We start from the raw sequence: 144,179 nt of genomic DNA, 5'->3' as shown, positions 1-144,179 counted from the left end.
AAAGCAGTCGAGAACCAGCCTGGAGCCCAGGAGGGACAGAGCAGCCAACCAGGATGGGATCCATGGGGAGCACCGTGCCAGGAAGGAATCCCCTGAGAAGGACAAACCGGAGCTGGACCCAGCATCGCCATCATCACCCAGAACTGTATGGGGCCAGGAGTAGTGGGGCTTGTGACTTTACACTGGGAATGAGGGAGGTTGTTGCTCTGTGTGGATTTGCAAGAGGGGCAGAAGAAGGCACCAGAGGGTTTTGTTGGGGAAAATTTACTGGCGCTGAAGATGACCAGGAGCACCCAAGACTTGCTGCTGGACTGGAACTCTGCCCAGGATTCCTAACCTCTGAGTCTAGATGCATTGCTCAGCGTCTATACTTTTATATTGTGGTACCCCTGGACCCTTGGATCCTTGTGTTGGATGTTACCCTGTTTTACTGCTCTAACTATCTTTGTTATTTTTTTCCATTCATCCTTCTGTAAACAAATATTTCCCTTTCCTATATTCATTGTGCCATTCCGTGGGAGAGGGGGATGTTTACTCCACAGGGTACGGAACAGGTGTCCTGGTGTAAGTGAGTATCTCCACTGAATTCGAGGGTGATGCACCCACATATACCAGTCTGAATTTGGCCCCTTGTGTATAATGCTGGTGGGGAAAGTGAATGGTTTGGACAAACAACCCCCTGTTCATTCCCTTCATCTCTCCTGCCCTGATACCAGTCATGTCTTCGGTCTGACAGTATTCACAGGTGTCCCTGGGGTGTAGGGAGTTTCCCTGCTGCATTCCTGTGCATGCATTTCCTTGGCCAACCTGCCCTGCAGAGCGGACTCCATCTTGGCTATTAGGGTGCTACAGTTACACAAAAGCATTTTTGACAATAACCCACCAAGTACGAATCATACCTTTACAACAAAACTCTGCATGGCTTATAGATTCAGCTTTCAACTTATGTATCAGGAACATCTGAAATACACTGTCTGTGGGTCAGATCCTCAGCTGATATAAACCAGCATAGCTCCATTTACTTCAGTGGAATGATGTTGGTTTACTGGCCCTGTGTTTAACGAAGGGACTGATCCTGAAACACTGGAGTCAACGAGAGCTTTCCTGTTGAATTCAAGGGGAGCAGACTATGCAATTGTAAGCTCCTCAGGGCTGGGACAACGTCTTCCTCAATGTTTGTTAAGTGCCAAGCACATCAACCGTGCTCAACACGTCGTCGTCATCATCATATTAAGCAGCAAAAAGAGGAACAGAATTGGACAGCTTTATGCTGCAGCATATCTCTTGAGGACTTCAGAATGGGAAGGAGAGAGAGTTCTGTTGTAACATGCTATACAGACCAATTCTAAATCACTCTTTGGCAAAACAGAAAGCTATTAGGAGTCTCACTAATTAACTGTCGCGCTAGTTTGATGGTATTTAAATAAAAATAAAAAGACCATCCCAAGATCTATGCTGAATGAGGAGGGTAGAGATTTGTTCTCCCGTACATGGTGGCACAGCCAAACTGTGGATGGAAATACAAGGGATTCTCACCTGTGCAGCTGGGCTGATGGAAATATCCCTGGGCTCTTGATCCTTCATGCTGAGCCTGCTCCCAGTGGGTCCCTTATGGGATTATTGCAGCAGCCTAGTAAAACAGTTACTACTAGCTGGACTAAATGCTACAGAAAGATTGTGGAAATTAATTAACTCCTACCCTGATCCTTACGATGATGGATTACCTTCCAGCTCTTTTGGGACAGCCTCACGACAACAGGAGGTGGAAACACATGACAGATACGAGGGATTTACTGCCATGCGCCTTCTTGGTACCCTTCTGTGTTGAAACAGCATTGGAGCTGCCAAGGGTCTGTCCTTGCTGCCTTCTGATCATGCAGTGAGGTGAGGAGGGAGGTTTCAGACCAAACTCAGTCCTGGTGTAAGTGAGTATCTCCACTGAATTCGAGGGTGATGCACCCACATATACCAGTCTGAATTTGGCCCCTTGTGTATAATGCTGGTGGGGAAAGTGAATGGTTTGAACAAACAACCCCCTGTTCATTCCCTTCATCTCTCCTGCCCTGATACCAGCCATGTCTTCGGTCTGACAGTATTCACAGTTTTAAACTTTTCTGTATTTCCCATAGCTCGGCACAATCCAAACTGTGCCAGAACCACCAGTGTGTATTAGGATTGACATTCACTGGAACACGAACGGACGCACACCTGGCAAATGCAATGGATGACACAGGTCCGAGCACTTTGCATTCATGGTGAGCAGGAAGCTGATTGTATCAGCCATAAGACGCCTAGTTTGCCATTTAGTAGCCAAGCTGTTTGTTCAGCCCATGTATCATTCTGCCATGTGTTGAACCTAATCTCGTGGCAGAGGCAGGAGGAAATCTGGATGTGGCCATTTGGATTGGGAATTAATCTAAATGGCAAAATGGAGGGGCTGAATCTCCTCTCAGTTGCACGTGCCTGAATCTCAAGTCACTTCATAGATGTTAATGGAGATACACTGGTGTAAATTCCAGGGTAAAAGCATTCTTAACAAGGAGAACAAAATTTAGCAGCAGGATCAAAGACAATATGACCCGAGATACAGATGAAATTCTCCTCTTCACCACACACAGACTCTGACCTATATCTCTCTGCAGTAGCTACTCTCATCACTAAATATTATGACATTGCTTTTGATCTTTGCCAAGAAGCCATACAGCTTTTTGCTGTAGTAAATCTAGCTTGACCCTGTGCAGACAAGAAAGCATGTGATATTTAACAGTCCGAAGAGCCAGGTATGATACGCAGTAAAAGTCTCATTGTTCCATCACAGCTCACTGAAATAGATCTTTAACTGTTTTCAAGCAGTTTAATGCAGCTGAAACTGACTAGCAGGCAAACAAGTAAACACAGTGAAAAACAATGACAATGCTCCACATTTAAAAAAAAAAAAAAGTTTGTGTTTAATGCTATATAATTTTTAGGGCTTCAATTCCAGCCAGTTCATATTGCCAACAAAATCCTAGCTAAGACACACTATCTATCACAACAGGTTTGACCCCATTTTTAATATGTAGAGAAAGGACTTCATAATCCTACAGAACACTGAGCAAATGGTACTCTTTGTGGCAACTTGAATACTAGCCTATTAAAATCCAAACCCTCTCTTATAGCAACTCCGATTTTAAACACTCAGCCATCTTTTCAGCCCAGATTTTAAGCACTTTGCCAAGCAACTCTGTCTGAAGGGCAAATCACTCCAGAAGTAGGCAGACAATTAATTTTCTTTTATTCTGGAAGAGAGGATTATTGGAATAAATAAAATAATCAGCTTAGCCAAGAGCACAATTGACAACTTCGAAAACCGGGGGACTTTCTCATTTTTCCTTCCCATTCAAGGTGTTCTTGGACAAAGCCTGCAAGGCACCTGCAGAACTTCTGGAGGTAAATCGCGTGGGAGAGCTAACTCCCTGGATGTAAAGGATGTAAGGAATACTTAAGAGATTATTGTCATTTCAGACACTATTATTACTAATTTTAACTGCTATTTAGAAAGTAAAGAACAATACAGAAATGAAGGGCCAGACTGATCTCCTCACTCTGGTGTAAATCTAGAGTAACTCCACTGAAGTCACTGCAGTTCAAATGGATTTCCATCAGTTTAGAGAAGGCTAGAATCTGTACCTAAATTATGTGCAGGAGGAAGGTTACTTGGACAAGGTTTGGTGCTGAATGCAGAGTAGAAGTGTGCTGCTTTCAGTTTCATTTGCTTATTCACTTTTTTTTTTTTTTTTTAACTATTTGAGATATTTGGTTCTCTGTTTTGTGATTAATCCAGTTACTGGGATGTCTGAAATACCCTACGACGTTTAAACACACAGGTGGATCTACTAAATATTTGGCATTTAACTCCCAATCTCCAACAGTAGAGGAGGGAGAGGGGAAAGGAGAGCACCAGTGTCATACTACAAAGAGGGCAGAATTTGATTTACCAAGAGTTGTACACACACTACTGAAAGATTCCAGATCATAAGCAGTTTGGGTTACATATGAGGGACAGTTTGGGAACTTTGTTTCAAGGTTGCTAAGGGCCTGACAAGGAAACCAAAGACTCCGAGATAAAGATTGATGGACCCAAAGATTCCCAAGAACACTAAGGACTGCAGAAGCACTGAGAAATCAAATGATCTGGAAAATAAAATGAGATTAAGATATATCAAGCTAGTGGGGGCTCCTCCAGGCGCAGAGGCAGGGAAAGCAGACTTTTAGTTTGCAATGGATTATGAAGGAGGTTAGGGACAGATAATTTCTAACGCTCACAATGTGTTATGGTGAGATATATCCCCAGGCAAGCCAATTAAGTAACACCTGTATCGTTCTTGAAGAAATAGCTGCTCTTGCATTAAGGGGCTTGCACATTAAAGTTGGTAGATACATCTGAGTCTGGTTTCAGGATTCCAATACTGTCCCCCTTCAGTATCATGATTCATAACACTAGAGTGAAATATGTGGCCCTGGGTTTACCTTGGAGAAGGCAGAGTGGAAAAATGGATCTATATCTTTTCTAAGGAGAACTTCAGTTTCTTTTGTTTTCCTTTCTAACTGCGAATTACTGACAGCAAGTAGGTCAGGGAGTAGAGGACGCTCTAAGAATGATCTGTTGTGCACTTCCTTCTCTTCGCAAGCAACTATGTCACTTCCTCTCTTCAAAGACTACCTTAAAAACCTGCCTGTTCCCCACCCACCTGTCCTTTCCCGGGTCTTTCCATTCTCCCCTCCTTGTAACTAGCATCGTTGCATATGTATAATTTACATTTCAGATCTTTCCCTTCGCTGTTTCATTTATTGTTCTTCCCCTGCAAGTTGCACACCATCACTCTCTCCTTTCACTGTATATCATTTTTCAAAGAAACTTTATGGACAATAACAACATTTTGTTCCCCTGTAGCACCTTTCATCCAAGAATCCCAAGGTACTTTACCTATGCTCATTAATTAATTAAGCCTTGTCCTCCTGCTGGTAGCATAGTTATTAACCTTGTTTTGCAGATGTGTAAAAGACTCTCTTTCCCTGAGAGAGAGCCTCTAAACTACTTCCCACTTTCTCTTTATATACCTGCCTTGATAGACCCAGGTGAGACTCCTCTTTCCAGCCAGTGTAACCTACACCCTGCTCTGTCCCCTCCTAGTGGCATCACACCAGGAGGCTGAGCAATCTTCCTAGGGCAGAACTCCCATGGCTGATTATGATACAGTCCAATTCTTCTTGCCCATCCACCACAAGTCATTGCAGAACACTCCACAGAGCTCGTGTATGCTGAGGGAAGGTGGGGACCTGACTCAGGCAGATGGACAGCCATACTGAATGTGTAGGTAGGACTCTGATCCCTTCCCCACCAGTGCTGGAGGGACTGGCAGTGAACAATGTTGCCAGAGCAGAGAGAGTGTAGCAGTCAGGAGCCCTCTGAGGGTTCTGAAAAGCTGAAATGCAATCTTTGAATTGGATTCCAAAAGGGCCAGGAGGCCAGGACAAGTGTTTGAGGAGAGGGGTGATATGATCCCACTTCTAGTGCAAGACACAACAAGGCACAAGCAGAGACAAACACCGTGCTTTAAAGAAAACCCTTGCACAGTTTTCCAGCAAAAAGAGGATTCAGCATAGTGGACAATTACAATGCTTAAGCCATATGTCTGGCTTTCAGGTCATTACCCACCTGATAACGACCCGCTGAAGGAGTAAAGATACTGAAGCAAAGGCAATGAGCTCTAATGGTCATTATTTGGCTAGTAATGACTGAGGAATATGTATCATATAGCCTATCTGGTGAGTCGCTTTTGCCTTCAGATCACTGCTGCAGCCCTATAACATTTCTGAGAACTGGTCTCAGGTGTCTGAAAGGCTGGTCAGTTCCACTTTCTTTTATTTCTTATGACCTGCTTTTAACAAACTCAGGGGCTGTCGTCTGCCAAAGAGCTAGGCATCTACTAGTCAGCAAGACTCTATTTGGCTTTCAGTTCCTCCACTGAATTAAGCAGAGTTGCACTAGTGGAACAAAAAGCAGAAACTGGCCCTAAAGCTCGGAGTTGCAAAGAAGTCTAAGGAAGTTAGGTACCCAATCCCACTGAAAATCCAATGGGATCTGGGCACCTAACTTCCTTAGGTGGGGTTCACAATGAAGTCTAGGAGTCTAGTAAAAGACATCAAGGCCTGCTCTGCACTGGCATTTTTCTTCCAAGTTCCCAACACCGCACCAGCAATGGTGCAGCTCCAGCTACAAGAGCAATAATGGGAGGACTAATATCGACACGCTGCTGGCGATTAAATCACTATGTTCTCCTACCTTGCTCAGATGGGGTCCAGACAACCAGGTGGCTAACCTGCCTCTAGCAGTCAGTCTATCCCAGCACTCCTAGCAGCAAGAGCTACACTGGGGGAAGCCCGGCCTCTGGCTCAACCAGATTAGCACCTGTTAAAATCTACACGGCCTTATCTACACTTGACTGTCAGAATGTGTTAGTTAGGACATTACCTAACACCTTTAAGAGCTCACCGTTGAAACTCAGTCCAGATTAAACGTAGGTCAGACAGGGATGTGGCTAATTCCCTTCAAATGAACCCATGGGAAGGCCTTGCCTGTCGTGGAGAAGCTGCCCAGCATCCTAGCTGGAAAGAGAAAGGTGTTCTACATGAGCTCATCAACAGGAAAGAGAGGTAGCTTGGGGGATCTGTCAGAAGGAAGTCCTAGTGTCCTACCAAGCGAGACCAAGCTTTGACCAGGACACATGAACACCCTGAGAAGCTGCAGGTTTGGTGACACCAAAGGACTGGACTTCTGGCTAAATATGCTGAAACTGTTTCCTCTTTTTAGTCTGAACCAAGCCGAGCAAAGCCTCAGTCCTACCCCAGGGTAAGCTGACCAGAGCAGAGAGGTTCTGAGCCAAAAGGCATGTGCATTGAAGTGTCGTATTTCTCCTTGTTGAGTCTTCCCTTTAATTTCTGGTGCCAGACACTACAGCCCTAGACCACCTTCCAACAGGACAAGTGAGAGGAGGCAAGGCCAGAGGCTGGAAGAGATTTTTGAGATGAGCATTTGGAATTGTGTTAGTGACTAGGTTAATTCTTGCCCATCCCCTGGATGAGGTTGAGATGAATGAGGAGGGCAAAGAGCTCTGATTCAGGCGCTATAGTCACTTTTCTACAAACAGAGGAAGGAAACAAGAACTGTCTGCACTTTGGGAGAGACACCATGATATATGGATCCTACTCAACAGGAGGTTCCTTCACTGTATGCCCACAGCCCTGGTGTTATGAGACCTTTGGATTCTATACTTGCAAGACACGCCAGCACTTACGCATGGTGGGTTAATGAGAGATGATTGCTATGCCCACCACAAACAAAATAATCAGATTTGAAGTCCTGTTTTAGTCTTTTTTCTTCAATTTTTCTTGTATTTTATCTTTAAAAATTGAAAACAGCCCCCTTTGCTTCAGCCAGTTGTAATTTGCCCTGAGTTTGAGTGGTTTTTCTCATCATGAAAATCCTTCACTGGCATCAGACAAAAGATAAAAAACCCTTGTTAGGAAACACACACACAGTGAGAAACCAGGCAGCATTGCTGGATCCCAGCAGAACTGTAGCTTTTCCGAGATGACAAACACAGCTTTGTTCCATCACATTTGAAAACATATTCTGAAAACAATGCTCCTCCCCATATATATAAAAAACCCTTTCCTCGCACCCAACAAAAGGAAGACATAATTAACCCTCCCTCAGAGAGACTACAATGGTATTTAAAACAGTAAAATGCAATCCACTTGCATTTAGTAGCTAATTATTTCCCCTACGTACACACCCATCAGTATTCCCTAAAAATGTCCACAGAACATTGACAATCTGTGCTAGCCAAAGCTTTCGGAAAGGAGTGAAAGATGGTTCCGAGTGAAAAATAAACCTAAGAAACTCAACAACGGTCTGGCAAAATCTTCCTGAAAAACACAGTGTATCTAGCTCAGCAAAGTCTGTCACAGAAATGCCCTTTTGAACTCATTTGACTGCATTAACTTTCACCTGCGTATTGTGTTTAAGCCCACGGCTATTGCAGGAAGAATCCAGTGGGAGCCATCAGCATTTGCCTACCTGTTAAAACACAATCCCCTTCTTCACACCACCACCAAGGACATAAGTAGCCATTTTCCAACATGCAGCACTGCAAAGACATACTCCTGCTGCTGCTGGAAATTCATTAACAGCGGCCAAGGCCAGGACTAGCATCACAGCCATCCAGCACAGTTTCTCAATGGCATAGACTGTACAGAAAGAACGGCTGCCTATTGTTCACTCTTTCTCATCATATTGCAAGACACTTTAGCTTCCTCAGAACTAGGAGGAGCGCACCCTTCCCCCCTTTTGCTCCAGTAATACAGTCCTGGAACGAACAAGGTAGGAAGCAGTCCATAAGCACTCTTGCTACTGAAGAGGGGTGAATTACTAAAGCTAGTGATGTAATAATCAATGCCACCCCACTCCAAAAAAATCCCCAGCATGCTTCACTGACATTCAGTTCACCTTGATTCCATCATCCCCTACAAAGGATTAAGTTAGAAGTTTTCAGTGGCAAACACCCAAGCTGTGGGTTACTGAGCTCTGCCCTTCCCAGCGCTCACACAGTGCTGACTCAGCCCAAGAAAGAAACTAAACTGGGCTGGACTTCAATGGAGTTACAGCAGGGACCAGGCTGGCCCTTGATCTGCAGTGTCTTAAGCTTCTTGTTGCTGATGTTGTTGTTAATTAAAGTATTAAGGATGGTAAACAATGTTTTCCTCCGTCCATGCTTTCAGGGCAAGAGCTGATACCATGCTGTCCTTTCACTAATAACTGGCAGATGATTTCACTCTTTCAGGCTGCACTCACAAAAGAGCGACTGAAAAACAAAATGGCCCAGTTTCACCTTGACACAGTCCTTGTGCACACAACAATTCCCTTGCCACCAAGGCAGGCTTCTCTCAGCCTTCAAAAGTGATCGCCCTTTAGACCAAAGCTAAGATATCTCACCAATATAACAAGTTGGCAGTTCTTTATGCATTTTCTTTTAAAAATGTAATAAAAAGACTATTCTTCTGCAAGCAATCAAAGCTAATCCCTTTACAAATTTACTTTCAACAGAAGCATATTTTTTTTTAAAAAAAATAACATTGGGCTATGCTCACAAGCGAAAAGTATTGAGTGTTATCAGCTCCTTCCTGCCAACACAGCACGAATGTGCAGCAGGCCTCAACTGGTATATTCATTTAGCCCAACATGAAGGCAGAAACAGGGCTCTACCCACTTCTAGAAAGTAAACCAGCTTCTCAGTATGGCCTTGCACTGAAATAGGATTACAGTGGCCTGGAAAACAAAATAAACCCACAACATGAAGGTTACCCATAAAATCATAACAAAGATCCTTCTTTCCCAGTTCTCTACAGAGAAAACCTTTATCAACCCCTCTATGTTAAAGTAGAAACACAAAAAGATATGTACATTAGTCCCATGTACCTCTGTCAATTTTTTTTCCTCGTGTCTTTAGAGCAGTTGTTTACTGCAGCCAACTGCAGAGAAATTACAGTAGCTTAACTCTCCAACTCCCTCTAAAGGATTAATCTTCCAGTGAGCATGCTCACGCGAGATCTTTTTTCAGCAGTTGCATCCATTTCATGAAATGAGGGCTGCTGCAGACATGAGGAAATGCCATTTCAGGACTACATGCAAAGTTGAATAGCTCCATAAACAAGTGCTAATCCCTTTCTGAAGTTCTAGCAAGAGTCTATGTCAAACTCCCTACCTCCAATGACTTTAAAAACCCTGAGACTAATATGCACTTTCCCACATTTTTTTACAGTGGTTTCTCTATAAGACACATAGTTTAAATGTCTGCTCTTGACTTTCTCCCGACAAACTGGTGGAAGGTCCCTCTAATGAAGCTTTAGTCAAAACAGCTCCTTCTCCCTGACAGTTTTTTCCTTCTTATCATGTCTTGGCTGATCTCTGCTTTAAAAATGGCAGAAAAGATTTGAGGGGGGAAGTGTTTTTAGTCAAAAGGAACAGTTTTAAACATATAGTTTTCAATAGTGCAGCACAGTTACAGCTCCCGACAAACACATTTTACTCTACAGATTAAAGGCCTATGCAAATGAGGATTTGCTTACTGGCAACAAATCCAATAGCTAAACAAGACAGTTGGAAGTAATCTTGTCCACTCATCCTCCGGCCACCCTACATTATATCTTAATTGGAGCAATTTAATTCCCTCTCCCTAACCCCATAGCTGTGCTTCTCAATCCGAGCTTTCTTGGTTAAAATGACAACATTGCAACTGAAAGACAAAGACTTATCCCTTAGAAGTAGATTCTCTTATACTCTTCCATTTTTATCTTCTTGTATTATCATCACAGCAACATTTCCTCCTTTGCCGTCTCATCTATTTTATGTCCCGTTACTTAATTACTCTTCATAGCCAGTAGGAATCCAAGCTCCCCCTCCCACCCTACCCCCATAAATACTCATATTTTAGGGCTATGATTGCTGCTTCAATCTAGAAGATTTAGGGGACAGGTCTGATCACATGAATATCAGTGTAAATCTGGATTATCTCAGTTGAAGCCAGTAGCATGAGATCAGAATCCAGCCCTCAATCTTCCCCACTTGATGCTAAAGCTCTAAACATTTTAAAGAGTGTTACATCCTTAAAATATCACAAATCCCATTTTGTTTTTTAAACTATTCGTTTGAAACTGCACTAAAAATCCAAAATGTCATGGGAGTGTTAAATAAGGGTTAGGTCTACTTTTTAAAATGAACTCACACCAGAGTGACAGCATCCATAAGGAACAATAAACATTTGGTGACAGTGGATATTTTGCTCTGCTATCACCTAAATTCAGTCACCCACAGGAAGGAAACCTCTGTTACCAGGCATTAAAATAGATGTTTTGTTTTATTTATAAAGTGTTCAGACTGGTTGGTTTTGATGTGTCATAGCACAGACTGTTCAACCACCCCTCCCTGTTCCATGATTTTGGGCTTCAGTGAATTTAAGGCCACATCCATCCTGAAAGGTGCTGAGCTCTCTCAACTCCCATCAATATCCACGGGAGTTGAGAGTGCTCTGTACGCTGCAGGAAGAGTTTAGAATAATGCATAATCTGGCCCTGAAATGCAGAGAAGGAAAATCCAAGACTTGAAAGCAGGCAGATGTGAAAACCATTTTGTTCTGTGCTTCATACATCGTTGCAGGATTAAAGCCGAACACAGTCGGGATGTCAGATATGGTGTCGTCCTGACCCGCTGCACCCAATTTGGAAACGAGTCTCCTCCTTGAAAGTTTATACTTTGAAGATTGATTGCCATTGATTCTTCTTCAAGCAAACTGCCCACGCTGGCAATCCATCAATAATAAGCCATTACTTGACAGCCTCTTATCTGCAGATGTCAGCCCAGACAACTCAATTTGCAGAGGCAATGGGTCAATAAATCAAAGCCCTTCTCCATTTTAAAAAATCAGAGTTTACAAAAATGCCTGACCTGCAACCTGACTGAAAAGAGCAACCAATCCAGCGCTGTTCTGGCAAAGGAGCAAATTGAGCCTTACGAAGCGACCAAATGGGCTGGTTATGGGTAATGCTGTGAAACCAGCCCAGGAAACTCCTCATTTTTCACTGGCATCATGAAAGCATTAGTTGGGTGTGGAATGGGCCACACAGGGGAGGAATCTGCTAAGTCTAATTAGTTGCAGGGCAAGAGCAGAATGGAGTGGCCCTTGTGAAATGTTTACCATTCAAGCCTTAATCACTATGACCCATTTAACTCTTTAGCGGAACCCCAGAGCTTACTGATAAGGGTGTGTTTAATAGCACCATGCCAGCAAAACTCAGGTACTTCTCTCCTCTTTAAATTCAGCAGTGGATTTAAATCCAATACAATCAATATTCCTGTTCATCTTATGGAAACTCACTTCTCTGTTCTTCCAAGTCAACGGAGAGTTTAACACTGGTGCCAACAAAGTGCCAGTAAGAGGAGCACCAGCCCCACTCTGAAGATTCAAGACAGCTTGTGATGCTATCAGGTGCAGATGACTTTTAAAAGGCCTCTTCGCAGGACAAGGAACAGGGATAGTTTGTATGATTTGCTGGGCACTAAGCCACTACAAAGAGAGCCTAGCACAATCCCTGATCAGGATCTCTTGATGCTGCAGAAGTATAAAAAGCATGCATTTGTACAGCGCCTAGCACACTCCATTATTAAGGCCCATGGATGCTCCCACAATACAAATCATAATAGTTACTTTCCTTCTGCTCCTGTTACTGGAGGCGGTTAGACAGTTTCCTCTGTGCCAAGTCTTACTGCAGGAGAGGAAGTGGGGAAGCCTGCAAGTTGCAGAGCAGGCATGGAATCTGGGGCCCCCAACTTGCTTCACGTGAGCTTCATCATTTTTATAATGATTAGGACCAAATCTGAACCACATGAGTAGCCCCACTGACTTCAGTGGACTGCTTGGGTGATGAAGACAAGCAGGGATTTGGGACTTAATACTACTCCCATTAGAATTAATAGGAAGGTTATCACTAAATCCAATGGAAGCAGGATCAACCCGTTCGTCCTAACTATAAGACACTTTACTGCAGCATCTTCACTGAATGGGACACCAAAATCACTCACCCAATAAGATGCAGGCATTGATGGTTATACCTTGTGGCCTCAATTTTAAGGGACTTTCATAACTTTGGGAAGAACGTGCAGGTGAAGACGGAGAGACAAGGTGGGTGAGGTAGTATCTTTTATTGGGCCAACTTCTGTTGGTGAAAAAGACAAGCTTTTGAGCTTACACAGAGCTCTGCATAAGCTCGAAAGCTTGTCTTTCACCAACAGAAGCTGGCCCAATACAAGCTATTACCTCACCCACCTGGCCTCTCTAATGTCCAGGGACCAACAGGGCTACCACAACACTGCAAACAGGTGCAGAAGAACAGAAGATGAGTTGCTTTAATTGTATCATTCTTAGTGAAGACACTTGATGGGGTGGGTTATACACTGTGAGCTGCTGTAACCAATCACTGCAGAGCTGCGCCTATTGAGCCTTCATCTATTTACTACGTGAAATGCTTTTGGTTCTTTGTTTCATCATTGCCTGGGACAACAGGAAGCTGTGGGAAGGCATGCCAAAGTCTGCAAGGATCTCTCTTCCTCCTCTTACCCACAGAATTGCTGCAGACGACAGCTACGGCATCTAGCCTTGCCTTTTTAGTTTACTACTCTATACCATGGCAAAGCATAGAGGGACATGCAAAAAAAAAAAAAGAAAAGTGTTAGCTTACAATGCTGCTATCTATCACTGTTTCATAGCAAACCCACAAAATGCCAACCCCGCTGATAAAATCCCACAAACCACACTGCAGAACAGTCGCAGCTTCCTCGGTTACATGATCAATCAAAATAATTTTCCATAGAATCGCTGCTGCTTTTGCGAGGTAAAACTTGCTGCCTTTTTCCTATGGAAGATAAGGGAATGACAACCAAGAGCATGACAGGTATATCCAGCCTCTTTGGGTAAGTGCATTAGCTGGATGTACAGCTTGCAAAATGATTAATAATGCTGGCAATTTAAGGAGTTCTCTTCCTGATGGCATGAGTCTGTCAGCCGCAAGGCCTCAGTCTTCCAGGGTTTACCTCAAGGGAAATTTGGACCCCACCCATTCACAGCTGGGGCAGCAACATTGGTTTTTCTGGGAGCTTTTGGGCTGAAGAACTGCAGGCTATAAAGACCCTGCAGTCATACATCCGATGTGTTTGTGGCACTTTCATGGGAGTGGGTTCTTGGCCCCCTGTGGTGTGCTTCCTTTATTTCCGATCAGCTCCATTGCCACTGGGAACCGTTCCTCTTTGAGTTTGGATGTGTGGTCACAGCAATGAATTCTAGCAACGGAAGCAAAATGAAACAAGGCTCCTGGCTGGGTACCACAATGGATGCTCTCTGGGGAGGAGATCAGGGACAAAAAATGGGAAAAAGTTCCTTCCCTTAGAGCAAGATACAGTCACTGTGCACTGCAGGGAACATTACTTGGTGGAAGGCGCTGGGTAGGCTTTAGTGGACCTGATTCCCCACAGCCTTGAATACTGTGTAGTGGGTGTGAAACACCCACACTGGCATAAGTGAGCAGACAACTCTGACTTGGCAGTGATTTGCATCCATTCTGCCCAGGTACAAGGCCAGGCCCTGTTTATCTTCTCAGTGTGATGTTAGCAGGGGTCCAACCGCCAACCACAATGGATTTGATGGGGGTGACGTCAATCCTGATGCAGCCGACCAAGTTGAGAAACACACCACCTGTGAGATGTGACATCATGGCAACATGGCTCAGCATCAGGTGGGCATTCCTTATCATTGCTCCAGGCTGTTCTGTCCTGATGTGTTGCAGCGCTCCGTGATCCACTCTGATATGCTCAGCCTGGACATACCATTTTGGGTTGAAATGTTTATAGCTGGTAGTGTGTGCATCGGTGCATTGGGTGAGGGAGTTGGAGCTGCACCTAAGCAAACTGCTACTTGGGTTTTGTAGTGAGTAATCCTTGCAGAGGGAGGCTTCATGGAAGTATCCCTGATAGGACACTTGTGGTTAGGCCTAAATCCAGGAAGTGCATTAGGCAGGCGAGTTAATACTAACCACCCAGCAGGATATGACTAGATCCCAACTATCTACCAGGGCTCTTCCATTATCAGGGTGTCCCAATTGCTTGCATGAATATAGGCATTTTGTAGAACATTAATCATGCAGGCTGGCTCCGGGCCTGTGTACTGCAGCCACCATCATCTCCAGAAAGGTTGGACCCAAGGTAGATTCAGATGGTTCTAACTGCAAGGACTACTACCTATTGGGGTGTTCTGTGCAATTACATGATAAGGCTACAGCCTATTGCCAAAATCAGCCCATTGTAGTTGTGGTTCATTGTGGCATGTTATCTGTGATAAAAGTTTTGATTCTAGAAAAATTTGGAATAGGGGGATGATCCTCAGAATCCATGGATGTCATACACTCATTTGGGACTTATTGTTCCAAGTCTCGCTTTGCTTTCTGTCTCTGAAGAGAAACAATTGTTGCTCAAGGTAATGGTGCTTCTGAGGACTGAAAAGTAAATCTCAGGGCCTGATTCTCCCCTCATTTACCTGAATGTAAAGCAGGAGGAGGTCCAGTGAAGTCCATGGGGTTACCATGGTGCAACTGTGAACACAGAATAGCACCCTCTCATTCTAGACAAGTGATAGAGTTTGAGGCCAGAAGGGGTGACCAGATCATCTCGTCCGACCTCCTGTATATCACAGCCACCAACCGCACCCAGCGTCTGCCCACTAAACCCAACCACCCAAATGAGACCATATCACAGCCCACAGGAGACTAGACTGTGATGTGCCACAGACGGAGAACAGGAGGGACCAAGATGCACCAATGCATGAGGCCCCTGCCATGGCAGGGAAACGACTGAGTGAGATAGACCCAGATAATTCTGACAAGCGACCCGCACACACACGCTGCAGAGGAAGGCAAAAAACCCCAAGGTCACAAGTGGTTTAGCAGAGTGTAGGAAAGGCAAATACTCTTGCACAGGATTGTAAAAATGAATCTGCAGTCTTACTGCATTCAGAGCTATCCATTGCTCAAGTTAATAATACTATTTAGCCATTAAACAGCCCTTTACATTTCAAAGCACTATATGCATGTTACCAAGCTAACACTAACAGCCCTGCCAGTGACATAGACAAGCGCTATTATCCCAATCTTACAGCAGAAGAAACAGAGGCAGAAAGGTTAAGTAAGTGGCTCACAGTCATGGAATTAGAAACTGACCAATTGCTTAGCACTGGAAATAAGACAAAAAGGGTCAAACTGTACAGTCTTTAACAACCATATCTCCCAATGCAGCCAATGGGAATTCAGACCTGAGTAAGGACTGCAGGATTTGGCCCTAAGCTTTTGACATCTCCTGACCTTGGGTTGATCCAAAGCCCATAGAAATCAGTGGAACACCTGCCATTGACTTCAGTGGGCTTTGAATCGAGCCTCTTTAAACAATTTACTAACAATGCCTAGGCCCTCCCTAGTATCTTTTAGTATTCCTATGTACGATGCTGTAAATGTGCAAGGTGTCATACAGTGGGAGATCAGGGCCAAACAGAGAGCAGGTCCAATGCTCCGAAAGGCTCACAACCTAAAGGCACCTCCTGCTGGGCCTCTCTTACACCATGTTCTGGGAACATCTCTCTTTTGTTTAACAATGCACCTTTTACCCAGTATACAAAGCAAGCAGGCTCTGGGTTGGTCTCCAGCTCTGGGAGCTAAGCACTAGCTCTTCTACAGATTATACAAACGTTTCTCACCTTTTCACTGGAATGAGTGAAAACCCAGGCAAAGACAATGACTGTCCTGAAAGGGTGTGAGAAAGAAAATTAACCCAAGGGTCTGATCAGATTTCACGCTGGTCTACACACAGTTTTTGTATAGATACTATTTTGGTTAGCGGGGGATTTTACAATGAGATATTTATACTGGGACAACCCTTAGTGGGAATGCAGGTAGATTGGCATAAAGGTGCTTCTATCAATATGGCCTATTCCTGTACGTTTACAGAAATAAGTTATACTAGAACAATCATCTTTAACTGGTAAAACTGCACCCACACCAGGGGTTGTATCAGTATAACTACAGCAGTTTTGAAACGGACGTATTTAGGGCAGTACAAAAGCTATGCATGCACAAGCCTTCACTCTGTACTGTTCACTCTTACCCTTGCCATGTACCTTATACTCAGGGTTTTAAGGTCCAGAAGAACCATTGCGATCCTAGTCTCACATTTCATCCAGTGGTCCCTGCATTAAACCCAATAGCATGTGATTGAAAGCCAACAACTTGTAGCTGAAAATACTCCCTTATTAGGCCAGCTGGCATTCAAACTCTCAATCCCTAATTTAGGAAGCTGGTATTTTAGCCATTAGGCCACTGGGTTTTAGTGTTCTCTATAGGCCTGATCCAGTGAACATTAAGGCCTGGTCTCCACCTAAAACTTAGACCAACCTAGCAACATCACTGTGAAAAATTTCACATCCTGAGCACTGCGGCTAGATTGACCTGATTCCCAGCACCGACGTGGCTAGGTCGACGGAAGGACTCTCCGAGAGGTGGATTACCTACACTGACAGAAAAACCCCTTCTGTCGACATAGGAAGCATCTACACTACAGTGGCAAAGCTGTGCCATACCTGTGCCGCTATAGTGGCTGCAGTGTAGACAAGCCCCAAGGCACAATCATAACTGCTACTCAAGTGCCTAAGTGCCTGCGAGATCAGACCCTATCTGCCTGTCGCTGTCATGTATTTATAGAGTGCAAAACTCAGTCGTGTGCAGTCCCCACCCCCACCAAGCTTAGACCTACACTGTAGCATTATAAGAGATACCCTGTTTTTTATTCACACTTTGAGCTCTGTTTCCATGGGAAATCTTTAGCCATGTGTAGGTCACATGGCTCAGTTACAAGTACCATGCTGTGCTGATAGCATCGGAGATAGTTTACAAGTGACATTGGGTCCCTTGTCCTAGAAGAGGCTACAATTGTCACAGAGGTGACCCAGAGTATTCATTGGAGAGATTATAATTGCTTCTCCAACCCCCTATCCACCCCAGGTACCCAGTCAAGAGATAGCATCTAGTTTCAAGAAAGACAGTCATCACAGCTTGCAAAGTTCGTTCCACAATGCAGCTGTGACTGTATGGGGAGGGGAAATGTAACTTAGAAAATGACAGCATGTGGGTGAATAAACAATTAGCTCTGAGATCAGACTGTGGACATCATCATCCTGAGGTTCCTGGGGCAAAAAATATAAACAATGATTCAAATACAGTTGTAGAAAGCTGGGGAAATGACTGCGTCTCCTCGAAATCTGTTTACAGAATGAATACAGACTCCCAAAGGTGGCCTGCTTCTGACATTCCTTGGATTACTATGCTATGAACAGACCCGTTTACCTGTGTGTGTCTCCCAACCCAAGGAACTATGTAATGGGTAACCTAACGTTGCCTTTCAGATCCAAGAGTTCCTTTACTTGGGTCAAATATGTCCAATTTCTTCAAAAACTCAAATGCTATCTTGCAAAAAACCCAATCCTGGTTAGTGTTCCTTACATGCAATTTAACTTGTACTTTCATTACACAGTATTACTTCACAAAAGGTGAAAAAGACCCCCTGCCATGGCAAAACCTTTCTAACTGAGAATAAGACACAAGTAAGATTTGGATCACTAACCCTATCCTGCACCCCCAGGAATCACAACCGATCTCAAGGCAATTCAAGTAACTGTGCAGATGTTAGAACACTTAGAAGAGACAAGCTTTAAAGAGAAAGCTGGTTCAGACCTTAACTACAGTAGATGTGGTGGTCCATTATAATTTAAGTTGTGCATTGGTCTTACAATGGTGCTCTGCTCTGAATTGCAACTAAACTGAACATGAAGTTGAGTAATGCACAATTTTGCCATCTTTAGAATAAAAGGAAGTACTGTGAACTCATGCTAAAAATATTAGGGCCTCTATTCTATGCAAAAAGAGGTTACATTGACCAGTGGTACACAGCTTTTTACAATGGTTATGGTCTTTGGGTGCAATTGTCTCATACTCTTTGAAAGAAGAATTTGAAACTGGAATGGTAAAGCTACCATATCTGTAAGTTGTTTTTTTTTAAATATGTAACTTAAGAAGCTAATGAGAATACTTATCACTTATGCAGCTCTTTTCTCCTTCAAAGTGCTTTGAAAATATAAACTACCTAATACTCACAGCACCCCTCTCAGGCAGGGATATATTATTACCCTCATTTTACAGAAACACAGAGAGATTAAGGCCAGCATTTTCAAAAGGGGGCTCTAAATTGGACAGTTCAGATTTTGAGTAACCCAATTCAGACACTGAGAGCCTGCATGCAGAGGTGCTGAGCAATTGCAGCTCCCGCTGACCCTGGTCAGAGCTGTGGATGTTGAGCGCTTCTGGAAATCAGGCCCCAGGTGTCTCAGCCAAAAACTGAAGCACAAAAAACCTGTAATCCTTTGTGAAAATTTCAGCGAAGTGACTTGCAGTCAGTTGCAGAGGAAGGCAGACTAATACCTAACAAGAATAATGATTTGCACTTCTATAGCACATTCCATCTACGGATCTCAAAGCAATTTAGGTATATAAATGAATTAAGCCCCTCTGTGGGCAGTTAGTAGCATTGTCCCCATTTTACAGATGCAGAATGGAGGCAGAGACAGAGATTAAATCACTTGCCCCTGATCACAGAGGAAGGCTGTGGCAGATCAGAGAACAGAACACAGCTCGGCCAGTGGCCAGTCCCAGGCCATAGCCACATGACCATACTTTCTCCCCATTAGATTAGAACTTTAGACATCTGACTCCCAGTTCTCTGCCCATGCCACCTGTCCACGTCTATAAAGAAGGGTTTAAGTGACTTGCTTACGGTCAAAGAAAGAGAAAAAGCCTGCTCGTGCTCACCGAACTAGAAAACTACTGCTATAGAAGCATGCTTGTCCTCAGCTGACTATGCCAAGTGCAAAATACACAGATCTGGACTTTATGCAGTAATAAATAAATCCAACTTATTGACATAAAATAAAAAATTCACAGAGAGCAGTGCATCACCACCTCTCCTATAGATGTGCGGGCTACTGTTTGTGCATTGCTGGACGTTGAGACACTGCACTATGGATTGCAAGGGCAGTGTGTGTTCGCAATAGACTAAAGCAATGCACTTGATGATACAAGGGCAATTAGCAGAATTGTGGATATGTTGGATTTAACAAGTCAACTAATACATTTCGGACACAGCTGCTTTTCAGTTGAGAGACATTCTAAAGCTCATAATCAGGCTCAGCCAAACAGATCTTCCTTGGAAGTTTCCAAGGCCTCTGTATTAAAACTTGAAAAGAGAAAAAGATGAAATTTTGTTAGAAACTGCTGAATGCTTAAACGTACTAGGGGCCAATCCCAATCCCAATGAAGTCATTTGCAAAGCGTCTAGGGTGCAGGATCAGATCCCAGGAACATTTTTAGTTCACTGTTCTGCCTTTGTTGAAAACCCAGGAAGTGCAGCCCTCTGTCTTAGGGACTCTGCCTGCACAGAACTCCCATTGACTCACCCTGACAGCTCCGCACGGAGCAAGTTTGCAGGATTTGGCCCTTAGCTCTCTACTCATGCATCTCTACATTCACCGCTACTGACCAGCCTGGAAGCTGGGCACCTTCCTCTACAGAGAAGACAAATGTGGTTTTTCTTTCAGTACTCAGAAGCATAGTCAGCTTCTCAATATTTTACTTCCTGTACAAAACACAGACCAGAAGTTCTTGAGGAAGCAAACAGTTCCTACTCTGCGTTTGCAAAGCACCAATTACAGTGCTATAGAAATTAGTTGTATTAATAATGTAGTAGCAAGAAAATGTTAATGACTTCCCAGGAAAGGGAGTGGAAGAATGTTCTCCAGTGCCCTGACACGGACTCCCTGCTTTGGCAATGATCAGTGGCAGCATTAGCACTGCCGTCTCAGTGCAAGCTCAGACACCTACCTCCTCACAGAAATACGAGGGGAACCATAGGCTGGCATGTCACTGACTGCCATCCTTTAAAAAAAATATATATTGTTGCATCAAGCAGTAATTATGGATTGCTCCATTCTCACTGGTGATGAGGGAGCTTCTGTCACTTGAAAAAACTGTTCAGGTCTCTGTGGGTGCTTAATATCTGAATAGGTGCACACGATGGGGCCTCTTGTACCTGGCTTGTACGGGGGCGGGGGGAGGGATAGCTCAGTGGTTTGAGCATTGGCCTGCTAAACCCAGGGTTGTGAGTTCAATCCTTGAGGGGGCCATTTGGGATCTGGGGCAAAAATTGGGGATTGGTCCTGCTTTGAGCAGGGGGTTGGACCAGATGAGCTCCTGAGGTCCCTTCCAACCCTGATATTCTATGATTCTATGGCTTGTAGGTTAGGTGAGGCAAACTTGCCCACCATCTCCTTGCGATCTTTTCCTTTCTAACCAGACTGCACAGAATCTGTGACAATACTACAGTGAGACAGGGTCGTAAACATTGGGTGTGTCTACATGGCAAAAAAAGCTGTATCCTTCACTCAGGTTAGCAAACTCAGGGTAAAATAGGAGTGAGGACACACAACTCGGATTTTAACTCGAGTTACCAGCTCAAGTTCAACCCACAGGCTTTAACTTGAATTGCTAACCGGAGTTAAAAGCTGAGTTGCGCGGCTTTGCTGCTATTTTAAGCTGAGTTACCTAATGTGGGCTAGTGAACCTGGGTTAAGAACACACCTTTTTCTGCAGTATAGATACAGACCCTTAAACTGCAAGCTCTTTGGGGCAGGGGCAACTTTGTGTTATATTTGTGTACAGCACCTACCACAAGGGGTCCCTGATTCCTAACCGGGGCCTCTAGCCACTACCACAATACAAATAATAAACCAGAATAACAGGAAGTATACATGTGAATACAGATGCAAAACCAAGGGGTATTTTCATCCTAAAGCATTGATTGAAAGTCTGGTCTAATACCACATGGGCGTCGGAGCAGGACAAACGTGTCTTTAGACATCTTTCCAGCATTCTCAGTCTAGTAGCAAAGACTTTGGAAAGAAATAAAATCAATGAGTCATGAATGATTAAAAACACTTTGCTACAAACATCACGCTGCATCAGGGAGGAGGCTGGGACTGTTAGGAAACCAGCAGGGCAGCCGTATCGCCAGGATCTGTTTGGGAGAGGATGCTATCGAATACACAACAGGCTGATTTCAAAAGTTCAGAATGAAGCAGAGTGCCCCATATTTGTGTTGAGAGAAAGCAGACCTGCTGGGGCTACGAATGTGACATTCTCCAGCTCATAAGACGGACACAGAACTAAAGACAGTGGCTGGAAAAATCAAAACACGGTGAGGGAACAAACTTACACTTTCTCCACCATTTCAAATGATGTAAGCTGGACTCTCTCTATACGCTGTACATTCTTCATGGGACCAAAGCATAAACATTTTCAGCAAATGCACTGAATATAGATTTGCTGGGCTAGGGGTGCTGCTTCCTTGTGTTTTAGTTCAAAGAGTAAAACAAACAAATAGACAACATGACCTCTCCTCTCTCCTAGCACATGCACCCTTAGGACACAGTGCTTGTCACCAAGGGTGAAAGGCTTTCTGAGAGCTTCTTGTTAGAATACTGGTAGCACATCTCAGTATTAATTGCCATCTGCACATGAAGGGACAGCAAGAAAAGTAAATATTGTACCTAGCTTTGTATAGTCGAGGTCCACTTTTTAAAGACATGTTAGTTGTTTATCCTCAATGTTTTGGAGGGAAGTTGAAATATTCTAGGTGAAGCTTCTAAATCCTATAAGACATTTGCTTATGAACAACAAAGGTTTGGACTTTAATTGAAAAGATTTTCTTTTTAAAGAATCGTATAAGCACCAAATTGTAACACTTCAGCCTGGCTTGCTGTCACCTCTCCCATTCCAAGGACCACAAGGTGAATTCCACGTGCAAGAAAATCACACTCCCTTAGCATTTAGAACTCAGACTAATTGACACTGACTATTATTTACATGCATTCAATTAAAAACTCCTAGTATCTTGGTCACCAGTTCAGCAGCCTGTCTGTGGGTGCAAAGCATTTGAGATGTTGATTTAGTTTATCAAATATTAATAATGCCCCTCAATGAATACATTATTTAGACTCAGGCTCTATGCTCTAGCAATCTTGACATCTTCACATAAAAGGTTATAGAGCAATAGGACACCAGATGGAACTAGATAAACTAGTCAGTGCCAATGCCCGTCAATATTTTACACTCTATATACTTCCTTAACACCTTTTACAGACCGTTTACACCAGTGGTGGGCGGCCCCCAGCCCGCCAGCGAATTACCCTGACAGGCCACGTGCAGCCTGCGGGCTGCAGGTTGCACACCACTGGTTTACACTAACCACTTTTGATGGTACGCAGTTTGTAACTACCCCTTGCACCTAACAGACCCCTCAAAATTCCCAGACCCAGTACTTCTTCACGCCCCTTTGAAAATCCAAGAGAGTTAAGCACCCAGATAAGATATGTCTACGCTGCACAGTTAACCTGGATTCTAAGTCAACTCCCCTACCATCCATGCAGAAAAACCTCTGAAAGAAAGAACGAAAGAAAGAAAATTCTCACATAATCACATGACTCCAGGAGCTGGGGCTTGAAGAAAAACACCAAATATCGTAAGAGTTAGCAACACTGCAATTTGTATTTTAACAAATTAACAGTTCAAGGTGAACCATAAAGGGAAACTTAGGTTTAATCTCGACGAACTAATATGCATTAAAATACAACTTGCCCTCTCTACACTAGAGGTTTAAAATGTGTTAGTTAAAACATCTAAGCTAACAGGTTATACAAATACACCTTTCATCATAATCTAAACAGGGCTGAAGCACACAGCATTTCTGTTCCCTTGAAGTCATACAAAGGTCATCATTAGCTCCTCACTGAGATCCCCTCATTTCAGTCCTGGGTTCCCATGGCTCTCTGCATAGCCATGGTCAACAGATTAATTCTGGCTGCTCTGTACTATTCATTCTCCACACGTGGAAGAATCCCTGTGTCCCCTTCCTTTTTTAATCAAAGCACGACCACCAATGAGCACATCACACCACAGGCAGAATCACTGATTTCCTGCACTGTGCTAAAATACCTTATTTCAAAACCCAGCTGTCTGTCTCTAAAGTGCCTGTCATTATAGCCTTTGGGCACCAATATTACCTCTATCTATTAATTCAGCCCCAAATTTTGTGCTGATGGTTTTGGGTGCTCTATCCACTATAAGCCCCAAATCCTTTTCCTGATCTGTGTGTTGTGCTGTCTGCCCTGAGAAGCAATAACCCTTTTTTGAATTTTTGCCCTTGCTCAGGTTACTTGACATTTCTCAACATGGCATAGCAATAGCCATTTACCTGCCTATAATCCTAGTCTATCCAAGTCAATCTGAATCTGGTTGCCTACTGCCTCTGCACTGATTTCCTCCCTAGCTGTCCGTCTGCAACTTTCCTCCCTTTATTGCGTGCTGCTTCTTCCAGACTATTGATATGCAAACAGAACTAGGCCTGAATGCACTGATTTACCATTCCAATCCACTTGCCGTCCTGCTTACCGCTCATCACTGCCCTTGAGAAATCCCCCTGGCAAAGACACTGAAAGGGGTGAATTTAATATTGAATGGCCTGTCTTTACCCTCCATCCAGTTCCTTATCCACACAAGTAGATTCTTATCCACTCCCAGTATCATACATGCTCATCTTGTTCAGTAGTTATCTGTGCGTTATGTCAGAGCAGCAAGGAATCCTCTGCAATGGCTCATCCCATGGAACCAAACTATATTCAAATTTAGACTCAGACAAAATCATGTAATATAGAAGCAAACTGCAGGATGGTAAGGAGGGGCCCAGAATATAGCCTTAAGAATGCAAGCAGTCCTCCCAGAAGAATATTTCTCACTTGTTGGAGGGTTTATCAGACCTCCTAGGCTCTGTCTTGATGGGCATAAAGGGGGCTTTCTTCAATCTTGTTTGCTCAATTGAATTAGCTTAAAGTAATTGAAAAGCCCTCTTTTAATGCTCCTTAATACACAGGCTAACACATCTGAACTCATATTGGCTGAATTTATTGTAGCTTTGGGTTTGTCCACATGGGCAGAAAAGGGTGCTAGCTTAACATGATTAAAGGCCCATTGGGAGCATCCACACTAGGAAAAAAGGTGTAGCACCTAACATAGACAAGGCAGTTGGTAGTTCTCATGCGTGTTAGCGGATAAGCAACCCAAGGCATCCCCACAGAGTTTACCGTGACATGCTAACATGTGCGAAAACTACCAACTGCTTTGTCCACATTAGGTTTGTTTACCAGGTTAGCTAACATGTGGTAAACAAACCAACAAAAAGACAGAACACCTTTTTTTCCCCTAGTGAAGACTAAAACCTCTGAAGCTGGATTAACTGGCCACATTTTAGCCTAGAGCGGGGCTAACGTGGCTGCAAACACACCCATTTTTTCCTGTGTAGACGAGCTCACACTGGCTTACTGTTAAGCTAACTCTACTGAGTTAACACCATTGAAGAAAACATTTTTTTTTTTTTTGCCCATCAAGTCATGGCCTTGTGGATCACTCATGTGAAAAAGAGAGAGAGGAATTTAAAATGCAAGAGGTTTTCTTATTTTAACTTACCTGAAGCAGCTTATGTGTTAAAAGTAATGGGCCCAGGCAAGCACAGCAGAGAACTCTCCTCACTTATGAGCCAGGGATCCTGAGAGGAAATCAGCCATCAGGAGTAACTGAGAAGAGGAGGCAGAGCAGGGCAGGACTTAAAGAACGACAGGAGATCACGTCACCTGCAAAACTGAAAGTGGGAAACTCTGAGGAAGTCACTTACGTGGAGTGGTTTCTCATTCTGCCCAGAGCTCTTCCTGCATCCCTACACTCAATGGCCTATTACAGTATTGTTCTTCCATCCAGGGGCCAGGGAACAGAAACCCTGCTGGAGCCAGTAAATGCTGTCCCTTAATCCACAACACAAAGTATTTCCAGGGGCTGATGAGAGAGCACACCCAACTCTTGCTGGCTCAGGGGTTAAGAGCAAGGCTCAAAGCCCAGCAGAGTCTTATCACTGAGCCACGTTTTCAAATGTGCTCAGCATGTTGGTGCTCTGTTGAAAAGCTAGCCAGGGTGTCACAACAGGAGCCATGGGTACCGAGTTCCTCGGACAGTCTGGTCCCAATGGTGGATGCTGAGCACTTGAGAATCTGGCCCTATGGGGTTGGCTTGTCATCCATCATCTGTAAAGATAAAAGCATCTCCAGAAAAAAGATCTTACTGATGAACAGATAAAAGAAGAAAAAATCATTTCTAACTAGAGCTGGTTTATTCAAAGCACAGAAACCAGACACCAATTTTCACAGAAATTTCTCTAGACCCAGGAGAAACTGCATCCTTGTTTGGAATCTACTTGTTTTCAAGCTTACTTAAGGGCTACTCCTCCAAGGTGAAAACTGCAGAACCTGTTGGTGACTGTATCACACAACAGATGGGCCAGCAGCTTTGTTCATCAACAGACCTTGGGAAGACATGCCTTGATTAGCAAACTGACCCAACCCTGACACAGATGTCGGAGGGGAGGGGGAGCACATACCCCACTTCTTATTCATCACAGATAAAATGCACCCCTTTGGGGCTTTGCCTGGGCCCCATGTACTGTGGGGGAACTTTATCCCAAGTTATGAGTTTAGAAAGGGCACATTTCCAAAAGACCCAGGGCTTGAGGTTCTTCTCACTCATGCTGGCACAAATTCAGAGTATCTCCACCAAACTCAATGAACCTGCAGCTGCGCTGGGGTAAAATTGGTGAGAGCAAGAAGTGAGTCAGGTCCCCAAGCTTTAATATTCAGCATGCTGTTGACTCTAAGGTCTAAGACCTAAAGAATCAAACTAACCTTATATAAAAACCTGTAATGAACAAAAATCATCCGCAGGAGCAGTAAAGAAGGCAGGTATCTCCTGAGTGGGTCCTGTCTGTATCATACTTGCAGCACAGTTAATTAACTAGACTCTCAACCATTAACTACCATGTAGATGAACTACTCTAGGTATAAAAACTGAGGGTATGTCTACACTCCAGACACTACAGGGGCACAGATACGGTTCTACAGATAGGTCTCAAAATGCAGCTGTAAACAGGGAGTTATTATTGAGTGCGTGTGTTTCCAATGGGTTCCCGCAGGGATCAGTTCTTAGCCCTACACTATTTATCATTTTTATTAATGATCTGGAAGAAAACATAAAATCATCACTGATCAACTTTGCAGATGGTACAAAAATTGGGTGAGTGGTAAATAATGGAGAGGACAGGTCATTGATTCAGAGTGATCTAGAGTGCTTGGTAAACTGGGTGCAAGAAAACAATATGCGTTTAAATATGGCTAAATGTAAATGTATCCATCAAGGAACAAAGAAGGGAGGCCATACTTACAGGATGGGGGATTCTATCCTAGGGAGTGGTGACTCTGAAAAAGATTTGGGGGTTGTGGTGTGGTGAATAATCAGCTGCACATGACCTCCCACTGTGCTGTTGTGGCCAAAAAGCTAATGTGATCCTGGAATGCGTAAACAGGGAAATCTCAGGTAGGAGTGGAGAGGTTATTTTACCTTTGTACATGGCACTGGTGCGACCCCTGCTAAAATTCCGCATCCAGTTCTAGTGCCCACAATTCAAGAAGAATGTTGATAAATTAAAGAGGGTTCAGAGAAGAGCCACAAGAATGATTAAAGGATTGGAAAACCTGCCTTGAGGTGACAGACTCAAGGAGCTCAATCTATTTAGCTTAACAAACAGAAGATTAAGGGGTGACTTGATTACAGTCGATAAGTACCTATACAGGGAACAAATATTTAATAATGGGCTCTTCAGTCTAGCCGAGAAAGGTGTAATACAATCCAATGGCTGGAAGATGAAGCTAGACAAATTCAGACTGGAAGTAAGGTGTAAATTTTTAACAGTGAGGGTAATTAAACATTGGAACAATTTCCCAAGGGTTGTGGTGGATTCTCCATCACCCACAATTTTTAAATCAAGATTGGCTGTTTTTCTAGAAGATCTGTTCTCTGAATTATTTTGGAGACATTCTCTGGCCTGTGTTATACAGGAGGTCACACTAGATGATCACAATGGTCCCGTCCAGCCTCAGAATCTATGAATCCCATCATGTATGGCTTGCCACAAGGTATAAGTCACTGCAGAACAAGCCTGCCTTTCAGTGCTTAGGTTGGTGCTAAATACTGATTTCTGCCCCCAGCCTCAGCACGGGCTTCATTACTCTAGACATTTTTCCCTAGAGTTAATGGATTGCCATTTAACTTGAGGTACTTAACATGTTTGTAAAGTCTGGTGTGGACACAGCTCACGTGTTTGTTCTAGATTACAAATGCTTATTCTTTACGTAGGGTAGATCAGACATGTCCTGTTTTCTGAGCACAAAGCTCACACAGGAAAGAACAAACCACGTCTCTTGACCACAACACAATTCCCCAATCCCACTCAGTTTCTTCGCTAAGGTGCTTACCTCCTGTGTAAAGTGCTGGGAGATCTACTAAGGACAAGCGCTATATAAGAGCTAAGTGTTATTGTTATTATCTGGCAATACAGACTGATCATGGGATGACGGAGAAGGACCTGACAGTCCCTGCTTTACCATTCCAGTTACAGGATGTAAGGGCTACTCCTCCTACGGGCTAGCCTTTACAAACCAAACTGCTAGCCTCTAGTCTAAAAATCTACATCAGTTTCCAATATTCTGCCCTGATTTATATGCACTCCATCCCCATTGATGTCAGTGGGGTTACATATGGTATAAATCAGGGGAGAATCTGGTCCCTAAACTTCTTGGAGCTGGGAGGGACAAAGGGGGAGGAAAGACTAAACTATGAGAGTGATCTAAATAACTCATCATTTCCCCTCCGCCCTCCATGTCCCACCGATGTGTCTGTAGATATTAAGCCAGTGCCCTCAGAGGAATAATACTCAATAGTTTCTCCAGATAATTGTATATGAAATAACCCCTCAGCCAAGATCCTTGGAGATTTTTCCCACAGTATGTGTATATTTTTATTTGCAAGACTAAACTATATATAAAGAGTTCATGGGGAAAGAGCCCTTGGTTATAACCATGCAGTGCCACATCAATCAACTACTGTAGCTGAAGGCAGAATTTGGTGTATTAAAATGATGGAATTGCCTGGATACTAACTCTTAAATCACACAGCAAGATTAATACCTGATCCCCTTTAAAAGCCCTACGGTTATTACCCACATGAATAAGAGCAGCAGGATCAGGCCTCTAGACTGCAATTGTGACTGAATATGATGTATATGGTCCTTACTTGAGCAAAATGCCTACTGAAGTTAAGAAGGCTTTCCCTGAGTAAGAAATTCAAGATCTCACCTGACAAGCGTTTAGATTGAGCGTTCCACCTTCGAACTATTTTACAAAGAACTGCTAATGTTACCATCTGCGTAACACTGCCACAAATGTCATCCCACATGGGGCTGAAATTCCTTCTGCCACACTGCAGTATTTTGAATATAGGATTAAACCAGAAAGCTGTGAAATGTTATAGCATATACTACTGCATACCTGTAACGTCAGGTGCAGCCAGGCTGTGGGAGGATACTGATCATTAACTGTGCAGCAGCTATTTGTATCCAGCTGATATATAAAATATACAATAGTATTATTATCCTGTCTGTTCTCCTGTGCATGTCCTCTTGTTCACTGCTGCAACTGTTTATTCCTTACTTCAGCGCAACTTGTATATTCTGAAACTATGTTCAAAAAGAAAGCTTGGGGGAAAGTCTTAGCCTTGCATTTGGTAGCAAAGCAAGCAAAAGGCATCTTCGCTCAGTGTGATGCCTGTATTTCTTTACTGGGACATTTAGAGTTATGAATCTGTGTAATCTTTGGGGATATTTAGAGCTATGAATCTGATGACTAATTGCCATCATGTGGTGAGGGTAGCTGGCAAACACCACTTCCTTCAGGGATTTTGGATCCGAATTTGATAAATTCCCTAGCATTTCAGACTCGGTGCATTTCAAACTACTGAACGTGAGTGTTGAGTCAAAATAAAATCTTCATGGATGGAACCTTTATGTTCTGAATTCACTATCTCTGACAAAGTCCCAGTACATTCCATCTCCCAAAGTGTGTCACAACCTCCAACCCCATTTATGACCCAGGGGGCTCTCCGGTCCTTCAACATCACCTTTTTCTGATCAACATAACCTTGACTGTCGAGGCTGCTGCACCAACTCAGACTTTATGGCCAGAAGGGACCATCGTGAACATCTAGTCCCACCTCCTGCACATTGCAGGTCACAGAACCTCACCCACCCACTCCTGTAATAGATCCATACCCTCTAGCTGAGTTACTGAAAGTCCTCAAATCATGATTTAAAGACTTCAAGTTACAGAGAATCCACCATTTACACTAGTTTAAACCGGTAAGTGACCCATGCCCCACCCTGCAGAGGAAGGAAAAAATTTAAAAAACAGGATCTCTGCCAATCTTAACCCAGGGGAAAATTCCTTCCCGACCCCAAATATGGTGATCCGTTAGGCCCTGAGCATCTGGGCAAGACCCTGCAGCCAGACACCGGGGAAAGAATTCTCTGTAGTAACGAGGAGCCCTCCTCATCTAAACTACTGCTAAGCAGGCAAAGGGAAAGGAAAAAGATGCCAATTGATACACACTCAGCAACCAAAGAGCAGCCTGGAATCTCCTTCATTTTCATGGAACCCTTAAAAGTTCCTAGGCCCAAAAAGTAGTTTTCCCCAATGGAAAATTTGCCAACCCAACTCCCCATAGTCCCATCACCCCCACTCCAGCTCAAGATGCCAACTTCTGCTCTTTTTGAAGGCTCATTTTCCTCAATGTAATCTGGAATGGGCCTGTTTAATAAAAACGTATTTCCTTTTCATCACCTCCAACTTCACTTGTTTAAGAGGTTGTATTGATTCTAAATGCATCCCTCCAAAATCTCCAAACATCCTATAACTGAGGTGAGTGGATGGTAATGAATCACCACCCCCTTAATTAATTGGTTGTGCATGTGCGGGGGTTATGTTGTACTCATTGGTTAAGTTGGAAGAAGAAGGAAATTTTATATTGATTTCAATGTGCAGGGGAGGGCAGAGCAAAAGGGTATTGACACAGTACCCTCGGAGTTACTTGGGACTGTGGTGATACTGATACATTAGTCACAAGGTTATTCTGGGGGGAGAGGGGGCTGGTCTTGAGAGAAGCCCTGAATGTGTGCATGTGCGGAGGGTAAGTGCGTATCAGCTGTCACCACTGGAGTGGGGGAATCATCCCCCCCTCTAGTGAGTGCTTAAAACCCCAACAGTGAATAAGAAACAGACAATCAATCTTCCTTTCATAACTACCCATTGGGGCCCACACCATGCAGCTCCCTAGTGATCTCTGGGGTTAATGGATCCCCAGGACTCATTCCCCTTGCCAGGACAGGGCCCTCAGAAGCTGCCCCCCCCATGTCAGTAGGTGATGGGTGTGGGGGGATGGTGCTTGAGGCCCACATGGGATTAAGCAGCCCGCTGTCAAAGTCACCGGTTCAGCACCCTTCAGCGCGGCGCCCGCAGGTTTTACGAAAACCAGGGCGACGAGCCGCTTCTTACAAACTGGCCAGGGTGGGACAGGGCTAAGCACAGGGGTCAGGGACACGCGGTCACCCTAAAAGGCAGAGGCTCCCCCCATCCCTCCAGTTACAGCCCCCCCCAGCTTCCATGGTTCAAGCCCCACCCCCACCCCCCAGGAGCCGCGCATGGCTTGTCCCCCGTGGAAGCCTTTGCACCTCGGCTTTCGGGGGGTCGGGGGGGCAACCACCTGGCAAACGGGTCTCCGGGGCCAGTGACACCGGCATCCAGCGACCCCCATGGGGCCAGCGATCGCCCTGGGGCCCGTAACGGCCCCATGGGGCCCCTGATCCCCATGGGGCCAATGATGCTCATGGGGCCGCCGACCCCCAGGCCGGCTCTGAGGGGGACCGACCCCTCGCGCGCCCCGCCCCCTGCCCGGCTCATCCCCGCCCCGTGGGCCCGGGGCACTGAATGGCTCATAACACCCCGCACGGGGCCCTGCCCCCTGAGCGGCCCAGAGGCGCCTCGGGCCCCCGCGGCGCTCACCCCCCACGCCCAGCGCGGGCCCCGGACGCTGCCGGGCTCAGTTCCACCTCTGCCCGGCTCACGGCCACGTGGGCCCCGGAACCTGCCTGGCGGCTGCCCATCAGGGGCCCCGGCACCTGCATGGCCCATACCACTCGCTAGCCGGGGAGGGGTGTGACTTATACAGAGTCCCGGGTCCCCCCCCCCCACCACACACACAATGGCAGCAGCTCCCACATTCTTCCCCTCAGCGCGGAGTTGGACTGAACCATGGGGCGGGCGGGGGACAGGGCCCCTCCTCTCCTCCCACAGAGCCTGTTTGGCCCTGGGTGATACCACTTAACCCCCCTCCCCGCCTTCTCCCCCGCCCGGGGTAGATGGACGCTGCCGCTCTCACTCACCTCGGTATCCACAGTGGCCATGGCCGGAGGGAGGGAGCAGAGCCCCGGAGCCTAGCCCCGCCCCTTCGGCGGCGCCTCACGCCTCGGCTCCTCCCCCTCCCCAGATTCTTCTCAATGGAGCGCCTCCGTGAGCCACCACGCATGCGCCGAACATCATGGCGGCACCCATACCCACTCCCCCCCCCCGCCCCGTCCCGCGTAGCGTCATGGCGGCTCCCAGGCGTGCTGGTTCCGTACAGCTCCGGGCACATGGGCGGCCGCGGCGCGCTCGGGCGCCGGGACCCAGAGGCGGGTCCGAGCAGCGGCCGGGGAGAGCGGAATCCAGCCCCTTTCCCCTGACCCGGCGATTCAGCCCCTGTCTGCCCCGCCCGTCTTACCGCGGCCGGGCTGCCGTTCCCGGAGCCCCGCCGGCCGCCCGCCCGCCCCGGCTCCGCTCTCCAGCGGGGCCCGCAGCCGCGGCCTCCCCCGCCCGTGCCCCCGGGGCTGGACGTGCCCCCGCCCGCCTCCGCTTCCCGCCCAAGCCTCGCCCGGGTGCCGGGGGGGCCCGGCCGCCCTCTGCCCCCGAGAAACCGGGGGGTGCAAGTGGCGAGGCAGTCTGGGGGGGGCCTGCGACTCGTGCAGAAGGAACTCTGCACCGGGAAAGACAATTTGGGGCAGTTTAAAAAAAAAAAAAATAAAACTTCCTCAGGTGAAGGGAATTTGCTGCATGTGTTTCCATGAGACATTCAAAACCTTAATCCGGATTTCCCTCCGCCTTGCCCTAGGCTCGTATTGAGCCCTCCACAGCCCTGCAAACGCCCGCGCGCTCGGGGGTGGCAGGGCCCCCGCTAGGCTGAAGGACGGTAAACGAGGTAGCGGACTAGACAGCCGGGCCCCCGGGCAATCAGCCACTTCTCGGGTGGAAGGAGGAAAGCACCCAGCAAGCCGCCTGCCAGCCAGGTCCTCGACTCGTGCGAAGGGTCAAGGGACTGTTAATGGGCCATGCTAATCAAAGGAGCGCAGGAATGTATATTTTATTGGCTGCTGAGGGCATTTATGAGGAATGGGCAGCAACCCCAGTCAAGTGCCTTCGCCGATCATGTCTCTTGTGATGCTTTCTGACAAGTCTCCAGGTACATGGCACTAGCTTCGCTTTTCAGACAAAGGTGGTCTGTTATTTAATCATAAGGCAAGTAGTGCCCAGATTCAAGTTCTGAGTACTCGGTGCTGTTGCTTTCCCTGTGAGCACCACAAAATGTCCCAGGCCAAGATTTTCCGTTTGGGCTCCTAAATCTGTATTTAGGTGCTCAAATAAGTGGACAGATCTTCAAAAGTAAGGATCAGTTTCCGTTGAAGTCAATAAGGGAAAGACGTCTGGTATAAAGCAGCTAAAAGAAACAAACAGTAACTGGAGAATCTTGGTGCCTTCAGGATCATTATTTTTTCGAATCATAAATGTTAATGTTTATGATTTCACAGCAGGGGTTTCCTAGGACACTAGACGCTCAGAATTCTTTTCTGTACGGAGCTGAGTTTTGATTGAAAAATCAATCCTATCTCATGCCTGCTGCATATAATAAAGTGTCTTAGGATGGAAAATTACCAACATTCCCTGTAAAAGTCTGGTGGTGTGTTTCTGCGTGGGTGAGAGTGGGAAGATCCATTAATTTTTAACCAAATACAGATGTGTTAATGTCTCTGGCTAATAAAAGTCTCTCCAATTCAAAAATATTTTAGAATTACCTTGTATTAGCTTTGCATGGTGACAGGTTACAGAGTGGTAGCCGTGTTAGTCTGTATCAGCAAAAACAAGGAGGGGTCTTTGTGGCACCTTTAGAGACGAACAAATTTATTTGGGCATAAGCTTTCGTGGGCTAGAACCCCCTTCATCAGATGCATGCAGGACTCCTCGTTGTTTTTGCTAGTATTAGCTGTTCTTTTAGCTGATGGTGTCCAGCAGCGGGGTGCTAAGAGCTAAACAAAAGCTACCACCTATTAAAATCAGAAAGTTCTTTTCTGCCCTTCAGGACGGTTCCCCTATCCTTTTGTCAAAGCCTGAGAAGATTGAACCTTTGCAAAATCCCCTCCAGCCTTCTCCCTCCCCCACATTTTTTTTTTCTTTTTAAAGAGTGGGTGAAATGTATTAATAGCTTTTTCTGAAGAAAGATATAGAATTGCTCGAAAAAATCCACACACCATTTCAGGACCAGAGGGGTGTTGAATAAGATTTTCACCTGCATTTGTCACATTCTCCACAATGGTGGTGTGAAAGTCCCAGAGTTAGCAGCCCTCCTGCTGGGAATACCTGAAAGGAATCCCCTAATCCACAGAATTGTAAATCCACTAATGTGAAACAATTAACTCTTTTACAAGTATTGGACAAGGACACTTCAGGCTCTGTAAATAGGGGAATAAATACTATAAATTTAACAGTTGAATTAGCTCATTGGGCCTGTTCTGATCTTCCTAATAATAGAAATCAAAAAAGTAACACCAGTGACAAACTATGAGAGGGGATAGCAGATTCAGCCCCTTGAGTTCCCCTGTTGTATGAAGAAGTCTCTTTTTCTGAGGGCACTCCAATTTTATGAAGTGAGACATATCAAAGCGCATTGATTTGAATTTACACATACATCAGCTGCCTCAGGAAACAATATTCCCCTCCCTTGCCCCAAAAATTAATTGATTTCTTAGAGCCTGCAACCCGTTGGGGGCTGGGAGGTTTGCTCCATTGTGCAGCCAAAGCGAAGGATTGGCAATATTGCGTTGATGCTTCTGTTTGTCTTTGGCAGATGGTGAGGTTCTCTGTGTATTGCTATTATTATATATTTGTTTCATGGTAGCATCTGAGCCCTAGTTACCAACCAGGACCTCATTGTGCTTAGGTGCTGTACAAACCCAGAACAAAAAGATAGTCACTGCCCTGTGTGTTTATTCTCTTTACACCTTCGCATAGCTTGTGCTTTGGCCACTTATCAGGTTATGCATCAAATTAGAAGCTTATCATGGGCCTCTGAACTGTAACCGGCAGTGCTGAGTGAATGGTTTGATTTGTACAGTATAGAACTAAATTAATTTAAAAAAACAAAAACCCAGACCTACCACCTCCACTTTTCCGGGAGCTGCTGATCTCCAGTACAGGTTGCTCACTAGAGCGGGGTGTAACCAATAACATGCAAATTGTGACTCACTTGTGGGGTGATGCAGAGTCAGGGCTTATGGTCCAAGGTAAGGGCCCTTTGCAACATTCTGAACTCTGGCTCATACTTGAAACCTCCTCTCGCTTCCCCACCGCAAAGTTCAGGAGTGTTAGAATCCGGAATGGGCCCCCCTCTATTAGTCATCTTTGTCCCCCAGTTCCATCTCTTCACACCACCTCTATGCTCTTTCAGGGATGAGGAATGAGCAGGTACCTGTCCCTGTGACTGCTGCCATTCTGTCACTGAGTTATGATGTGAAACAAACATATCAGCCAACAACAGACTCAGGAGAATCCCAAATTCTTTTCCTTGTATCCTCTCCTAAACACCTCAGTTTGAACTTATCTGGCCATCTGACCTCACCAAGAATTCACTGGGAGAGGAGAGGGCATTAAAGGCAAGCAGCTCTTTGTGTGTGTGTGTGTGTGGCTTTCTCCCGTTCCCTTAAGAAACTCCCCATGAATCTTGACAGGTTTCAGAGTAGCAGAAAGAACAGGAGTACTTGTGGCACTTTAGAGACTAACAAATTTCACAGTTCCCTTTTTACCCTGCACAAGAGAAACTGGCATCTTCTTAATGTAGTAGGTGTTTACACAACAGGGTTGCCCTATCCAAAATAAGTAGCTCTAGAGGAGTGGTTTTCAACCAGAGGTCCACAGACTATGTCTAAGATTTCCAAAGGGGTCTTCGCCTCCATTTGAAATTTTTTAGGGATCCACAAGTGAAAAAAGGTTGAAAACCACTGCTGTAGAGCATTGGTTGGGTAGGGCTTGCACAGAAATTGCACCAGTTTCATTAAAGGTCAAGTGATTGAGTGAAACCGATGCAACTGGGTGTGTAGACCAGGACTTGGCATTATAGGGACAAATTCTTTCCTATGCGTGTGTCTACAATTGTGTTAAAAGGGCGCACTCCAGATTTATCCCAGGGTTGCTAAGAGCATGACTGGGTCCACGTTTTCCACCATGATAATGAAAACATTTCTATAGAATTTAGATATGTCTTGGTAACAAAGTAAGGGATACGTTTGTTTGTGAATTTGTCTGATGAAACTTAAGAAGACCAGAAAGATGATACACCTGTTGGAATTTAACTCAACGGCCAACAATATGCTCTTCTTGTCTGCGCTGGGTGCACAGAGTTCCAAAGCTTTTGATTCAAGAAAGAATTGTTCAAACCTGAGTCCTCTGGCCTGTTGCTTGTTTGAGTGAAATCCCAGGTTGAAGTGTTGAGAGATACAGGCAGATTTTCAGTTTTTCCCAATTTGGGGTGCTGCAATTTTGGGGTTTCCACACTGAGATGTCTTCTGCTTGATCTTCTGTGGTGCAGAGGACTCCTTAATTCCCTAAAATGCACCTCTGAAAATTGGTCCCTAGGCCAGCTGTACCTTACAGACTTCTGCTGGCATAGCGAGAGTAGTCAAAGGTGAGAAGAGGTGTGATCCTGACTGACACAGCTTTGCTGGCAGAAGTCCCTAGTGTAGGTGCAGTTGTCTTGGCAGAGCTGCACTTTTACCGGTAGAGCCTGTTTTACTCCTGGGGGTGGTTTTACTAAACTTGTACAAAGCATAGCTTTGTACGTATAAGCTAAATCCTGGGAGCACTTTGTGGATGTAACTATACCAGTGAAGTGCTCCCAGTGTAAGCATGGCCTAAGGTGTCTTAAGTAGAGCACCCAAAACTGGAGACACCTGAAATCTGTAAACATTTTGTCCTGAAATGAATAACTGCGTTTTCAGGGGCAGTTTCGTGCAATTCCTGTCCCAAAACTGCAGCAGTTTACTCAGTTGCTTCTTCCACCTTTTTAATGTGAACTTGATATTGCAGGAAGCAGAGGTTCCTGAATTGCCAAAGCACTGGGTATGTTTTGATGGGGCCCCTGCCTTTTCTGGTAGCAAGAGGCTCTTTATTCTTTGGGTCTGGGAGATGCAGACGGTGCCCATAGGCAGGGATAGACACCATGACATAGATCATCAGAGAGAAGGGCATCTGTGCTTCCAGAAACAGGAGGTAAAGAAAGGAGCAGGCTGGAAATGAAGATGACTCCTAGCTCTGCACCTGCCTGAATACTGCTGCGGGATTTCCCCCTCTGATTTTGGTGTGTGGTGGTAAGTCCCCTAACAGTCTTTCTAAAACCCCCAGAGCAACCCCCGTGCCTTCCAGGAGCAGCTCAAACAAAGCCAGGAAAAGGGGAGAAAAGGGATATATTCTCCTTCTCACCTTGTCATTTCCATGGGGGGGGCGGGCTCAGCAAAAGCAGAACTGGTATGGAATACTAAGTGATTGCCACTAAATAGTCTACAGCTGGGGCTGCTTCCACTGAGTCCAAAGTAGAAATGGCTCAGCCAGGAAGGAAACTTATCAGGCTGCTTCTTTCATGTGTTTCAAATGTGCCACCCAAAGGGAACAGCTGAAAACAAAAATCAGATGGGAGTGTTCAATAGAACCATATCCTGTGCTTCTCTGGGATCCTTTGATAAAATGTGCTGAACTGCTTCACCACCATTAAGGGGTAAAGAGTCATAGCTCCCTAGACAAGGAGATATCGTATCCTATTTTTTAGATGGAGCAATTGAGGCACAGACAGGTTAAGTGATTTGCCCAAGGTCACACAATGAGTCAGAAGTAGAGACAAGGATAGAGCCAGGAGTCTTAACTCCAAGGCTCCCTGCTGTAATCACTAGACCAGTCTGCCTTCTACTATTTATAGCTCGAGGCCGATCCGAATGTTCTCTCCATTCCATGGGGGTGGGAGGGTCCTATGTGTTTGGGAAACACAAGCCCTCCAAAATCCCCTCCCTAATCCAAGACTGGCAGGGGGGCCACACTCCAGGCATCAGTCTTCTCAAGGTAGGTCTCCATACAGGGTCTAGCTTGAAGCCCAATGCGGGGCTATTTCCCAGCCTCTGGAGGAGTTTCTCTTTGTCTGAATACCGCTGCGCCAGAGGGCTAGGGAAGACATCGGGCCCTGGCTCACAGTGATATTTCTGTAGGTCAGTTATATTGCTTTTAGAATGCACTGGATCATATCAAAAAGGCAGGTATGGGGAAAACAGCCCAGGGCCCTTTCCACAAATTTGGTCGCTTACCCCCTGCCACAAATCAGCAGCTCTGAGCACCATCGCTCTGGCCATGAGCTGATCATATGGGTCACATCCAGCCTCTGATGGCAGGTTTGGCGGTCTGCTGCCCCTCCTTGACAGCGCTCATGTCCTTTTCCCCCAGGATCCGCCATTTCAAAGAGACATAAAAGGCAATCTCAGAAGGCTTTGCAACTCCCACTGGGTAGACTCTGGGTTTTTGCATTGCACGGACGTGTAAGTAGGCCCGTCATATACCACACAGCGGTGCATCATCCCTTGGCTTCTGCTTTCCCCTCCACCGCCTTGCTGGCACACTGAAGAATCCGAAGCAAACGGGCTGGAAGGAGAGAGGAAAAAGCAAGCCACGGATCCTTTGCAGAACACAAGATGCACAAAAGCAGAAGGCCACAGGCCGGAGCGCCCCAGCCTAACTAGGCCACGCAGCCCCATGCAGGAGGGGAAGCAGAGATGAGAGGCAGGCTGCTGCCACCCCATGGCAGCACAGCAGAACGAGCAGGGAAGGCTGTAGTCAAAATAAAAGTCCTTCCCTCCCCACACCTTATTGCAACTGGCCAGAGAACAGGCCTGAGCGTTGCCAGCAATCCCTCCAGAGCAGGGACCCAAGGAGTGGCGCAAAAAAGGGTGGGAGCCTAAGAGAAAGGAGCGGCTGGAGGGCAGTTGCTGCTATCTTTAAAGGGAAGGCAATCCCCAGGGCTGTGCTTCTTCCCTGGCCTAAGAACCCAGTGTAGACCAGGAGCTGTAGTGCACCAGGAAGTGGGGCTTTGTGCATGTGTAGAAATACTCTCTTGCAAAGGATGCTCGGTTTACAGGGACTTTAATACCCCCTTGCTGTGCGAGTGGACTGGGCGCATGGATCCGGAGGGCTCACTCTTTGCTCAGCCCCTAGAGAACCCTGAGCTTCCTAACACACGCTTCAGCACACCCACGGTCTTTTGTTCTCTAAGAGAGGGACATGGAGCCTTAATTACCTGACAGCTGTCAGTTCCGCCTTTGCTGTGCAAGGGGAGAGGGAGGAGAAGGGAAGCCAGCTGAGAATCAATGCAAATTGAGGCTAAAAGTGGAACCTGCCGGATACTGTATGTGTCTGATTTCCAAGAGCACAGGGGTCATCTGGTTACAATCACGGTGGGATTGTTTATGCTTCCTCCTTCTGAACAGAGTTTATGGACCTGTATGAAAGCTTCAAGGGAGGCTACAGTAAAATCGATTGAGCTGCTGGGGCCCGGGAGCAGGGGAGACAGTCTCTCCAGATTACAGACATTGATCTTTGCTATTTCTTCTTCCAAAGACCTGAGTACTCAGAATGAGCCCAATCCTACTCCCTTCAAAGTCCATAGGAGTTTTTCCATTAACTTCAACAGAAACATGTGTTTCTGCATATATTCTGCACCATTCAGATCTTTGAAATGGCGGATCCTGGGGGAAGAGGACATGAGCACAGACAAGGAGGGGCAGCAGAACCCCAAACCTGCCATCAGAGGCTGGATGTGACCCATATGATCAGCTCATGGCCAGAGCGATGGTGCTCAGAGCTGCTGATTTGTGGCAGGGGGTAAGCGACCAAACCTGTGGAAAGGGCCCTGGGCTGTTTTCCCCATACCTGCCTGTTTGGTATGATCCAGTGCATTCTAAAAGCAATAAAATTGACCTGCAGAAATATCATTGTGAGCCAGGGCCAGATGTCATCCCTAGCCGGTCTGGGGTCCAATAACCATTTATCTGCTTCCGGTCTTATTACCAGATAGAGGTCCTTCATTATATTATTGGCTCTATAGAACTCTCTCTCCTCCCCCGCCCCCACAACCCTCAGAGCTTGTAGGTATTTAATACAGGGACTTATCTTATTGGGGTGCCCTGTGGCTTGCAAGGCACCTGGTCACCTTTGGTTCTCATCTCATTATGTGGGCCCAATAGGATCTTGCAGATACCAGACTCTTCTGCCACTCCCCAAAGCAGAGCATCCTCCAAAGACAATTCTCTGTGAAAGAAGCATGCAACAGGGGTCTGTCCAGCCTCGTCCAGAGGGACATGTTTATGTCAAAATTAATCAAGGAACCAAAGGATACACAGCAAAGACATTCTTGAATGGCCTCTACACCAATGCTACAAGCCTGGGAGTCAAACAAGAGGAAATGGACTTGCTCATTTATGAGTCTAAATTCGATCTAGTTGGTATTATTGAAACCTGGTGTAATGAATCGCGCTATTGAAGTGTTAAAAATCAATGGTTGTAACCTATTTAGGAAGGATAGAGTGGGAAACGGGGGAATGGCACTCTACATCAGAAAAAGGCATTCCCTGTTTCTTAGTCACTGATAACTCGAAAGATAGTGATCTGGAAGGCTTATGAATCAGTGTCCTAACAGATAAAGCACAAGCGGGGTGAGGTGGGGGGGGGGGTCTCAGTTGGTGTTTGCTACAGACCAAATCATGCTAGGGAACAGGATGACCTATCTAACATGTGTAGGGGAAAAAAGCTGTGGGATCACTTCTATTTGAGTGACATATGCTGGAGGTCTCATGCTGCCAGTACGAAGACATCCTCAGAATTTCTAAACACTATCTTAACTCCAGAATTGTTGCAGCCAACACAAGGAATTCTTGTCCTCACAGATTAAGAGGAACTGATCACTGAGCTAAAAATTAATGGTAGCTTAGGTACAAGTGATCTTGAAGATCACATTTATAATGTGCAAGCAAAATAAAGCCCAGACCAGTAATATTTATTTGATGTTTTAATAGGGACAGTTTCACGAAGCTGAAAACAATTATGAACCAAATCTGCTGGGAGAAAGAATTTAATCAGAAAAATGTGAATGATAATTGGGAAACATTTAAGAACATGTTACTATAGGGTAGTCAATAGGCAAACTGTGGGCCAAATCTGGACATTTTTTAGTCACTTATTATTGTTATTGCAGTGTGAAAAATGTTCCTCTGGAGTCTGATTCTTGACTATACCTTGACTAAGAAATTTGGACCTGGACAAAAAATAATTGACTACCCCCCTACATATGGTGCCCACAAAATACAATCAAAAAGAAGACCATAGTGGTTAAAAAAACTGACCTGGTTTAGAGGGACAGTGAAAGGAACTATATAATAAATGGAAGAAGAGAGAAGTTGATAGTAATGAATATAAATCAGAAGTTAGGAATTGTAGGAAAGCAAAGGGACACAAGGAGAAATCTATGGCCAGAGTTAAGGACAATAAAGAGTTTTTTAAATATATTAGGAACATAATTAATCCTGACAATGGTATTGGTCCATTACTAGATGGAAATGGTAGAATTATCAATAATAATTCAGGAAAGACAGAAGAGTTCAATAAATATTTCTGGTCTGTATTTCAGAATCAAAACAGATGAGATAGTATTTTCATTTCATTAGTATTCTCAGCAGGATGTAAAACAGAAACTCCTAAAGCTAGAAATTTTTAAATCAACAGATCCAGAGAACTTGTATCCAAGAGTTTTAAAAGAGCTGACTGGGAAGATTTCTGGACCCTTAAAGGTAATTTTCAATGAGTCTTGGAGCACTGGGGAAATTCTAAAAGACAAGAAGAATGCTTATTTTGCGTCCGCTTGAAAAAGGGTAAATGGGATGTGTGACATTCTATACCTTGGGGGAGCGTCCTGCAACCCCATATTCCTCATTTTTATATAAGACTCCAACAGAGGAGATTGGCACAGATTTCCAGGGTGAAATCTATGTACTAAGGACTGCAATATCCAGTGGGGTGAGAAAAACTGCTTAATCTAGTTGTTGCCCAGTCTAATCGGGTTGAGAGTTTAGACTCTGTGGTTATATTTTATTTATTTTGGTAACTAACTCTGACTTTTTGCCTATCACTTAATATCACATAAAACCTACCTTTTTTGTCGATAAATTTATGAGTTTGTATGAAGCGTGGGGCAAATCTGCTCAGGTTTGACAAAGGCTGGTGTATCTCCACTTTCCGTTGATGAAGTGGTTAACCAATTAATAAATCTGCATTGCTCGTCTTGAGCAGTGCTAGACAGTATATTCCTGAGGTACAAGGCCGGGAGCTGGGGGTATTTGGCTGGTGCCTTTCTCTGTGTGATTCATGAGTAGCTCTGAGAGCATTCATGCAATCTAGCTGCGTGTGGGGCTCCACATGCTGTTGTGCTGAGTGATCACAGTGCCTGGAGGGGTTTGCTGCTGGTCACTAGCAAGACACTGTGAGAGACAGCCCAGGCTAGAGAGAGTTCAGGGGGTACAGCAGCCCCACAGTCCCACCCTGCACCCCAGGGGATCCCCTCACAGGATGACCTGAGTAATTATAGGTCTGACAGCCTGACATCAATCCCAGGCAAAATAATGGGGCAGCTGGTACAGGACTTGATTAATAAAGAATTAAATTAGAGTAATGTAATTAATGCAAATCAACATGGGTTTATGGAAAATAGATCCTGTCAAACTAACTTGATTTTTTTGTATGAGATTACAAGTTTGGTTGATAAAGGTAATAGTGTTGATGTAATAAACTTCTGGAAGGTGCTTGACTTGGTACCATGTGACATTTTGATTAAAAACTAGAATGCTATAACATTAACACAGCACACATTACACAGATTAAAAACTGGCTAACTTTTAGGTCTCAAAATGTAATTGTAAATGGGGAATTATCATCGAGCAGGTATGTTTCCAGTAGGGTCCAACAGGGATCAGTTCTTGGCCCTCTGCTATTTAACATTTTTATCAATGACCTGGAAGGAAACAAAAAAGATCACTGATAAAGTGTGCAGATGATAAAAATTGGGGGAGTAGTAAATAATGAAGAGGACGGGTCACAGTTTCAGAGCAATTGGGATCACTTGGTAAACTGCGCGCAAGAAAACAATGGGTGTTTTAATATGGCTAAATGTAAATGTATCCATCTAGGATCAAAGAATGTAGACCAAACTTGCAGGATGGGGGACTCTATCCTGGGAAGCAGTGACTCTGAAAAAGATCTGGAGGTTGTGGTAGATAATCAGCTGAACATGAGCTCCCAGGGCAACTCTGTGAGCTCCCAGGGCAACTCTGTGGCCAACAGTGCTAATGTGATCCTGGGATGCATAAATGGGTAAATCTCAAATAGAAGGAGAGAGGTTATTTTATCTCTGTATTTGGCACTGCTGCGACTGCTGCTGGAATACTGTGTCCAGTTCTGATGTCCACACTTAATAAATTGGAGAGGGTCCAGAGAAGAGTCACGAGAATGATTAAAAGAATTACAAAACAAGCCTTATAGTGATAAACTCAAGGAGCTCAATCTATTTAGCTTAACAAAGAGAAGGATAAGGGGTGACTTGATTACAGCCTATAAGTACCTATAGGGGGAACAAATATTTAATAACGGGCTCTTCAGTCCAGCAGAGAAAGGTATAACAATTTAATGGCTGGAAGTTGAAGCTACACAAATTCAGACTGGATCTAAGGTGCACATTTTAAAGGCGAGAGTAATTAACCATTGGAACAATTTACCAAGGGCTCTGGTGGATTCTCCATCACTGACAATTTTTAAATCAAGACGGGCTGTTTTTCCAAGAGATCTGCTCTATGAATTATTTTGGGGCCAGTTCTCTGGCCTATGAGAGAGAGGAGGTCACACTAGATGATCACAATGGTCCCTTCTGGTCTTGGAATCTATTAATCCACGTTTCTCTTCATTTTTAAACATTAGAAGACAGAGGCCTCTATTTTCCCTACTGGGTCCCCTTCACAGTTCATAAACATCTAGGGTGTTCCTTTATGCTTCCGACAGCCCCCTTAATACTTATTTCCAAGATAACCCCACACCTTCGCCTGTCTTTTCAAATCTCTTCTGAAATACATTTTCTTCCTTGAGTTTTTCTTTCCTGCTGCTGCTTTTTATAATTGTTACAGAGGGAAGGAGGGAGAGCTAGAGGTTAGGATAGGGGACTTAATGTGAGAACTTGTGGGTTCTGTTCCCTGATCTGCCACTGACCTACTGGGTAGGCGTGGCCAAGTCACTAAGGGTCAGGTTTTCCAGAGAGACGTGGGCCAGATTTGCAAGTGCTTGGCGTCCACAACTGGGGTCTGATTTTCAGAGGAGCTTGGCTCCTGCTCAGGCACTGAAATAAAGGCCAGATTTCCAAGAGAGCTCAGCACCCAACATGCCCCGATTGTGGGTGCTTTGCCTTTTGGAAAATCTGGCTCTTAAAGGGCTGGTCCTGCTTCTATTGGAATAAAACAATAAAACTTCCATCAACTGCAGTGTTACAGGATCAGGCCTGTAACTGCTCCGTACCCGTTTCTCTGTCTGTAAAGTAGGAATAACCACCATGTTAACTGCCCCTCCAACTCCTTCTGGTATAGCCAAGTGCACACCCTCTAGATCTCAGGCCACTGCCTGTCTCTCAGGTTGGACTTGAGATTCTCCCACTTTTGACCCAGGCCCTGGATTGCAGTTGCCTGTGTATCAACCATGATTTACCTCAGCAGGTCTGACTTAGGTCCAGACCTGCACCTCTGTTCCCTCCGGGGCACAGACAGTGCTAATCAGTGAGCAAACAGCCTCTTTAAAGCAATGACTCATTTATTTAGAACAAAAGCAATTCACCGAAAAGACACTTTAAAAACAATAAAGGACACTATAGGCATGTGTAGCATTGCTGGTTGCTAACCATCTTCCACAGTGTGATGCTGGTAGGACTAAGGCCCAGACCCTCAAAAAGTATGTGGGCACCTAACTCCCCTTGAAATCAATGGCACCTAAATAACTTTGAGGATGTGGGCCTAACTCCCTGAGGACACTTCTGCAGAGCCTCTCGCTCTCTGTCAGCTTGTCTCCCTGCTAGAGGTCATGCACAGTCCCCTGGGCACCCTACCGCAGCTCACTCCCCTGGTCATGAATCAAGCTTCTCTTCAACTGCCCTTTGATCTTGCAACTCCCAGCTCTGGTAAAACAAGGTTTGCAACTTATTGGAGACAGGCGACAGGACCCATCAAGCTTGGGTTGCCACCTTTCTAATGGCTGGTAACCAGACCCCTAGGTCCTGCCCCCTTCCCCACCTCTTCCCTCCAGGCCCCGCCCCTTCCCCACCTCTTCCCTCCAGGACCCACCTCTTTTCCCAAGGCCCTGTTTCTGCTCCACCTCTTCACCCCCCTCCCCCCAATTAAAAAAAGAGAAGACACAGACATCCAGGATTGTCAAATGGCACCTGGACACAATAGCCGAAAACCGGACCATCTGGATGAAAACCAGATGGGTGACAACCCTACATGAAGCTAACAGCTTGCCCTGTTGTGTATGCCTGGCTGTTGCCTTCAGGCACAGACCCCCATTAAATTTGAGCATTATAGGCATACAATGAACCTTCCACTACTATCCAATACGCATTAGCTCAATATAGTCATACACAAAATTAAAATAGACCAATAAATTTTCCAGTCACATACTGTGTTCATAAAAATGATACATCTCAATGTTCAGAACATTATTACAGGTCCACCTCTGTCACAGATACCTGCCTATCATACCGTGGCTTTGGGAAGTTTAATAATCCTTGGCTGAAAAGGTTATGGGAGGGCAAAGTATGATTATGCTTGTGAAGGATGATGTGCATGAAAGATGCTGTACCCTTAAAGTTGCTGTACAGTGTTGCAGATGTTTTCCACATATTACAATTTATAGCTGCTTCTTTCCCCCTCCCCTGCTAAATGCACAAGCCATGAAGTAAAACATTTGTGGCTGGCAATTGCCTAGGAGCCTGAGAGAGTTAGTTCAGCTCCCACTGACTTGTTTTTAAATTTAAACATAGGTTTCTTTGGACAATCCCAGTCACTGGTTTTGCAGACTGATATCTTTGCCTTGTTTGGATGGAGACATACCTGTTACTCCCAAGGCAGTGGGAGCTGTGAGCACAGGCCTGGTTCTTCGAAGCTGGCCACCCAGAAACAGACGTCAGGACTGGAAGCATGGGCTGCAGTGGCCCGTGCAAGTCACCCAGTGAGTCTCTGGCAGGGCCGCAAATAAGGATCATCGGTCTCCTGCTATCAGGACCGAGGGCTTGCAGGTGAGCCTCAGACTAGCTCCTTCGATCTCTAGGCAGACGAATGAGCCCAGATAGACCACAGCAGAACCGCCTTGATGGGCTGACCCACTTGACTGGTCATACTCTTAAGCCCAGCAGCACCAGTAGGTCATCGGCCGCTCAATGCTTATGCCCACAACTGTGATTGGTCCTGTGCCTGCCTTATTCCCAGCCCTGCTCAGTTCCTGGCTCTGACCTTTGTCTTCAGCTCTGTCCTTTGGCTCAGACTCCTGATTCTGGCTCTGAGCCTCAGCACTGATCCTGGTCTCTAACTGCCAGCTGTTCTGACCACTAGGCATGACAGCCCATGCCCCAGTCATGATCCAAGCCCTAGTCTAGAGCCCTGTGCACTGGACCATGCCGCTCCCATAGAAGAACGCATTTTTGACTGTTGAGGAAGCTGAAAGTGAAGCAGCTGTGCCAGGCCCTGGCAATCGGGCCCAAGGCTAGGTTGGTAACTCTCTAATATTTCGAGTGACAGGCAAAGTAAGATCAGTAGCTAGACCAACACTGGTGCTGGGCATTTAATATCCAGCCCATTGGTTGTACCTTTGGGCAAAATCTGCTTTGAGAGAAACTGAAACCAAATTCCCCTCCCCACCCCCCCCAAGAATTTTCTGTCAAATCAAAAAAATGGAAAAATAAAATAAATAAATAATAATAATCAAAATCAACCCATGGTGTTTCAGGTCGGCTCAATCTCCCATCTCCCCACCACTCCAGATTTTCCCATTCCAACTAGCTCGAGTTGTAAGATAGAAGGTCGAGCAGGTCAATCCGTTATTGATGCTAGTGGGTCTTCTGTAGGAAGCAGCAGACCCCAGCTGAGGGATTCTAATGGAGCGTATTGGAATTTGCACCACTGTTCTATAGCATTTTACATATGGTGCGCAACCCCCACTGGCAGAAGGCAGGTGGGAAATTCAATGGGCACATTGACCTTGAGCCAACACACAGTCTTACAAAACCCAAGAATTATATTTACACCTAGAATTGGAATGATCGTTACATTTGGTAGTTTAAAAACTATCTATGTTTCAAAGTATCTATGAAAAAAAAAAACCCCGAGACAAAAACGCTGTGGTGGGCGTGTGAAACGTCGTTCATTTATTTTAATTCTTTTTTTTTTAAACTACGTAATAAATGTGCCAAAGTGCAAAGCAGTACACAACCATCAGAAATTCTGTTGTATAGAATCCTATAAAGAGTAAAAAGGTCAATGAAGCATTAAAACCATGAGAATTGCTGTAACAAAGGACACAGGAGTGTTTCTACTAGATTTCTGGGGGGAGATGGGGAGGGTGATTCCAACGTTTTCTCCATCCTAACAGAGAGGTATTTTAAAATACAGCCCCTTAAAAACACCCCATATATTCTAGATTATTCTGGAGGTTCAGGGAGCTTCCCCTCTCCCCAGTCACTAACAGAATATATTTAAATGTACAAAACTACTGAAAGTTCAGTACAATAAAAAGCTTTTTTAAAATGCAGTGCCAAGAAATAAAGGGTACAGGGCAGGGGGAGCAGGAGAAGCAAAATCCACACACCCCCAAATTAAAGGGGAAAAGATCAGATTATTTGCGTGCACGATTTCCCTAATAGTTTAAGACCAAGAGATAAGGTTAAAAATCCAACTGGCGACAGCCAGCCGTCAAGCAAGCAAGATTACAGTTTGAACAGACAAAGGGGAGAGGCGGAAAGCAGGGCAGTTCTAAATGCATTTGGAAGCACGCACATGGTGAATAACCAAAATTGCTCAATCAAGGAGGAGAAAACTGATCTGTGAGACAAGGACACCCCCCCGCCCCCGAAATTTTTCCCTCACACACAGAATAAAGTGACAGGTGCCAAAACAGTGTTTAGTAGAACACACACAACATTGAAAGAGCCGGAAAGATGGAGGCTCCACAATGGGACGGCAGGACGAGAACAAACAAAAAAAGACAAAGGAGGCAGCAAATAAAAAGGACAGAGAGGAGCTATTTTTGGTATTCTCCAATAAATGCATAATATAGAAACGATTAGCTTGCAAAAAAAAAATCACTAACACCCCCTACCCTCTCTATTTAAAATAGAAGAGTTACTTAAGAAGTTTGCTCTAGGAATTTAAATGAATCACAATGCACGAGGGTGCCATTCTCTGCCCAGAAACAGCAATGAGCAAGGAACAATCCTTCCCTGGCTCAGTTATGGAGTTCAGAGACCGGAGCGGAAGATGACCAAGGGCCTGGATAAAGCTGTCAGAATGGAAAGCGATTGAAAGGATTGGGACTAATTAGAAAGGAGACAAATAAAAGGGTACAAGATAAAAGTAACTAATGAATGGGATAGAGGTGGTAGATCTTCCGTTCACTCTTTCCACAATAGAACAAATTGAAGAATGAATTCAAAATGGATAAAAGGAAATATACGTTTTCCACACAAATGCTCATTTACCCTGTGGAACTCACTGCCAAGGGATATTGTGGCTATGACTTTGGTAGGATTCCAAAAGGGATTGGAGATTGGATATTCTCGTTATCCACATAAACGCCCAGAGTTCTAACAGTAAAGATTAAACAAACAAGAATCTTGAAAGGGATACAAGTCCTCCTGCTTCTTGGCATGAGCCAACCCTATTGGGAGTCAGGAGAATGCTTTCCCTGGGGTCAGGGTTATCCCACACATGTGGACTGCAGGGTATCTTTCACCTTCTTCTTGAGCATCTCTTGGAGACAAAATATTGGACTGGATGGACCATGATCCAGTCTGGCAATTCCTATGAACCTTGATGCTACTTTAGAAAATGCTAAACTAGGTTAGGGTGTCATCCAGTGGAAACTTATGATCCAAACAGGCTCCCAGTGACTTCAATGGCAGCTTTGCTAGCGGGCTCCAGTTAGGGTTGCCAACCCTCCAGGATTATCCTGCAGTCTCCAGGAATTAAAGATTAACTTTTAATTAAAGAGAATGTCATGTGATGAAACCTCCAGGAATTCAGCCAACCGAAGTTGGCAACCCTAGCTCCAGTGGACCAGGACTAGGCCCTAAGCAGTTATAAACTGGAGCAAGCACTCATGGGGAGTCTCACCCAGGTTACCTGCCAATTCTTTGACAGTCAGCTTGCTGCTGCTCAACCGGGGCACCCTGCCGAGCAAAGGCTTCCATCATGATGCATCGAGAGGCGTCGGATTTTCCTGGCAGCAGACCAGATTCCGCAGCACCCCCACAGCGCAGCTTGCGGATGGAGACACTGCTCAGCCAGGGGCCACGGCCTGCAGCACACCAGTCTGCTCCTGACATTTCAGGCCATGGGGCTTTTAAACCAACATAACGTTCTAGGGGAACTAGTTGGGGCAAGCAAGCTCCAGCACGCTGGAGCATGGGAGAAGCCAAGTGAGACGAAGGCCCAAGCAAGACATGCTGTGTCGGGCAAAGCAGGCCTCTGGCACCTGCACGGGCTGGAAGCCTATGCCAGATGCTCACAGGCAGGAGGCGCGTGCATTATTTAAAAGGGAAAACTAGGAGGACAAGTGCTGGCTGAGTAAGCAGGAGGGCCCAGCTGGCGCTCAATTCTGCAGGGGCTCTGGCACCACAGTTCAATCTCACGGCTCAGCTAGAAGCAGGAGGCAGGAAGAGCCCACTGAGCACCAGCAAAGGAGCTTCATAGGCAGAGAACACCTCCCTTTCCCTCTGTGGCCAGAGAGGAAGGCACTGTGGGAAAGCCCTTCACCACCACCCCTCTGTGTAGGGAAACTGGCTATCCTCCCTCAGCCCCAGCCCACTTTTCCTCTCCCAAGGCGCCCCGTCAGACTCTGCTCCGTCAGCCCCGTGACATTTCAACACCACTGAGCGCAAAGGGGCTGCATGGCAGTTCCACAGCATGGCACGTAGCTCACCCACCGCAAACAGCTCTGCCAACGTAGACGCTAGCCTGGTGAGCGAAGCAGCGCCCCCACATCTATGCAGCACGCTGTTTGCTACTATCTTGGGTCACAGCAGCCCTTTAGCTTTGCATATCCCCCCCTCCTCCGACCAAGGAAAGTCCCCTGGGACTCACACTGGGTTCTTCTGTTCAGAAAACACAGTCCTGCTACACAGGGATTTGGGCTCAGAAGCAAAGCCCTGGGTGGAGGCAGCTCATACCACCTTCTTCCAAACCCACAGCTCGGTAGAGACCTGGGGCATGCCCAAAACACAGGTTGATCCAAAACCCATTCAAGCCTATAGGTTTCTTTCCAGGGTCTTTTTGTGGTTTGTACAGCACCTAGCACAAAACCTGCTCCACAGCAGGGACTCCAAGATGCTATCATGATCTAGATAATTGACTCCAATGGGATTTGGATTAGGCTTTAAAGGAGGAACATGAGCAACAGCCAAGTGGGTGCGGGAAAGCGGTAGCAGCTTAGGTGGATGAAATGTGAGGCTCCTGGCAGCTGCCAATATTCACTGAATAAACAGAGCTAGAACTGTGGCATGTTTCAGGAGAAAACTGCTTTTAGGGAGGAGGTAGCATCTCATTGCAGGGAGCAGGTGGGGCCAGGCCCTGGGCAGCAGTCAGATTCAGGTGAGAACATACAAGACTGACAAGAAAGTGGGGTGGGAGAGAGATGAACTTTCCTCTCTTTATAAGTGAGCTTGGTCCTGGGGCATCCCATGAATATTTACAGGGAGCAGCACCAGCCCCTTCAGCATGGAAGCAGACAGGCATGACTGGAGAGCTTGTATCTGGTTCATGAGTCTGAGCCATCCTTCAAAACTGGGAAAGCAGCAGTAAGTGGCTCTTAATTTCCCTCCCGCGCCTTGGTGATATTACTAGTGTCATCAAAACCTTCTTAAAAGGGCCATGCCACTTACGTGCTCACGTCCACAGCCCAGGCATCACTGCCTTGTGTGTGTGGATAATAAAGAATTTCCTGGCTCTAGCTTTTCTTTAAAGTTCTGCTTTTCTCGGAGATGATGCAGGTGGAGGGCTGCAGCATGTCTACAACCAATGGTTCATGGGTTTGTTTGTTTTTAAAATGTACTTTCTAGGAGTGTTGTGCCAAGAAGTGGGCACAAACTGATTAGGCGCCAACCTTTTCTCCCAAGTCTTGGCTATTCCATTTCCATCCTCCTGTTTCCTGGAGATGATTTTCCTTCTCTAATTCCCTAGCTTGCATCAAGCCTGCATACTAAATTGCAGAGAGCTCAGACCACACCAGTGATCAGACAGCACCTGCTGGCCATTTTGATGAACTGTACGTTCTCAGCACAGCAAGGCACATAATAGAGGTAGTGAACTAATCTAGCAGCTACCCCCCGGCTGATCCAAGCCAATGGGAGTTGAGGGAACTCAGCACCTGAGGATCAGACTCTACCCCATTACAGGGTAGCTTTAACAGCAGGCAATTCACTAGTGATTAGGAAATGCGATTCAGCCATTAAGACACATAGCCTAATGATTTTGGGATGGGGGAGTAGCTACAGAATGAATAGATGTGTCTGCAAACATCAGACCCTTGCTGGAAACGCAGAACCACCCCTGTGAAAGAACCTCCCTCTCATGGCAGTTAAAGGGCCATACACATCCCCTGTGATCCCAAATCGCAGGTGCAGAGTTCTGGGCCATGTGTACATATAGAAACGATCATTTTGCAAGAATCACTCCATTTTTCTCAGAATAATTTATTAAATACAGCATTAAAATTTTATTTGTTATGAGTTCAGTCATTAAAAACAAGTTTCTATTTCATATATTTATGGACCTGGACAATCATTTTATAACTATAGGTGCAGAGAGAGAGAGAGCCAGTGCTGCTAGGGAATGGTGTTTTTTCCCCCCATCCTCCCTTCCCCCAAAGCAGTTCCACACAATTAATGACATTTGCACAGAAAAGGGAGAGCTGTCCCCCAGCAGCCAGGTCCTGGGCTAGGTAGAGGCAGGTGGAAGCGGGGATGAGAGAAAGGCTTCGGCTCTCAGAATTGGCTTCTGCTATGGGGTGTGCAGCTTGAGACCCCTTATCTCGAGTTCAGCACTCACAGCTGAAAAGTGTCTGCAGGACCCAGCGCTGTCAAATGCAGCTGCAGGTGATCAGCAATTCTGATCATCACACTGGTACGAGGTCAAGATGGGCACCCTCAAAAAACAAAGCAAACAAAACAAAACAAAACAAAACACATACCCAGTCAGAGGCCCACTGTTGGAGGAGATGTTGCCCCTAACCTCTGCCCCTGGAGCATGCTCATTTGGTTTGGTTTTGCACTGCAGCTTGCAAAGCTAGTTTTCCTTACGAGCCAGGGAACCCTACTCCAATGGCACATCAGCCTTTTCCCCAGGACCGCACAAGCTTGGGGGTAGAGCTGCAGATAGCTTTGATGTGGGGAGAAGCAGGAGTAGGTCACAGTCCAAGGGCCTTTCTGGCACTTCCATCCGATGGACAGCAAGGCTCTTTGCGGGGAGAGCATTTCCTGCTTTAGGGTCATTTCAAAGGGTGGGATTCCCCATGAAGCCCCTTGGGAGAACTCAGAGGTAGTGTTAGATGGAAGTTTGAAGCTTGATTGTCAGTTTCCAGCTGGCTGAGAGCAGTGAAGAGTGGGAACGAAGAGGTTACGGCCTCCAGAGCAGGAGCTATCAGCCACTTGCAGACCGAATGCCTGGGACGGTTCTGGCAGCTGATTTGGCTAGCATGGCAGAGCTTATCCCCTTTAAACCAAAGTCCTAAGAATTTAAAAGGGATGAAGCCAATAGGGTGCTGCAGGTGTTGCTCAGACAATCCTATCAGATTTTTATAGACAATTCTATTCCTGCAGGAGACCTCTAAAGACTGGCTTCAAAAAGTGCCATGGAAAGGTATTAAATTGTATATCACTCTCTCCTTCCCCTCATCACCCGGGACTATCCCCAATAGGAATCCTGCTAGGGTTCCTGATGAGTGCCTAGATCAAGGTCATCGCTACAGGAGCCCCCTTGTCTCATCACGTACTGGCAGTGTTTTCGCTTGCAACTGTTGGAAGCTAGCCAGTCACTTTGCAGCATGGCAATGCAGAGAGCCTGCCCCGTAGGCCCTTTTTACCCCTTTGTGCTGTGGCTGTGCCTTCTGGAGATCTCCTATGGTGGCAGACATTGCCCCATTGATTTGGTGTAAAGTAGGGGTGCAGAGCAGGTAGGAAGGGCTTTGAGGAAGTCAGCTATACCAAAGGCCCACATGGAAGGATGACCAAGGCTGCTGAGCCCAGTCCTGATTAGAAAAAGCACTCAAACCCACCACAAAAAAATATATCAAATGAATCCACACAAGCCTGCTATCGCAGACAGTAGAGACACAACAATTCAGTAGCATTTTCAATAAGGCATCACAGGTGCTAAATAAAGTGTTGATTACAGTACGGGAACACAGATCATTGTGCAAGGCATCCCGAGGGCAGGCAACGTCTCTGCCCCGGTGCGTCAGGAGAGCGGGTGTGAAGAGGCTGTACAATTCCCCTCCCCACCCCACGTACACCATGCCCCACACTGCTTCTCACCGCTCTATTTCTTTAAAATAAAAAAAGAAAGACTTAAAAATCTCAGCCCAGGAGTAGCCGGTGGCCCCAAGTATAAGAGATGCTTTGCGCGGTACCGGACTTGGCAGCAGATGGGGAGCCATGGTGCCTCGGGGACAGCACGGTCAAGGTTCCAAGCACAGGGCTAGTTGCCATTGCTGAGGCTGGAGTTGGCGCTGCTGCAGCTTTGTTCATAGGAAGGGGGTGCCTCTACCGGGGAGAGGGAGGAAAAAAAAAGTTTAGGAGTCAGATTGTACAGCTTACTTTGAAGGTTTCCCTCCCACCACTCTGCTCCTCCAGCTAGGGCCAGATACAAATCCCTCTGAAGCCAATGGCCAAAAAAACCCCACCATCTCAGACTTTACGGGACTAGAGCCCATAAAGAGAGACGCACAATTGAGTGAGTGACTGTTTGTGGACAATTTGCCATTCTGCTCCTTTCAGGGCATGAACCAGAGGGCAGAGGAGCTAGGAATGACTTTGTGGACCACAGAACACCAGAGAAGCAGCCCCCAGCCCTGCCGTCTGACCTGGAAGTACACGAACTGATCGCTTGCGAGGCGGTAAAGGACAGTCTGTAGCTACTGAAAGACACTCATACCCCTATAATTTGTTCTTGCAAGAAAAAAAGTACTTTCAATTAGGTGGACGGCCACCAACACAGGCACTTACATAGTCCTTCAGAGCTCTTTAAAATGATAAGCTTCACAACTCCCTGGTCTGGTAGGGATTAACACTCAGTTTTACAAGTGGGAAAATACTCCGTTTTACAGGTGGTCCCTATCTGCGTTCAACTCGTACGTGCACAAGCATACCATGTGCCTGAGATTGGAGAACTTGAGCAAGAGCGTCCGTTAGTCTGTGCTTGCAGTTGTCCTCCTCCTGCTCCGAACCCAGGGGATAAGAGAAGGTGCAGATCAACACCTCCCCAGTTCCTTTATTTCTACTGATCAGATACAATCCACAGCAGAGGGGAGGCAGGGTGGGTAGTGGAGTACAGATAAGGACCACATATCTCGAAGAACCCTCCAGTCACAGGTAAGTAGCCTCCATTTCTTCTTAAAGTGTACGTTCCTATGTGTATTCCATGCATGGGTGATTGGTAAACTGTATTCAAGTCAGGTAGAGGTAGGAGGTGGGGGGTGGGGGGGGGAGATGCAAGGATGCAGTTGGTATAGAGGTCTAATACTGCTGCCCCCTCTGCCCTTAGCTGCATCTGCAGACAAGGCCTAATGTTATGAATGGAGCTCCAGGTTAATGTCCACGTGAATGTGAGAGAGAGTCTTTCATGCCGAGAGCTGCAAACTACATTCCCTCCACCAGGAAGGGGATTATTTATGCCAGTTTAACCGTTTGGCATTTTGATTTGCCAATAAAAACATTTAATTGCTGAAGGTCGAGAACAGGTCTCCATCCTCCTTTTCCTTGGGAACGATGGAATATGGGGAGTAGAAACCTTTCCCTTGTTGGTGAGGTGGCACTTGTTTTATGGCCCCTTGTTGGATGGAGAATCTCCTCATGGAGTGGTCCCCAAAGAGGAACCAGGAAGGGGAGAGGAATTCTACAGAGTAGCTGCAGTGGGCGATTTCTAATATCCACTGGTCTGTTGTGATAACCACCCAATTGTGGGCAAAGAGGACGGGGTGGCCACCCAAGGTCCAGAGGGCAGAAGTGGATGGCATCAGTAGGGATAGGAGGTTCTTGATCATCCCGTCAAAAAGTAATCCCTGAGTGGTGGATGTGGCTGGAGGATTTGCAGTTATGGCACAGGGAGATAAATACTTACGTCTTTGTATCCTCAGACGTTTGCATGGTGGTTTGAAAGGGCGCTGGTGGTGGAATGGTGGAGGAGGCAGTTTCGGCTCATACATTTGTGCTTTCTCTTTGGGGCAGGGGTGTAAATGCCTGGGGGGCAGAGGATTGTCCTAGAGACTCAGACTTCACACTAGACAGATTAGACTCGATGGGCAAGTTCTCTAGGACATTCTGAACCTCCCAGAGAAACTTGGGAGGAGTGTAGCCAAGACTCCTGCCTCATGAGTATTCCTGTCTCCAACCCATTAGATGCCATGTTAGCAGCATCCACGGCAACTTGTTTGGTGTTTTCACCACCAATTTGCCATCCTCAATGAAGTCTTGAAATTCTTGAGGAAAATTTTGGACTACAGGGACAAACTCCCAGTAACTGTTGAAATCATTTTGCCAACAGAGCCTGGTAGTTAGCAATATGAAACTGAAGGCTGTTAGAAGATAATACCTTCCTTCCTAGAAGATCAAGCCATTTCGAGCCCTTGTCCACAGGTGCTGCTTTGGGACACTGCAGGCTAGATCTCGGAGGCGTCTTGTATTGCCAGGGAGTTGAGTGCTGTGTGTGTGGAAAAACTCCACTCCCTGGCTGGTACAAAAATATCACCTCTTGCCCCTTTTTGGGGTGGTGCACAGGAGACTGGAGAATGCCACACTACCCTGTCTGGTTCCAGGATGCCCTCATTTACTGGGAGGCTACTTGGTTGGGAACAGAAGGCTACAAGATGTAAAAGACTGTATGCTGAGTATCTTGGACATCCTCAAGTGAAACCTGAAGTTCATTCACCACTCTCTGCAGGAGCTCCTGATATTGCCTGTGGCCATTACGCAGGGATAGGGAAGAAGGGACAAATTGCCTCATTTGGTGAAGGTGAGGAAACACCCATTGGTCGCTCCAGATCTGGCTTGAAATTCTTCTCCCTCTTACTACAATGGAGCTGGTTGGTGTAGTGTAGAAGAGGGTCAATGGGACTCATGGATGGATCAAAGGTGTCTAAAGTAGGGATCCCATAGACCCTAACAGGTCCAATATGAAGGGCTGACCAGTTGCGGGGGATCCCAAGGAATCACAGACCATCAGTCCCTTGGATAATCGTATCTGGGTGGAGGATGGACTCCAGATCTTTGAGTCTGTCTGAACTCACCTCCCTACGTGGGGATGATGGTTCATCTGGAGCTTCCAACCCATCGGGAGAGAAAGCTGGCTCCTATTCAGCCAGCAGAGCTGTCTGCTCTGGTGGGTAAAGCTCCTGCCTACAGATGGGAGTGGGGAGCATTTCCATTTCCTCAAGGTTTCCTCCTCCAGTGTCAAAATGTCTCAAGCCCTGAAAGAAGGGGAGGGTGAAGATATCCTACAGCAGTGGTCACCAACCAGTCGATCCTAGAGGATCTCTGGTGGTGCAATGGGGCTGCTGCTAAGGCAGGCTCCCTGCCTGCCCCAGCCCCATGCTAGTAACAGAGGCATGTTGGCCCCTTCCGGGAGCCTGCCTTAGCCTCACTGCGCTGCCAACTGGGAGCTGCCCGAGGTAACTGCCGCACCCCAATCCCCAGCCCTGAGCCCGCTCCTGCACCCCAACCCTCTGCCCCAGCCTGGAGCCCCCTCCTGCACTCAAACTCCCTCCCAGAGCTTGCACACCTCACCCCCTCCTGCACCCAAACCCCCTGCCCCAGGCTCAACCAGAGCCCCCTCACACACTGTGAAGCCCTCAGCCCCAGACCAGAGCCCACCCCCCACCCCAGTGAAAGTGACTGCGGCAGGGGGAAGGAAGGGGGGGGAGGGAGAGCAAGCAGGGCGGGGTAGATCCTGGGTTGCCCTTAAATTCAAAAAGTAATCTTAGGTGTAAAATGTTTGGAGGAGAACACTGTCCTATAGGGAGGTGTCAGTTTTGGTTTGTCTTGAAGTAGGAGGTGTTTCTACAGTTGGGACTAGCAGATCTGGTATGTCCCTAGTCCAGGAATGGGTCGGTACCATCAAAGAGTCTAACTGGGAACTGAGATGGTCTTGGTGTGCCAATCCTTAGGCTTATCAACTGGAGATGTCAGAAATGGCAGATCCTTTCATCTTCATGCCTTACCCTCATGATCAGAGGGCTTAAGCTGGCTAAAGCCTTAGGATCTGGGCACGAGGATTCACTTGACTTGGACCGAGTCAGGGAGGGAGCAGACCTGGAAAGACTTCGGTCCTTGTACTCATGAGAGTGCCCCTTACTCTCATGAGCAGCCCTCGCTGATGACTATTTGGGTTTTGCAACTCTGGAGCTCGTGCTTGGAGGGTTGTTTCTCATTGGTAGAAGTCGATGTACGGAGTGTGAGGGAGGAGGGAGTCTCCCTGGCCTGTATCTGACTGAGGTCTCAACCGTCTCCGTAAGGTGTTTTCTCAGATGATCTCCCTCCTCACAAGTTTCGGAAGGCGGGGGCTGGAAGGAGCGGAGTGACAGATGCTGCACTTAATCGATCCTTTTCCTGGCAACAAAGGCAGCACCGTTGTTTGATGCTCACGGGGAAGGAACGGGGATAGAGAGACAGTTCTCAAGCTAAGCTTACTACTACAAGACAAACGAACACCAAGACTACGTACAGCACATTTACAGGTTCTGAAGACGAAACACGGAGGTATCCATGGACACAGAAGATTCCAACTCGGGCTATGCAGTGGTAAGAAGAAACTGGTGAGGTCTCCGTCTGCACCAACTCTTATTCCCTCAGTTCGGAGCACGAGGAGGGCATCTCCGCAGCCCAACCGACAGACACTACTGGTTAGAAATCTCCAGTCTCAGGTGCATGGCATGCGTGCGTACCCGCGTGTGCAATATACATAGGGACTAGAACTCTAAGTAGTAGTGATGGTTTTGCTTACCTATGCAGCAGTTAGGTTACTAACCCTAGATCTCACCCCCTCCCCATCCATCAGCATCCTCTCACTCCCCTTGCAATTCATCCATCCCTTGTTTGCTGATGTTTGGCCTCAAAGAAACAGTTTGGGCCAGTTACAGAGCCAAGACAACACCTAGTGCCTCAGTTTTTACCCTGAGTGCTAAGGGTGTTCTTATTGCATTAGGATATTGGTTTGGTCTAAGCCTGTTCTCTCACAGACCCTAGAGGGGCAGTTCTGGGATAGGCAGGGTTCCATGGATTTTCTCCTCATGTATAAAGGAGTTCCCAAATTCTTACATGCTGGACCATCTCATCACACATGTAGAGCTTCCCCTCTTTGAGCCAGACCAAATGCCCATTCACAAAGGAAAGACTCCTGTTAAAAGTTGCTTTTCCAGTTCTGTTGCCAACAGCATCAGCACGGGCCCAGACATTTACACCATCCTGTTGGACCAATACCATCTTTTGCAAAGATCTTCTCCACTTCCACAGCTAACCCCAAGATAATGTTGGCTGTGGGTAGGTCACCTCCCTCATAGTAGACATGTGACATGACTGTCATGGCTATAAAGGGGGAATCCTTTACGGAGGCTACTGGACACAGAGACCCTGTGGCTTTTCTGACTAACAGACCATATGGCCTGGTCTCCTCCTACATGGCTCTCCTCACGTCCTGGCCTGGCTCAGCAGCCATGGAAAGAACCACTACCACACGACAGGGGTTCAACCACTGCTCTGGCAGCAGTGGGGTAAGGGACAAGTCTACACTCCCAACAGCCACTGGATTGATTTCCCCTCACAACCTAGACAGCAGCTCTTTCAGAGCTCCAGGAGGGAGCGCTCACCATTGGGGTAACCCCACGTGCTGTACTCCGGAGGCAAGATGAGAGAGCTGGCGGTGGGAACCGGAACCACTGTCCCCTCAGCATAGTACGGGACTGTCGCTCCTGTTGCCAAGCAAAGTGTGGGGTGGTTTGGGGAGGCAGTCTGGTCTGAGTCCAGCCTTAGGTCCTGGAGGCTCAGTCCTGGAGCGTAGCTGAACCTCTGAAGTTGGGAATGGCTCTTGGTGGGGATTGAAACATTGTCCATTGGGTGATAGCCACTGGCAGCTTCCTCCTCTTCTGGTGGGGCGGACGGGACCACAATGGATGGAATGTGCTGGACCGACCTAGCCGGGGTCAGAGGAACCCTGTTCACAGCGATGTTGCCGATGTAAATAGGAAGAGTGACTGAAACCTCTGGCGACTTCAGGGAAACCTGGGGAGAGGAGAAAACGAGAGGCATCCAAGTCAGTCAATCCAGATTCTGCCAAAGGCCCAGTTGCTCCAAACACAGGCAATTCCAGCCACTGAGCAGAGATTAACAGGACAGCTACAGTTCTAGGCCCAAATGTGCCAGAGAGGTAGCAAGTTACTGGGAGGTCCCCAGTCTCATGCTGCAGCACCCACATGGTCTTGTTTGGTGTCTTAACCAGGTTTTTGAGAGAGCTCAGGGCCAAATTTCCAAGTACTCAGGACCCAGTGGGTAGAGCTCTGCTGAAAGCTTGGCCAGAAGCATCACTTTTATTCCAATCTCTAGCTGGCTAACCCCAGACTTGCCGAGGTTGGGACTGCTCCGTTAGCATTTTTCAGCAACAAGCCTATGTAAAACCGTGCATCTGTGGGTAGGGATTGTAGTATTGCCCCGCACCAAAACCGGGAAGCAGACTGGAGCTCTGTAACCCAGGGAGCTGCAGACACACATCTGCTGAGCAGCCTGACAGGCAAGTCCTACCACATGGGTGTCTCCTCCAGACCAGGTGGTGTTTACTCCCTGGAGCGCAGTCTTGTTTGGAGAGCTTCTTTCCCCAGGCAGAAACTCCCCTGGCTCCACCCTCCCCCAGGACCCTGGCAGCCCTGGCCCAGCCCACTGGCAGCCCTCACGGATGTTCTGCTGTAAGGAAGGGACAGGGCAGGGCAGTATCTACCTGGATATAGTAGTCGACATGTATGAGGCTGCAGCCTTGCAGCATGGACTGCGGCAGTGCAGGGACAAGGATCTGCTCCTTCCATTCCGCGTGCTTCCAGGCCTTCACCCCCGAGCCCTCCACCTCAGCAATGGTCCTCAAGTCATAAATCCAGCGCTTGGATTTATAAGCGACCTTCTATAGAGAAGAGCGAAGATGGGATTAAGCAGAACAATTTCTACAGGGTCCGTTTCACTGGGCTTCCAGCATTGCTCAGAGCTGCCAAGAACTAGAAACCCTTTAAGCGTTGCTGAGTGAGAGTAAGCAGAGGTCTGGCGTGACAGACAGCAACATGGAGTTTCTGCCCTGTATCAATTATGTGACAGTTGCCATCTTGGCAGACACCCTGGAGATTAAATCAAGGACTCCAGAGCTGAAAGCATGGACTGCTACAGCTTGAGCTGAAGCAGCAAGGCTCTCTGGCTGGTGCTGCAAGAGACTCAGTGGAGTAGGCATGGAGTGGGGTGAGGATCTGCAACCTGCCCTCTGCCCGCTCACTGAGTTACACCTGGATTGCATTCATGGGAGCGTCTCTCCTCCCACCCCATGCCCAAGTTAGTTAATTCTGCATCCCCTCTAAGGGTTTGGTTTCCACGTAACCTCCTCCCATCACCACCTACTACGCACCTGGGAAGGGAGATGCACAAGGATTTCAAGTTTAGCAGACCCCCATTTATATTATCATTGCGCCTAGGAGGGAAAGCAGGTCTTGAGACACTGCTCTCAGCATCTGTCTGGATGTGGCTCCATCCAAGCCAGCCCAGCATCGGTCCCAGTCCCTGCTGATGTCTCTTACCTGGAGGAGGCTGGCCACCACGGTGCCAGTGTCCCGGCCAGACTTGTTCTCAATGTCGGTGCGCAGCTGGATCGCCTGCCCCACGATATAACCTTTGAGGTCCGAGGTGGCGGTTAAGACAATATTTCCACTCTTCACCAGCTTGTAGTTGAACTTCTTGGTGATGGACGTGGTGTTGGGTTGCTGTGGGAGGACAGCGGAAGGTCAGATGCGGGGGCTCAAGAGGGAGTTTGCAGAAAAAATGGTCAAAGGGAATGAGGGTTTGGGTTCCCCCTGCCAAATCCGAAACACCTCGTCGTCCAACAAGCTTGGTATTCTATGCAGTTTGAATAAGGCTGAGCGCGCCTCCAGGTGGAGGCCACATCTCCCACATGTGGACAAATACAACGCTATGAGCTACTATACCCCACAGATCATCTTCCAGAGTAGGGCAGACTTCACTCGTCCCCAGAGGGCTGCTGCAAACCACAGGTAAACACGCACAAAGCAGCTGCTTTTCCCATACGTGCTTACAGTGATCTCATCAAGGGCCAGTGCCCAATTCCCTTCACAGCAGCAGTCACAGCCACCCCAGAACAAGGGTCTATTCATCAGAAAAGACTCCAGGCTGGCAAAAGCCAGATGGTGTCATTAGACCCAAAGGGTCATTACAACAACCCCTAGACTGGGGCTGGTTACACACTCCCCCAGGCCTGCACCCAGTGGGATCACCTAGAAAAAGGGTAGTTCTCATGCTGATCTCTGCAGCCCACGCATGAAGGGGACTGCACTAGTCAGTGGGGCAAGTAGGGTGGTCTGGTCTGGTCTGCTGTAAGCTATTTATAGTCAGTATGGCGTACTGAAAAGACACAGGAGGAGCAGAATGTGGGGCCACCCGGTTCTTCTAGGATTCCATGCAGCTGCGTGCCCGTGTCTCCTGTCCAGGGTCTGTACAGCAGCCCTGCTGGAGACAGGGCTGGGGGCGTGGCTAGGGCATACAGCTGTGCCGGAGGAGCTGCCGGCGTGGACTCAGTTGCCAGCAGGTCTGAAATAAATATATTCTCTGCGGTCAGAGGGAGCTGGTTTGAAGCTCTTCTGCTGGCGATTCCCAAAGCAGGTGCGACTGGGCCGGCTATTGTTCCTCTTCTCTTGGCATCCCACACAGCAGCTGTGCTGGGTCCACCCACTGGGAGCACTCCCCCCACAGGTAACATGGGATGGATCATGGGGAGGGGGTCCCAGGCTAGGGGAGGACACATTCCCTCCCGACCCCCCCACCTTTAACTGGTGCGGCATACCGGTAAGAAATGAATCCTACTTGCACCCCTGGCGCTAGTGGAAACGGCGGTGGAACACGCCCATGGATTTACAGCCCAGACCAACGAGGCCCTGCAGTGCTTCGGGTGGCAACGTGCTAATCTCATTCCATGCAGTGCGCTCCATGAGCGACCCTCTCCTCCGAGCTACTGCCCTGACTTCGCAGGGTGACACTGGATGGGGGAGAGGGACGCTTGGCTTCTCCTTTATTCCAGTGGGAGACGCTCAAGGGTGCAAGAGCTTCTTGCCCTCCCCACTGCTGCTCTCTTACCTCAATGTCAGGGATGTCATTCAGGTTGAGTGGGCAGAGAATGTAGAAGACCTTGTTGCACTTGTGGTCCTTGGCAAATCGGGGTGTATCAATCACGGCTTTGACCTGATGGACCACCTTCCCAAAAGGGCCTTCAAACGACGTGGGGGCTGATGCTAGATTCATAAGGGAGAAGGCAGTCAAAAAGAGAACGCCTCAAGCCATCGAAAGGGGAGCTCGGCCTTACCCACAGAGCCTGAAACACTTTCCTGTGGCTCAAAGCAAGAGGAGAGGCAGAACCTTGCAACTATTTGGGAGTTAGGGTCTCCCAAGTGCATTTGAGCCTGTGCATGAAGAATCAGGGACCAGATTTGGTCCATCAGGACTACTGCAGCTTCCTTTTTACTGAAGGGGCAACCTGGGCCATGCAGCCATGGTGTATGGAGAAGCAGGGACGGAACTAACTCCTCTTATTTGTGCTATGGTAGTGCCAGGAGCTCCAGTCACAGACCCGGCCTCACTGTGCTAGGTGCTGTACAAAACAGTGAACAGAGACGGTCCCTGCCCCCAGGAGCTGACAATCATCCTCCCACTCTGCTCTGGAGAAGTTTACAATACAGAGTTCCCACCAGCGCTGGTGAGGAGGTGGGGTTGCTAATGCAGGCAGACTCCAGCAGCTTCAAGCTAGTTTTACTACTGTGTGGTTTAGTTAATATGGCTGTAGAGGTACCAGAGGTTCCCAGAGCCTCATCTGCACTAGGCAAAGAAGAACTGCCTAGGTCCTTTTCGGGTTAGCCAGCCGTGTGGTCAAGAGGCATGACTACGGTGCAGCTTCCATCATCGCTCTCACCAGCAGGGGTGTAGGGGTCTGAATTTGGCCCGTGGAGACACAAGTTAGGGCTCCCATCAGCACAACAGCTCCCAGTGAGATGCGTTTCCCTGAGATTCTCTAATGCAGACAGCCTCCAGAAGGATAATTCCTTGAAGGGCCAGATTTATGCAGCAAAGTTGCTCTTCTAAAAAGCCAGGCTCAATTTAAGACCAACTCCAGCTGTGCATTGAGAGGCAGCCCTGAGGGTCTCTCTTGAATAAAGGTTTGTGCTCTTACTGCCAGCGCTCTCCAATGCTTAACATGCTCTTAGGCCCGGACTAGACCAGGAGAACAGCTCTGGTTTGAAAACATATCAGTGGATACGACCTTAAAATGTGACTTTGCACCTGGCACGGACGTGCTTTAATACCGTCAAGAATCACTAGCTGTTTGTGGTTAACTCTGGGCTCCCACCAGTGTCTCCAATAGGTATTAAAGTCATGTTTAAAAATCCCATTAGCCAGCTCTGAATCACTCCCCCCTTCTCCTAGCTGAGCCAAGGTCTTAGAGGCTTGACAACAAAGGTCCTTTCCCCACTTGGCCAGCATGCGCTTTTTACCGTATAAGGCAGAGGAGAGAAGTGTCTCCCGGAAACACTAGCGTCACTACGTTTTCACAACCCTGAGCCTCCCAAGCAGTCAGTATCCCCACCATACCTGGCACCAGGAACTGGAAGGGAAAGGTGTGCTCGCCAGCTGTCAGAACCCCTGCAAAAAAGACAGAGCAAAAGGCAAATGAGATAATCTGGAGGCATCCCGGGCACTGAGCCTGAAACGGGATATCAGTGCATTAGCACCAGGCTTCTCCGAGAAGACAGACTGCCAGCTGAGAGCACGTGTCCAGGACTCATCCCCACAAAGCATTCTTCTCACCACAGCTGAAGCACTCACTCAGTGCATGGAATAGGCCAAGATCCATTTACCTGTCTAAACACTAGCAACAGGGGAGATATGGGGCAGGGTCCTGGGGGCAGCCAGTGCAGTGGTCAGAGGAGCAAGGTCTATAGCTACTGGTTGGCCACAGGTGACTGGGTGTGGGACCCAGGAAGGAGATGCATGTGAACAAGGCCAGGATGGTGCTGGTTGTCCTGGGCTTGGGGGAAGTTTTGGTGGTATCAAGCCAGTATAATCGTAATCTTCTCCACATGCTGCTCACCCTCACGGAGCCCATTTACCTAGATAAGACCAAACTCCCCCTCCTTCAGGCAGGTTGCTTTGCAGTCTCTGGCTCTCATCAGTGATGGGCCAAAGCTGGAACTCCTGAGCCCCATTAGGGTTAAAGGCAGAGTACAGTTTCAGACTTCTAGACCCTACAGTTTTGGTCCTGGTTTTTAGAGGACATGGCTGAGATCTCACAAATATCAGCTTGAAAAGACTTCAGTGCAGTTGATTGGATTTGTTCCACAACCAAGTGCAAGGATCATACAGTGAACAAGGCCTGTAATGCAATCGTCAGGCCTAGATAGACTGCAGATCCTAGACATGATCCTTGTGCTTTTAGCACGGCAGGCAGTCTCCCCTCCCTCCGTTCTACCTGGCACTTACACCGCAGGCCCTCACCTAAAGAGCTGGATGGGCTCCTGGCAGGGGCGCTGAGAGCCATTAAAGTACCCCATATATAAATGGAAGCCACTTCCAGCCAGGGGATGCGGCAGCACCCTCAGTTCCAGCACCTCTGGTTTCTGGGTCCCACATCCATCTTTTGTGACGTGAACAGACTTTAAGAGACTGTGACATGAGATAATTGCCGGTCTGGTGGTTTGCCTTAACAGTTATGGGTATTGAAGACACTCGGATTTGATCAGGCATTGGGAGAAGGGTTTAGATTTTGTACCAGAGACTTCATTTTATTTGGCATCAAGTTCTCCACTTCAGCATGTGCTGCCCCTTTTCCAAGCCCACTGTTACTTTAACTCCAGTGACCGTGCAGCAACTCGCGTGAACGTCTTTGGACCACATTAATGGCATTGTAACCGACTGTAGGAGCACTCCTGAAAGAGCAATCTGGAGAAACAAGCGGCAAAGAGCCAAGATTAGCTTGGCATGGCTAAAGCCATCAGCCAATCCTGCCTTTTAAAATTTACAAGCCAACTGCAATGCTCTGTGCACAGTTCTCATTTCTAGATTCCAACCTAGTTCATCAGCAGTTGATAAATTGCAGTTAAGGGCAGATAAGCGATACTGTTATACTTACTACCTATTTAATCTCCAGCAATAGACAACAATTTTGTAAAACCCTCTTCATTCTTGCTGTTTACAGGTACACGCGATTGGCAGCACAGCAAGAGGAACCTGCTACCAACTCACTGAAGCTGTATGTTCTGCAGGTAACTTATACTAGGAAGCCAGAGCCAAAACCCAGAACAGAGCTAGCTAATTTGTTGATACAAGAAATGGGCTACAAGACAGCTGCCAGTCAGTTTAGCAGTAGAACCCCATTTGTCAGCAGACTAAGCAGATTACTGGACGCAGACAGGGAAAGAGACGTGGACAACAATGGAGTTTCTCTTCCCCCTTTGCGGGAGACATTTTTGCTACATGGAATCCTGTAATGGGTGGGCCACTTCCTGAAGGCCTGTTTGCAGTCGGGATGCCTCTGCTGACACCTGCTTCTGTTCCCACCCTGCCTTTCAGGGCTGCCCCAGAACTGTGACCAACTTCTCTCTGGGTCAGCACCACCCCTGCCTGGAGCCAGTTTAACAGAGACTTCTTAACGTCCTCAGGGCCCCAAAAGAAAGTCCACTGCTGCACAAGATTCCAGACTTCACCACCAGAGCTCTTCTTCTGTCCCTGTCTGATCTTCCCAGCTAGAGCTCAGCCCTCCGGCACTGGCCTCTCGGCCCCCAAACCGCCAAGATCAGCTCCCATCCAGGAGCCTCCTTTCTGTCACAGCTCCCTTGGTCTCTCTGCAGGAGCCCTTCACCAGTTTCCTGATCTTACTGCCCCAGGTGGGGCTCACTCGGTGATCAGGGACAGCTAGGCCCCAGGCTCTCCTGCCCAAGGGCATGCCACCCTGTTACAACTCCAAATAGAGATTTCATTCACTCTCCAGAGCTGGAGGAGTTTGGATCAAGGTCTGCCTGGTTGCAAGCTTTGCTAGCAATTCTCACAATGTTTTATTCACACAGCCAAGCTGTGGGGGCTGCGCACGGGGGGGGGAGAGTGGGGGGAAATCAGCTGCACGACTCAGTACATACAGAAATCAACAAGCCTCTCTGACCTTCAATGGAAAGACACACAGACTGTGACAAGCATTAAGATCTTAATTCCTCCCAAACTCCTCGTGACTGAACAATGTATAAGCACCTTGTCCTTTAGAACAGGAAAGCGAATCATCCATTAGACATGCTGTTATAGGACTGGTTTTCAATCCTCTCCCTCCCCTCTCCCCCCCAAAAAACCAAAAACACCACCCCCACCCACCAAGGTGTAGGCTAAAGTCTAATAACTAGTCTAGTCACTAGGTGGTGTTCTGTAGCAACTCTTCAATTGCAGGCCTACAAGCCTTTGCTGGGAATTACATTAGGATTTCCAGGGTATAAGGGGTTACACCTGTGTTCTTAGGAGGGGTTGGAGGAGGTGTCTGTGTGAAGTAGATTTTTCGTTTCCTTTATTTGCCCAGCACTGAGACACAACGACAGGAAGTGCAGACCAATTCATGATAAAGATCACGCTATAAAGTCGCTGCACTGAAGCTACTTAAAAAACAAACCAAACCCCCCGCTCCCCGCTCTACCAATGTAATTCCTACATAGAATGGCTGAAGCACAGGCCTGGGTGCGGGAGACCTGATTTCCAATCCCCAGTTCTGCCATCAACTCACACCACGGCCTCAGGCAAATGAGTTCAGCTGTGTGCCTCTGTTTCCCCACATGTAAACAGGGTAATATATTCACCTACCATACTGGAGCTATTTGCAAAGCACTTTGGAGATGCAAAGCTCCGTATCAAGCGTTGATTGCTACAGTCACAACCCCCGACTGCTGTGTCTTGGCTTCTCAGCCCTAGCCGCGCGCGGTTGAAGTGTGGTTGCAGCATCAGACAGTTGGCTTTGCTTTTCTGGAAGCTTTCCAAAGAGGATACACAAGAGACAACATGTGGCCTTCTTCCTTGGAGAGGCACCTGTGCCCAGAAGGGTTTCCAGTGGCTGCACACAGACTATTTATGAGAACAATTAAAGTGTGTGGGGGGGAGGGAAGGGCGGGAGAAATAAAAGTCCGGCATTTTGCGCCCTCCTGTAAGATGGAGGCTGGCTTGCTAGCGCCTGGCCCGGCTGGATGCAGACCAGGCCACCCTCGAGACAGCTGCACTTCCAAGGGCCGTGCTGACTCTCGAAGTCAGTTATGCCCATTGCTGCTGCTGGGCCACCTTTTGTTCTAGTTATTGCCAGTGATCAGTGCAGCAGAGACAAGGAACTCCGCTGGGTGGATCTCAGCCTTCCTCAGGAAACAGACGGGGGCGGCCTTAAGGTACCAGTGCCATTTGTGATGCTCCCATTACCAAGAGTTCACTGAATACGAACTCTACTCTGGACCATCCTGCAGTTCAGTTTGTGCTGTTGCCGGAAATTACTTTTCCGGCCCCTCCTCACAGAGCAGTAATGGGTCATTCTCTGTAGTCTTCGTTATTGCTTGAGGGTGGGTTTGCACCACGCTTGACAAAGTCACGGGCGTAGGCTCAGTGAGGTAAGCGAGACCAGCCTGCCCCAAAGCCCCAGTACCCCCAGAATGCCACCGTGGGCTCCGCCAACCACAGCATCCCATCAAGCGAGCCTTTGGAGACAGAAGCTGCCTAGAGGCTGATGTCTTCATGGCCAGTAGCCAGGCCTTAATTTTCGGGCCTGGCCGTTATGCTGGACCAGAAATGGAATGAGAAGCCAGCGGAACCCGACATGCTCTCGAATCTCTGCTTTGTCAGGCAGAGAGAGGCTCCAGTTCAGGTCTGCTCTACGGTGACCCAGGTCAGAGTTGCTCCACCCTGTCCCCGCTCGGTCCTGCCCATGGATGGCCCCCTCCTTCTGCCAAGGGTAGGGCAGCTTTACGCCAGGAGACCCCCTGCACATGAGGAGTTCTCCAGAGGTCTTGGTGGACAGCAGACTGAGCCCAGCTCAACAGGCAGGCTCCTGGGTGTCTATGTACGTGGGGGTGCAAACTGGAGTGTCTGAAGGGTTTCAGCCTACATCCCCAGGCAGAGCAACACAGCCTAGTCTGAAGGCATGGGTAACAGCAGCTAAGCCACCACAGGGGAATGAGCCCAGGCTCCTGGCTGAATGGAGATGGAGCCCACAGTTCTCACCGCTGTTGAATGCGCGTCAAGAACAGTAAGAGGCTGCAGGTCACTGATGACTGGAAGGATGCGCCCTCGCTAGAGGCGGGTAGATGTTCCTGGCTCACTGCACCGGCAGCTCTCCTTGGTGCCAGCCAAAGCTCAGGGCTGCAATAGCAGCAGGTGTTACAAGGCAGAACCGGGGGGCATGTTAGAGCGGGTAGAACCTCAGCTGGGTCTGGCATTTTCAGGAGCCCTCAACCGAAATGTCAGTTTGGGGAGAAAGCAGGAGGGGTTCATGCTCCAAAGCAAGGAGTTAAAGGTGCATCTTCACTGTGAAAACCCCTGTGGCGGTGAGTCTCCAAGCTGGCTCTGGCTCACGCTATGGGGCTAAGAACAGCAGTGCAGACATTCCCACTTGGGCTAAAGCCTGGGCTCTGAAACCCAGCAAGGGGAGGGGGTCATAGAGCCCAAGCTCCAGCCCGAGCCACATCTACCCTGCTATTAGCCCCGCAGCACAAGCCCATGTTGGCTGAGCTGGGCTATGACACTTGTTGCCGCAGGGTGTGGGTGGTTTTTTTTTTTTTTTTTTTTTTTTTTTTTTTTGCGCAGTGTAGACGTACCCAAAGCCACAGATTCGGTAGGCAGCTTCAAGGGGTTGTGAACATTCCAGAGGACCCTGCTTGGCAGATTACGCAGCTTTCACAGCGCAGGGATTCCCTGTCACTGGCTTGCTGCCTCTCATCCCAGCGAGCGCTGGGTGTTTAGTAATCATGTTGTTCCTCCCAGCTTCCTTGTTCGCTATCCCTTGGAGGAAGGGATACCCCCCTCCCCCAAAGCACATAAAGCAGGGAGACTCATTCTAATTAGCTGCCATGTCTGACCCATTCAGGGCACAAGCTCCATCCTGCATTACTGCCACAAATCCCCCACACCCTAAATGGGTGCAACTCCAGAGACCTCAGTGGAGAAACACCCCCCTACACCCCAATGCCAGGGAGGGAGCAGAGTTGGGAGGCAGGTGTGGGGGAGAGGCAACAGGCTATTGCAGAGAAACGTACAAGGGTAATCTCCACTAACTCCGTATAGCCCGGATGGCTGGAGTCCCATGACTCACCATCCCACCTCATGCCAGTGTGGCTTAGCTTCTGTGGTCCCTTCCCTGAAGCCCCCGGGAGATGGGAAGGGGAAGAAGCAGCCTTCTTCACCCTGGTGGAGGATGTGCAGTAGATACCCCGCCTGAAGGGGATAAAGCTTTGCTCAGGCACTAGTAGACCGGGCTAATGTGATCCAACACTGGCCACTCTTCTGGTTTATTCCTGTTGAAGGCAAGTCCACAGTGCAAGATAGATTTGGGCAGATGCACCCTAGTGGAATTCCAAAGAGGAGAGGGAACAGCCCTGTTCCTGGAAGCAAGCGGATTGCTCTCCTCTTGTTGATGCCACACTGGTGACAGGACAGGATGGCTCCATCCACCCTCTCTGCACACAGCACACTTTGCCAGGAGCAGAGTCCAGAGTCAGTGGTGACAAGTTTTGTCCTGTGCTTCATTGCTGCTTCTGCATCTCACATCCACCAGCAGCTGTCACTCGCTGACTGCCGGGCAGTCAGTCTGGGGGACCTGCTGGTAGGAGGAAGGCTTAGATGACAAGCACTGCATGGATCATGAGAAGTGGGAGAGAGACAGACACTCCCATTCTCCCCATAGCTCCCCCAATTCCCTAACTGGGGCCTTTGGGCACCACCATAAGAAAATTGTTCTTGATCTTACTTGTATTAATTGTGCTCCCTGAGCAACCTTTAAGAGCCAATTTTAACTAAAAAGTTTTTCCCTTAGATACAAAAAAGGGGAGGTTTCCTCTTTAGTCCGCAGCCTGATGTCAAAAGTCTTGTTACATGGAACCAGCAGGGCCGAGAGATGTGTTTGGAGAGCAACATGGGAAGTGCCCACCTGCGGTCTGGAACAAGAGTGTTTTAAGGGAACCTATGTGTGGATTGCCGCCCCCCCCCGTCAGAGGCTGTGTGAAGCAGGTCTTGAAAGCAAAGCCCACAAATTCAACCCCATTTCTTCCCCCTCCCACCCATTCCATCTTGGATACCCAGAGTCTCCTCTGGAGAGACTGTCTAGTCTGCACAAAGGGGTTAAGAAAGTTAGCATCCTCAGCAAGTGATTAACTTAGGATTTCCAGAAGCCTGAACAAAGGGTGTAGTTTGTGCAGACACAAAAGCTTTTCTTGACATTTACATGAAGCTAAAAATACTTCCGAGAAAGTCATTATGCAGCAGAGGCAGCTGGATTAGCAGGGCTCAGTGATGAGGATTCCACCTGCGGCAGCTTTTCCTCCAGGTTGAAGAACTTGTGGCCTTTGAAACGTCTCCCCTACAGACTCTTGAGGGGAAGAATGGCTTGTCTACACTACAAAATTAGTGTGGAAATCAAAAGCCACCGCAGTAATTAAATTGGCTGATGATGTCCACGCTACCCTGCTTCTGGCAGTGGTACGTGTCCTCACTAGGAGCATGTGCACCGACTGACAGCCTGAGTGTGAGGCACTGACAGCTGACAGCTCCAGTTCACATCAGGGAGCTGGTTATGTCACATTTGGTCTCTGGCTGGGCTGACAGCTGTAGACCACAGGCTCTGGGGCTGACAGCTGGAGACCCAGACCAAATGCAAAAAAGTTTCAGCCATGAAACTGACAAGAATGTCAATTTCATTGCTGGTTGGTTCCCTGCTGTGAAATTGAGCCCACTGGGAGCTCATAGGGGAGAGCCCTGCTGCCACCTCCCAGTGAGAGCTCTCCCCCTCCCCATCCCACACCAGGAGGCAGCGTCGGGGCTCCAGGCTGTCAGCCAACAGGCGATGTAAGTAGCCCAGTGTCTACAGAGACACTGCGTTGCCCTAACTACATCGACCTAAGTGCTACGCCTCTCGCAGAGGTGGAGTTATTAGGTCGGTGTAGTGGGTGACTCACATCAGCGGGAACACCATTCTAGTGTAGACGCTTACAGAGTTAGGTCGACACAAGTTCAACCTAACTCTGTAGCGTAGACCTGCCGTAGACTGGAAGGAGCTTGATCTTTATTACTAAGGTTGTTCTGCTAAACACCAGTTGTGACTGTCTTACTGTGCACAGAGAACAATGTCCCAGGGTCTCATACAGTTTTCCTCATTGCATTCACTGCCAACTAAGGATTTGTCTGGGAACAAGGGACTCTCTGCTTTGCATCCCAGTCGTTCTGTTTGATCCTACAGTGGAGGTAACGATGGGACAGGTTTTAGTTTGTTTTAAGCCAGGGATCAGCAACCTTTGAGAAGCGGCGTGCCAAGTCTTCATTAATTTAAGGTTTTGTGCGCCAGTAATAAAATATTACATTTACAGGGCCCCCCCGACGGAACCCCAGGCAGGCAGCAGGCTCCATCCAGGCCGGCAGCGGGCTGAGCGGGGCCTGCAGCCGGGACCCTGGCTGGCAGCAGAGTGCCACTGAAAATCAGCTCACCTGCCACCTTTGGCACACATGCCACAGGTTGCGAACCCCTGTTTTAAGCCATTGTTACCTCATGGCAACACTGTCTCAAAGAAGGATTTGGACTTTGCTAGGGTATCCAGTAAGAGATGCTGGGCTAGAAAGGTCAGTTGCTCTCACGGTTAACTCAGATCTGGGCAACAGGAAGCCTGGGCTCTATTCCCGGTCACAGGGCAATTTGGTGCAGCCAGGCCCCCGTTCCAGTTCTCCAGCACGAACCACAAGAGGCCATCAGCATCAAGAGCAACAGATGGTCAGACTCCAGTGCCCTGTCCCACATGGGCTACTCAGACAAACCTATCACAATCTTTAGCATATGTATCCTCACCATCCCTGGGAGCTAATACAGTGCTATTATCCCCACTGTACAGATGGGAAACCCGTGGCACAAACAGTGAATTTTTCACACCCGAGCAATGCCGATCTAAACTTTAAGGGTAGACCAGGCCTAATGGAACAAGACATGTACCAGTGGCTCTCCCCTCAGGGCACAAGGATCCATGTGGCACCAGCAACCCTCCCGCAAGCCAGGTGTGAAAACTACAAACTTCCTTGTCTTAACTTTAAGACTTCTTTTTAACCCTAGTGAAGACACAGCCAGTCTTCACCTCAGCCTCACTCCAATTGCTCTGTCCACTTTACTCCCTTGTCTCTCCTTTGAGAGACCTTCCTCCTACCCAGACCACACCCAACGCATTAAGATTGCAGCACTAGCCTGCTGTTCACAAGCCATCATTCTGCTCCTGTGATCTAGTCCTGTCCAACCCTTTGCCTTTCTTATCTATGTAGGCCTTGTCTACATGGGGAAGTGTTACCAGTTACACAGGTATAGACAGACCAGGGGAACTCCCAGTGTGAACACGTCTCCAGGTAGAAGGGGGCTTTTTTTGGTTTTGTTTAACCCCCTTCCCAAGCAGCATAAGAAAGCAAATCCCTGATCACCCCAGCCAACCAACCCCAAAAACCACTCTTGTACCAGAGTAAGACTCCACATCTGAGACACACCAGCATAAGTGTAGGAGTTTAGATTAAAATTCATACCTTTGCTTTACTAATAAAAAGAAATGCATAGCCTATAGACAAGGCCTTAGATTGAGGGCTCTTTGGGCAGGACTGCCTCATGTGTCTGTGATTTGTACTGCAGTATGTGAGACCCGTCACGGACCAGGACCCCACTGTGCCCATGAGCGAGCAAACAGAACAGAGATGATCCCTGCCCCAAAGAGTTTAATACTTAGATCGTAAGACAAGAGAACAGGTGAACACAGAAGAAAGCAGAAGGAAACAAGGAGACACTGCTGGTCAGTAGGACATGTGGAGGTCTACTCCTCTGCACAGTGCCTAGTAGAGCAACGGGACCTCAATTCTGGTCTCTACCATAACCACCAACACAAGTCTCTAATGCAGGGATACTCCGAGCTCAGCAGTTCAGGAGTCCAATTAGCAATCAACATTACGCAGAAGATCCACAGTAGTAGCTGGCTATTGTACTATAAACAGTATGATGGGGCAAATATTTAATTGATATATAAATTTCTTACAGCAAATAAGTTAATAACTTAATGCACATTGATAACATAGTAAACGCATCCTGATTTAATTATTAACCAATCACTCAGTGTTTTAATATCATCATGTGCTGCAAAGAGCCGCAGGAGACACATTAAAGAGCCACTTACAGCTTCTGAGCCTCAGTCCGAGTATCACTGCACTAAAAAGGGTCTTCTCATCCCAAAACGTCTTTGGGGACACGGGGACCAGTACAGCGCCTGCATTTGTTTCTATCCATTGCCTGTTCCTCTATTCAGCCCCCCCTGATTCAGAGTCCGTCTCTGCGTATGATGGACACTGCTCATTTTAGTGAAGGCTTCTAGGAGGAGCACGCCTACCCGCTCTAGGACTGACGCCACCAGATATTATACATACTAGCTTTTGTGAAGGGCTTGGCGATTCGACAAAGAGAGCATTATACAAGTGAGGTGGATATCATTACCTCACTTACAGATGGGGAACCTACGGCACAGGGAGGTGAAGTGGCCATCTAGTCAGTGGTCGGCCTCTCGGTCTGACTGACCTGGATTATAGCTGCATCATTTTCTTTGGCATCCTATCATCTGTCTTCTGCAGTGGCCCCACCCCTAATCTCTTCAAATGCAGCCAACCCCATACCTTGATTTTGTATCCTACTCTCCTCTTAGCCCTGATCTACACTCCCAGGAGCTGTTACACCAACCTAACCCCGGTGTAGATGTGGCTAGGTCAATGGAAGAATTCTTCTGTGGACCTAGCTACTGCTGCTCAGGGAAGTGGCTTGCTACAAAAATTGACAGAAATACTCCTTCCGTCACTGCAGCACTGCACCCGCATAGTGCTGTAGTGTGGACGGGCCAGTCTTCATTTCTCTGAAAGTCACTCCACTTTACACTTGCCATCTTTTGAGAAACTCATCTCTACTGCTTCCAGCCTTCTATGGTCTGAAGCAGACATCAGAGTAATACTGTTAGCACACTGCTTTGATACCTTTTCCACTTTGGTACCAAAACATACCATTTAGCCATCCACACTTGTGTCTGATTCTGTGCAGGATTTGTGGCTAAGGCACACGGGCTTTGCACCTGATCTGGACAGAACCATTGGTACTGACCAAGCTGCCTAAGTCCACACAAGATTCTACTTGTTCTACGACTTCACCGCGGCTGCCTTTCAAACACTTCCTCTAGCACCCCCTTTCCAAGGCGCAGCCACTTTGTCTTCTTAAGTCCAAGGCAATGACACCAAATCCAAGTTAGTGAGGAGTATTAAATGCCACAGAAACAAGGGCTGAAGGGGTGCTGGAACTATGGAAGGGACCGTTGGATGAAGTGCTGACCCCTGCTGCTTGTCCAGGTGCAGACATACATTCTGGACATGCCAGATGAACAGGAACGCTTGCATGGCAGAATAGATGAACACCGAGCCACTGTCAGAAGAAAATTGCCTCTAATGTCGATGCACTTACTGGGTAATATGCAGGATCTAACACAGTTTATTTTAATTCAGCAAGTTAACAGTTAAGCAGTTTTAAGAGCAGCTACATTAGAAGTTTGCTTTGATGATAAATTGATTCAGTTTAGCTATGCTGGTGAAAACAAAACCACATGTGCACCCCACCTGTGAGTAGACCAGCTCTTAATCTACTAGCCTTTGCAAAGCACTAGACCCTTGAATGAACGCGGTTAGGGAAGAATGGCAAAAGGAGACTATCCCGTGTACAAAGCGCACAGGGACTACAAGAGGCGTATGGAAATAGAATTCCAGTAGGATCATGCTCTCTCGTAAATGGGTTCCTGCAACAGCCACCTGCCCTCTTCCCCATGGGGCAGGCCTGACTGCCCAATGCAGTTCTCTCAGGGTACATCTATACAGGGATGAAAAGACCTGCGGCACAGCCATGGATGGCCTGGGGCAGGAAAAAAAGTCTGTGTAGATGCTCAGCCCCAGAGCCTGAGCCAGCTGACCGGGGCCAGTCACAGGTTCTCTCTCTGCGTAGACACACTAACAAATAGTGACTTGGGGTTTCTGTCCAACGTGATGAGGCTGGATGTGCTCAACACCCTTGCTGTAACAGCCACTTGCAGTGGGATGCACAGACTCTAAAGGCTAACGACCCAGGCTGACCCCCATTGTCCACTGGCTGCCAGAGCAATTAAGATCTAATGGCCTGTAAGTACCCCACATTCCCAGAAGAATAAAAACTGTTTGGTCTATAGACATACAGGCACCAGAGAAGAAAAGGGGCAGGGAAAGAACCTTTGCATCACCCCTTAAACAGCATGACTCGCAGTACTGATGCGGCTAAGTGGGGCTGATCTAGAGGGGAGACAAGGGGAGGATCAGTGACAACCCTACTTACATGGGCCCCCACCCTTCCAGGGAGGGGGAGGTTACACAGCGTTTTGTCCTCTGGGCAGACAGTTCAGACCGGTTTATAATTACATGAAGCTCCTGTGTTGTTGTGGTTTCCTGGTTACAAACCACTGCTCCTGGACACAGATTAGTCTTGCAGTGCAGGTGGGACAGGACCAAATCATGGTTTAAAGTTTAGGCCAGTGGTTCTCAACCATGGGTCTGTGGCCCCCTGGGGGCTGCAAGCAGGTTTCAAGGGGTCCTGCCAAAATAAACCAGAAAGCAGGGCTACAACTGAAGCATTTAGCTCTGCAGGGGGCCCCCGTGGTATGGGGCCCCAGGGAACTGCCCTGCTTGCTACCCCCTAAAGTCAGCCCCCTACAGGTGGGCCATGGAGTTTTTAATAGCATGTTCAGGGGAGGGGGCACCTCAGAAAGCTAAAGGTTGAGAACCTCTGGTTTAGACTACGATCCCAAGCCATCCTATATATCTGCAAAGCCCCAGGCTTGAGCAATGTCTGAGGACAGGACTTTGTTCCATCTGCCAGACAGAACCACATTAGAGGCTAGAGCACCACAATGGGGACACAGGAGTCCTGGATTTGTCTCCCAGCTTTGCCGCTGGCCTGGTGGGTGACCTTGGGCAAGTCACTTCACCTGTGGCTCACCTTTCCCACTCATTTGAGAGCAGATGCAAAGTGCTATTCACAGGTAGGTACAGTATTGTTATTCCTAATGTCAGGCATGACTAGAGCATAGCTGTGACTTTTTTCCCCCTCTCATAGTGTAGATGGGACCCAATATGGTAAGAGGAGCTTTTATTAGTGGGCAAAACGGGCTAACCAAGTTTAACTTGAGAGTCACTGTTAATTAATAGCAGCTCCCCCCTCCCCAAGGTACAGAAAACGTCTCCTTGGTTCTGAATTTCTGCAACCAATGCTGCTTATCTCGGGTCTAGACAAGAACCTGGCCCCACCAGCACTCAACCAGCTTTACTGCAAGAACATTGGGGGATGTGTGGTGAGGGGAGAGAAGTACGTGGCCATGCAGCAGGACTGGCTTCAGTCTCCAGCTCTCCATACACATTGTCAGAACAACCTCCACTACCTGTCCTCACAGCCACCTCAATGACCTGATGGCTGCTTTTCACAAAGCTTCTGCTGGGCGTAGAGCAAGAGCACATTCACGCCAGCCTTCAGAATCCTAGAATATCAGGGTTGGAAGGGACCTCAGGAGGTCATCTAGTCCAACCCCCTGCTCAGAGCAGGACCAATCCCCAACTAAATCATCCCAGCCAGGGCTTTGTCAAGTCTGACCTTAAAAACTTCTAGGGAAGGAGATTCCACCACCTCCCTAGGTAACACATTCCAGTGTTTCACCACCCTCATAGTGAAAAAGTTTCCTAATATCCAACCTAGACCTCCCCCACTGCAACTTGAGACCATTACTCCTCATTCTGTCATCTGCTACCACTGAGAAAACAGTCTAGATCCATCCTCTCTGGAACCCCCTTTCAAGTAGTTGAAAGCAGCTATCAAATCTCCCCTCATTTTTCTCTTCTGCAGACTAAACAATCCCAGATCCCCCAGCCTCTCCTCATAAATCATGTATTCCAGTCCCCTAATCATTTTTGTTGCCCTCCGCTGGACGTTTTCCAATTTTTCCACACCCTTCTTGTAGTGTGGGGCCCAAAACTGGACACAGTACTCCAGATGAAGCCTCAACAATGCTAAATAGAGGGGAACGATCACATCCCTCGATCTGCTGGCAATGCTCCTACTTATACAGCCCAAAATGCCGTTAGCCTTCTTGGCAACAAGGGCACACTGTTGACTCATATCCAGTTTCTCCTCCACTGTAACCCCTAGGTCCTCTTCTGCAGGACTGCTGCCTAGCCACTCGGTCCCTAGTCTGTAGCAGTAAAAGAGATTCTTCTGTCCTAAGTGCAGGACTCTGCACTTGTCCTTGTTGAAACTCATCAGATTTCTTTTGGCCCAATCCTCTAATTTGTCTAGGTCCCTCTGTATCCTATCCCTACCCTCCAGCGTATCTACCTCTCCTCTCAGTTTAGTATCATCTGCAAACTTGCTGAGGGTGCAATTAATCCCATCATCCAGATCATCAGTGAGCAATCATTCAGCTCAGTGGAAGTGGTGAGAAGTTGGATTTCTTCTGCAGCTGTACCTTTGGTCTCCAAGAAAGCTTTCTGAAACCTCGCCCACAGGCCTGTGCCAGCGCAGAGGGAAGTGAAAAGGCAGAAATGCAGTACACTACTAGTGCAGTCGCAGGGCAAAACAGAGCCAGGCATGCCACCAGCACTTCATTGCTGATTTACCAAGGCTTTGGATATCGTAGGACTTAGAGATCCTGTTCCCTCTAATTTTTCCCACCCATGTGTGGAATGAATTTTGTTGTGTGCACCAATTGTGTGATGCATCACCTCCATATGGGTGCACATAACAAAATTCATGTCGTGGGGGTGGGGCTGAGGGGTTTGGAGCATGGGAGGGGGCTTGGGGTTAGGGCAGGGGACTGAGCTCCAGCTGGGGGTGCAGGCTCTGAAGTGGGGCCAGGGATAAGTGGTTTGGGGTGCAGGGCTACAGTGGGGAAGAGAGGACTCCCCCAAGCTCTCTCCTGCCACAGCAGCACTGGTGCTGGGCAGAAAAGAGGCACCCCTCCCCTGGCTGCAGCAGGTCCAGCCCGGGGGAGGAGAGCCCCTCCCCCAGCAGGTCTCGGCTGGGGCTGAGTCCAGGTCCAGGCCAGGGGAGGGGTGCCCCAGCTGCGGCAGGTCCAGGCCTGAGTTGAGGTGCCCCTTTCCTGGCTGGTCCCCGGAGCAACTGCATGGCGCTTAATAGGCTGCTGCACGGCCACGCAGATTACAAGGAATTTAGCTTAGAAGTCATGTTAGCATGTGTATCACACCACCAGAAACACTTCAGCCTTGCCTAGCGTAGGTCATCCTTGTACGTAGACACAGCCCAAATGGAACAGAGCCAGGTCATGACCTTCAAATTCAGGCCTCTCTTTGTTGGAGAGACTGGGGCACCAGCCTTGCCCTCCCCCGCCCCTGCCCCCACCACGCAAGAGGAGGCAGTTGGATACACACAGAGTGGTTAGCATGGCAGTCTCTCACCCAAACGCATAAAAATGCTGCATTTTTGTTTAAAGCAGCAGCGAGAGACTTTCAAGACTATTTGACAAACAACAGGCCTGGCAATATGGTAATTTCTCTCAGGCTACTTATTAGAGAATGATGCATTAAACAAGCTCAGCCGAATCCTCCAGAGAGGAAGAAATTACACAGTGCCTTTTGTTGGTCCCCCTGCCGCCCATCACAATAGCACAACCCTCCTGTATGCTGTAATTAGCCCTCCATCTCCAAAGATTTCATTAGAGGAGAGAGGGGCTCCTGCAGACTCCTGGTATTTACAGTGTTGTTAGCATGGCTCTGCCCCAGCAAGAATTCTCTTCCAGGTCTAGTGGATTCCACTCAAAGCTTCTTGCTTCTCGGTAGGCATCAGAACTTCAAGCTTTTGGCAGGGCCCCAAAAGATAGTGGGAAGGAGCCAAAGTTCTGCTATGTTGCAAGACACTAGGGTTTTTGTTCTGTGTTTGCAGGGTACCTGGCACCATGGGGTCCGAACCTAGGACTAGAGCCCCTAGGCACTATGGTAATACAAATAATAAATCATAGGGCATCTCAGCAAGAGTAGCCGCTCTCCTCTAGGTTACTATAAATCGGGAGAGGCAGCCAGTGGGCTTCCCACCTCGCAGGCTTTCAGATTAAATGTGGTCTTCAGTTCATCCACCTTCCCTTACCAGGAGCAGCAGCAGCTCCTTGTAAATTGCTTGCTGTAAGTTACCACAAGGTCAGGGCTTGCCCCCAGCCTTGTGCTACAGCTGCCTGGGGCCAAGCCCAAGGGCCTCAGATTCTTGCTCCCCTGGATCACAGCATATGGGGCGACTTAGTGGCTCAGCGGATCAACGGGAAGGAAGACAGCGTATGAACGGCTGCTCCCTCTACACTTTCTTTCCAGGCCAGAGCTGGAGGGACTGTCTCTAGAGGTGCCACTCTGTTCCCGGTGAAGCTGCTCACTGCAGTGAGCGTATGTATGATGGGAGCACCTATCCGCTCTTATCCAAGCTTATGCTCAAATACATTTGTTAGTCTAAGGTGCCACAAGTCCTCCTTTTCCTAGCCACTCTGGGACTGCAGCCATCAGATAGCATAAAACCACTAGCCTTTGTGCAGTGCTTTGGGATCTGATGAAGAGAGCGATACTTAATGCCCCCCCCCCTTTTTTTTTTTTTTTAAATAAAAACAGATGGGGAAACCTGAGGCAGGAGGAGATGAAGTGACTTGCCCAAGGTCATCCAGTAGAATCAGTAGCAGAGCTGGGAATAGGTCTCCTAAGCCCCAGTCCGGTGCTTTAACCACTCATGCTGTTGCTCAGAGGCCTTGGGCGCATGTTAGATGGAAGTTATTTCTGAGCCCGGCACAGAGACCCCATGGCATTTCAGTAGCCAGTCAGCCCGCCCTTTAAAACCTATTGAAAACGAACTATACTACACTGCTCTAGCCCCCCATACATTGCTTGGGTGGCATACCCAGGCCACGAGAACAGCAGCACTGAGCATGTGTAGGGGGCTCTATGCTGCTCCCCCTTGCAGCTGCTGGTGGACGGCGCACAGCAGGAGGGAAAGAAGCCGTAGCGCTGCAAGGGACAATTGAGAACGGTGCCAACCAGCAGTTTTGGCAGAATCCAGGCAACAAAAGGTGATTTAAGTCCACCTGTGCCTTCACACCCTCCCCTCTGGGCTGGGCTGTCTGTACTCAGTCTCTCAGGAGATGCAGGTGTCAGTTATGATTTCTTCAACCCTGCACTGCCACAGAACATCCTCTTGGTCAAGGCATTATATAGACCGAGACCAGGTTTGAGAGGAGAAAACTCTGCTGAGACTCATGCCACCACCACCTCCCCTGGAAGCGTCCCTGCTCTTGGAGCGGGAATGGTTTTTACACCTGCCGCTCAGAACAGGCATGTGCGGGTCCATCTGCTCCTCCCCAGCAAGAGCGAGCCCAGAATCGCACATGGACGGCAAGTGGGAGCTGCAGTCCTCTTGGGGAATTTCACAAGTAGGCAGCTCTACACAGGCTGCCCAGCTTAATGGGACCAGCTGACATGATGGATTCTACCGACCACTGTTCCCTCTAAGCTGTGCGCGCGCACACACAGATCCTAAACCCCGTGCACACAAAAATTTGCAGGGAAGCATAACAATTTGCACAGAAAAATTTTTTTGCGTGCACGGCCTGTCAAAAATTAGAGGGAACATTGCGACCAACATGATGGATTCACTTAATGCCTCAGATATTGCTGGTTTATAAATACTAGTGCGCTCCCCACCAGTGCTCAGGGAGTCATACAAGAGCAACGCCACCCATTTAATGCACAAAACAGGAAATAAGCAAGAGTCCAAGCTGAAGAGAAACCACAAAAGCCAAACCAAGCAAGAGTGTCTGCAAATGCTCCTTTACCTCACTATTGAAAGCAGACATTTAACTAAGCTCCATTAAAGGGCAACACTGTAGTCAGAGGGAGATGACCTCACTCAGTGTGTGCTCAAGCAAAGAGCAGAAGCCAGAGAGATCTCGGAAAGCCTCCTGCCCGATTCCATTTCAAGTCACCTGGGTCACTCACCAGTTTCCAGTGGCTTTTTATGTGAAAAAAAATCAGAGCCCATTAAGTCACATGTTCGTGCAAACAGACGCAGGCTACAGAGCGCAGCGTGCGATCCCACACCGAGTGCATGGCTCTTCAAACCACAGCAAGCCACAAGCCCGTTTCTGACTCCGACATAGCTACAGACGGAGCGAGTTCAAACCTACTTTCAGTTCCGGTGAGATTTTAAGTAAATGCCAGTGATTCCCTCTCACGCACCCTGCCCAGAGCAACATCATCTTGCTGTGAAAGACAGAACTAGCTTTTTAAAAATAAACTAACAAAGTTTACACATTGTCTTTAACAACAAGGGTCATCTTCCCCGTCACCATTCAAGAGCGTCTTTCTTTACTGCTTTAACTGCATTTGAGACCAGTATGGTTTAAGGCAGCAGTTCTCAACAGGGGGTCCGCAAATCCTTTCAAGCAGGCCAGCCCCATGGCTAAAACCCAGAGCCCAAGCACCTCCCGGGGGGCTGAAGCCAGGAGCCCACTCCCCAATCCCTAGCACACACTGCCCCCCCATGGGGTTGAAGCTGGGAGTTGATGGGCACAGGGGGTGTAGCTCCCCCAGAAAACTACAGTGAAAGAGCAGGACAGTCCTGGGGCAGCTCCACACCTCCCCCTTCTCTCCCTGCCCAGGTCAGAGGCAGGAAACCAGAGGCGAGGCAGTGCAGGCAGCTGCTGCTCTGGCTGGTGCCATGGAGTAGGCAGCCACGGCTTTCCTTCTCTCCTGCTGCTGCAGGGGGTTGAAGCTACTCCTCGGCTCCCAGCCCCCTTTGCTCACGAGCTGTCTGAGTGGGGGACCTGACTCTGAGGCTGGCAGAGCCCTTTGGAAACAGGGACCACAGGGGAGCCCTCCTGGCACACCCCTTCCCTGAACCCTAAGCTCCCCCGCCCCCCACCACCACTACCCAGGCCCTAGCTACCTCTCCCTGCACCCTGAGCACTTTTAAAAAACTTTTTGAACTGAGCCCCCCCCACCTTCTGAGTTATAATTTTTGGTTACGCCCCCATCCACACAGCCCAGACAGGCTGGGCGGCCTGCTGAGGTGAGTCGGGGGTGGAGGTGGCGCTCTCTCACCAGACCCCACTGTGCAGAAGTGGCCCAAGCCCTGCTGGCCCCTGCCCCCCAAAGAGAAGTCAAACTACACCTATGCCTCCTGCCCAGAGCCCCGAGTGTCCCCCTGGGCCTGGAGTTTTTATAGCATGTTGTGGGGGGCCTCAGAAAGAAAAAGTTTGAGCACCCCTGTTTTAAGGTGGACCACACTGTAGAATGGATGCAGTTGCACGAGTGTAAAAGGTTCTGCATTTCAACATATTATTAAACTAAAATAGCATGAAGCTAAGTAAGTTACCCCAAACCAAAATAGTTATGGTCAGTACAAACCGCCCCCACACATGCACTCTCCCCTCCACCCCCAGTGTGTTTAAATGAGGCCTAAAGCCTATGGAAACAAGATTTTCAGCCCCCCACTGCTTTCCAGGAGGGGTGTGTGGGTGGAGGTTGGGGAAACAAAGATGATGGCAGGCTACTTACAATGGCATCTTAGAGACTGCTGGCCAGTTTCAAAGGTTGTTTTTGCAGAGCTGTTGCAGTTTCCCTAACAAGGTGCAGACAGAGGGGCCTTCCAGGCTGACAGCACTAGTGTTCGAAAATATTTGTCCAGTCTAAAATCCTCAAGCTTGTGGCTTTTTTGAGGGGGGAGAGGGAGGAGAGAGACTGATTGGCTTCCTCTGCACTTCCCAGGGATTTTATTTACCCTGGGGAGCATCTCCCTGAATTCATGTTTCCCCCGCTCCCGATTACAAGGGGGGGGAGGAGGAGGCGCATGAGGCTGAACTGTTAGAGAGAAAACTGTTCCCTGAAAGAGGCGAGATCTGTTTGCAACCTGGCCTTGCAGCCCACCTGCTGGGTTTCCCCTGAATTGGAACAAACCTGCTGTCAGGCTTGATAAACTGGATTCTTGCAAGAGTGAGAAGTACGAATGCTGGAGAAGAGCCAGATTTTTTTCCACTGCTTTGAATGCAAGCATCTCATCTGCCACCCCACTTCCATGCAGGGGGTGGCAGCCTGACCTCCTGGCCCCACTCAGGAATCTGGAATAAAGTCACAACAGACTGGGTGACCAGATTGTTTAGAACAAAGCGGGGGGGGGGGGGGGGGGGGGGAAGGTGTGGAAGAGAGGGAAGACAGGTTAGATGCCTTGATCAGATCACTTTTCAGCCACATTCTTGCTGGTTACTCAACTCCCAGGGGCTGTTCTTCCTGCCCATCCCAGTTCCAGAAACACTCCAAATTAGTACCTATGGGTCTTAGGAGGGAGTCTGGGTTGGGCAGGAGGGAGGGAGGACAAATGTGCAGATGGGAGACTTTGGAAAGTCTTGTCTCTTGGCTGCTTTCCACCGCCTGCTGCTTCACCACATTCTCCCCAAGCTGCTCCCCAGTGAGGGGGTTTGGGAGGGCTGGGAGTTAAGATACAACTGGTTAAAGGTCAAGGAGCTTTTACACAGCTCAGCGGCCTGCCCAGCTTGTGCCTTTCCCAATGGAAACAATGCAGCTGTTGTCGAGGGATCCCCAAAGATTGGGGGTTATTCCATAGGGAGGGTAGCGCTGAGCAGCAGGGATACAGAAAGAGCGGTGACAGAGACCTCGGATGGAGAGCTGAAGATGGTTTAAAGAGACGATCCAGTGTCCAGGAGCAGTTAGAGCCATAGGACTAGCTTTCCTCTGCTTGGTCGTCTTTCATTAGACCCACAGGGAACTTCATTCACTGTTCAGGCCTCTCCAAAACTGATTTATGGGAAACCCAAACCTGGGCATCAGCTTTCCCAGCAACCCGGACCCCTAATAGCGTGGGGCAGGGGGAGAGGGAGCAGAAGGGATGCACAGTTTAGGGTGTAGTTGCAACTCTAGTCCTTGGTTCCAGAAATGTATGTAAATATACACCAAACAAAAAAAAAAAAACAACCCACCCAGGACACACACACCACCCCATAAGGCATGGCAATAAAGTCAATAGCCACAAGAACTCCAGCTCTCATTGTCCCCTGGTTTTTAGCCTGCATTTTTGCAGAATTCTGTCAAGGGGAGGGGAAGTTGCACATGGGCTGACTTTGCATAGGCAACCCACAGAAAGAGGGGAAACATTCCAGAGCCAAGAAAGCCTTCAGAGGAAGGCTCTCCCCTCCTGCCTGCCAACTGGAAGGCCTCAGTAGTGTTACTCGCTTGGCTGAAACTCAACTCCAGGCCAACCCACCCTCATTAAACTTTACATTCCCTCCCTCTCCCCCTACAGCAGAGGCTCTCAACCGGTGGTGGCCCCGGGCCACTTGCGGCCCAGTCAGCACATAGCTGCGGCCCATGTGACATCCTCAGGGCCATCCAGGTAGTATAGATATTGTGTGGATGCGGCTCACGTAACAGAGTTGCATATGCAGCCCACAGTGGTACATAAGCAGTGGTTCTCAGCTTGATAGGGAAGCTGACGCCCAGGCTTCAGCCTCACATGAAGCCACCATGATGGTCTTCCAGAGCTCCAGCTGAAGTCCTCCCACCAGAAGATGGAAATTCAGGCTCAAGGGTTCTCCTGAGCCAGGAGATGGGAACAAGAACTCCAGGGGCACCTTTGTACATCACAGGGGAGCAGAGAGCACAGGCTGTTTGTCTGCAGTTTCCTTTTAAGTACTAGGCTGTCAACTGACTTCTAAACACACAAGGACAGGACCATCCTAGTCTACTCAGCCGTCCCTTCTAGGGGTTCTTTTTTGCTCATCAGAATAGCTTCTTGTTTGCTTCAGCATCCAGGGAGGTGGGGGGCATTTCCCCCAGACAATGCACAAAGCATGAGCATAGGCCAGGAAGAGGAACCTAACCCACTTCCTGATTATGGGTACGGGTATGCTTCCTGGCATGTCCCGAGGCACTGTACTCTGAATAACCCAGACAGTATTTCGAAGTCACACACCTTCCTCCGGCACATGCAGAGGCAGGGATAAAGAAGAGAAAAGCAGCCAAATGAATGGAAAATTGGAGATTCCTTCCTGTTTAGCTGTTTATAATATAGGCATTAAGAAAAGGAGGACTAGTGGCACCTTAGCGACTAACCATTTTATTTGAGCATAAGCTTTCGTGAGCTACGGCTCACTGCATCCGATGAAGTGAGCTGTGGGTCATGAAAGCTTATGCTCTAATAAATTGGTTAGTCTCTAAGGTGCCACTAGTCCTCCTTTTCTTTTTACGAATACAGACTAACACAGCTGTTACTCTGAAACCTGTCAATATAGGCATGGTCATCAGATAAAGAAGGGGACAGTCTGTCATGCTGGATCTGCCTAGGTATCAAAATAAAAAGCTGTATGGCTCGCACTGTGCGCCCATAGGACAGAGGGGTGAGATAACCGGAGACACAGACACGTTACTTAAAGGGGAAGAGAAGACGTCAGCTTGCTCAAGCTTGAGAACTTGGACTGCAGAGCTCACCAAGCGAGTTTGTTGCACTGTCTGAACACAGAGCCAAGATGCAAATGGAAGCACAAACACACAATGCCAATCTAGTTTCATTCTCTACCACCTTGAGGTACCAGCTTTTCCCTTACAGCCTGCTTCTGCTGCAATCAATCCACAGTCGTCCAGGTGGGATGGGTAACAGTGAGTCTGCAGTTCTAGCACATACCATTCATTTAACAGTGAACACCCAGCAAATGCTGCCCTTAGCAAAGATCCTACACAAAGAGCTGTTTGTCCTTCCTCCCCACTCCTACTTCCTTATAGCCAGAAGATGGTTAACCATTTCAAAAGGGCCTGAAACTCATTATTTCGCCTTTGGCAGACAGTTGGGAATGTCGCACTACATAGCAGGCTCGCACAATGAGTAGAAGTTATGCATATTCAAATCTACGGTTTGTTTCCACAGGACTGTACCTCAACTCCAAGCCAATGACAAAGGGGACAGCAGCTGAGCAGGAGGTAACTAGATCTAGGAGTTGGAAAGCAGAGCCTGCCTCATCAGAAGGTCTGCTTGGGAAGGCAGGGCAGAACGGGAACAGATGGTCAGTGGAGTAATGCACCAAATGGTGCGCATGCAACACCGACAGACCCCGGTCATCGGCAGGTGGGATCAAACCTGGAACCTCTGGAGCGAAATGCATGAGCCTCTCTTGCAGGGGTCCCCCATGCAGTGCCTGCGGGCGCCATGGTGCCCGTCGGGGCAGTTGTGTGCACCCGCAGGACACCGTGCCGCCAAGCACAGCCACCGGAGAACCACCCGCTGAAATGCTGCCGAGAAGCCTTGCAGTTGCTTGGCAGCATTTCGGTGGTGCCGCTTCTTGGCGGTGGGGTGTCTGGCACCCGCCACAGTCTTCTGGGAATAGGAATACGCTATTCCCACAAAGGGTGGGGACCACTGCTCTGTTGCATGAGCTAAAAGCCACATGGCCCTTTGAGTCTGCTCTACAGCCCTAGCACTCTCTCTAAGTGGTCTCGGTCTAGATGGGACAGAGCACCACACCCATGAGGCTGTGGGTTTTACACACACACACACACACACACACACACACACACAGAGAAGTGTGAAAAATTCATACCCCTTGAATGCCGTAGCTATGCCGACCTAACTCCTGGTGTAGGCCTGGCTGGGTCAATGGAGGAAACAAACAAACACACACACCTTCTCCTGTGGATTAAACGACAGGGATGGAAAAACTCCCCGTCTCTGTAGGAAGCACGTACATGACGGCACAGCCAGGGCCTCAGTGTCTGACACTTCCTGGGTGATAGCAACTGATGGTGCCACTGTGGTTCTGAGATGTCAATAATACAGCTGGATGTCATGGAGATGACTAGCTGGTACTCAGCTGTGAATTTCTATTCAAAATAGTACTAAGCCTCTTTCCATAACTGTACTACAAATTTGCAAGACAGCCGAATAAGTGACAGGTGTGTGGGGAGTGAGGTGAAGTGACTAATGACTGCTTTAGAAGCAGTTGAATAGCAATAAATAGCTAAACCATCTTATTACTCAACAGATCTGCTCCCGGTGCATTTTTGAGACGCATCTGCTGACTTTATGACAAAACCATTTGCTTTTGCTTTTTACGCCAGCTAGCCCTGCAGAACCAACAGCTACCGGCGAATAAGCTGCATTCTCTTCATCATGCATCAAACAAACCGATGGGTAAGTGCCAACTGCAAAAAAAGCCACCACAGACCACTATTCCTGGCAATGGCAGGCAAGCCTCAAAGTGCCCAGCTTGACCCTCAGATCTCAAGTGGAGTCTACAGGGCTGGCAGTTGACACACAAACATCCACCCTGTGTGATCTGAACAGGTGTGCAACATTTAACTCTGGACCACTAAGATGACAGCTCTACAAGTTCAGTCATTTTTCAGTTTATGAAAGCGTGAACTCAGATCAATAACATTTTTGGAGTTATGAATAAAAGTACCTATGCTAAGACTTTTTCCTCTATGAGGTTTGCCTGTGAGAGACGCCATTTTAAAATGGCTGCTTTTTTTATTATTATTATTAAAAGAAATGATGGACTTTTTGCTGAAATGTTTGTTCCTGTTCCAGTGTGGAAAATAGACCGGCACTTTCAAAATCCTCCAGCACAAAGATTGGCAAGAAAGACAGATGCTGGCAGGTGAAACTAGTGTCCTAGCACAAGTAACATGCTCTGGGCAGGGGCAGGCAAATTTTTTGGCCTGAGGGCTGCATCAGGTTTCTGAAATTGTATGGAGGGCCGGTTAGGGGAGGCTGTGCTTCCCCCAACAGCCAGGCATGGCCCAGCCCCCACCCCCTATCCAACCCCCCAACTTCTCACCCCCTGACAGTGCCCTGGGGACCCCTGCCCCATCCAAAACCCCCTGTTCCCTGACAGCCCCCCGGGGACTCCTGCCCCATCCACCCCCCCCTTCTCTTGGTCCCCCAACCACCCCCAGATCTCCTGCCCCTAACTGCCCTCTGCCACCCCATCCAACCCCCACTTTCTGACAGCCCCCCTGGGACTCCTGCCCCATCCAACCACTCCTTCTCCCTGACCACCCCTGGACCCCTCAACCCCTAACTGTCCCACCCCACCCAACCCCCCCCCCCCCCCCCCCCCCGACTGCCACCCCCCCCCGGACCCTCGCCCCGTCCACCGACACACTAATCCCTGTCCCCCGCCCCATCCAACCCCTCCTCCCCTTCCCGACTACCCCCCCCCCCCGGATCCCTGCCCCCATTTGCTGCCCTCTGACCACCCCGACCCCTATCCACGCCCCTGACCACTCCCCAAACTCCCCTGCCCTCTATCCAACCCCCGAGTCCCTGCTCCCTTACTGCACTGCCTGGAGCGCCGGTGGCGTGGCTGCACCAGGATAGGCAGCCGCGCAGCACAGAGCACCGGGTCAGGCCGGGCTCTGCAGCCCCGCTGCCCAGAGCATTGCACTCGCGGTGGTGTGACTGCGGGGGACAGCCTCCTGGGCCAGGAGCTCAGGGGCTGGGCAGGACAGTCCCGCAGGCTGTAATCTGCCCACCTCTGCTCTAGGGAAATGAGCAAAAGGGACGGGAGGCAGGAGGTCACGAGTGCTACATTCACCTAAAATGACTGCCCAGGCCTCAGTACTAAGTCTTATTTAAAAAGCACTGTACAGCATTATTTATGCCTGAGGAATAGGCAAAGATCACTGACAGATCTTGGTCTATTCCAATGTCCAATAAAAGACATTACTTCACCCACCGTGGGACCAACACGGCCACTACAATGCTGCAAACATAGTGACACACCCATGGTTACACAGCAGAGTCCTATGTGATCTGGTTCTTATACCCAAGTCCCTGTAATGCCGAATCTGCCAATCCACGCCACCAGTTCTAAGCAAGTGACTTGACCTTTCACCTCAGTTTCCAAATCTATAAAAATAGGGAGAATATTCAACTCCTCTGTAGGTAGCTGAGCACACCTTCCAATACCTTTGACAGGTATTCATGCACTGGCTGTTTTTTAGCTGCCTTGCTCAGACAGTCCTTTCTACTTAGCAGATTAAACAATGAACAAATTGTAGGAAAGTCACCAAAACTAGGATTTGACTTTACCTTTCTCTAGCACTTTTTGGTGCATCCCAAAGCCCCTTACAAAAATCTAATTCAACACAGACACCCCTGCGAGCTCTGTATTAAGTGCACAGAAAAGAAGGATGACGTGAAAGACAGGCCATAAGGTCTGTTTTCACAGGTGTTGAGCACTTCCAGCTCCCCATGGTCCTGAACTGGAGTTGTAAGCATTCAACACCTCGAAAGATAAATCAGGTCTTAAGTGAACTCGTGTCCACAGCTTGTCTGTGGCCACAGCTTGGGACAGACTCCAGGGAGTTCTGACTCCCAGGTGCCTCCTATCCTCGGTCAATGTTAGCCAAGACACAGTTACCCGATTTTAGAGATTTTAAGGACACTGGTTGGGCTTTTCAACTGAGCCCAAGAAGCAGGGCACCCACCCCTCAGTGAAACTCAGTGGGAACTGGGCAGCTAACTCTTCAGCCTGGATTTCCAAAGCAGCTGAAGTCTCTTTGCTCATTCTGGAGACATTAAAAAAATCTGAGCTTTGTCATGACTTCAACAGCCCATTCCCCATCTGTGCCAGGGATTTGCATTCCTTCCTCCACCCCACAGGTTAGTGCAGGGGAGCCCTAATTTAGAGGCTCCAAGGATCCCAAGGGCCACACCGTTTTCCTCTACTTTGAGAGTAACAGGACAGAAGTGCAGGTATGACGGTTCCTCCCTAGACAACGATTCAAAGATTCCACAGAGGGCAAGTTTCACAGGCAATGCAGACCCCCAGCAGGCAGTTCTGCCTTCCCTTGGTATTTGTGGGCTTCAGTCTCCCCCGTCTTTATTCCAACAAAACGGGAGGATGCCTGATGGCAACAGCACTGCTAGGACAGAATGCATTTGCTTATTTTGCCTGAATCCCTCAATTGAACTTCTGGGGTTGGGACACTTCAAAGTCACACAATCCATGCAGCTCAATTTCCCTATCTGCTGCTACATGGTTAAGCTTTTCCAGAGCAGCAGACAGTCATTCAGATGCAGGATCCTCACAGAAATCATTGGCATGAAAAAAAAAAAAAAACAAAACCCACCACGCTCCAATGCTCAGACTTTAACCTGTAACCACTTTAAAGTGACTTAAATGGAGTCTTAAGCCAGCCAAAAGCCCTACAGTCCACGTGCAGAAAGCATCCAGCTCTCAACTCACTTAGGGCTGTTTTACCTGGAGTGCTTTGTAAAGCCCTTTGGGATTCGGCAGCCCAGATATTCACCAGCCTGCTGTATGCACTGTCTGGCTTTGTTCTGGGCCATTTCCAAGGAAGACAGGGGGGCTTTTCCTACTCCCCCCGCAACCCATGCTGCATGTGGAAAACAAAAGCTGTGATTCAACCCACTCCTCCAGCTTATTGATCCGTGTGCCAAGCCAACAGGAAAGTAACCCTGATGGTTCCTCTTCACCCCTAGGGTCTGGGATGGAGAGAAGTTTATCCCAAGAAACACTGCAGGATATAGCCGACCTTTCTTCAGCATGTGTTAAAAGCTCTGCTTGCAAACTGCCGACTTAGCAAAAGCTGTCAGTCCTGTTTTACTGCCTCTTGTCTATTTCCTACTAGGAGATGAGGCCTCTGAAGGCCCATTAGTTTGTTTCCTTGCCACACACAACACACTTCGGTATATAAGTTACAACTTGATACGCTGCTGTGGCAGGTGAATGCTGGTACCGATCGGTTTCAATGGAAGCCTAGATACAGCGTGAATTATTTGTGGTGTACTGACCTATTTAGTGGCTGAAAGGCAGCATTCATTCAAACGCAGAGTCCCTGGAGCACACCCAAGTCATTCTGACTTGTGGCAGCAATATATGCCAGGAGCTAACATGCACACACACACGGGGTGTGCATCTGCTAAGCGAGGGAAGCATTGCAGGGACTTCGTTCTTACAACAATTCTAGCACTGCTACAGGGACTCCCTACACCTCATCCCTATGGTTAGGGCCAGTGCATTCTGCGGTTCCTGAAGCAACCTTCCTATAAGATCCAGCACTGAAGTGGTAAGCAGGGCCTTTGTAGTTTCTGAAGACATTGTGCAAAACAGGTGTAGCTGCAACACCTGTCGACTCTGACTGCACCAGAGAGAAACCACTGTACACTGCATTGGTCCTAACCAGGCATGAGCTAGAGACGTTGGCCCAGATGTTGCAAGCAATGTCCGAAAGCCACTTGAGGCAGGTGCTGTATTGTACTGGGATTCCAAGGCCTTTCTGCATAGTGTAGACAAGGCCTAGCCGTCTTGCATATAGCCCAGCTAACATGAAGTCACCTGTACTTTGCATGCAGCTGAGCCAGTTTCAATCTCGGGGTATTTCAGGAGATGGAGGCATTAGGTATCTTGTTGGTGCACACATGCGGAACCTACATCATAATAAAAAACCTGTCCAAAAAGGTATCCAAAGGGAAGGACCCTTCCAACTAATCAGACAGTTCTCCATTCACCCATATCCCCTTCCCTTGTTGATCTTACCTTTATCCGCCAGCGAGAGTGTGCTGTTAAAGTACTGCTCCTCCACAGTCCACGCGGTGTCATTGACCTTGTTGGACACGCCACAAGATCCAACGCAGCTCACTTTGATAGCTGGGGGAAAAAAAAAAAAATACTCCAGTATTGATGTAGATGTGTGGGTTGAGTTTTCAGTGGTCTTCCCAGGCTAGCAAAAGAAGCGTACAGGTCCCATCTCTGGTCTCATCCTGCTGCCTCCTGTGGGCTTCCTTCTCCACAGAGACACAGCCAATTTACTTACAAGTAGCACATCTGTGCACTAGTTGCTGTTGACAGTGCCCCTTTTAAACACAAACACACACAGAGGGTGGGGAGTGGAGAAGAGACCGAGGCCAGTGGCTCTCAGTTCAAAGGGTATTTGTCTCCCTTTACTCAAAAGTTATTGCTCAAAATGCAGCATCTCTCTCCAGCAAGCCAGGGCATTTTCTAAGATATTCTCATCACACTTGCTAGGCAAGTTAAAAGCTTCTGGGTAAGATTTTAAGAGCAACTAGGAGCTCAAACCTCCTAGAAAAAAGAAAAAAATCAGTGGGACTTAGGGTAAAATTTTCAAAGACCCCTGTCTTCCTTTTTCTCTAGTTCCCCTCCCCTTCAGTTCAACTAATCCTCCTCAAACACTCCCAGACACCAGGTAACTTGTGGTTTCAGCCCCAATTCCTGTGCACAAACAGAGCAACCACTGATCCAAAAGTGGGTCCTTCTCAGTGCCAGAAGGGCCTGTTAATGCAGCAAAGGGAGCAGAGAGCTGCAAGAACTCCACAGTCCTCAAACACCTCAGGGAAAAGGGTTTTGTCTCCTTTCACTTAGAGAGCCAGATGCACCAAGCCCACCAATAGCTCCCTTGGCCCTGCACAGCAAGGTCAGTTCACACACTAACCTAGCAGTCATATGAACAAAGGAGAACCTATGACACCATCTGGCCTACCTGTTCTCAAAGGGGGGCAGCACCACCACTCGCTCAGCGGGACATAAGACAAAACTGTTTAGGGGACAGGAGCTGAGATGGTCTGTATAGGGACTTCCAGAACTCACTGTCCTGTCGGAGCATCTCAAACATTAATGGATTTTACCCTCACCACAGGCCTGTGGGAGAAGGGGAAGGGTTCTCTCCGTTGCAGAGATGGGGAATTGAAGCACAGGTAGATGATGAAGCTTCCTCAAGATCATGCAGGGATTCTATGGCAGAGCAAGGAACTGAACCTGGGTCTAATCCCACTCCAACATCCTAGCTGCTAGAGCAGAGGTTCCCAAACTTTACTTCAGCGACCCACCAACCACACAGTCTATTTTGTGATCCACACTGGGTCCAAGTTCATGGGGGCTCCCACAAAGCCACAGGCCAGTGTCCTTCTCCTCGCCCCACTGAGGGGGCACCAACCACGCTCAGCAGCACTCTCCGCCCCTGCACTGTGGGCCTAATCCCAGCCCAGAAGGGAGGCTGAGGTGGGTGGGGTTGAACAAGTAGCATTGTGAGCCTGGTGCCCAGTTTGAACCACTTGGTGAGGGGGAGGACGACGAGAATCAGGGCCAGCCCCATGGCACAGGAGTTTCCACTGGAGGATGTGTGCAGGATGGGCTTGCTCTCCACCCCCCCACCTTCCTGAGGCCACCTGTCTGCACCTGGCCTATGACCCACTGAAAACCTTCCCCACAACTCACCATCTTGGAAATGCTGCACTAGACCATCCTTCCCACCCTGGTGGTGCTGCCCAGTACCAGTAGGGCTCTGAAAGCACATCAAGCCTTCCCTTCCTCTTAGGGAAAGGGAGTAGGGGTGGAAAAGTCTCATGCAGGCAAGTTAACATCCAGCACAGCGCCAGACATGATGCCTGGCCAGACTAACCAGTGAAGCCACACAGGAAGTCACTAGCGGAGTTGGGAAGGAGCCCGGGTCCAATTCGTAGTGCCTCCCCATGGTGGAGCTTTTCATGACCTTTTCACCCAAGGCAGAAATCCTTTTTTGCTAGGCTGCGGAAAGGAAACATGGAGCATTCTTGGGGGCAGTAAAAATCATGACTGAACACTCTGCAATTCTGGTTTTTCGAAAAACACTCTGGAGGGGGAGGGAGTTTTCCTCACTGCTCACACCCCAACAGTTGAGACAGCCGGAAGACAGTTCCCTAGCAAGTGAAATAAGCGGCTGTGTTTATCTTGGCCTCTCTTGAAACAAAGGCTGGTGCTTTGTGCCTTTTGTAAAAGGTTTTGTCAAGTCAAGAGCCCTTGTGAGGAGTTGCAGGAAGGGTTGATCAGAGGCTAGGGCAGAACACTGAACAAGCCTAAGGGCGTGGCTACAGCGCATTAAAGCAGCCCCGGGCGCCCTAGCTCACTTCCTGTCCACACTGGCAAGGCATGTAGAGCGCTCCTGGTATTCCACCTCGGCAAGAAGATTAACGTTTGCTGCGTCTTGGCTGGAACGCCTGGGCTTCAGCGTGAACGAGGTGTTGCATTACTGCGCTCTGATCAGCCTCCGGAAACATCCCACAATCCCCTTAAGTCAAGTGGCCACTCTTGTCGTAGTTTTTTTTAATCGCTGCAGGAATGCGGAAATGCCCTTTGAAAGTTCCTGTTTCTGACAGCCGGCTGCTTATCTGCTCTGAGACAAAGCAACCATTAGCATGGAATGGTGTGTGCGAGAGAGACAGACACCCACCCCGGGGGGGGGGGGAGGTTGAGGGGGGAAGGGTCTGCTGCTGTCTGAACTTACAAGACAGCATGCTGACCTGCTCTCAGCCCCCCAAAAACCCACTCTCTCCCCCCACATACACACATGCTCCCTGTCACACTCCACCCCCCCCATTTGAAAAGCAGGTTGCAGTCACTTGCACGCTGGGATAGCTGCCCATGATGCACCGCTCCCAATACTGCTGCAAATGCGGCCCCGCCAGCGCGCTTGAAGCAGTCAGTGTGGACAGACGGCAGCGCTTTCCCTACTGCGCTCTCCGAAGGCGGGTTTAACTCAAAGCGCTCTACATCTGCAAGCGTAGCCATGTCCTAACACCGACAAGTCCTCTCACCACTGGGTTTATTGATCTGCCTATGTAGGGAGTAGACCCTGGGCTTTACAACACAGCTATGGCTGGCCCAATTTGGTGTTTAGTATGCACCAGCTGAGCACCACCCCAGTCCTTGACGAAAGTAACCATGCTGGAGGCCTTCTCTACAGGATTCTAGCAGAATAGCTTCACTTGTCCACAGCTGCGCTCAGAAGTCCCCAGCTGCACTATGGACATAACCTGATCTTTCCCGGGTTATAGTATAATTAGATCCATGTTTCTAGGCCAAGCTTCTGGGCATCATTTCTGAGATCAGAGACTCTTTAAACCAAAACATTTTCACTTTGGGCTTTTGGCAGTTATTCCTTCTGGGCGGCTCTGACAGAAGTCAGAGCAGTTAGTCCTGCAAAGTCACAGCAGAGCTGGAATCAAAGTATGGCTTTATATCCTGAACCATGGAGAGAGACAGACAGACATGTAAAACGAGCCTGTTATACAGCGATGGTCCTCCTACAGCGGGAGCGGTACCTCTCTCTGCTGGGTGGAAGGGTGTGCATGTAGACCCTGATACAAGTTGATGGGACTAGAACTACATCCAGTGTCTTCATACAGTCCTCTCCTGGTTTTCCCCTAGTTCCCTGGCAGAAACTTTAGCTCTTTTTTGGGGTCCTCATCCTCCCCCACTCTGAGGCTTCCACAGAGTTCCTCCTTTGGCAGCCTCTCTGGATGACCCACTGATTGGAAGTAACAGAAGCCACTAAGTAGCTGACTCAGATCTACCCGGCCCTACCCGAAGGGTCTCCCTTCATCCAATCTTGCATCTAAGCCTGCCTCTGACATCTCCTGCCAGGGGGAGTCTTGTCATCGTCACTCATCTTGGCCTAAACTTACTTCCCTTCCACTGTTGTGACCTCACTATCCTCCCTGCCACACAGGCCCATAACCTGGGAGTTTTCCTCAGCTCCTTCTCCTCACACAGCCAAGCAAGCAGTGTCCAGATCTTGCTATAACACATTCCAGGTCCATGCAGCTAGATTTCTCAGCCAGGTTCTTCAACATTCACCTTATTGCTGTAGCCTCCTGCCCAGTGTCCCTCACACCTGTGGCATACCCTCCAGTCTACAGCTCTGGAGATCATCTCTCTGGGCAGTCCTCTGACCACACCATTCACTTGGAATCATTACCTTCCCCTTCCCCATTGCACTGGGTTCAGTTTTCTCCCCCATTCAGACTCAAGGTGCCAATTTACTCCATAAGGTTCCTTGTGCCGGCAGTGCTGTAGTCATCATAGAATGAAGCAAAGAGCAACCACCAGAAGACCCACTGGTTACCATTTTTTCCTGCATTGACCAGTAGCTAGACAGAATACGTTCTACCCCACCCCCCACCCCAATACTGCATGGAGATTGGCAGGTGTACGTAACATGACTGGCTTAATCTGGAAGGAGTTCTTTATAGAACACCACAAAGGGCAATTCTTGTTAAGAGTCAATACAATCTAGGGTCCAATGCATTATACTTCCCTTCTTAGCTCAGAGGCAAGGCCTTCTGTAAAAGGCTACCAGACTGGTTTGGGGGATGCCTTCACACTACAATACTTCCTAAGCAGGTGGCCAAATGAGAGACTAAGTTCTCCGGCCACCAGTTGTGATTTTGCTCAGCGGTGCAGACACCCAGACAGCCCCCCAGCCTCTGAGCTGGTACGTGTCACCTGACAGGCCCACATTAGAAATTAATGGGAAGAGTGCTTCCAAATCTGCTTGGCAGCTTTGGAAAAAATCCAACCCTTCAGCCCTAGCAGGAGGGGGTGCCCACAACAGGGAAGGGAATTCAAGGCTCAGTTACAACCCATCACTGTTCACCAGGGCAGATACCAGAAAGAACAGAGGGAAGCCCAGGTTTACTGCAGTCAGGACTCCAAAGCACACCAACCAGATGTCGAGTCACTCAGCCTTTGCTCATCATTAGTGGAATTCTTCCACTCCAAACATAGCTGCCACTGTCTCTGGGTTTAGTCCTTCCCACAGGAGGAAGCTCACACCAATTGCTTAGCCAGCCCATCTGTCACAGATGAACTGTTCCGAAACCCAGCCAGCTCCTCTCCCTGCGCAGTTACATTTCCCCCTCCACAATGAAGATAGGAAAATTACTATCAAATTCTTAATCTTTACAGTCCCAAAGGACACTTCAGGCTCTCAACAGGAAACCTCCATGGGCCACTTTGGATGTTCTTAAGCAATCAGCATCTGTTGCAATGCCCAGTTGCAGAGGATTACTGCCTGGTAGTTAGGGCCTGCCTGCTCTGAGGGCGCTCTGCAAAGTTTTTATCTAGGCACAGATGCATGCATGCGGAACGCAGGGGACACAGCCAAGTTTGCAGCGTTTGCTTTAGTCAAGCGCATAGCTGTGGATGCTTGATCTCCCTTATCACAGGCCAGAACCAGGTTGTCTTTGGCACCTAAGGACTCCTTGGCTTTCTGTCAAGGAAATGGGAGCAAGTCTGTGGCCCAGCTAGGCCACTGTACTCAACTGTCTGCCATTCATTCAGTTTTTTGTCGTTCCAGTGGAATCCTGTCAGTCTCCATTACAGCCACATTCCTTGGAGTGCGCTAGCCCCACACGTTCTCCAGGAAGAGCTATTAGACAGCAGGGTTTCCAGATCCCACATGGGCACTGGCATTTCAGTGCCAGCTTGCTCAGGTTAGGATTGGCTCACCAAGGCCTAAAATCCCTTGCCTCGATCTGAGCAGCAGTTACACAGGTGGGAAAACCCTCCTGCCTTTGAAAGAGTAAAGAGGAAAGCTACAGCTGTCCTCTTCCTTTAAAACCAAATTCCCTAATGAGCAGTAGGGGCTGGGGGAGGACAGAAACAGGCTTTGGAAAGGTAACCGTGCACCCCCTATATTGTCAGCTCATGATTTTATCGGGACTCTAGCGATTTGGGATGTTTTAACCGGTCTTGTGAAAACCGGGTGCCCACTCTAGAATTTTCCCTTACTCAAAATGGCTACTGTGTCCCATTACTCTCAGTGGGACTGAAGCCAGCAACATAACCACTATGTCCCTATGTGCCTGCTTGTGGAAGTGACGCTGCCCTTAATAAAGTTTACGGTGGGAGGTGGCAGTGTGGATGAAATTGGACAGCTGCCACTCTATGGCTCGGGGGGCTGGACACCAGAGACTGTGACTGATGGATGGGAGTGGGAAGGAGAGGGGCCTAAAATAGGGGAGGTAGGGCGGGGGGAGAAAGAGTCCTGCTTAGCTCAGGCAGAGAAGAATGTGAGGGGGCAGGAGGTGTTCAGGGAAGTGCTGCTTCTTGCTAAAGGTTAAGCCAGTTTCATGGTTTTTAGGAGATACCCCCATGCATAGCAATGATTGATAGGTGTTCAAAGTTCGCTCATGTGTATTTCTAACTCATCAACCCCGTACCAGCGTGATGCATTACTCAGCTCTGTGGTTCTCGTGTTATTTGCTATCCAGCCCTTCTTTCATCAAAAAAATATGCCAGGAGTACTCAAGGCAGAACCAGGAAACCTGTGGCAGTCTCCCTATCTCAGAGGGGAGCGGGAGGGGAAGCGGAGTCTCCATCTGAGCAGCCAGGGAGAGGCATGCATTTAAATTTGACTTTTCAACCTGAAATCACTTGCAGGCAGAGGAGTAGAGGGGAGTTCAAGTCAGACAGACTCAACACTATTGGATCGTTTTGGGGGTGGGCTGACTCATGATTTTTAATCTCGAGAGGATGATACTGGATCTGTAGCACCCCAGTAGAAGTTCCACTGGATCACTGCCTAGGGACGGAAAGGAAGGTGGGCAGTCATGTCCTGGGCACAGAAGTTGCTATTTCTCACTGCTATACCACTGGGATTAGCATCCCCCCTTCGGCAGTGCTGTACTGGAGGGGCATTCATGGGTGCAGAGGCTCCAAACGTTCGGCCTGTGTGTACTTCCTGGGGAGAGGAAGGATGTGGGTAGTTTCCCCATCATACTATCCAATTTCAGCTACATTTACAACAAGCAAACAGAAGGGGTTGTCAGTAAGTTGGTCACTCTAAAGTGACACCAGCAGCCCCATATTTCTGCACTGTCCTGTTCCACTGGGTGGACTTGATATTCAAATAGTAAGAGCTCCAGGGTTCAACAGAAACAAGAGATATCCAAGCCCCCCCTCAATGTACATAGAGCAAAATCCAGAAGTACCCTGCACGCGCAGTGCAGCCAGACCTATGAGATAGGCAGCCGTATCTGCATGCACCCAGTGATGCCCCACGTTATGGGTCTACGGGATGCAAGTAAGAGAATCGAGTGATGGTGAGACGAAGGCAGACAGATCGGCCACAGCTAGCTGTGTATTAAAGGTAAACCGAGTCAGCAGAGGAGCCTGAGCACATCGGCCTCCCCTCCAGGTGGTTTAAGAGAGAGCAGCCAAGTCCTGTTCAGAGCTCAAATTGCTTTTCTCTGTCAATTCAGAGTGTGGCAGCGCCTACCCTCAGGGAAGCTCCATTTCCATCGTAGGTGGGAGAAAAGCAAGGACAGACACGCATGCGAATGAGACACTGTGTGCGGCACTCTCCCCTACAGGAGAGAGCAGGGAAGAGTAGCAAGCAAGACAGAGGGCTACGATTTCTTCTGCTTCCCACAGCTCTAACCAGATGTTGCCAATGTGCACAGAACATCACCTGCTGTCCTGCATGAGGAGTGAATACAACGCTCAGCAGGACATTCTGCAACAAAATAAAATCCAGAAAGTCGCAACCCCTCCCCTTGCCCCAGCTACTCTGAAACACCTCAAAGAGGCAAGTCTTCCTCCTACACCCACTTCTTTGTGAAGAAGCATCCCCATGATAATGGGGCTAGAAGTCAGGAGACCAGGGCTCTGTTCCCAGCTCCGCCACTACCTTGCTGTGTGACCTTGGGCAAGTCACTTCCCTGCCATGCCCTGTTTCTCCACCCACCCTTTGCTTGATTTTAAGCTCTTCAGGGTAGTGAGGAGCTCTCTGGGTGTCTGCACAGCACCTAACAGGGGCCCCAATTTTGACTGGAGACAGCGTGCCATTTAGGGAGAGCAGGAAGGTAGTTCCTCCCTGAGTTTCATACCACGTTTGGGTATGAAGTTTGCAGTAGGAGGGAAGATGCTCTCCCTGTCCCACAGTCCCCCATGGAGCCACGGCTGGCTGCTCTGCTAGGGACTGGGAGCCTCCCTCCTGACCTGGGTGGAGGTTGATGTCAGGAATGGCCTCCATCATGTACCTGGGTGGAGCACCTCCTGCTCCAGCCCTTGCCCTGCTGAGGTGCCTGGCAAAGCCCCTAGCTACCCACTCCCTGTACCCTGAGCTACCCCCTCTTCTGGCACACAGCACTACCCCCTGCCTGCACCCTCCCCAGTTCTCAAACTTTGAGCTGAACCCCTCCCCTTTGTGAGGCTGGTGTCTTCCCCCCCCCCCCCCCAACCCTGACAGGCTGGGTGCCCTGCTGAGGTGAGTCAGGGGATGGAGGTGGTGCGCTCTCACCGGGCCCCAGCACATGGAGCTGGCCCAAGAAGTCAAACTATGCCGGGGGGCGGGGGGAGCAGGAGAGAGGAGATAGCAGCAGGGAACAGCAGGTGCTCTGGGAAGCTTGTGATTCAGCTTTGTGACATGGAGATTTATTTGAACACCAGCCAATTTTAACTTTGGGGCCCAGTTCTCATCCTCCCTCCATTAGAGGACAGAGTCAGCCGAGCACCACGTTTTAATTAGATTCTCCATGTGTACACACACACACACACCCCCTGCAGCTTGAGACCAGGAATTCCTCCCATGTATCTGCAGCTGGACCCCAGAGACGGGCTTTCAGAAGAGTCAGTCGATAGCGGAAGGCACTAAAAATAGCAATAGCCAAGCCAAGCCCTCCCTCCCTAAAGAGAAAGGAGATAATTATCCTGAGCACCCATGCCCTGATCAAGGAATAAAGTGGGAGGAAGCTCCTTCATAACCAACACAATGCTGGCGATAGCAACAGTACATGCAGGTCCCATATGCGCTAAGACTGGGCCTTATAGCAAAGGGGGGTTGTCAGTAAGTTGGTTTTTCACCCCACTCTAGTCCCAGTAGGGTCACAAGAGCAAATGAAGTGCTAGTGTAGATAGCACAGGCTGTTTTCAGCCCTTGAGCACCATTATGGCATGTGTGACTGACTGGCTGGGGAGACATGAGAGGAGAGTTCTGTGCCCAGCTTGGGCCAGCTGGGCAGCGTGGGGCAAGTAACATTGCCTCTGGTGACCCTTTCCATCCTTGGCTTGCCTAGTGAGACTGAGCTCTGTGGGGGTTTGGGGGAGGGGGGGTGGTGGTGTGATCTCAGTTGGATCCTCTAGACTCTTGTCTAGTACAAGACATTTGTCCCTCTCTCTACACTAGCAGCTGAAGAATTATCTAGCATGGCCAAGGCACAACAGAGACATGTCACACACACACACCCCTGCACCACCTCCCAAGAGTGAGCGTCAGTGAGCAGAGCTGGCTTCAGAAAAAATAAGAAGCCCACACCAATTTGCCGAAGCGGAGGCACAAGATTCTGTATTCCAAGACATGCAGCAGGTTAGAAAATGCCACAAAGGTCTCAGCAAGTTGCTGTAACAAGCAGCATGTGTATCAACCTATCAGCAGGTTGAAGGATTCATCTCAGAGACAGAAGTCAAAGCTCAAGTGTGCTCGGAGTTCTTGCTGGCCTTGCTGGGTGTATGGTAGGCCCCAGTATTGTACGGAGGGGAAATAGATGGTTGGAATTTAATTGAGGACTCTGGGTGTCCATCTGCCAGCACTAAGACAAGACAAGACTTTGGGAAGCTGGAAAGTTTGTGAAGAACTACAAAATCTCTAGGTAAAAATTAGTTACTTTCAGTCTCTGCTCAATGTGTAGAAGAAAATTAAAATAGAGTGCATCTCGAAAGGTCAATGGAAACTTAATTAGTAGCAGAACACAAAGGGGACTAACTTTCAAAGGTGAAAAGCACCTTCAGTTCCCACAGATTTAAAAAAAAAAATCCAACACCTTCATGTTGGAGGAGCAAGGAAATCTATTGGAGAGAGGGCTGGGAAGTCTCAATGGAAGAGCTGGCAACCTTAGCTTCATACTTTAGCAATTTATGCAAATTTGGGAAAAGAGACACTCCCAATTAACCAATAGCTACTAATTAATGTTTAGCTGTCCCCACCCTGCTGGGGCTGTCCTATCAGTTCTTGTATGTTTTTATATATTTATATACACACACAAAAAGTCCTATGAACTGAAACAGAGCAAGTCATCTGAGCAAGGTGAGAGGAAAGGGTAAGAGGCAGTACTTTGGTTTTGCAAAACCAAGAGTGGTTTGGATCCAGATTCTAATTTAGCCTACCCTTCATTTGCAAGGGGATGGGATCATTCCCCCACTTAAAAGCATGCTCTTGGAACAGGGTTTTTGATTCTACAAAATGGGGCAGACATGCTTAAGACTATGTCAGGGGTCCATGGTGTAACCAGGCCCCTGGCATGGCTATTTGTAATACAGAAGGGGATTTAGATTCCACTGGTCTGGAATAGATACTTGTCACCCACACTGATTACAGCATTAAAAAGTGTGGGAGAACTTGAGTTGAGGTAACTGAACTTTGATCATTGTGACAAGAGGGAGAGCACGCTTCCCAGGAGCTGGAGTTGTGTCAGATGCAATTATGTGAATCATAGTTGAAACAGTTCTCTAGTCATAGAAATGTTCAGAGACAAAAACACCCTATCACCTGTGGGTGAACACTGTTCACAAAGCGATCTCTCCATATCCAGCCAGTCTTCAGCCTCTGAGGAAAGACAAGCCTGGGGGGAGCTTAAATTCAGAACTCTGCTGGACATTAAAAATCATGGACTGAACAGAAACCCTGGATGTATGGCTTATTACAACAATCTGTGACTCACTAGCTGCCCTTTTCAGCCTAGGACTGCAGAGGTGTTACTGGGCCACTCTACCTTGAGCAGCCCCTTAGAATAGGTGCTAATTACTTCTGCTAAACAGCCTGTTCCACCCTGCATTTAGGAGTACATTTCCCAGACCTGAAGAAGAGCCCTGTGGGGCTTGAAAGCCTGTATCTCCCCCCAGCAAGAGCTGGTTCAATAGAAGATATGACCTCAGCTTACCTTTTCTGTCCTCTCAGAGTCAGACAGTTTATAGTCTAATGACAACATTAAGTTATGGTTCTGACTCAGGCTCCTTTCACCCCCACCCCCCCAATTGACCTTGACACTTCTGCTCAGAACCAGTTATGCTCTCTGCGCCTAGTGTTTGAACTATTACACCACCCTTTGTGGCTCTTCCGAGGAGATGTTGTGACACAATCGGTGTTCAGAGCACAACAACAAAGCCAGTCAGGTGCTAGAGAGGTGTAAGATTTCCAAGAGCCAGATATGTATAGTCCAGCTAAGGGATGATCAAGCAGGGAATAGCAGTCTAATTATATGAAGGATGAACAGGGACATTAGCCACATCGCTAGGGAGAGTTGGAAGTGGACAGAACAAGGCACTGGAAAAATATAGTTTAGAGAACTGTGTATTGTAAGGAGAGGGATAGACCAAGACCTAGAGGTTCCTTTTCCGCTTGAAGTTGCGGTGGCCTCTTGGCTGACCATAAGGTTTTTCCTCAAGTATTAACACACACAAAAAAATCCATAGCATGCAGTGGAGCTATTGGGCACACAAGAAGCTGAAGGAGAACAATCCTTGCTTAGCCCAAGATGCAGAACAGACATTGTACATTTCCCTGCCATTTATATTACTGCATAATTCTAGTGTGGTAACTTTAGAGTTCCTCTTTAACCCAATATCATGGGTATTGATCTTCAGGGGTGGAAAAAAGCCTCTGTTTTGTACACTGGGACTGGGAGGTAGACCCTGTACTCAGACACGGGCCATCACAAGAGGGGCCGTACAAGAAAGGCTGGGATCAAAATCAAGCTGAAAAGTCAGTCAGTCTAGAACAGCTATTACTCCAGCATGTATTTACGCTTCGGTGACCTTCTTGGGTTAAGGATTCACTTGCTATTTGAAGGTAGATAAAAGTCAGACAGGAATACAATGCTGCCCAGTGTTATCGATGCCTCTCATACCACGGTTGCCAATATGCTCAGGCATGACACAGTGGTCATTAGAGCCAGATTTCCTCACTGACTTCAGCGAGGAGTTCTGCCCCACGAGGCATGGCCCAACAGGATGACATTCAAGGTAGGACAGCAGCTGCAAGACCGAATGTCCTTGTTTTGCAAAAGGGTTGTGTTGGGCAGAAGGGGGAGGCGGCAGCAGCAGCTAAAAAGTGAAGGGGAGGAGCATCTCTGCAGAATGTTTCCTTCCCTGCTACTCTACGATAACCCCAACCACGATCAAATGTATATCTCTCTCACACACTCACACTACCCCCCCAGAGCAAGAGAAGCAGCTGTAAATGCCACTGTTTTACCTCTGCTTAGGTAGCTGACCATATTTCTGATGGCAGCCATGCACACATGGATCGACAGACAGCTACCGCAAACAAACAAGCTACCACAAACACACACCTGCAGTCACAGTAGTTTGCAGGGACCAAAGCTGGGGGAGGCAGGAGAGAGAGACCAATTCTAAAGATAGGAACCCTCCTCTGAGGAGCATCTTGTGCCCCATCTCCCCACGCTTCCCTCTAGGAATCCCACCACCCTGGTGGAAGATTACTCTTATCCAGAGACCTACACACAAGACGTACACACCAACGGTCCAGTCCCACTTTGAGGGGAAACGTAGGATTTTGTATAGACTTGGTGCTAGACCTCTGCATGGGTGCAACATTCACCGCTGTGAATGTTGCATCATGCCTTGGGAAACAAGGGAGGTGCTCAAACCTCCAACCTACGCGGACTGCTTAGAGAATCAGCTGAAAGCTGCTTCTTGGAAGGGGCTAGGCAAGACAGTTACTCTTCGAAGCCCACCAGTTAACATGGAACAAACTGGACTAGCTAGTGGTTGGCTACAACAAATTGTGATGGCCAAGGGAGTTGCATTCAGCACTAGCTCAACACTACAGCTGACCTGTGTCTGCAGCAGGGTTGTAGAAAGTCCAGATCAACTGCCAAATCTAGCCTGTAGCGTCCCTCCCTCTGTAGAGTTGAGCTGCAGGTCTGTATTGCTTGTGAACTCCAGAGAGTTTGGGTTTGTCTCACAAGGAAGAGAAATAGGAGCAAGTATTCTGGCAGAGTAAATTTGGATAATACATGCAAATATTCAAATTAGGCACAGCCCTTGGGCTACAGGCCATTTGCTAGTCCAGCCCAAGGGGATGCATCTGGGTTTGTGCAATCTTCCCCCCGGGGTTTTACTTCAAAGGAATCCTAAAGAGCATCCCCCTGGCCAAACGTCACCTTTCCTTGACCTTTCAGCACATTGCTGCAAAAGGCCACATAGCCTGTGTCCGTAATACCAAGAACCTGGTCAGGTAGAGTTTTTATTTTATTTATTTTTCAGGGTAACTGTCTCCATGCTAAGGAGAAGTTTTGATTTAGGCAAATACAGAATTCCTCCCCCCGCCCCCCCCCAACAAAAGCACTGTGCAGATAGATCCCCATGGTGAAGAAAGTAGCATTCACTTGTCCTAGTGTCCCCCATACAATACATGGGTCCATCTTCTCCGGCCTGCAAGCGTTTTCTTCAATCATAGACAAAGTAAGCATGACAAGAGGACCTGTTCCCTTCCCCTCCCCAAATCAGGGATTTCGTCTGCATGCATCCCAGGAGAGGGGAAGAAAAAAAAATTAACTGCCGAGTTCAGATTTAATAATTGTATTAAGATAATGTTGAAATAAAAAGGAAACGGTACAGAGTTCAAGCATAGAAGTTTCTGGTTATCAGAAGTGGGCTGTCGGTACCGGGGATGGCGCTGTTCACGGCGACCTCCCCCAGGCGCGGTGCGATGGCTTTCACCAGGCGGTCCTGGATGGCGTTGTGGTGCAGCTGCCAGGCTCTGGAGTGGGGCTTGCAGCTGCACAGGATGTGGGGCAGGGTCTCATTGGAGTAGCCGCACTTTCTGCGACGCTTGTCTCGGTTCCTGTGGCGGACGGCTCCGTTGAGCGGGACACAGTTGAGCCGGGCGCGGTGGATGAACCGCCAGTCGGCGAAACGGGTGAAGCCGCCCCTGGCGAGGAAGTGGTTGCTGGCGTCCCATTTGCTGGTCAGTTCGAAGGCTTTACCCTGGGCCGGTTTACACTTCAGGGTTTCCATGTACAGCGAGTGGATGGCTGCCTTCAGGGTCCTCTCCAGCATGCCTCTGGCGCTCATGGTGACGATGGTGTTGTCGTCGGACCTGATCTGCGGCACCAGGACTCCCAGCTCCTGGCGCTCCTCGCACCACTCCCAGCGGCAGCTGATGCGCTTCCCCAGGCGACGCGTGGCATTGCGAGCGTGGGGCCACAGTGAAGCGATGTCGCCACCGTCCCGTCCGAATTCGCCATCCAGGGAACCGCTCAGGAAGCTGGCGGTGTCTTGGTTGGAGGGGGCTCTGCCGATCTGCTTCTTTGTTACATCATGGAGGGCGTTTGCTGCGATGTTCCTTACCATGGCGTCGGGACACGTCAGCAGGCGGAAGGCGTGGGTGATCACCGCGATGTCACACAGGTCACCCATGCGGGGGACATTGGCACTGCCATGCCTGTTGGTGATATAGACCAGCTTGTTGCTGGCTGTCTGGGGAAGGAACAGCCACTTCTTCACCAGCTGCCGGACTTGTAAACAGGAATCTTGTGTGTTTAAGCCTCAGGCACTTTCCCCTACTTAGGCAACACACTTATTTATAGCACCATGCAGGTTATCAGCACGCTGGCTGCTCCGGGAGGAAGAAAAAAGGAGTCACCTTGAACAGCTGGAACAAAATCCAGCTTGCGAATGTTTACCACCAAGCCTGTTTCTTTCCACATGCGGCAAGGTGGGGAGTGGAAAGTGAACCAGTGCATCCCACTTAGATTTGGTTTGGTGGTTTGGAGGGGGAGGGGGAAAGAAGAAGAAACGAGAGAAAAGTACAACCAATGTGTGCTCATCATTCAAAAAAAGCCTGCCAGAAGCAACTGTAGTTTCTTAGCAACAGGCATCAAGCGCTGTTCCTCCTGGGACAGGAGTCTCGAAACGGACCTCCAGCAGCTTTGCTGTACGAGCTCATTTTTAGCCCCCTTCTGTCACTGCACTGGCGCGGGAGCATCTCTTCACAAAGATTCCCCAACCCCGACAAAAAGGGTTTCTTGAACCCAGAGACTGGGTTAGTTCCCCATTCCAAGACTTGACGGAAGCAGCAGGATTTGGAAGTTACTTTCCCCTGATAACTCTCGTTATCTCCCTTCATCTGACACACATGCACAGTGGGCATGTCCATGTAATTACAGAGCCATGTGATCAGCTGCACCTTTGATTTACTCTTCTGCCTAATGATCCTGGCTCCAGGAGGCTTATTCCAACACTTCAGATCCTCAGGTAGGTTCATGGGCTTTGGGGATCAATCTGCTGCACAGATGTTTCCTTTACTCTCCTCCCCCACAAAGTTACCCCAGACTGGAGTCTAGGAAGGACAATATTCCTAGACCTGGGCTTGCAAAGGAAATGGGGGGGGGGGGGGAAGAGACACAGAAGAGGCAGAGAATCTGTAGGGCCACTTACAGCCCGACACATTGCCAGCCTTTCCCCAGTGGGTCATTCTTCTATCCCTGTACACATTTTGGGAGAAGGAGTGCAGAATCCCACCCCGGAACGTAAGTAGGGTTGTCAACTTTTGGTTTGCGGAAAACCGAAACTCTTGCCCCACCCCTTCTCCAAGGCCACGCGCCCCTCCCCTCCCCCCGCTCCTTCCATTCCCCCCCCCCCCATTGCTTGCTCTCCCTCACCTTCACTCACTCATTTTCACCAGGTTGGGGTGCGAGAGGGGGTGAGTCAGCTCAGCCAGAGCACATTTAAATATTAAGCCAGTGTGTACCGATATGGCGCTTATCGCTGTCGTCAGAGAGCCACACAACCCCCCCTCCCATGCTCCTGTGAGCATAGGCAATGCTATTACTTCCTGGTTTCAGGGGGAACAGAGGCTCAGGGAGACTAGGAGTACGTCTCTGCTGCAAAACATCTGCAGCAGTAATCGTCTCAGAACCCAGACCAACCAATTCAGGCTCCTGCTATGGGGCGAACGACAGTCCTGTAGATGTTCCCGCTCAGCTCTGGAACCCAGCAGGGCGGGCATGCCTACACTGCTGTTTCGTCACCCCACAGCATGAGCTCAAGGCAGCTTACCCAGGGTCTGAGACCCAGATTCACTGCCACAGGTGGCCCCTTTTATTAAAGCCACAGTACAGACATGCCCTACGTGACTTTCCCACGGTCACACAGGAAGTACGTGGCAGAGCTGGGTACTGAACCCTGGTCTCTAGAGTCTCGGGCCGGCACCCTAGCCACTGAGCCAGGCTTCCTCTCCTTTTGATTTACCAGTGGCTCATTCTGATTTAGCCTAAATCTGATCCTAAACCGACTTTAGCTAGACCAAAATAGGTTGCTAAACCTAAAATTAAAAAGTGTCCACACCACATTTTGCACTGGTTTAGTGGCATTGGTTTAAATTCATACCTTAAGTTATTCTGGTGCACGTTTCACATTTAGACAAGCTCTAATGATGCTTTAGGTCCTGGCAAACACTCCCCACAAGGTGCTTTAATGCCTGTCAAGTCTACAGCCTAATAAGCTGCCCCTTCACACATGTTATCCATGTATTGTTCTTCCCCTGTAAGCACAAAGCAAAACATCCCATCCCTGGCTGGCTGCCAGGGCGAGCCAGCAATTCACTGAATGAGAGAGATCAGCAATAAGCAGTCTGAGAGGCCAAGATACCCGGTGCTCAGACATCCTGGGAGCACAGAGTCCTTTAAATCTGGCCAATACCAACAGCCACGTAAGCCAGCTCAGGAGAGCCGTGGGAAGAAAACAATCAATCCTTTCCCCTCAGCATCAGCCATTGTGCGTACCACAAACATCGGTTCAAAGGAGTGCGACCCCATATGGCACTGAGACTCCTGTGTAAAACTCCTGGGACCAATCACCACAAGGGGCTTTAGTCACTGAACAAGCCTGCTGCCTTTCCAGACTCATTTTAAGAAAGGGCTTCAATAAGGAAAGGAAATTTACACTTCGTGGGGTTATTTTTATATCCAGCTAAACAACAGTTTATGTTGGCCCTGATCCCCAGTGCTCTGCACTTGTGTAAGTGAGGACACAGGTTGCAAGGCGTAGGACAGTCACCATCCTCCACTTTTGTTTTTGGACAGCACCATGTAGTGTCTTTCTGGGATTTAAATAGCAACTACTAAGTCCAGGAAATTGTACGTGTACACACACACACCCCTCCTTCATTTATGTTCATTTTTGCATGGCCTCCTTTTCCAACATACCAACTTGTACCTACTCTGCTCAGAAGCTTACATGCACCTGACATGCTGGTTATCAGAGGTGCAGAGCAGAGATGACAGTCCATTAAACACCTCTTAAGAAGAGGTTAGACCTTATGAGACCTCCGATTCTCATTCATGCCTCCTGTTTCGGCACCTTCATGAAATGAACGGTCTCAGTCCACCTCCTGGAAAAATAGGGCCTGCTCTGGAACTTCGGCCCTGTCTATGCTAGGAGCACTTTACTGGTACACTAGACCAGCAAAGTATTGCTAATGGGAATGCAGCTACACCAGCAAGGCTGCACTTTTACCGGTATGGTTTATTTATCCTATCCACACCCCCACCAGCAAATCCAAGCTCTACTGGTAATAGCCCCTAGCTGAACTGCTTCTACACCAGGGGCATTTGTCGGGGAGGGAATCACACCTCCTCGCACCTCTGATGGACAAAACTGTGCCAGCAGAAGCCTATAGCACAGAGCCAGCCTTAAAGAAGATATGGAGCTGAACTTCCCTCTTCAGGCTCTAGTCCCATTAGCCAGCAGGGTACCACCTCAGCACTTGAGTCATTGGGGCAAGGAATGTTGGGAACAAGGACATACGTTGCCAAAATGGGCACAGGTTGTTGGTGAAAGGTTGAGACAATGTATTTGTTCACCTACACAATTTATGTGTATGAATCAATGTGGACATAACAAAATGCTTGTTATGGATATCAGAGAAGCCCAAGGTTTTATTTTGAGCCGAAAGTCAATTACAAACTATCTGAAAGTGGCAATCTACAGCTAATTTATGCCCCCTCAGCCCCAAAGAGAAATCCTTTACTGCACTGGGATACTTACAGTATCCCTCCTCTGCAGCCATCCAGCTTTCTAAAAGACGGATACCTCCACAGGCTTTATAGTATAGGGCTTCAATCAGGCCCTACAATTCAACTCTCATATACACACACGCGCGCACACACACACACACACCTGACTCCAGTAGTGGTTGCATGCAGATATGCAAGCGCCGTATTTGGTCCCACACAAGGTTGTATCAATCCAAGAACTAGTGACAAATATTCCCCATACCATTAGAGTAAAACCCATCAATTCTGGTGGGAGGCCTTTACACCGCAAGTTTTAAAGACACACCCAGCAAAAGTCAAATCACATCAGACACTGGAGCGTCATCTATTTTTAGTTGGGCATCAAAGTAAATTCAGGATTTTGTCTGCGTTGAAGAGCATCTCTGTGATCAGACATCAGTTCATCTGTTTTCAGACCCCAGAAACAAATAGGAAATAAGGGAAGCGCACACACAGACGCACAGTTATACACACACACAAATCTGCTGACTGGAGGCAGTTAAATCCTTTGTACATTTCTTCTCTAAGCACTTTTCACTTCCACACAAAAGTTAGAGAAGCCACACAAAAGAGATGATTATCTTTCACAGCAATCCTATAACAGGGCAAGAGGTCATGGAATGGCCAGACACAGACAGATGCTCAAATAAACTGGTTAGTCTCTAAGGTGCCACAAGTACTCCTTTTCTTTTTGCGAATACAGACTAACATAGCTGTTACTCTGAAACCAGCAACTTTTGAGTATCTTGCCCTTCAAGTTTAATAAATAATAATTAAATGAAAGACTTAAATACCAGCATCTAACACAAAGAGCCCAGCTGCCACTTCTTCCCAGCCATCATCTGATCACTTTTCTGGTCTCTGTTTCTTCACCCTTGGCGGCCTTCTTTCGGTCACTGATCAGATCCATTCTGCACCGCTCCCTTTACTATAGCCCTCTTCCACATCCTCTACTCTCCTTTTTCTCCCCACCTGCACTCCTACAACTCTCCCAAAAATCACACCAGTTCTCATGGAACCTATGAGAGCCAGCATCACTTTCTACCAAGAAATGGTTGATCCCCCCCACAACTGCCTGCAAAATACTTTAGATGTCTCTCTGCCAGAGAAGTTACACTACAATACACCAACCACATTTGGATTCTTCCCCTCCACCCACTTCCAAAATCTTCCCCACCACCATGGAAAAGTAAACATGAACAAACAGACTGAACCCCAGAACAGAACATCCCCTACATCAGGGGGACCTCAGGATCCTGATATGAATTTAGCCTCCCTCTCCATTAAAGGATATGAATTTCCAAGTGGTAGCCAACCGTAAGAAGTGTTACTCCTTCAAGCTAGAGAGCCACTAAATTCTCTCTCCTGCTTAGCAACAGACTTTTATGCTGCGAAGACTATAAGGTACAGTACTGCCCACTCTTATTTGCTTATTCTCCTGTTTATCCCCTGCAGTGGTCATGCCCCAGTGCCACGTTTGGCAGCATATCAGATGCTGGCCACTAGCCCTGAGACACTCAGGTCTACATTACACTTGCCCAATGATGCACTAAACACCACAGATGGCTCCTGTTCTCATGTTTCCATCAGCAAAGAGGAATTTAACAGCAAAGCTTTGCCCACAGGTGCGGCTGAGGGAGGGGAGGGAGAAAGGAGTGCACTACAGACCAAGACATACGGCGCAATCTTGAAAATAATTATTTACACGGCATTTCTGATCCACCAGTGAACTAGCCGGAGGGGCAGAAATCCCTTTTTGCGCCACATCTCAGCAGACAGACTGCCACAGAGCTAGGGTGCTCTCATCCCACACATAGCTGAAGTGGATTTTTAAACTGGGAAGTAGCAAACAGTCAGCCTGGTAGACGGACACAGAATTACATTGTTCATTGCATTGATGTACAGGAATATGCAGTGGTGAGTGTTAAGTCAGCAAAGCAATGCCAGGGTCATTTGAATAGCTAGCTGGGTTTTGAATGCATGGGGAGAGGGGTCTAGGGTGGAGGAGGGGCATCGGCGCTTGGGTACTTCCCCTGAACAGGACACTTGCACACTTCTACACAGTAAACATGTTTGCTGTGTCCCTGACCTGCATTTTGCAAAAAAGGACCCACTGCTTGACGGTCACATCCAGAACAATTTTATAGAGGTGCTATTTGGGGTGACCCACGAGCTTTGTCGTCATCTGTACATATTCCAAATCCACTCTTACTGGCGTTACTGACCACTTGCATCAGTGGGGCCCTGTCTTCGACAGCATGCTGCTTCAGGTGCCATCTTTTCAACATCATTTTACCATGTTCAGCAGAGCCAGCCAGGACCTGCTCCCTAGTGTGGATTCAGGTTAGTATCTTTCACTTCCATTTAGCTGGCCCAGGTGGACCTTCAGCTCACCCCCGTGGGGATCTTGGCCATATAAATGAGAGATAGAGATAACCAGCTGTGATTTAGCCACAAGTTTTTCCCCTAGCACGGGTGCAGGTTAAGTTAGCTAAGCCCACCATCCTTTCCTAATCTAGACAAGCCCATAGACAAGCCCGGGGAAGAAAGATGGTCTTGGTGTTATAGCACTGAATGACATGGTTTCATTCTCAGTTCTAAAAAAAGTCAACTCTCTCTGTGACCTGGATTTCTGTGCCTCAGTTTTGCGATCTATAAAATGGGGCTATAATACCTATAATAAGGATAAACACCCAGTGGGTGATCAGATAGCCCCATCACTGCTGGTATTTTAGAACCTGGATAAAGAGTTAGCATGTACACACACACACACTTTAGGCCTGATGTATTTGAGACTTTTATACCTTAACATTTCACTTAGAGCCATTACTCTAGTAATCTGGACAGCTAAATAAGTGCGTGTGGAACACAGAGAGGAATTTTCAGAGCTGCTTTTCGAAACACCTTTAGTTTCTTCATTCTTGAGTCTGTCTCCGGTGGTGATGTGGGAGTCAGGGCTGTTCTGTTAACGATATTTTCCAGGAGGAGCTCAGTTTGATAATGGAAAATAGAACTGAAACAATCTGCTTTGCCATTGGAAATCAGAACGTTTCGAAGTTTTTGAAAGGTTAAAAAAAAGCACTTCTACAACTAAAGCAAGTGGTCAAATAAATTTAAAAAAATTAAACACACTGTTGTAACGTTTTCCTTACAACTCTGAAGCCATCTTCCCTGTGCTGAAGCAGAGTCTCCAATTTGACTCAGTCTCCAGTGGTCAAGATGGCAGCTTCCTGTTCTTTAGCAGGTCAGAGTTAGTATTTAAGACTTCATTGTGGGATATTCCTGCCCACATGCTCAGGGTTTAGCTGATCGCCATATTTGGGGTGGGGAAGGAATTTTCCCCCAGGGCAGATTGGCAGAGGCCCTGGGGGTTTTTCACCTTCCTCTGCAGTGTGGGGCACAGGTCACTTGTTGGAAGATTCTCTGCACCTCGAAGTCTTTAAACCACGAGTTGAGGACTTCAATAGCTCAGACATAGGTTAGGGGTTTGTTACAGGAGTGAGTGGGTGGGCGAGATTCTGTGGCCTGCATTGTGCAGGAGGTCAGACGAGGATCATAATGGTCCCTTCTGAGCTTAAAAGTCTATGATTCCTTCAGGGAGACCTCTGACTAAACACAGATATCTCTAGTTATGGAGTTGGCACCGAAAGGTGTGCAGATCAGAGAAATGTGGTTTGATCTTAAAGGTGCAGGGTGTTGGTATTCGAGTCCTTCTTTCAAAGGACATGCGTGAGGTTTCTAATGTGTTGGGCAAGGCAGAATGACCAAGATACTCCTGTGCTGGCCCACTGTGGCATCAGACAGCATCTGAAAGCCAGACTATATGAGCCACAGCATGAAGTAGCCTCAGGTTGGTGTATTTTTTTGGGCAAAGATGGTGGGATCTCAGCCTTGACGAGGGCTCCTAGACACCACCACCACAACTAACTGGATTCCCCACTGGCAGCAGCCCATTGAGAAGTCCCCTTTCTACAATGGGCATACAGCAACCTCATTGCTGTTAGCCAGACAGCAAACAGAAGAGGCTGTAAACCTCAGGGGGCAAACTACAACCCCCAACTCAGCTGCTTAGACTTGAGACACTAGTCTCCCACCAGGGCAATAAATAAGATATTAGCCAAGTCAATAGGGAGGATGTACAGGAATGAATAAGACAGCCTGCGTTTGGCCGGCAGCTGCCACTGGCCCTTCATGCAGGCTTCACATTTGGACACATTCAGACTCCAGCCAGGGGACGGGATCACACCAAATCCTGGAGTCTAAAAATATGCATACTCCTGCCCTGGAGAGCAGAGCCAGACGTGCAGATCTGCAAGGGCTCATGCAAGCTGTCAGAGGGAAACTGGGCCACGGACGGCCTTCCTCGGCAGTGCCACAGCCAGAGGGGACATAACGCTGCTCCGTGAGCCGGTGAGTCAACCAGGACACCTCTGCCTAGAGCAGATGCTCATGCCTAAGGCCAGCCCTGCATGCAATTAAAAATAAAATTTCGTCAGCTACCACTTCCCAAGAAGTTTTACAGAAACCCTGCTCAGGTCCCATTACAGCCCACAGCTCACTGGCGCACTACCAAACCCACTATGCAAGTACTGAAAGGACAGGGGCTGGTGAAAACATCTTCCTGTCTTTGTTGCTAAAGCTTATTTATGCAAGACTCCAAAATTTCCTAGGCTCAAGTCTGCATAGGTTGCTATAGCAGGGCGGGGGGAACTTTTCCAAAATGAAGAAAAAAAGGAATCCTACAACAGATCTTGAGCTGTCGATGGGGTTAAAGAAAACCCTAACTGAAGGCAAAGTGAGGAAAAATGGAAGGGGGGGTGGGGGTGGGGGAAGAGAAGAGACACTCTCCAGAAAGTCTGATTGCCTATGGGTGCCCCACATGCAAACAGCAGTCAGTAGCCTGGTGTAACCATAGTTACCTCACAGCTGGCCGATAATGCATCCGGGCTAGTTGGACTAGCTCAACAGAATCCTGGGATACTCAGCTCGCTGCCCTATTATTGGGAGCAGGTTCTCGGGAAGAGCGAGAGAAAAGTCAGTCTATATGTTTGGGGGGGGGGGGGGGGGCGGAGAGAAGCAGGAGAGAGAAGTTAGGCGTCTCATGCTGAAAGTAGTAAATAGCATTTCCTAAGGAGAATGGGTATAAACCACCACCAGCAACGAGCCTCTAACTAGTTCTGTACAATAGCTTTCAGAAGCCAGAAAAATCAAGGTCCAACGGGAGAGGTTGTTTTAAAATCGAGACAGGCATACCATTGCTGTGGAAGCAAGTGTTTGCCAGACAAGGTCAACAGAACAAGGTCCTGGCCCAGAAGGACTAAATCTAAATACTTGGAAACAGTCCCAAGAATCTGAGACAGAAGCAATGAGAGCAGAAGATGGGGAAGGGAGAGACTCAGCCTTAGGGGAAGCAAGAAATAATAGTTTGCACTTCTGTAGCACCAGGCCTATCAAAGCACTTTGGAAGCAATAATGAAGACAGGGAAGATGTTAATATCTATTTTACAAAAAAGGAGAAACAGGTACAGACAAAAATTGCTCACCCTAAAAGTCACACAGAAAGCCTGTGGCAGAGCAAAGATAAAACCAAGATCACCTATCCCCAACCACCCCCATGCCATGAATCATCCCTTGCTTATACAGTGAAGCCCTGTTTACGCGAAGGAAATTCTCTAAGGTAACTTTCCATCACTATCAGGTCAGTTCCATGGGCATGTGCAGGTGGAGCTGAACTAGCATTAGCAATGACGGGAAGGGGTTTAAGTCTTTTTTAAAAACACAGTTTTAGAAGGTTTCCCCCCTAGCATACACTGGGCCTCAGAGTTTGGAAGTTTTCAGAGGAAGATTCCAGTCTACGTCAGGCTTCACAACTGGCAGAATTCCGGCAAACTAACACAATACAGGATTTGCCGAGTCTGCTACGAAGAGTTTGTCAATGGCCAGATTTGCAAACATGGTACCATAGTCCTCTCCCTCGACTACAGCCGGAGTGCCTGGCACAGACATCAATACAGCCTAGCGCCTCATAGTCCCCTTACCCTCCCATCCCCACTGTCTGAGAAAGGAGAGGGAGAACTGAGGCTAAGTTACCACCTCAGCTGGCCTGCTTGTCGTTTTCATTAGTCACAGTCCAACTGGACCCAAGAGAAAAATGTAGAAATCCCACTTTCAACCGCACTCTGGAGCATGAGCCCTTCACCAAGGAGCTGCTTCTCAGATCACAGCACAACTTGAGGGGAAGCCGCGTAGACTGAAGAGTGTGAGAAATGGAAGAGTCAGAGGATTACTTGGACCCAGCTCTGCTGGGCTTTGCCTCCAAGCTACTCAGGTTGTCATCTCTCTTTGCCCTCGTGTTTGAGTAAGCATTGGAGTCAGAACTGTGGCAGCATATTGCTGGCACTTTTGTGAACCAAGTGGTTAGGGGTGCTTTTTTTTTTTGGGGGGGGGGGGGTGAGGGGAAGGAGAATATTCAGCGGGAGAGAATGAACACTTCTACAAGGTACCTGTAGATCTCTTTCCCCACTCCCCCAACCTGGTCCTTTACAGTCAATAATTCTATGGAGAAAGAGACACCAAGACCTCTTCAAACAGCTCTCTCCGAGCACCTTCCATATGAGAAGCAGGGTCTTAACATAAATCAGAATCAGTTACGTTTAACACGCGGTGTTGAGAATGCAGATTTTAGGGCAAGCATCTATATGGCCCTACCTCCCCAGACACACACACACTACAGTGACAGCAGAGTTCAACCGTTACACTTGCTTGTGTTTCAGACATCCTCCACTATGGTTTGGCCTCTGTAAACACAGTCATACCAAGTTAGGACCAAGCACCTAACACATTCTCCAACCTAGCTAAAGACAACTTAGGCATGGCTGTGGACTTAACTCACTTCAGTCCTATTCACACAAGCTGGGACAAACTAGAAACAGGCCAGAACCCAGATATTCAACTTCATGCTTCAGATCTTAAACTATAAGGAAGAGATCTAGTGGGGGGGAGGGAAGAAATGGGTGGAAGGGCAGTTGATCCCACATTAGTTTACCGTGGGAACAAGTGTTGGAGACAGGGTACTGGAGTAGGTGGATCCTGGAGCAGACCACATCTGACAATTCCTATGTGCCAAACCCTGGCAATTCCCCAAACTTTATGGGGAAGTTCAGACTGCTTGTACCAAGTCCCATCTCCAGTAAAATCACAGCTGAGCTTTAGGTCAACACCACATGTCTGGTTTAGGGTTTTACACCACAGCCCATCACCACAGCACCCGAGTGCCCGCTGCATACAATCAACACTGTTGTCAGAGCCATGCCAGCAGCAAGGGAATTTGAGCAATTGTTAAGAAGGGGGTCTAAGCAACAGCTCCCCAAACCAGGGGTGGGGGGCAACACACAGACACTTACTTTGACCAGATGGATCTCACACCTGAAACCGGTCGATGTTTCACCCATGGTTACCCCGGACAGGGAGACTGTTGCTAGAAGCCTGCTAGCACCCACCATGCGTAAACAGTCCCTTACCAAGGCTATTCTGCCCCCGCATGCACAGACCCTGAGCAGAGAAAGTTTCGTTCCCGCTGCCCATCATCCAAGGAAGAAACTCCCGCATCCCCACCCCCTCCCTGGAGCCGAGGATGGGGGGAGGTGGGGAAATAGGAGTCACACTCCTGCTGAAGCCCCCAGGAGGTAGAAATGAAACACAACAGACAACACAATCGAAGCCCTGCTAGCAAGGGAATGGGCGGGACGGTCCAAAAAGCTGCCCCCCGCCCCCCCCCGACATAACAGAGCTCCGTGAAAATCAGGCTCTTGAAAGTCATAAATAATGAAACTCCCAGTAAAAAGGTGGGTGGGGTTCAACAAGGTGATACTGAACTCAACCTCTAAAGTGCAAGGGCGGATAGACCAGGAGGAGCCAGCAGGCGCCGCGGCCGGGAATCTCCCAGCCCTGGGGAGCGGGGGCCCTGCACCCGGAAATGCAATGGGCGAGGAGAGTGGAATGGCACTGCGGCGGGGAAGCTCGCAGCCCAAGGAGGGCGCTTTTTTTGGGGGGGGGGAGGGAGGAGGGGCCCTGCCGCCCGGGGATGCGGGGGGGGGGGGGAGGGGCACTGCGGCGGGGAAGCTCGCAGCCCGGGGAGGGCACTATGCCGGGGGGGGGGCGCCGCCCGGGGATGCGGGGGGGAGGGGCACTGCGGCGGGGAAGCTCGCAGCCCGAGGAGGGCACTATGCCGGGGGGGGCCGCCCCCCGGGGATGCGGGGGGGAGGGGCACTGCGGCGGGGAAGCTCGCAGCCCGGGGAGGGCACTATGCCGGGGGGGGCCGCCCCCCGGGGATGCGGGGGGGAGGGGCACTGCGGCGGGGAAGCTCGCAGCCCGAGGAGGGCACTATGCGGGGGGGGGGCCGCCGCCCGGGGATGCGGGGGGGGAAGGGCACTGCGGCGGGGAAGCTCGCAGCCCGGCCCTGCGGGGCTCACCGCGGTACGGCAGGCTCCCGGAGAGGCGCACGGTGACGGTGCCGGCCAGCGGCTCCCCGGGGCTGTAGACGACGCGGCTCTCGCTCAGGCGGATCTCGAACAGCTGCAGCTTCCCCATGGCCGGGCTGCGTCCGCGGCCGGCTCGCGGGAGGCTCTACCTGCGGCTCGTGACGCGCCGGGCCGGGAATGTCCCTGCCTCTTAAAGGGCCAGCGCCGCCCCCGCCCCCGCCCGGGGCGGGGGATGCCGAGGAGGTGTGTCCCGCACCCGCGCACCCCATCCCCGCACCCTGCAGCTAGAGGAGGAGGGACCCCGGCCTCGCGGTCTGATGCGCTGAGATCTGGATCCGGGCAGGAAGAAAGCCTGTTTCCCAGCACGGGTCTGTTTGTCTCTCTCTGCCCGTCTGTCTCATGGAGATAAAACCAATCGCCTGCAGCGGCTATGGGCAAAGGAGCTGTGATCCCAATGCACCATTTCCTACCCTGCATCGTAGGGAAAGGGGGAAACGGGATGGGCAGGTGCCCCTGAAAGATAAGCGCCTTCTGCCCTTTATTTCCTTGCAGTGCAGGCGGTCGCCCTGCTAGTGGGGAGGATGAGGAAGAATCCAGCCTTCTTCAGCTGGGAGGGGTGGGACGCACCTTGCACCCGAGGTGCCAGGTTGTGAGACTGCTCTGGCCTCAGAACCATCTACCTCCCTCCCTCCCTGCCCCGTGTCTCCATCCCTGTTGTATGTGCTGAGCAAGTCAATGCAGTCAAAATACCATTTATTTAGCAATTAACTGGTGTGACTTTAGTGCTGGGGAAAGGCTCCTCCTGGAGACTCAGGCCTGGGTGAGGACAGGCAGGTTGCGGACACTGGAAGAATTAATAAGCCCTGTTTATCCACAGAACAGTGATAGTATAGACAGCAGCCCTGCAAGCTTTCCCCCACACTGCTCCTTTCCTCAACTTAGGCTTTTAACAGGTTTCAGAGTAGCAGCCGTGTTAGTCTGTATCCGTAAAAAGAAAAGGAGTACTTGTGGCACCTTAGAGACTAACAAATTTATTAGAGCATAAGCTTTCATGAGCTACAGCTCACTTCGTCAGATGCATACAGTAGAAAATATAGTGGGGAAATTTTATATACACAGAGAACATGACACAATGGGTTTTACCATACACACTGTAACAAGAGTGATTAGGAAAGGTGAGCTATTACCAGCAGGAGAGCCCGGGGGGACCTTTTGTAGTGATAATCAAGGTTTTAATTGCAAATTAATTCCAATTCAGCAGTCTCTCGTTGGAGTGTTTTTGAAGTTTTTTTTTTGAAGAATTGCCACTTTTAGGTCTGTAATCGAGTGACCAAAGAGATTGAAGTGTTCTCCAACTGATTTTTGAATGTTATAATTCTTGACGTCTGATTTGTGTCCATTTATTTTTTTACATAGAGACTGTCCAGTTTGACCAATGTACATGGCAGAGGGGCATTGCTGGCACATGATGGCATATATCACATTGGTAGATGTGCAGGTGAACGAGCCTCTGATGGCGTGGCTGATGTGCTTAGGCCCTACGATGGTGGCCCCTGAATAGATATGTGGACACAGTTGGCAACGGGCTTTGTTGCAAGGATAGGTTCCTGGGTTAGTGGTTCTGTTGTATGGTTGCTGGTGAGTATTTGCTTCAGGTTGGGGGGCTGTCTGTAAGCAAGGACTGGCCTGTCTCCCAAGATCTGTGAGAGTGATGGGTCGTCCTTCAGGATAGGTTGTAGATCCTTGATGATGTATTGGAGAGGTTTTAGTTGGGGGCTGAAGGTGATGGCTAGTGGCGTTCTGTTATTTTCTTTGTTGGATCTGTCCTGTAGTAGGTAACTTCTGGGTACTCTTCTGGCTCTGTCAAAAAGTGGCAATTCTTCAACAAAAAAACTTCAAAAACAGACTCCAACGAGAGACTGCTGAATTGGAATTAATTTGCAAACTGGATACAATTAATTTAGGCTTGAATAAAGACTGGGAGTGGATGTGTCATTACACAAAGTAAAACTATTTCCCCTTGTTTATTTCCCCCCCAACTGTTCTTGTAAACTGCTGGAAATGGCCCACCTTGATTATCACTACAAAAGGTCCCCCCCCCCGGGCTCTCCTGCTGGTAATAGCTCACCTTTCCTGATCACTCTTGTTACAGTGTGTATGGTAACACCCATTGTTTCGTGTTCTCTATGTATATAAAATCTCCCCACTATATTTTCCACTGTATGCATCTGATGAAGTGAGCTGTAGCTCACGAAAGCTTATGCTCTAATAAATTTGTTAGTCTCTAAGGTGCCACAAGTCCTCCTTTTCTTTTTAGACTTTTAAGAGACTCCAGTTGAAATGACCCATTATTCTGTCCTGGGTTTCTCTATGATGAGACTGCCAGTAAAGAGGGGGGCAAGAACTGTTAGTTGTGATGGTAGATCCTGTGATGAGAATGGCTATCCAGTAGAAATTGACTTGAAACCCCAATTAATTTCACCTGGACCCCTTAGCAGCCATTAGCTGGGAAAGGGAACAGCTGTTGGTTACCACCAACCTGGCTGGATTCACACTGGTGATTAAGGCCTGGGCTCTGCAAGCACTTTTCCGAAAGTCTCCTAGCACTGGTACGGTCCCGCAAGTAGTAGCAAAAGTGGGAGTGCTCTGTCCCGTTAATGATCCCATCCAAGGCACTTTACCAACGCTAGTAATTAAGCTTCACCACAACTCTTTGAAGTCAATAGGCATAGAATGATAGGGTTATGAGAGAGCAAAGGTCATCTAGTGCCAAGAGACAAGATTTGTTGTGTCTAAACCATCCAAGACAGGTGGATCTCTAGCCTCCTTATGAAAACTTCCAGTGAAGGCGCGTCCACAACCGCCCTAGGCGTCTGTGCCATTGTCCTACTGTTCTTACAGTTAGGAAGTTTTTCCTGAGATGTAATCTAGATCTGCTCTGCTATAGCTTGAACCCATTGCCGCTTGTCCTGCCCTCTGTGGCAAGAGAGAACAACTTTTCTTCATCTTTTTTTATGGCAGCCTTTTGTGAAGACTGCTATTGTGTCCCCCCTTAATCTCCACTTTTCCAAACTAAAGATTACATCCCTTTCATCATCTTTGTCGCTCCCTCTGGATCCTTTCCAGTTTCTCTACATCCTTTCTATACATTGGTGACCAACCTGGACACAACAGTACTCCAGCTGAGGCCTAACCAGCGCTGAGTAGAGAGGTACAATCACTTCCCATGACTTGCATGCTATGCCTCTGTTAATGTAACCTAAAATTGCATTTGCATTTTTTGCAACAGTATTGCACTGCTGACTCATGTTGAGGTTGTGATCCACAACAACTCCCAGATTCTTCTCAGCAGTGCTGTCACCAAGTCAGTTATCCCCCATTCTGTATTTGTGTGCGTTTGTGTTTTCTTCCTTAAGTGTAGCACCTTACATTTGTCTTTATTGAATTTCATTTTGTGGTCTACAGCTTAGTTCTCCCATGTATCACCCTCTGAATTTTAGCTTTATCCTCCAAAGTATTGGCAACTCTCCCAGCTTTGTGTCGTCTGCAAACTTGATCCATACATTCTCTATTCCTACAGTCAGGTCATTAATAAAGATGTTAACAACACCGGACCCAGAACACATCCCTATGGAATCCCACTTGAGACCTCCCTCCAATCTGATATCATTATTATCCCCTCTTTACACAAGGGAAACTGACACAGAAAAGTGAAATGACATGCCCAAGGCCAAAGTGTGAATAAGTAGCAGAGCCAGGAATAGAACATAGGCACCCTATTCGCTGGTCTATCCGTTAGGTATGCTCCCTATGCTGTAGTACAACTTCAAGCTGTAAATTTTATCTCTCTTTCTGGATAATGAGTATTTTTCTTATATGGATGGTTATGAAACCTCAGAATTGACTCTTTTGCCAGGAGCTACAAGGATCCAGGGTTGCAGTTTGCTTAGCAATTTACGTAACATAACTATATGGACACAATGTCTTACACTTGAATGCCAACTCACTCACCATTCCCTACTCCTCACCTCTTGGTTGATTATGTTCTGCCAATGGGGTACGTATTTGTAGACTATTTACATACCTAATTGTCTGCTCTTCTGCAGCTACATGTATGCACTGAAAGTACAATTCTTATACAACAGCACATAAAGAAGCATGAGGCATGAAATTCACACCTAGAGCTGGTGAAAAAAAGTATGTTATATTAACATTTTAATTAAATAATTTTTGTTTAATTTGAATTTTTTACAAAATTTTTTGACAAAAATGTCTAAACAAAAATTGTAGTTTAAAAAAAAATGCTCTGAAATGTTTTCATGGGCGGGGAGGTGTAATCCCACTTTCTTTTACTTTTTAAAAATTTCTCCCTTCCCCTCTTTTTTTCTGCTGAAAAAAGATACATTAAAAAAGTATGAGGAAGCAGGATTCTCCCTACAATTTTAAAACAAATGTTTTGTTTGGAAAGTTCATCAAAAGACTAAAAGTGTTGAGGAATATGAAATGTGTCCTGGAAAAATGTAACTGTTGTCAAAATCCCAGGTTAAAAAACAAATAACTGCATCTGTTCTCCTTTGGGACCAAAGACACCAGTCTCTACCTGGGGAGCAAAGTGTAGCTGTATTTATGAAATAAAATAAGGATATCAATGTACACACACAAAGACCAGCAGTAAGTGCAAAATATTATTAGTATATTATAGAGCTATCTGTAAGGGGGAAGGTGTAATGGTTAAAGCATGGGAGTTTTCTTCTGAATCAGATCTAAGTCCCATTCCTTAGCCGTCTCTTCCTGTGTGACTTGGGCTGGTTGTGTCACCCCTCTGTTTCTCCATCTACAAACTGCGGATGATAACACTTCCCTAGCCAAGGGAGAGTGTGAGGCTGAATTTGTGAGGCAACCAGTGACTTTAGTGAGAAGTTCTATAGAAATGTCCCTAAATAACTACGTAATGACTGAGAGGCACAGACACACAGGCCAGTTATGTGAACACATCAAGGTGACAGAGTAACAGCCGTGTTAGTCTGTATTCGCAAAAAGAACAGGAGGACTTGTGGCACCTTAGAGACTAACCAATTTATTTGAGCATAAGCTTTATCCTCATCAAGGTGAGGCAACACCTCTTTATCTTTAGTGCAATTGCAAATCACAGGACCATTTCCAGACGGTTTGTGGTGCCAGGGGTGTGCTGTGGGAGCAAGGCACGCAGTGTGGACTTCGTACACTGAGGAGCACTGTGCACAATTCCTTGGCCTGTTGTCTTTTCTAGGCAAGGTATTCACACTGGAGAGAAAGCCATGCAGCGTAATGAACGTCCCATAACGTCATAAGCCAGGCACCTGAGCTCCAGCCATGGTGGGAGAAAAAAAAAATACTCATCTAGACAAAACCAAGGGAGTCAAAGCGTACAGCTGGGCTGAGTCAGGCCCCTGGATTTATATCAAAAAGAAGATCAAGAGGTGACTTGACTATACTGTCTAAGCACCTTCACAGGTACTAACAGGGCTCTTTAATCAAGCGAAGAAAGGCATAACAAGAACCAATGACAGGAAACTGAAGCCTCATCTGAAAACATGCACCCCTCAAGCCAGCTAAGGTCTGGATCTTTTCTACTTCTTTTGCAGCCTCTTGTAGATGAAGTAGCAAATACCAGGGTCATCCAGGTGAAGTCACACCACGGGTTTATTTATATATTGGTATTAAAACATTTCCCTTGCCATTTTCTGTCCTCAGCACACCGTAACATCTTGGCTGATTTGTGACCACCACACTCCATTGTCATTATTTATTTATGATAGCACCACTCCTGGCCTAAGACCCCACTGTGTGAAGCACAGTCCAAAAATATAACCAAATCAAGCAGATGTCTTTATTGAGCTATTTGCTGTGACTCTGAGGTTGCCGCTAATCCCTGACCCATCCGTTTATTATTTGTACTCCCCTAGCACCTAGGAACCCCAGCCACCGAGAAGGACCCATTCATAGACTCACAGAGTTTAAAGCCAGAAGGGACCATTAGATCGTCTAGTCTGACCTCCTGTCTAGCACAGGCCTTTACATTTCATACCTTTACTCCTGTGTTGATCCCAATAACTTGTGTTCGACTAACGCACCTTCCAGAAAGGCAGCCAGTCTTGATCAAGAGATGGGGAAGCCACCACTTCCCTTGGGAGTTTGTTCCCAGGGTTAATGACTCCCATCGTTAAAAATCTGTGCTCGTTTCTCATGTGAATTTGTCCGGCTTCAGCTTCCAGCCAATAGTTTTGTTCTGCCTCTCTCTGTTAGACTAAAGAGCCCTTTAATACTCAGTATATTCTCCCTGTGAAGGTCCCTATACACTATTATCAATTCAGCTCTCAAGCTATGCTGCTGTAGTGTTTCAGTGAAGATGGTACCTATGCTGATGGTTCTCCCATTGTTTAGATATTCCACCTCCCCAAATGGCAGAAGCTAGGTTGACGGGAGAAGTCTCCTGTCAGCCTAGTGCTGTCCATACTTTAGATCAGTTTAACTGCATTGCTCAGGAGGGCGGATTTTTAACACCCTTGAGCGATGTAGTTATACGGACCTGATTTCCTAATGTAGACCAGGCCTAAGTATGAGACAAGAGTCAAGGGGTGGATACAGACAGTCGGAAGGGGGATGTCAAGGTTCCTTCCCCACTCTGAAATCTAGGGTACAGATGTGGGGACCTGCATGAAAACCTCCTAAGCTTACTTTTACCAGCTTAAGTTAAAACTTCCCCAAGGTACAAACTATTTTACCTTTTGCCCTTGTACTTTATCGCTGCCACCACCAAACGTCTAACAGGTATATAACAGGGAAAGAGCCCGTTTGGAAATGTCTTTCCCCCCAAAATCCTCCCAAACCTTACACCCCCTTTCCTGGGGAAGGTTTGATAAAAATCCTCACCAATTTGCATAGGTGAACACAGACCCAAACCCTTGGATCTTAAGAACAATGAAAAAGCAATCAGGTTCTTAAAAGAAGAATTTTAATAGAAGAAAAAGTAAAAGAATCACCTCTGTAAAACCAGGATGATAAATACCTTACAGGGTAATTAGAGTCAAAACATAGAGAATCCCTCTAGGCAAAACCTTAAGTTACAAAAAGACACAAAAACAGGAATATCCATTCCATTCAGTACAACTTATTTTACCAGCCATTTAAACAAAACAGAATCTAACACATATCTAACTAGATTACTTACTAAGTTCTAAGACTCCATTCCTGTTCTGTCCCCAGCAAAAGCATCACAGAGACTGAGAGAGAGAGTTTGTTTCTCCCTCCCTCCAGCTTTTGAAAGTATCTTGTCTCCTCATTGGTCATTTTGGTGAGGTGCCAGCGAGGTTATCCTAGCTTCTTAACCCTTTACAGGTGAAAGGGTTTTTCCTCTGGCCAGGAGGGATTTAAAGGTGTTTACCCTTCTCTTTATATTTATGACAGGGGAAAACAAGGAAACCATGAAACAAAGTTGGTTAACATGGTAGGCAATGGTTATAAAACACCAGCTGCCTAACAGTTGTCAGGTTTTTTGTAGGCATGGCAAAGGAGAGTTTGAAGAAGGGAATCAGTGCCTATGAAAAACAGAAATTATTCCTTCCATTGGGCATATCATTTAGAGGAAAATTCCAGCCATTCCATGAACATATTAGGTGCCTTATAGGTGCTCAATATTACTGTTTACTAACATTTCAGAATAAAGTGATCTTGGATCAAAGCCAATAGAACGGGCTCTGTCAAAGTTAACCTTGAATGTTTCAAGATAAAGGTGAAATTTACTCTGTCCATGGAGATAGCCATGGTCCTTTGAAAAGACTGACCTGAGATGGAAAGAATCTCTCTCCTATTGATTTTGCTGGTGGACACATTCCATTTTGAGTGCAACATCCTGGTACATTTCAACATGTAGTTAAGAGGGTGTATGTGCGCTCATATGTTTATGCGTGTATATTTGTTCAGGGGTGTGCATGCTCATCCGTTCATGCATGTGTGTGTGCAGATGTCTACATCCATGCATGAGTTCATGGTGTTCCTGTATCTGGGCATGCATGCTCTTATAGGCAGATGGTGATTCGTTATTTACCTCCATGGAACCCCTGAACTGCTTCCTCTCATGCAGACCAGCCCTCACCCTAACGGAGAACCTCCCCACTCCCTGCTAGTCACCTCCTTCCTTTTAATTCAAACTCCAAAGGAGCAAAGAGAACCAGGGAGGAGCACTGTTAGCAAGCCAAGGACTCAGCTGGGCCAGTCCCATTGCTCTGCACTTGCTTACCTCACAGGGGTGCTGTGAGCGTGAACAGGTTAATGCCTTGACAGCACCTTGAGATCCTCTGTTGAAAAGAAGCACTAGGGATGTGCAAGGTAGGGTTATGATCATGCTAATCTGGTTAGCTGGATTTCTGCTCTCCTCCCTGACGGGACGTTTCTCTGTGTGACTTTGGCATTGAAATACAGAGAGAGGGACAAAGGTGAGATGGGAAATCTCTCTTCCCTCCCTATGCAGTTCAGAGGCTCAGCCCCAAGCATAGTGGAAGTTACAGTTTATCTGTCTTCATCTACAAGCCCTGCAAGGAGTAGGCCTCCTTCAGTCCAAGCTCTCATTGAAGTCAATGGGCCTTTGCCTGAGTAAAGACTGAATTAAAATGGAGGGGCAGACTCTGATACCATTATTCCCACTAAGTAATTTTGGGGCCTTGTCTTCACTGCAAACAAAGACGTGTTCTCAACTGAAGTTAGCCAACTTCAATCCAAACTCTAATGAAGCCAAGGCAGCTGCAGCTCCAACACAAGGTTTTTTAAATTGAAGTCTCTTGGGGAGCACACAGACCGGTTACTTGGAGCTGGTGTACTTGGTCACAGCCTTGGTACCTTCAGACACAGCGTGCTCAGCCAACTCCCCAGGCAGCAGCAGGCGCACGGCGGTCGGCATCTCCCGAGAGGTGATGGTCGAGTGCTTGTTATAATGCGCCAAGCGGGACGCCTCCCCAGCACTGCGCTCAAAGATGTCATTGACAAAGGATTCAGAGCAGCAGCCGTGTTAGTCTGTATTCGCAAAAAGAACAGGAGGACTTGTGGCACCTTAGAGACGAACAAATTTATTTGAGCATAAGCTTTCGTGAGCTACAGCTCACTTCATCGGATGCTTATGCTCAAATAAATTTGTTAGTCTCTAAGGTGCCACAAGTCCTCCTTTTCTATTGACAAAGGAATTCATGATGCCCATGGCCTTAGAAGAGAGACTGGTGTCAGGGTGAACCTGCTTCAGCACCTTGTACATGTAGATGGAGTAACTCCTTCCTGGTCTTGCGGCGCTTCTTATCCCCTTTCTTCTGGGCCTTAGTCACCGCTTTCTTGGAGCCCTTCTTGGGTGCAGGGGCAGATTTCGCCGGTGCAGGCATCTCGATCGCTACTCACACAGCACAGAACAGGAACAGCAACGCCCAGTCAAAGATTACAGGTCAGACTGGAGCTCAACTTGACCCACTAACTTGGCTGAAAACTGCAACTGCCTTGTCTAGGATCCCAGCTGGGATTAGCCAAACTGAGCTGAGAACACACCCCTCGTCCCCTGCAGGTGTAATCTTCAGCTCAGGCAGACACACGTGCGCTTGCTGTGGTCAGCCAGCATGCCAAGAATACCAGTTCAACCACAGTGGTGTGAGCAGTGGGATAGGCTAGCTGCCTTGAGCAGGATCCTGTCTGAAATGCTAAGTACATACCTGGGTCGGCTAGCCCCTCCCACCATCTGTGCAACCACGGCTACACTGCCATTTCCAGCGTGCTAGTGTGCTCAAAACCAGCACGGGCACATCCACCCGAGCGGGAAATCACCCCTCCAACTCCAGTATAGACGCACCCACTGTGAAGACAAGGCCCCGGTGTGGGAGTCATCCCATCAACCCCAGTGGGACCAGTTGTGCAGCAAGGTGCCACTCAGTGTGAGCAAGGACCTCAGACTCTGGCTCTGAGCAGAGTGGTCAGGATTTGAACCAATCTGCCCAATTGTGCAGCCTTTATTCACGGTGGGGTGAAATTCAGACACTTGCAAAAGGCCAGTACAAGGGATTATGCTCTACTTACGTCCTATTTTGAGGGCTTAAGTGGGGTGTTGGCCCTCAGCACAGGGGTGAACTTCACCCATAGATGATCCCCTACTCACACAAGTGGTTCAGCTGGGACTGCTCCTGTGAGTAAGTGCTCCGCAGGGTGAGACTTGCACAATTGGCCCAAAATTAACAAAAAGAAGCTAATTTAAAAGTCAATTACATCTATTCCTCCCCACCCACCAAGACTGAAATACGTATTGAAACTTACAACAAACAGCGCTCAAGGTTGACTGTTTTCTCCATTGCAGAGAAACTCTTTCCATCTCAGTTCAGCCTTTCCCCCCGAAAGGAGGATGCTCTAGAGGTTCAGGAGCTTGCCTTCAACATGGGAAACCGGGATTTAATTCCCTGAGCTACTACAGACTTCCGGTGTGACCCCGGGCAAGTCACGTGGTCTCCCTGTGCTCAGTTCCCCAGCTGTGAAATAGGGAAGAGGTACATCCCTATCACTCGGGTGCTGTGAGGCTAAATATAACGATGAATGCAAGGTGCTCAGGTACTATGGTAAGGATGGCCAGATAAGTACCTAATATAAATAGAGAGACACGGCTGCCTCCCTCAAGTCATCGCCACAGATACCTGCAGTTTGTATTTATATTCTGTCCCCTGCAGTACTGGCTCCTACCTTCTTCTCTTTTCTGCTTTACGCCCTTTCTGAACCCCCCTTGTTTTAGTGTTGGGCCAGGGGGTTCCACTTGTTTTCCCAGCACAATTAATCCCCCTGTTCCCTACCATCACTTTTACCAACTCAGAAGCAACACCTTGGTTCTCAGCAATTTATCTGTCCCTCCCAGAATCCAGACTAAAAATCGATCTCCAGCCCTAACAAGCATGTTCAGGTTGCTCTTCTCACCGTTCCCTGGTACACACTCACAACAAGCCAGACTCACCAGTGCCTTGGGCATGACATAAAAGCAACGCCCTGGCAGCTCATGGTCATTAAAAGGTCTACCCTCAGCACGTACTGTAAGAATCTTACACCCAGGACATGCTGGCCCTGATGGGGCCGAGTCTTCCTTGCACAGCTCTGGTGACACAAAGCAGCCAGAAACGCAGCTTAGCTGGCTACCTAGGCCTGGGGTGTCCCCTTCTGTTTGAAGAATGGCTTAGATGGTGTAGGGCCAGACTATCTCCTGAGCCCCCAAGCACAAGGGTGTGGCCAGGGGAAAGGGGACACAGTTGCACCCTAGTGATAACTGACTGCCAGACCATCTCCTCGGGGCCACAGGCAGCTCTGAGGCCAATCTAAATCTGGACCCAAGATCGGCCAAGCTGCGTGTGGTGCCCAGGAAAGGGTTAATTTCTCAAACAAAGCTGCTTTCAGAAGCTGGAAGAAACCCTGTTCTGCCTTCAGGGCAGGATCAGCCAATGAACATTTCTCCTCCTGATGTAATGCTTCTAGATTAGAGTCTTGCTGGGGGGGTGTCTGATGAGTTCACAGATCTTCCTCCCCCGCTGAGCATTTCAGCTCAGAGCCCCAGAGGAGCCTGAGATGGAAAACCCTGACTGGGCCCTGACTAGCTCATCCACCTGGCCACAGCAGGATGTTATTCCCCACAGGACAGTTATCATTTGATTTGATTTTACGTGAGGTAACACGAGAGATTAAAAGGTCATTGGAGTCTAGTTCAATTGGCCTCATCATGAGGCTGATGAGTAATGCCTGACGAACCTGTACAACTAGCAATTAAAAAGTACGCCTTGCTATGACACAGGTGATAAATGCACTCACAGGTCTCATTACGTGGCTTAACCTGCACGGCTACTGCTTGCGGAGGTCTCTGGTCTAAAATAAGTAGCCAAGCTAGGCCCCGTCTACACTATAAAGTGCACCAGTGATTTTCCAACCGTCTTGGGACACCATCATCTGACCTGGTCACAATAAAAACGACAGACTTGTGTCCACAGCAGCTTTCTTCATGACTTGACAGGGTGCCTCGCCACGTTTGTAGCAGTGCATTGTGGGAAAATCGGGTCTCCCACAGTGCCTTAGCAGGGGGCACATTGGCCAAGAAGGGCCACGCACAGAGAGCAATGCAGCCTGTGAGGTTGTACCGCAGAGATCTACACGGCAGCAGGACCAGCCAAACGGGTTACACAGGCTTGTGGTACAATGAGTGGAACTGGAGAAAGAGGGTCAGGTTTCAGGAGGGATCAGGAATGCATGCTGGGCCATGCTCTTACGAGACAAACATGAGCCTTCCAGCATAACACTGGCCTCTACGGATATGTCTACACAGCAAAGAAAAACCCGCAGCTGGCCCGTGCCAGCCGACTCGCGCTCGCAGGGCTCAGGCTTGACCCTGTTTCATTGCTGTGTAGACTACAGGCCCGGGCTCGGACTGGAGCCCCAGCTGTGGGACCCTCCCACCCCGCATGAGCTCGGACGTCTACACAGCATGAAACAGTCCCACATTCTGAGCCCTGCAAGCCCAAGTCGGCTGACACGGTTGTTCTTTGCTGTGCAGACATACCCTACGTATTCTCGGTAAAGAAATCTTCCCTGCAACTCTGTCTGCCCGTCGCATCACTTGTCACCAATGAAACCAGGAGAGTCCGTCTCCGCTGAAAATGAATAGCATGCCCAACTGCCTACAGGACACAGCCACGTACCAGGCTTGGCCGTTGGCAGGGATGAAACACTGCAAGGCGCCATGGTTGCTGGCTGGGTATTCACGTTGTTGTGTGTGTGTGTGTGTGTGTGTGTGTTCACAAACCGTGCTTAGAGACAACTATGTCATTATGGTTTATTTTACCATGACAAATGACCCACCAGAGCCTCTGGGTTTGGACTTGGATCTGAATCTAAACTTTGCCAAAGGTCAACCTATTGAGCTGAGAAGTTTTGATCCAAATCAGAGCTTCTGGGGCCACATCCTCATCTGGTGTAAATGGGCGTTCCGCTACTGAAGTCGGGAGTGACTCCTATGGACACCATCAGAGGATCTGGCCTCTCAGCATTCTGGTTCGAATCCTTTTCTAACAGTGATTCTATCTAGTGTACCTTCTCTAGTGAGTCTAATCTGCCCACGACCCCAGCAAGTTCATTGTAGATCAGAACACTTCTGATTGACCTTCTACTGGGGTAACTGAAGAATGCAGCTTATTGTCTGTCAGTGACGGTCTAGATATTTTTGGTCCTGCCCCAGTACAGGCTGATGGATTAGATGATCTCTCAAGGTCCCATTTCGGTAATTCTATGGCAGCCATTGTTTGTTATTTTTTTAAAAAAGAATAACAACACATGCATTATCTGTGGGTTGTCTATTATAGTGGCTCTCAACCTTTCCAGAATACTGTACCCCTTTCCGGAGTCCAATTTGTCTTGGCTACCCCCAAGTTTCACCTCACTAAAAAACTACTTGTTTACAAAATCAGACCAAAAAATACGAAAGTGTCACAGCCCCACTGTTAATGACAAATTGCCGACTTTCTCATTTTGACCATAGAATTATAAAATAAATCAGTTGGAATATAAATACTGTACTTACATTTCAGTATATAGTATATAAAACAGTATAAACAAGTCACTGTCTGTATGAAATGTTACTTGGGACTGACTTCGCTAGTGCTTTTCATGTAGCCAGGTGTAAAACTAGGCAAAGATCTAGATGAGTTGATGTACCCTTGGAAGAGCTCAGAGTACCCCTAGGAGTACATGTACCCCTGACTGAGAACCACTGATCTATTACCTTTTGCTCCAAGTCACTTTGCCTCGTTAATGGAAATTGTAATCGCTGCCTCTGTTGTAAGTCAGGCCAGCACCATCTCTAAGCACGGCCTTAATGCACCATCCAGTTCTCCAGCCGAAAAGGTTCCTCCAGTGCTTCCCAGGGGCCCAGGTGTATTTCCTCCCTCATCCATGATGGCAGAAGCCTCCGATTCATTAATGCATAGATCGCTTGCAGTTTTATAAACTATGCAGATTACAAACTTGTGGCAGTTAAAGGTTGTGGAATTGGGGATCATGGCAAGAAACTGCAGCCTGGTTTAAGTCCCAGGTTGCAGAATGATTGAGAACCCACTCCTTTAACAGCCCTTCCAGTGGATCTGTTCCTTGTTCAGCTGGATTCTAGTTGGGCTCAGTATTAAAGTGACTGGGCTGGACTTTTGTCAGTGATGGGGCTGGATATTTTTAAGCAATCAGACCGTCTAATGTCAAGTAGGTTCTGCCTTGAGTTGCTCTGTGTTCTGCTCCTGCCAGTTCCATCCCCGTGTGTCCAGCGATGACTTCGCCATTTCCATGGTCCTGCCCCTTCTTGCTGTCCCCACAGGCTAGGCTAGTAAACTTCATGGAAGTTTTTCATCACTGTTACTGTCAAAGGTGGAAGCTCCAGGGCAGCCCAGATGAAAACGTCTTTACAGCCTTCGCAGAAGACAATGTGCAACGTGACCTATTCCTCACTCTAGTTGGTCGGCAAGGTGGTAAAAAGGCCTGCAGCTGAGATATGCCATAATTATTTATTGTTTGTATTACACTAGCACTTAGAGGTCACAACTCAGTTCAGGCCCCTAATGTGCCAGGTGCTGGACAAACCCATGGGCTTTGTCTAGACTAAGATTTAAAGGTGTGGTGTTAGATCATATTAGCTAGCTTAATCTAATGCCTTTTAAAACACTAATCAAGACAAGGCAAGTTGTACGGCAGCCATAGATGCCGGAACTAGTGCTGCCACTCCCCCGTGGCTTGAAGTCGTTTCCGTTACAGACAGGGTCTACGGCAGGGGTCTCAAACTCAGATCACCACGAGGGCCACATGAGGGTACGCTGGCCCGAGGGCTGCATCACTGACACCTTTTCATACAAAGATACAAAAGCCTCCCCCCACCCCGGCCCCCCCACTCCACCCCTTCTATGAGGCCCTTCACTGCCCCCATTCCAACCCCTTCCCCAAAGTCCCCGCCCCCTCCCTGCCCCTATTCCAACCCCTTCCTCCAATCCCCGCCCCGGCCCCGCTTCTTCGCTGCCTCCTCCCCTGAGCGCGCTGCGTCCCTGCTCCTCCCCGCTCCCTCCCTCCCGGAAAGTCCTGGCGGCGGGAAGCGCTGGGAGGTAGGCGGAGGAGTGCTCGGGGGAGCGGGGGGGAGGGGGGGAGGATAGCTATGGCAGGCCGCAGGAAATAACTTGTGGCCTGCCGGCTGCGTGTTTGAGACCCCTAGTCTACAGTTTGGTTCAATGGCTCTCAGCACCCCCAGGATACAAATTGTTCCAGCGCCTCTGACTGTAGCTGGTTGAATTTAATTAAAAGGGGGGGGAGGTTGCACAATACACCTCTAATCTCTAAGGCAACACATAATAATATAGCAGTTGATCCCCTACTGGGAGACCAGAGCCGGAAAGAGGACTCACTGTTAATTCCCTCCGCCTCTTAGATGCAAGAGCAAGGAATGGGGAAATAGCCACTTTAGCACTAGTTTTTCCACAGCACAGAATTCCTTATTTAACGCTTGCCAATGAAGTGAGCAAGCATCATTCTTCCCATGTCACTGATGGGAAAAGTAAGGCACAGAGCACTTAAGAGTCTGTACCGTAGTGAGTCAGTGCCATCATGATTAGCATTCAGGAGGGTCCAGTGTCCAGGTCCAGGCTCAATCTACCAGACCACGCCACTTCTGACTGCAGTGACAAGTGCCGGACGTGGTCCTGGTGACTCAGCAGGTGATGTTCGTCCCCATGAGTCAGGACAGATAATGCCTGTACAGGGCTTTGAAGATGTCAAGTATTATGTAAGCATTAAGTACCGGCAGTAGCCAACCATTGGCCCAGTGCATATAATGTTAAGACATTGTGCTACTGGAAGCACTGGCTTTGGCCTGAGATTTAAACCAAAGTTCCTGAACACTTATGGGCATTGGACATCATGTGAGATTTTCTCACGAGAGCCGAGGTACTAGTCTCACCCTGCTAGCCAAATTCCAGGCAGGGTGACTACCTTTTGCATACCTGAAATTCCCCCTGCATCTTCACGGGGGGTGATGTTCCTTTATTCCTCTCCAAAAGAATTGCTCAATGCTGTTGTACACTGCTGTGTTCCACCCCAGGCATGGCTGCATTTCAGTGGCAAGAAAAATGCTGCTGATCTAGCACATCTGTGATGAAGTGGGACTGTTCTTAATGTTTCCTGTGAATACTGTAGGGGTGCCTCAGTTTCCCCTGTGCATTTCTTAAGTCTCTAGGTGGTGGGATAAGGGGGTGTAATTGTTGCAGAGCATAGGGCCAGTGTACATAAATGGCCGACACTCTGTCTCCTGGCAACTGATGGCCTGGGCCCTTCCCCCCTGCAAGGTGAGAGCTAAAGGGTTGGAGAACAAAGGGATGGTGACTTCCTGGCCTGGGAAAGGGACAAAGCCCAGAGGAGGAGGGGCTGGAGGATGAGCCAGTTTGGGGTTGGCTGGGGACGAGGAGTGAAGTGCAGACGTGGTTGTCTGGCTCACTGCCCCCCAAAATGGACCCGGCTGAGGGGTCCTGTTCTCTGTACCTATAAGCTCTGTGTTAGACCGTGTTCCTGTGATCTAATAAACCTCTGTTTTACTGGCTGGCTGAGAGTCACGTCTGACTGCGAAGTTGGGGTGCAGGACCCTCTGGCTTCCCCAAGACCCCCGCCTGGGCGGACTCGCTGTGGGAAGCGCACAGAGGGACAGAGGATGCTGAATGCTCCGAGGTCAGACCCAGGAAGATGGAAGCCGTCTGAGCTGTTTGCCCTGGAGACAGTCTGCTCACAGAGAAGAGACTTCCCCAGAGTCCTGCCTGGCTTTGTAGGGAGCAGTTCCAGAGCACTGACCAGGGACTCCATGACAACCTCTATCTTGTAAGCTGTTTTGAGAGTCTTTGGGATCAAAGGTGTTCTATCAAATAAAATATTCTTATCACAGACCTTTAAAGGCAGCACTAAGCTTATGAAGAGAGAGATCTGATTGTCAGTGGGCCTAGTTGGAGCAGTTACAATGTTCATTAACTCCAGCTGAAAGAAAGAGTCAGCCAAGCTGTACAGCCAGGAATATGGACAAAGAAGCTATTATTGACATTTTAGTTCAGGTCTTGACCCATTAAACCCTCTCCTGGCCAGGGGCTTTGACTAATGCTATTGTTAAATCTAGTGTCCTCTTTATAACCTGCTTTTATAACCAACTGAATTAAAGGGAATGGAATTCATAGTTATGAAAAGCACCTGAAATCTGAGGAAGTCGGAGACGTCTGTCCTGTACAGCACACACACATCCCCAGCCACCCACCCCATATCATCTGATCATGTCCAGGTATGTTGCAAGGCTACATGGAAAAAAAGCTTGACTACCGCCCCCTGGTGGTCATACACAATACTACAACCTGCCTGTGTTTATGTCGCACTATCCAAAGACACCATTTCCAGGCCTGATGGGAGCGGTTTGCCTGACTTTCTGCACCTCACAGCACGCAGGTGGGAGGGCTGAGTTACTGCCAAGTGTTTTGCAAATCTCACTCCTGCCAGGCAGCCTATGGGGTGCCCTTTGCTATAATAATTCAGCTCTTGAAGCAGTTACTTCGACTGAGTGGGATCAATGTGCATAGGGAATGACAAACTCCCTGCCCCGAGGGGCTTACAGTTTAAATGCTGGGTCATGTGTGCAGTGTTCCGCTGTCACCGATACATAGCGCAGGCTTCCCTCCAGCTAGGAAGCCCTTTTTCTGTTGCAAAACTAAATATCCCAGGGGATAAATGGATTAAGTCACAGGGGGAAAGAAGTCTGAGATCTTGAATTTATAAAACCTGTAAAAGTTAAGTTTGCAAACCAGACTCCACAGATTTTCCCCCTCCCCATCTGTCCAAAATAAGGAGCCAGGTGTGACCAAGTGGACAGAATATTACACTTAGAGTCGGGAGACCTGGCTTCTGTCCCTAGTTCTGCTAGTGGCTTACTCAGGCCTAGCCTGAGTAGGAAAGGTTTGTGGGTGTATGTGGGGGTCATAGTGGATCATGAACTCCCAATGTGATGCTGTGGCCAAAAGGATTCAGTGACCATTGGCTGTATAAACAGAGGAATCTTGAGTGGGACTGGAGAGGTTATTTCGTACTGGGCACTGGTGTGACGGCTGCTGGAATCCTGTGGCCAGTTCTGGTGTCCACACTTGAAGGATGTTCGTAAACTGGAAAAGGTTCAGAGAAGAGCCATGAGAATGATTAAAGGATTAGAAAAGCCTTATAGTGATAGACGGAGCACCTGGAGTCTATTTAGAACAACAAAGAGCAGGTGGGCACAGTTTCAGCATAATGGAACCGGCATCCCCCATGGTCCACTCCAGCAGTGCCCAGTTAGGGCTGATGTCTCCAGCCATCACTTGTCTCTGGGTAATGAGCCTTCTCCCACTCTCTTTCCACCTTGGGTTTTAAGGCTGCACCACTCTCCGCCTAACACTGCAATATCCCCAGCAAGCCAGTCTGCCTAACGACCAGCATCGTGCACTGCTTTCTCTGCAAGGTCTATGGGCACTGTATTGCTTGCAGTTACCTGTTATCACACAGCACTTTCCAGGGCAAGCACATTTATTCATAGGGCAAAAGCATTCCAGAGAAAACATATAAAAACAACAAACAGATTAAAACACACAACATACCGGCAGGTTTCAGACTAGCAGCCGTGTTAGTCTGTATCTGCAAAAAGAACAGGAGTACTTGTGGCACCTTAGAGACTAACAAATTTATTTGAGCATAAGCTTTCGTGGGCTACAATTCATCGGATGCATGCACTGGAAAATACAGTAGGACGATTTTCTATACACAGAGAACATGAAACAATGGGTGTTACCATACACACTACAACGAAAGTGATCAGTTAAGGTGAGCTATTACCAGCAGAAGAGAAAAACCTTTTATAGTCACTCTTAGGCTTATGGGGCCCTTGTAAGCCAAAGTCTTTCCGACCCTTTCACAAGAGTGGGGTGCCCCTTGGACAGAAGGTCCTGTCTGTTTGCTGGCTCATAAAAAGGCTGCATCTAAGTGCCTCAGGGCCTTCTTTCTATCCTAAGCCCTTTCTTTGTCTACTGGTTTCTGAAAACCTAGTTTAACCAGTATATGCAGCCCACCCCCCAGAGCACAACACCTCCCTGGAGGCGCTACAACCTCCATGGTTTATCTTAATCACCCCTGTAGTCATTTGGCTCTCAGCCTGGCTGTTGCCCCTAAGTTTCATGCCCCAGGTCTTCTCCAGAACCCAGGCAAGTTCCCTGCCAGAGCTGAGCTCACCCCCAGGGTCCTTTCTAAGTCCAATTACCTCCAGGCCCTGGCACTGCCCTTCAGGTACAGCTACAGGGCACTGACAGAGAGCAGACAACCAGATTCATGCCTAAGGCTGCAATGTCTCCCTACCCTAAACAAGGAGGGAGGAAAGGCCAGTCACTGCCTTGGGCTGGGCTCTCTGGCAGCTTCTCTTCTCAGGCAAATTCCCCCCCAGTCTCTGGTCAGCTTCGCCTTTTTAAGCTCCCCTTCTCCAAGCAGGGCATGTGCTACAGCTGCACCTAATTAGCAAGTGCAGGGGCTCGTTAGGCTCGCTGCCAGCAGGGTGGGGTGTGTCCCATCCCAACTGCCCACTGTTTCTGGTTCCTGGAGGAGCTGCGGTGACCCATGCAGACAATCCCAGGTCCACAGTGACACGTAAACCATTCGTTGATTTAATACAATAGGTTCCCCCAAAAGTATCGCCTGGGGTTGCAATATCTGGCACAAAGGTTCGAGGGCGATTGGCTTATCGTCTATAAGTAACGACACGGGGAACAGAAATTTGATCCTGGGGGGCTGGTCAATCTAGCCGACAAAGGGGTAGCACGATCCAATGGCTGGAAGTTGAAGCTAGACAAATTTAGACTAGCAATAAGGTGCCAATTTTTAACAGGGAGGGTAACTGGCCATTGGAACAACACACCAAGGGGCGTGGTGGATCTCCAGCGCTGGACACTTGTAAAACAAGACTGGAAGTTTTTCTAAAAGCTCTGCCCTTGTTCAAACAGGAATTAACTCCGAGAAGTCCTACGGCCTGTGCCATGCAGGGGTTCAGACTAGATAATCGCAACAGTCCCTGCCAGTCGTCTCATCTTGCCCTTTTTTGCCCTTTTGTTTAAACGTCGTCTTTGGGGGATGCAAGCGGGGGTTTGAAAGAAGAGTCGGCAGCCTCTTGATGCAGTGACTCGCACCTAGGTCTGGTAGCCTGCGTTTGGGGCAGGAGACACGAGAACAGCCTGGCCTGCCACCTGGTCCCTGACCGCTCTTCCAGAGACACCAGGAGCTAAGCGCCGAACCTCAGTCACTGCACGTTTTGCGGAGGCAGGGTCCTGCCTCCTCAGCTGCACCCTGGATCTGCTGGGCCCTGAGGAGGTGCTATTTGCAGTTCCTTGATTCTGGAGCCACCTGGGCCACTGGCAGCGTTCAGAGCAGTCCTGTTGGCTGGTTCTTGTCCCCAAGGGGCTGTCGGCCAGCCGAGGATGCCAAAGTGAAACAGCACTCTGGTGGTCTCCTCCCACCTGGGAATGCCCCAGCATGCTCCCTATGCCAGGGGCTGCAGGGGGCGGTGCAAAGTGATAGGAGTGAGGCTTGGGATTGACATTTTCTAGCAGGCTGTTACTGATGCTCTCTCCAGGCAAACTAGAGCAATTACAGCCAACTGGGCAGGGGTAGGGTCTCAGCCATTCAGGCTGCCCCGTATGAAAGGCTGCATCTGGATTCCATAGGATTTGCCTTACCAGATCAACCCACTATCTGAACAGTATCCTCTGGGTGTGCCCCACTGCTTAGAGGATGGTGAAAGAGCCCAGCATGCAGCTGGCCAGTAGAGCAAAGGATGCTGTGTGGAGGAGGGAAGGGGATTCCTTCCTGACCTCCGGTGGTGGGGAGCCACATATGCCCTGCAGCATGGTGTCTGATCACTCACCTCTTTTACCTGCATATGCAAATGTAAGTTATCCAGCTACAGTACCTGACTCTCTGGGTAGGGAGGTGTAAATTACATCTTCTGCTAGGCTGGCCATCACCTGTTCCCCTGGAGATGCTGTTCAGAGGACACACTGAATGATCAGCTCTCCTATGGCCCTGGCCAGGTCCCAACCAGTGCTACAAACATAACAGGCAGCCTGGTCCCATGCACACCCCAGCTCATATCCCCTGAGGATCAGTACAGAGAGGGCCCTGTAACATACTCACAAGTGGGTTACAACTACTTCCCATGCCTGTAACTCCCTCCACCCCCCACTGGGGGCCTCCATCTGTGAAGTCCAGGGTGAATCCTGTCACAGAAATGGACCTATGGCTAGAGATAAGCACAAACCTAAACCTCAGATCCAGGTACCCCAGAATGTTCAGGGAGTTCTGATCTGAATTTTAAATCTTCACAGTTTGAAACCATCAGTCTACCGCATCCTGTGGCAGGGAGTTCCACATGCCCTGGGAATAGTTTCTTGATGTTTGCTCTGACTTTGCCAGCTGTTCATTTCAGCAAGGACCCCCTGGTTCTCGTACTGCAGGCAGGAAGTGAGGAGGAGGGCTGGGTGCAGCAGGGGCTTGGGTTTTCCACAGACTACCATTCTCTGGCAAGCGTTACTGCGAGAACCACACCAGGCAGGAAGCTGCCACCCAGAAAGGAGCAGACTCACATGACAGAAAGAAGGGGGTTGAGGGAAATTGTAGCCCCTGATGGGAGTGACTTTGAATCTGGGCCAAATATAGAAAGGGAGGTGCCTGAGGTTACATACTAGGTAAGCATGTGTTGTTCCTGTCTGCGCCTGTTGGGGGCAGCAAAACATCCAGAGAAGCGTGTCCGTAACCTGTATGTCGCCCAGGGACAATTACCTACACAGCCCGGTAAGGTCTGGGTTCGACCAGCTGGAATCCTGCTAACAAGCAGCCTGACTAGGCTCCTACAAAGTAAACAGTTTGTCTTTTCCTTCTCCACCCACGCGTGGAAGACGAGCAGTCAGACCTGCAGCAGAGGGAGATGGGAGCTTTGCATTTGAGAGGTGCTTCTTGCAGGGTCAAACTCAAGCTAGGGGGACCTGAGCTGGCTTGAGAGGAGCCCACCTAATTCTGGCAGCTGAATCCCAACCGTGCTGCCCCTGTTGCAGGAGAGGCAAGCGCCCTGCTCGGGCTGCAAGTACCAGGCTCATGAGACAATAGCCAAGAAAGGAGATCTGTTTTGCAAGCCAGGACCGCACCCTTATTGTCTGGAAACTGGTGGGAAGATCTTGGCCCAGGCAGGAGCCCGAGTTGCTGGAGCCGGTGAATAAGACGGATGGGTGCAGGCTGGGTGGGTGGCCTGCTCAGACTGTGCTGAAGAGCAGCTGTCGCTGTTAAAACAGAGATTCTCCCCTCCGCACCTCACATTCGACCGAGTCGCTGCTGGGGACACAAGACCCCACAGGTGTCTGCGGGGAAAGGCTAGCGGACAGAACACTAGCTCAGAACTAGCCATGAACGGGAACGGCAGTGTTGGGACCCAGTTCCAGATGGCAGAGTGCACAAGTGTGTGGCTCTGTGGTTTCTGCCTGGGTCCCACCTTGGCTCAGTGCAGCTGGCGGAACAGGGAACTCCTGAATGAGAAGAACATTCTGAATGTGCTCCAAACCCATTGCTCGCACTCGCTCCCCAGCGTTTCACACGCAGCCAGCCGGGGTTCCCCGCACCTAGCATCAGAGGCAACTAGGGCCAGAAGCCTCTTTGCATAACTGCATGCAGGGCTAGTCACTGGTCAGATGGTGCCATTGGCTCCCATAAGCTGGCACTGGGCACCCAAGTTAGTGACCGTTTCTCAAACTAGAGTCCTCTAGACTCTAGAGGACTTGGGAGCCAGGAACTCCAGAGTTTTAACCTCAGGTCTCCCACAGACTAGCTGAACGAGCCACTTCCCTCTGGGTGCCTCTGTTTTACCATCTGTAAAATGGAGGTAATGATGCTTGCCTGGTGCATGGATTAGTTTGTTAAGACTGCAGCGTTCACAGCATACACACAGAGAAGTTAGATAACCTTCCTCTCTGGCAGGTTGCAATGTAACACTACTTTATTTCTTAGCATTCAGAACAATAACACAAGAACTCCAAAAAATCAGAGAGAGAGAGACAACAGGCTGCTCCCTAAGGCAACAAGACACAGCTCCCTCCACCTTGTTTTATACTGTCTCTATCCAGACTGGTCTGGCTATCTGCTGACTCAGATGACCCAGATCACATGGCTTCCCTCCAGGCGCCCTAGCCTGCAAGCAGGACCAGGAAACCCATTATACTTAAAGTGGTAGCTTGTCCTTTTTAACCACTTTCCAATACACCCCAAAGAGCCATATTAAGTATTAGCAATCTGCACTCCTACTCCTTGCTGGGGGCCTTTGGGTGCTGCTGCAATATCACAGAATCATAGAATATCTGGGTTGGAAGGGACCTCAGGAGGTCATCTAGTCCGACCCCCTGCTCAAAGCAGGACCAATCCCCAACTAAATCATCCCAGCTAGGGATTTATCAAGGCTGATCTTAAAAACCTCCAAGGATGGAGATTCCACCACTCCCTAGGTAACCCATTCCAGTGCTTCACCACCCTCCTAGTGAAAAAGTTTTTCCTAATATCCAACCTAAACCTCCCCCACTGCAACTTGAGACCATTACTCCTCGTTCTGTCATCTGCCACCACTGAGAACAGTCTAGAGCCATCCTCTTTGGAACCCCCTTTCAGGTAGTTGAAAGCAGCTATCAAATCCCCCCTCATTCTGCTCTTCTGCAGACTAAATAATCCCAGGCCCCTCAGCCTCTCCTCATACGTCATGTGCTTCAGCCCCCTAATCATTTTTGTTGCCCTTCGCTGGACTCTTTCCAATTTTTTCACGTCCTTCTTGTAGTGTGGGGCCCAAAACTGGACACAGTACTCCAGATGAGGCCTCACCAATGCCGAATAGAGGGGAACGATCACGTCCCTCGATCTGCTGGCAATGCCCCTACTTATACAGCCCAAAATGCCGTTAAATAATAGGAGATAAATATTGACCGGCAACTCCAATTCCAACAGATTCCAGTGTGGGCTGCATTCCTACCCATCTTCTGGGCTGGCCTTAAAGCTTTCTATTGACAAGTAGCTTTTGGTTTTACTGACCTGGCATGCAGTGATCAGCAAAGGTGAATTAACTCTGACCTCCCACAAAAGCCCCCGGGCCTCAGAGCTGTCGTGTTTGTCTCTCATCTCCACAGAGGTGTGGCCAGCCCAGAGGCTCGAAGCCATTTCTCCAAGTTCCTCTGTCTCCTGCCAAAGTCAGGGAGAAGTTTACACATGTCCAAAGGACACGTGGCTGTAGGCCGGAGCGTTGCAGTGTGTGGGAAGGTTACTTGAACCAATTACAACCTGGATGAACCTACCTGGGCAGT

General features: G+C 48.4%; 2 protein-coding genes, 2 long non-coding RNA genes and 1 pseudogene across 5 annotated transcripts in view; 1 reads left to right on the top strand and 4 right to left on the bottom strand.

The window, feature by feature from the left end:
- Positions 1-7,524, top strand: part of LOC122463103 — a 16,617-nt gene extending 9,093 nt beyond the window's left edge. Inside the window, exons 2-3 of the long non-coding RNA XR_006286108.1 lie at positions 1-554; positions 746-7,524. The exon at positions 1-554 is cut by the window's left edge and continues 297 nt beyond it. This is a non-coding gene — a long non-coding RNA (uncharacterized LOC122463103). The remainder of the gene's footprint in view (positions 555-745) is intronic.
- Positions 1-32,365, bottom strand: part of EHMT1 (euchromatic histone lysine methyltransferase 1) — a 167,701-nt gene extending 135,336 nt beyond the window's left edge. Inside the window, exons 1-2 of one of the 2 annotated variants that reach the window (XM_037879299.2) lie at positions 32,219-32,365; positions 25,315-25,486 (exon numbers count right to left, since the gene is read on the bottom strand). The gene's annotated coding sequence lies outside the window, so the exon portion shown is untranslated. Of the gene's footprint in view, positions 1-9,520; positions 9,549-25,314; positions 25,487-32,218 lie in introns of those variants that run through there. The other variant, XM_037879303.2, reaches the window with a different exon arrangement.
- Positions 32,366-52,193: 19,828 nt separating this feature from the next.
- Positions 52,194-120,217, bottom strand: ARRDC1 (arrestin domain containing 1). Its single transcript, XM_037879470.2, has 8 exons — positions 119,701-120,217; positions 92,916-93,026; positions 64,621-64,671; positions 63,115-63,269; positions 61,548-61,730; positions 60,713-60,889; positions 59,592-60,003; positions 52,194-54,276 (listed from the first exon to the last, which is right to left on the bottom strand). The coding sequence occupies exons 1-8, from the start codon at positions 119,816-119,818 to the stop codon at positions 54,212-54,214; spliced, it is 1,272 nt and encodes a 423-aa protein (XP_037735398.1). The 5' UTR covers positions 119,819-120,217; the 3' UTR covers positions 52,194-54,211.
- On the bottom strand, positions 56,833-59,585 carry LOC122463108. The gene is made up of 2 exons (XR_006286117.1): positions 58,451-59,585; positions 56,833-57,197 (listed from the first exon to the last, which is right to left on the bottom strand). It is a non-coding gene; the product is annotated as an uncharacterized LOC122463108 (long non-coding RNA).
- Positions 120,218-128,545: 8,328 nt separating the features above from the next.
- LOC102933446 lies at positions 128,546-129,113 on the bottom strand (annotated as a pseudogene).
- Positions 129,114-144,179: the final 15,066 nt, after the last annotated feature.

Source organism: Chelonia mydas, chromosome 16 (assembly GCF_015237465.2).
Source record: "Chelonia mydas isolate rCheMyd1 chromosome 16, rCheMyd1.pri.v2, whole genome shotgun sequence".
Lineage (NCBI taxonomy): Eukaryota > Metazoa > Chordata > Testudines > Cheloniidae > Chelonia > Chelonia mydas.
Note: the sequence above shows the minus strand (reverse complement) of the source record. Positions and strands in the feature narration are given on the sequence as shown.

Bases quoted from the DNA above. Each gene is read 5' to 3' on its own strand.
- ARRDC1 (XM_037879470.2), bottom strand. From the start codon at position 119,818: ATGGGGAAGCTGCAGCTGTTCGAGATCCGCCTGAGCGAGAGCCGCGTC. The intron at 61,731-63,114 runs GTAAGAGAGCAG...GTCCTCCCACAG, and splicing joins ATGACATCCCTGACATTGAG to CAACCCAACACCACGTCCAT. The intron at 60,004-60,712 runs GTAGATACTGCC...TCCTCTCCCCAG, and splicing joins ATGTCGACTACTATATCCAG to GTTTCCCTGAAGTCGCCAGA.